The sequence below is a fragment of the Festucalex cinctus genome, chromosome 5, assembly GCF_051991245.1.
Source record: "Festucalex cinctus isolate MCC-2025b chromosome 5, RoL_Fcin_1.0, whole genome shotgun sequence".
In the NCBI taxonomy this organism is placed as follows: Eukaryota; Metazoa; Chordata; class Actinopteri; order Syngnathiformes; family Syngnathidae; genus Festucalex; species Festucalex cinctus.
Window position 1 is genome coordinate 30865989 of NC_135415.1, and position 124614 is coordinate 30990602.

Sequence of the window (124614 nt, forward strand, 5' to 3'; positions counted from 1 at the left end):
GCTGCTGTTTTAACACACTTGATGAGATTGATTGCGCGCATTATGCTTATTACGCATGATCGATGCTCCGAATCATATAAAACAGTACTGACTTCTTAATCATTTCTGTCATAGTTTGCAGTGCTATAGAACTCATCGTACAGTCAACTGTTATAGGCCTACTATCTGTAAACAAATACAATATTAGAAAAACACATCGTTATTAGGCTACAGTGTGAATTCAATTTTAGCATCAACTTAATAAGAATTGGCTCTAATGCTGTGGGCATTGAATGCAAATGCTTATAAAGAAAAATGTATGATTTTTGTCTTCACCTGGACACTGATAATTGCAATGGCGAAATGTCATAGATAATAATAATTAAAAAAAAACAAAAATAATGCCATTGCATTTAAATGGGTTCATATCATGCAAAACTTGTTTGTATTTCGCTTGAGAATTTTCCAAGTAAAGCTTCAACAGTTAATACAGATGTTTTTTTTTTCCTCCTGAGATATCAACTTCCTGCAAACATAATCACCTGATATGATTTTACAATGTAGAAGAAGCAAATATCGATCACGTTTTGTGGAATAGCTACACAAAAACAAGCACATTCATTTTGCTTTTGCTTATATGCAATATAAAATAGTCTGTTGGCTATGAAAAAAAAGAACAATTTTTTTTTTTTAATTTGTAAAAATGTACACAAATAAATTTCATTAAAGACGATATCTATAAACTGTAGTTGTGTTTAAGACTGCCCATGCATTCTTTTAGAAATTCCACCTTCATAAAGTTCCTGCATGCATTTGTCAATTAAGTAAGTAATACAACAATAGGCTTACATATAGAATATTTTTTTAATTGTCATTTCAGTACACAACATTGTTTCCACTGCAGAAATCAGACAACTGAAAATCATCAGTAAAGAAATTGATGCAAATATAACTGTTGGTCTGCTATTGATGTTTGGGAGTGTTAAATATTCACAACATGACCATCCTAAATATATGCGCCACTTCAAAATCTCCCCATGAGTCCTCCTTCATTATAATAATTTCACTCCAAAGAATACTTAACATAATGCCAAACACGGATTTAAATGTACCATTGGAACATTTCAATTTAGTTGTATGATTTAGAATTTATCGTTCCAATATTCTTTTTTAAATGTCTTTGGAATTCTCACTTCAATATTCAACTCTAAAGAACACGTTGTTGCTGACTCAGGCTTCCTTGTTAAAAAAAAAAAAAAAAAAACCCGAACAAAATATTGTGACAAAAACAGACTCTGGCTAATCGTGACAATGCGTTTGCATGCATGCAAATTAGAATGACATTGACACACAGTACCAGACCAACTAACACTCTACCCTCACACGTGCCACAATGCGCATGCGCAAATTACGTCAGCTTGAGCAAGGACATTATTCAAATGCATGCAAATTATTTAGTGATTAAGGCATTTAAATAATAAAGATAAACATATGTCTCTTAAAGACTCGACGTTTTGTGGCCTTTTCTACAGGATTCGTCATTTCGGGGTCATCTGTGCTTCATAACACGCCATTGGAGAATTTCCCAGCATGCTTCGTTGCAGCTCCAATTAACACTCGCCGCCATTTTCACATTTCACAATCCCGTTGGCCCACAGAATATTGTGTTCTATGGCTATAAAAGCATGGAACCTATCAAAAGAAAGATGAAAGTCTCTTCTTTCATCAGGGAAAAAAAAGTATGTTTCTATCTGTTTCCGTTTTGCAGCAATTAGCATGAGAAGAGAGCAAAGTTTCATCAGTTTTCACAAATCTATTTAAAATTGTAAGTAATTGAGCGGGTTTTTTTTTTCAACATGGCCCTGGTTGATCTCCTCTGCTCTGCTGCCACCTGCTGGCCGTTTGTGTAATAACTACCATTTCTGCAACCGTTTTTTGCAGCTGAGAGGCTGCATCAAAGCCTTCTGTATGCTCTAGCATAAAAAAAAAAACAACAAAAAACATATAAATACGTCTTTGGGACACTTAGAACATTAAAAAAAACGTATTTATACGTTATTGGGAGCAAATGAGTTCACATTTGTGACTTTGTTATCATGCCCAAGTAAGATGCTTGCAGTGGTGTTGTTTCTTGTTGTGCATTCAATTATTTCTACTCTTGAAATGAAATTATTGCTTCTTTGGTGACACGCATTGTAACAAAAAGTTAGTGAAGTCAGTGTTACACTGCATATAATATAATTGACAACTATTTACAAATAATGTATCAGTGTAGTTGTAACAAGAAGATGTTCTGATCATTGGGTACGTGCATCTACTTTGCAGATTTCGAGATGGTGCTGCAGACCGGTGGAAATTTCTGTCCTGGTCTTCTAGATTTGCCAGTTGCAGGCCAGGTGTAACTTTGATTGCCGTGTTGCAAACAAAACGCTCTAACGATTGAAAATAGTTCTTTTGTTAGCACACGTTGGACTCTGCAAGTGCACCAAATCAATGTGGTGACTTGTTTCAAATGGTCACATCATGACAAATTTTACATCTGCACAGAACTATGAAAGGAAGAAATATGCAGATCAAGTGGATTAATATATAAATTTTTCTATTCTTGGTTGCTGTTCTGGTCTCGACTATTTAGGTTAGTTGAGCCCAGTTTGTGTCCTGCAATGGATCAGTGCACAGCTCCAGCCCCCCCCGCCCCCCAAATTTGACAATAAAATGAATAAGTTGACTTTTACTGCCCTGTTAAAACAAAAATCCTGTTGGGGGTGCACCTCCCTAAGAACAGATGTCAAATAAATGGTACATATCATCACTTTTTTTTTATGTCAGACTGCTTGTGCAGATCCTCCAGACCGGACTCACGTTACCCCGTAAAACGTTTTCAACCTTCGAGATTTCGCCATGCTATTCACTGGCTATGAAATACTGATCACGTGTAGCAGCGAAGCTTTAAGTGCATTTTCACGAGGCTTCGGGAGGCCTTTTCGGCAAGATGAGAAACCAGGCAACCGGTGTGCCGAAATGGTTTCAGCGCAACGTATCTTACTGGTGCCGTTTCAGCTGTTCAGGCTCACCGCGTGGACCAGCAACATATACGGGGTGCGAATACACGCGTGAAAACAATCCAGGCTCCCACTAGCACACGTGTTGCACAGATTACGCTCACCCAGTTGTTGGTGTTAAAAAGTGAATCGGATGTTCATCAGAAAAATGCACTCGGGCGACTCAGCTATGCATTTACAATCTAATTCGAACATGTACTGTAGAAATATCCATCCAACCATTTTCTTAACTGCTTGCTCCTCACAAGGGTCGCAGGGGTGCTGGAGCCTATCCCAGCTGGCTTCAGGTAGTAGGCGGACCGGTTGCCAGCCAATCGAAGCTTGTAGAAATAATGCTTGGTTATTTTTGGCACTGTCAATGTTTCTCATCTATCATATCTGCTTTTGCTATATTAGGGGGACCAAAACTGTATTACCAACACTACCACTTGAACATACAGATTAAAATATTTATTAGAATTTTTTTTAATCACATGAATTCAATAGTTAACTCATGATTAATCACAAATTTCATATCTGTTAAATATTTTTTTCCCTAAATTTCAACACTCTTGCAGAAAAAACACGTTAAAGTACCGTATTTTCCGCACTATAAGGCGCACCTTCAACGAATGACATATTTTCAAACTTTTTCCATATATCAGGCGTTAAAAGTAGAGGCTGGGGTTACGTTATGCATCCATTAGATGGTGCTGCGCTAAAGGGGATGTCAACGAAACAGTCAGATAGGTCAGTCCAACTTTATTAATAGATTACAAAGCAGCTTTCTGACAACTCCAAAATGAATAAACAGCTGTTTTATTATTTTCTCTGAGCTAAAGTATTAGTATTAGCTAGCGATCCAAGATGGCGGGATCTTCTGCGCATGCGCGTCACAGATCGTGCCGATATAGCATCTTGACAGCAAGACCTGTTGCGGCTCAATATTGATCCATATATAAGGCGCACTGGATTATAAGGTGCATGGTCAGCTTTTCAAAAAAATTTAAGGCTTTTTAGGTGCGTCTTATAGTGCGGAAAATACGGTAATAGAAATAAGAGTGCATCTTTTAGTCTCTGATCCAGTAATTTATTAATAAGTCATAAAATTGAGTGTGATCTTGATTTATGTTATGTTACATTTTTCTGCCACTAGATGGCATAATTGAATTTGTAAGACATTGCTGACAGCTCAGTGCGTTTTTCTTTTTCATATTAAGAGCGATCTCAACTTTCACATGAAGTAACTTCTGCACAAGGACATTCAGAACATTTATTTTTTTAAATTGTAAAATACAACTTTGACTCCAGTCTCCACAAATATATGCATTATTATTACTGCTAAATTTTGATGCGGACGTGTCTGTTGCATTGTGTGGCTTTCCAAATAAGGGCTGGTCATTAATCGTGCATTTAAAAGAAAAAAAGAAAAAGAGTGGCATTAAATACATTTGAAATTAACTCGAAATCAAGACACTAATGTTGACACCACTAATTAGAATTAATTTTCAATCTCGTGTCACATATAAAACGTTTAGAATGAAGTTCGTTTTGGTCCTATTCTCAAGAAACAAAAGTTGGGTCGTCTGTGACCTCTCACAAAGGAGCAACAGCTGACATGCCTACTTTTGTCCCGGCTCCATTCGAGAGCTTTCACATATGGTCGATGTTTACAAGTCGAACAAAAGCAGTTTCATGTTTAAAACAAGAGGTAATAAAATGTGCTCCTGGGGCGAGGGAAGTTCTTTTTTTTTTTTACTCATCGTTTGCCTTTCTGGCAAGCGGACATGACATATTGTCAAAGAAATCTATCCATCCGTTTCTCTTTACTACCGGTGCTTTGCTAAGATGAAACTGGCAGGAGAACATTTTCAAACAGACGTTTGTTACAATGAATCATCGATTGCAGTTTTTTTTTTTTCCTCCATTCCCGTCTCTCTCTTGTATGAGCTGCTGGTCATGCCGACGACGATGGCTTTGAAATAGAGACGGAAACAGCATGAGCTCAAGGCAGAGAGCACGTTGCGCTCGGTGTAAGAAAAACGGCCACATCGAAATGTTTGCGCCGAGGCAAGTCCAGTCTGTCTCGTTTGGGACCTTGTTGCGGTTTTCTGGGCGTTCCGCCGGACACGGCTGCCACTAGTTGGCCTGAAAACGGGCACGTCTTGATTTTCGGGCAAGTCTGGTTGAGTGTGTTTGTAAATTTGGTAGACGCGCTACGCCTCGCTGGGAATTTGGCAATTTGCTAACAGAAAGTAGTCTCCATTTTAGACTCGGTAAAAGCAGGTCTAAATGGTAACGCAGGTGGTGATGATGTTTTTGTGGATTTCCATCCCATAACGATGCACAATGGTGCAAACGCCCTCTTATGCCCAATTCTACATGTGCAAAGTCTGGAAAAATACCAAAAGAAAACAGGGCCCCATGAATGAAGGCTTCCTGTTCAGACTTTTCGCATATGTTGCTTCGGTAGCTACAGCTGCCAACTTTCACCAATTTTATTGTTTTGTCTCGAACCTGATTTCATATACAATCCCGTCTTGTCGGATATTTGTCGTATATATGACACAAAAACAAACTTGGTAACGCTGGTTGAGTGTGTTTGTAAATTTGGTAGACGCGCTACGCCTTGCTGGGAATTTGGCAATTTGCTAACAGAAAGTAGACTCCATTTTAGACTCGGTAAAAGCAGGTCTAAATGGTAACGCAGGTGGTGATGATGTTTTTGTGGATTTCCATCCCATAATGATGCACAATGGTGTAAATGCCCAATTCTACATGTGCAAAGTCTGGAAAAATACCAAAAGAAAACAGGGCCCCATGAATGAAGGCTTCCTGTTCAGACTTTCGCATATGTTGCTTCGGTAGCTACAGCTGCCAACTTTCACCAATTTTATTGTTTTGTCTCGAACCTGATTTCATATACAATACAATATTTGTCGTATATATGACACAAACACCCGCTACACACGTTTGCGCACACATCAGAAACTATTTCATCTGTGCAACCACAACATTGAGAGAAGGGGGGGAAAAAGCAGCCCAGCTCCATCTCTAAGAAATCAGCAACTGTGAGATAATTCTGTAACTAATAAAGTGAAAGGGGGCGGGCTTTGATGGGAGAAGCTGAAAAGATATTTTATTTTTGTGTGTGTGTGTGGGATTTGCGATCTGTGATTCTATGGAGCTCGTTTTTTGCTCCCCTGCTGCTCGGCTCCGGCTGGGAGCCGGCCCCCCTCCGGCTAATGTTATGGAGAATCGGAGGAATTTTATGGCTGTCTTTTCCCTCAGACCCTTTTTTTTTTTTCTTTTGTTCCCCTTTGAAGAATGACTTTAGACGTTTTATTTACATATTTAACCGCGGATGAAAGAAGTGAAGGACGAGCGAGCAAAGCTCCTCAGGTTTTTTTTTTTTTTTAAGGGAATTTGATGAATACTGTAAAGCGGAGCTGGAGATGACGCGTTTTGTTCAAGATTTGGTATTCGACTGATATCAGAGTCCGCCGCCATGGTGACAATTTGAAAAGTGACCCATCGTGCTTTTTGAAGATAACAAATCTGTTTTTATGTACGTGATAATCGTGATCATCTTGCGGCCATTATTGGATGACTCGTTCCAGCATGTGAGGTTTGCGCAACATTTTTGGACATGTTTGCTTATTGTTGTTGGCATTGAAAAGGCCGTGTTGATGAAACGTGCGGGCGGGGTCGGCCTCTAATCTTCTCAACCAAGGCCCTCCTCTTCTCATTCAGAGTGCACAATGAGAAGAAACAACACACTCAGCTGGAGGTGCGACTGTTTGTTCGCATTGTCCAAAGATCCTGTTCTGCCTCCCGATCGCACACATTCAGCATTTAGCTCGGGATGATCCCACTTTTATCGACATCATCTGGTCTTTTCTCCCCTATTGCCACTCAACTATTTGAGGCTCAGATTGCAAAAGTGTTTGTTTGATCTCATCCCATATTTTTGGACTAGATTTTAAATGGATTTTGCGTCATACAATAAATGTATCTTGTGTGTCTGAAGTGTCGGCTTTAACTCATTTGCTCCCAATAGGTCGCTTGCACATCGTAATGCATCATGGGAGTTTTTCCTTCGGGCGCCATATTGGGTGTCCGCCGGTTCACAAGGTACACTCGCGAGTTACACGGTAGAGCTTATCAACCTGATGTAATTTTCGCAGTATTTTCACGATTTACCGGAAGATCAAAAACAACGATACAGGCAGAAGGTGTCTCTGTGTGGCGGGATTGATCCTAATTACGTCCTGACCAAGGGTGATTTTTTTTTTGACGGAGAAAGCTTGCTGGCCAAATGTGACGTCTCTGGACATCTTTCCCTACCTCGTGTTGACAACATGCTCCATAACACGCCAACAAATCCCTGGAGGCTTACAATTATTTTGTAAGCGGGTGGATACAGAGTGTAAACTTTAACATCGCATCAGAAGAAACGGTTGCTGTTGCACGTAAGTAAACCACATGGTGTTGGTAATTCTGCACACAAAAATGTTGATTTGTTCTCAGGCTTCCTGTTATCATTGTGTTTACATGCACAGCTCGGTTTACCTGATGTGGTTTTTCTAACAATTTTATAACAGGCAAATATGGCAGAGCGTATAAGAATAAAAAGTAACTATGCACAGCCTCCCCGTGGCTTAATTAAATTTAATGCTACCCTTTCACTAGTTACATGTTACTTAATCAACTTATTCTAAATGGTTAAGGTTAACCACTCTCAGAGGACGTATTTTTAGTTTCAGTTTCCAGTACAATAAAACGTGTTCATGTTAACTACTGAGCATACTGACAGCTTTTCTTATGATCTCACGGTTAAGGAGGCTGTCACAACACCCAATTTCTGTCTGGTGCCGGATGGCAACAATTCCCATCACTTGTCACGACAACACCAATAGTATTACCAGGTATGTATGGCTTTACTTTTTGTAGTTTCTTATTTAATTCTATGTTTCATATTTTCATTACAATGTTTGTAATATTTTCAGATTCAGGCACAGATGAGTTTAACTGGACGGACTTCTGCGACTTTGTGGTGTGGACAAAGTGTGATTGAGCGAGTCCACCCAGATCGCTCGTTTTGGCCAGCTGGAAAAGCCAGAGTTTTTTTTCCCCCAAAGTCCCCTCCTTACCTGAACTGCTCGGGAGAGCATTTACTAGATCAGCAGTGGACTTCCAGTGTTCCTGCTCAGCCGCTGTCACCTACCACTTGCTCATGTACTTCAAAGATGCGGAATAAAGTAGTTTTTTGTGCTGCAGCAGATTGTAAAATCAAATGATATCACTTGAAGTGTGCCAATCTAGACTGCCAAAAGGACAGTGGTTTTGTGACAAGTGTGAAACAAGGATTATTGGGAAAACTGTAACACAGTACTGGTACTTGTCTTACATTAAACAAATTTAAAAGAGAGCAACTTTTTCCTCTGTACATAGCATAATGAAAGTCATTGCGTACCCCATCAACATTACATCATACCGTCATCTCAGGATGGTAGGCACCTGTGCTAAAATAAACTACATTAATTAACAGTTCAATTTTTAACCCTGAAATAATAGAGATTTATGCCATTACTTTAAGAGGGACCATATTGCACATTGAGTCAAATCCTGTCATTTGTATTATGTATAGCTTTGTAAACAAACCCAACAATAGAATTTGTATAAACGCTGCCTTTATTAGCGCCAAACAAACAGTCGCATGTTGTCCTCCTCCAATGCTTTGATGCTCGCCTTCGTTTCCATCATGTCATTGGCAATCAAGTCGGTGTGGCATGAGATCCCTAAAGAAAAAAATAAAGAAAAAATCACAAAAAAAACACGGTACCAGTAATAGGTTTAATATAGTAAAGTAGTATAGTTTTTTTGTCAGTGTAAAAGAAATGTACACATTTGGTTGCATTTTTTAATGTATGAACATTGCTACAGGCAAATACTTATTTCTATAAACACTTCCAAATGTCTCTAAAATATAAGGTGCGTGTACACACACAAACAAACACATACATTCACTCATGCATACAATATATCATGTAATGAATTCTGAGTGGCATACCAGAGTCAATGATGTCAGCAGTACTTGAGGGTACAGGTTACTGGAGCCATCTGGCTGCATAACTGCAACAATCTCTCTGCCACTTCGAGTCGTCTTTTCTTTGCTTGTCTCTCCTGTGCACGTTCATATCTTGGCACCGACTGGGCTGAGACATAGATGTTGTAACTTGGGACCCAACTTTAATGTTGGAGCCCAGTCGGGATGATTGGACAGAAAAACGGGCGCAGGGCGACCTGTTAAAATAAACAAATATATAAACAAATAAAATATGGAAAGACTGGTTATTTTACCGCAGTAGGGTGGCCGTGAATAAGTTCTTTAGCATGATGTGTAGGCTACCGGGGGTCTGTTTTCTTGCATCACCCCCGGGGGTCTGTTTTCTTGCATCAGCCCCTTCTGTCTCTTTTTTTTCCAAGTTTACATTTTGCCACCAAAAAACATGTTATCGGCATTAAAAACCCAAGACTAATCAATCCAATTTCAGCAGTAAACACTTTGCACTGGCACTACTTGGGTGAAAATGTTCGATGTTAGCTTTCGGCTAACGTCCGCTAGCCAGCTTGTACTACCGAACTTGCTTGCTCATGAATCCAAAACATAAGCAACTTGCCCATATATGGGCGGTCGAAACGTTATTAATCCTCATGCATTAAATAAAGGTAAACACGCTTACCGCTCACAAAGTGATCGCTGCACACACGAGCCCAAAGTAACGACTTCCCTCCGGAGTCCGCACTCCTCTGTCTCCAGGCCCTGGTTCCTAATTATTTTCGGAATTCGGAAAAAAGACCGACCATTTTCCCCCTTGGCTTTGTTCGAACAGCCAACGATGCAGCAACAATGTACCATTTTAAACGCAGAAAACAAACGTGATAGATACGTGTTAGATCGAATCGCTACGTAAATGGAGGCCACCCAGCATGGCGACTACGAGAAATTCGAGGCGGAAGTGACGACATGTGCAAGCGACCTATAACGTGTAAATACGTTTTTTTTCATGTTGTAAGTGTCCGTAAGACGTATGTATACGTTTTCCTGTTTTTTTTTTTAATGCTAGAGCATACAGAAGGCTTTGATGCAGCCTCTCAATTGCAAAGAACGGTTGCAGAAATGGTAGTTATTACACAAACGGCCAGCAGGTGGCAGCAGAGCAAAGGAGATCAACCAGGGCCATCTTGAAAAAAAGCTCAATTACTTACAATTTGAAATAGATTTGTGAAAACTGATGAAACTTAGCTCTCTTCTAATGCTAATTGCTGCAAAACGGAAACAGATATAAACATACTTTTTTTTTTCCTGATGAAAGAAGAGACTTTAATGTTTCATGTTTTTATTTCAATGGAACACAATATTCTGTTGGCCTTGCAAAATCAGTCCAAATCCAGTAAAACAGCCGGGAGCAAACGGGATTGCAAAATGTGAAAATGGCGGCGAGCGAATGAGTTAATAGGAGCTCCAGATTTAGTAAAGGGTCAAATGTGTTGAGGAAATGCATGAGTCAAATGATGAAATATTAAAGGGAGGCGTGTCTACATCAAAGCTTGCCGTATTCACCCTCATGTGTTTTTAAATAGTTCAATAAACTCACTTATTAATGAGGGCTAATTTGTCCCACTCCCTTTTTGGCCAGTCTGCTTTGTTTCTCAAAGTTACATCACTCGCCTTCAATGGAAGGTTCAACCTTTGACCTCGGTCTTTGTGCCTTGCGCTTAATAAGAGGAAGTGACAGAGTTATTGTAACCTTGTAAGTGTTTATAGATTAGTGTAATTATGGTGACGGTGGGCCATGATAGGCTTGCCAAGAAAGCTCGTTTCAATGGCTCTCGTTTGTTACGAAGCCCAATTTGGTCGAAAACACTCTTTCATGGGGATAAAGAATGAAGAGAGGAGAGGAGGATATTAGGGTTGGAACGATAATCCAAACATCACGATACGATAATTATCACGATATCGCGGGGGCGTTGCCGATATTTAAAAAAGATCACAATTTTGTAAAAAAAAAAAGAGCTCATAATAAAAAACAAACAAACACAATATTCTGCTTTTGTACATAACAGCAATGCATATAAACCACCTACAATCTCTAATAGCAATATTGAGGCACTTAATTGGTAATGCAAGCACACATTGATCGCTAAACGTAGAAGGCCAAAACATCACTAATGAAGATTAAATTCCACTAATAAACTAGCCACTAGAGGGTGCTAGAACTGCACAAATGGAAAAACAACCTGACTTTTTTTTGAACAAATGTGTTCCTTTTAAATATTGTGAACATGACGACGACGATATTGCAGCAGTTTTAATATCGCGATATCACGATATTGCCCTTATCGTGACATCCCTAGAGGATATTCAAGGAATTTTGTCAATTTATGATTAAAAAAATAACTGAAGATGTTTGCAAGTGATGTGTGACTTTCCCCCCCCAAAGTCGCACAACGTAAGCGTGATTAACGGCCTTCACACGTGAACGAGGAGGAAAAAGTTATTTTTCGCGGCGACTACTTCGGTTGAAGGACACTGACGGCAATATTATTACCCAAGATCCTTGTGGGGGTACTTGAGTGTGAATTGTTAATCAGGAAGGTCTAATCCCTCTTTGAGTGGCCGTCCGGAATCAGCGCGTCAGGGGGAGACTCCCCACTGCTTCTGGCTCTGGAGGCGCCATTCAATAGCGCCGTCCTCCCGTCCCATTCCCACAGTCCGCTCACACTGTGCGGCCGAGCCACGCATGTCTGCGCGCACGCACACACATGTTCGCGCAACACATATCCTGCTCCATCCAAATTAGATTAGAGCCTTCCCTCTCTCCCCAGCGAGGCGCTGGTCTTTTCTCTGCCCTGGTCATTTATCCTTCCCTTTTGTCTCCGCTTGTGTAAAAGAGAAACAAATTCCCAAACACGTCTTCTTTTAAGAATTTGCCGGTTTGGAAAAGGATGATGAAGCAAGGGCGTCTTTAGTGGGCCTTAGGTGATGCGATAATATCATCATCCCTTTGGAGTGTCACTTCTCATGATGTGCGGCTGAGAGAAGGTCGGGTGGGAAGGAGGACGACGCCCGCATTGAGAACAAGAGCCGGCTGTGCTTAGCTGTGCGTCGTGTCAACCTGTTGGCGCGCGTCAGCGTCGAGCTGCTTCAGACGGAAGGAAGCGTTAAGGATCTCTTCATTATTTACTAGTGTTGTTCCGATACTGTTTTTTGGCTCCCGATACCGATACCCAGCTTTGCAGTATCGGCCGATACCGATACCGGACCGATACTTACGTGTTTTTTTTTCCCTCAACATGAAAAAGCTGTCCTGCCATTGGTTCAGAGCATTCAAGGGCCAATAGGATAAGGTTTTTTCGGGCCCGATACCGATACGAATTATTAGTAGTGAAGGATGCCGATAACCGATATTTGGAGCCGATATTCAATTTCACTAAAAAGGGACATCAAAATTTGGAAAAAATACAAACTCCAGCTCTTATCTTTTTATTTATTTATTTATTTATTTATTTATTTATTTATTTATGTATTTATTTATTTATTTTAAAGCATACGTTTATTGAGCAACTTTTAGGGTTAGTAAAATATTCTTAAGTTTTTTTTTTTAAATTCAAAATCTTAGTCAATAGACAAGTTCTGGGATCTCCCAGGTGCAGTAGCATGCTTTCAAAAGTTAAATAAAAACAAAGAATTATTTTCTACACAAAATCAAAGTCTATCAAAATATCCAAAGTATTAAATTTTTACTTATCTTAGTTTTCATTTCAATCAAAAACAGAAGGTGCAGAGTTCCCAGGGTCGACAAAAATGAAAATAAAAACGTTTTTTTTTTCAATTTACATTTAAATTAGTTCCCTGAAGTTAACACTTAAAAAAAATTGATCTATTATCGGCCATATGATTCTTAAAAATGGCCGATGCCGATATTTCTCAAAATGCTGAATATCGGCGCCGATAATCGGTCTATCCCTACCATGCAGTGAACATGTCACATATCAGTGAATTTTGTGCACGAGCAAGACACAAGATGCTGCATCCAAAATTCTATATTAGCGTTGGAATTAATAGTATCGGCATGTTACTTGTGAGTAGTCACCGATACCACTGTTTTTATGCAGTATCGGCACCTCTGCCGATATCAGTATCGGAACAACACTATTATTTACGCTGTCCAACGTACCTGTAATGGACGCTGACACATATAGACAAAATCAAGGTTTCAACTGAAGAGGTCTTTTGTAAAAAAAAAAAAAAAAAAGCCCTGGTGGAAGACCCCCGCCGCCCCCTCCCCAATGCTTCTATGTGCAGCCAAAGCTATCCCAAAAAAAGCAGCAAATTGAGATCAAAGTGAAATTAAAGCTGACTCGTTCAAAGCAAGATAAAAATGTGTGAGCCTGCAGCAATATTTTCTCTATTGATTTCCTCCCATGCTTGCGCTCGGTGGGACTGTGCCGTGCTGAGCGTCGGCGCGGAGACTCCGAGGCTGCTGCGGGGAAACCGGAAATGGCTATCAATACGGACAGAAAAAAAAACTGACAGCTGATCCGGTGCAGCGGCTGAGATCGAAGCGATTTGGTCGTTTTTCGTCGATATCAAGTGATGGACTTTCAATCATGGGAACGATATTCTTGCGTGGGTTTGTCATTGTGTTCACAGGTGAATGGAAGTCATTTTGAAGGACAGTACATGTAACGAACCGACTACCGTCGGTGAAAAAGTGGATCCCAGAAAATGTAGGCCCAGACAGGAAAATACAATTGAGATGAGGTTTATTCACAAAGCCACCAAACGCAAAACGCTGGCCCAGATGCCAGGAGAAAAAAACAACATAAAGCGCGAGTACAATACTCGGAAAAGTTAATAACAAAAAACACTTGCAAAAGGCAAGGAGAAACAGGGGTTAACAAAAAATACTTACAACGCAAGCTAGTTCTATCGAATCACAATAACACACACTACGATCTAACTATATACAAAACAGAAAGCGCCGTGGCAGATACACGTGGAAAAATACTAACTTATCAAATCAAAACAAGACTAGAAAGATTCAGGAAAAAGGTCTAGAAAACGTCTTGAGCAAGGACTGCGTGCAAAAAATAATCCGACAATGTCGAGCCGGGAGTCCTTTTAAAGACCTCTTGATTGCGGTAACGCGCCTCAGGTGTGGCGCAGGTGGACACGCCCCCTTCACTCGCCCACTGAAAAAAAACACACATACTGAGAGCAGGATCATGACAATACACCTCTCTGAAGTTTATTTACATTTTTCCACAGGTATGCTTTCATGCTGCACAAAGACGCAGGCGCGTTTCACGATTCTCAGCCTAACCAGCAGATAATACGCACATTGGATAGTTGACAGCCTTTCATTAGAGAAGAAAGCTTCCTCAAATGACCAGTGACAAAACACAATAGCAAATTTTGACCGCATGCACAGTGGAACTTCGGAGTTCGAACGTCGCGGCACTCGTACAAATCGCACTTCGACCAAAAAAACTCCGAAAAAAAAAATCCCTCGGATTTTGACCTCATTTTCGGAATCTGAACACCCAACCAAAGTCGAGTTTACCTTGAAAGAGTAGCCGAACGAAGCCGAGCGATGGCGAACGCGCACATCGCAGTTGTCGAGACGATCGGTGCTGCTGATTTTGAGTCCGAGCGTGAACACTCCAGGGGGCGCTCCGTACATTCGCGACGCCGTCAATTTTCTTCGCCATGGGCCCAAAAAAAAAAAGACAAAAGTGCCAGTGGCGGCAAAGAAAAACAGAAAGTGCTACGCAGCGCAGTGGATTTAAGGAAGGAGATAACTACCGGGACTACTTCAGGAAATACTAGCGCGAAGACCCCAATTAGCTGTTCAACAATATGCCTGACGTTAACCAGCAAAGAAACAGTTGAACAGTATGCGGAATGTAAAATACATGAAATCAGCACATTAATATAGCAATGAGGCTCCGTACATTTGCGAGTGCGATTTTTCATCCACTGATGCCGTCACACCACAACAAAAAAGTTTAAATACTGTATAGGGTGTACATTTTATTTTTTTTTAAATAAAGGGAAATTAAATTAAATTAGAAATAAATTAAAATAGAAATGTTCTGTTCTGGAAGCTTGGGAACGGATTAATTGTATTTACATTATTTCCTATGGGGGAAAATGTTTCGGGGAGTGAACAAATCGGACTTTAAAGACTTCACAGGACCGAATTATGTTCAAACTGCGAGGTAGCACTTGTAAACGTAGTCAGTAAAACCTGAACATGACGAGAACCCGATTGTTTGTCATCCTGATGTCATTTTCCTTCGGGATCTTTGCACATTCTTGCACATCAATCTTCATCCGCAGAAGAACAATGAAACAGAAATCTGGAATGTCTGTCTGCCGACACTGGGGGCTACAACCAATGACAAAAAAGGAACTTTCTTTTGTTTTGCGCATCCAGAACGCATTCCGGGTTGCAATTGCATCTCCGTCCTGCTCTCCTCAGCTTGCTGTTGTGAGCTTTGTAACACCCGGCTGAGCTGAAAGGAACCCGAGGAATTCCTTGGGCTCAAATATCAAAACAGCACTAAATAACTTGTCATTCTCATCCCTCACAACGCAGTTCGTTAGTGACGTTCGTGCATGCGGGTCAAATGTTGTGACTTGCTTAACTTGAAAAGATATCAAAAGTAATGTGGGGGAAAATATCAAGTCAAATAAGAGTCGTCATTTATAAGTGTAAAAAAAATAACGCTGGAAAAAAGTACAATGCTCGCCACATAATTTCCGGGAGGAAAAACATTTTTCTTTCACAAATGAAAGTTCTTGTCAAAGCAAAGCGACAGCTGCTGGTAACCCAGTTGGAGAATGTGCTGGTGGTGTTTTCTTCCCGATCACGCTTTCATTGCAAGTGCAACGGCGCTTTGACTTCTTTGTATGTGGTGATCAAGACGCGTCCCAGACACAGATACCCAACTTAATACTAGCAAGTGATTCCACATCGCGTCTCTGTGCTTCCTGAGTGATCAAATGAGGAACGTTTGACATGCTGAAGAAAGGGAAGCCACTTAGACAGAACTAAACTTGTCCCAAACTGAGCCGCTTGGCGTGCAACTTCATTACATCCTGATTTTGATACACTTGAATCAAACGGGACGAAATCATTGGGGAATGAGACGTTTCCCGTTTTACCAAATAACTCGTGAAAGTAATAACACTTTGTCTCTATCGCGTTGTATTGCGCGTGTTAACTTTGTGTGTGGGTGAGGCCTACAGGTGGTATCAGTGTTGGGAAAGTTCATTTTCCACGCAAAACTAATTCAAGGTTTAGTTATCTAGTTCAGTTCATAGTTCATAATTGACATTTTTTGTAACTAAGTTCATTGGTCCAAAAATGAACAAGTTCATTTTTGTTTACTTCACTTAAAAGAACAATGAGCAATAAGCTCTTTCACAGAAACAATCACGAAGCAAAAAAATTGCATTATGTTCAATTCACGTTTGCCCAAAATATGAACAAGTTTGTGAGCTCTCGTTCAGATACAACACTGGGTGATATGATGCCATATAGTCTTTTGGTTTTAACTCATTTACTCCTAATAACGTATAAATACGTTTTTTAAATGTTGTAAGCGTCCCAAAGACGTATTTATACGTTGTTGTTTTTTTGTTTTGTTTTTATGCTAGAGCATACAGAAGGCTTTGATGCAGCCTCTCAACTGCAAAGAACGGTTGCAGAAATGGTAGTTATTACACAAACGGCCAGCAGGTGGCAGCAGAGCAAAGGAGATCAACCAGGGCCATGTAGAGAAAAAAAGCTCAATTACTTACAATTTTAAATAGATTTGTGAAAACTGATGAAACTTAGCTCTCTTCTAATGCTAATTGCTGCAAAACAGAAATAAATAGAAAAATACATTTTTTTCCTGATGAAAGAAGAGACTTTAATCTTTCTTTTGATAGGTTCCATGATTTTATAGCAATTGAACACAATATTCTGTGGGCCTTGCAAAATCAGTCAAAATCCAGTAAAACAGCCGGGAGCGAACGGGATTGCGAAATGTGAAAATGGCGGCCAGTGAATGAGTTGATTAAAAAAAAAAACCACACACACACACACACAAAACAAAACAAAAAACACGCTGTCTACGCCCAGGAACACCAGCTGATAAGAGGGCACGTCACAACTGTCAGTTTGACAGCTTCTCAGGAAGCCGTCGACGCCGAAACTAGTCAAGGTAAAACATAGATGGATCTGAGATTACCCTTCCAACCTTATGGTGGAGAGAATGAAAATGAAACACGCTCGCTGGTGACGATGTGCTTCATGTTGCCGGGCTCACCCGCACGTCCATGTTCATATCAGAAGGATTGCAGCAGCAACATGAAAGGGATTCACCAAAAGCTGTGAATGGAAGTGTCCTGAACCTGAAATATCATCTTATATATGTCAAAACCAAAGAGGGAGAAGTGGTGAAAGCAAACAACTCAAATTGCTCTGGTTGACTGAAGAATCGTGCACGGTCGTGACAGCACTTCCTATTTCTAATTGTAGTATTGGCTCAGTTCCAGAGGAGATCTGGGGCCAGCGGAATTGGTGTTGACTTCCACTCCTGCGACCCCGCTTGAACCACTGAGAGCTGTCAGTTCTCGCCCTGTTTCGACAACACCACGCGGACATCAACAGCTTGTGACGCCCAAAACAGCCCTGACGACATCATCATCATCCCTTTGGTCTTCCTCTGCGGGCAAACGGGAACGGCGTCACATCATCCTGACGTCTCGGCGGCAGCTGTCAGAGATGAAACAAACGCCGGCTGCCATTTCCGAACTGAACTTGTCCCACCTCCTACGCCTTCATTACTGCATTGTGACCACAACGCCTTCTTAAACTTTGTGCAACAGTGACAACGCAGTCATAAAATTGAGTTTCACCTGAAAGTTACCATGTTACGACCACTTGGAGGGTGGAAAGTTACAACGGAATCTGATTGCACTAGTGAACAAACCCTTCTATGTCATTTGACCAAAGCAGAATGATTGAATGAAGAATGAAGGATTTTAGTCTTCTTCTCACTGCCCCCATTAGGCAATACGGCCTTAAAGGCAAATTCTAATGCTGCGTTCTCACCAAAAGCGAGAGACGGCGATTCGGCGGCGGGCGCGTTTGCATTGCAGTCAACGGAGTTCGCGTGCAACGGAACGAAAGTGCGTTTCGCGCGTTGGGACGCGATGCGCGGCAGCGAAAATCCGCACATTCGCGACGAAAATCCGCACATTCGCATGTTCGTCGACGTTTTTCACGTGTCGCCTGGCGGTAGCCAATCGGCTTCGAGTACGGGCCACGTCACGCACAGCGTCCTCGCAATTGTCACCCCGAGCGCAACAACGCGGCCAGCCGTGACTGAATGATGATCAAGAAAGTGCTGGTAAGTTTGTTTACTTGCTTTTGAACTGTACCGAGTTAGCAGCAGTGCTTATTATTAACGCCAAAGCTATTTTTAGCACAAATGGCGGCCGCCCGATTGCCACTAAAAAAGCGAAAGTGCCATCACGTACCTCGAAAAAGGAGAAAATAGTGCCACGGCTGTTTAGTCCCAGGAAAGAAGTGAAAGTAGTTGGCGGTGCTCACTTTTTGTTGACTCGCTAAAAGTGCTCCACTTCCTTGTTCACCAAAGGACACGCCTCCTCCACTCCGGTGAGCACGAAAGCGCGAATGAGCGGCAACCGTTCCAAAAACACTCGACGTGGTGAAACGCTCGCGAATGAAGCGTTCCAGTTTGCCTTTTCGGATTTGGTGAGAACGTAGCATGAAGCCCAATTCACACTGGCTGCGGAACGGACGCAGTGCGGTTTCTGTATGAACGTAATCAATTCACAGCAGCTGCGGTGCGGAACGACTGCGGCGACGCGGAAGGTTTCCGCAAACGTTCTATTTCTTCTTGCGGAATTTCATAAAGCTGAAGAAATGATTACACGAGCCGGACAGGAAGTCGAGCATCTCGCATCAAGGTAAATCCGGTATATTTCAAAATAAAACCGTTTGCCAACTCTTTTTTTTTGTTTTTTTTTGTTTTGTTTGGAAGCTAGCTACATAGCATGACATGAGTCGGACATTTAAGACAAAACGATGAGCTCAGAATAAATTAAACTTGACCAAATGACACTATTTAAACACAAAACGTACTTACCCGTGGTAGAAGTCCCACAAATAATGTTGAAAAAGCATATTGATGTAACAACAGGCAAGCGTGGCTGTTGTTTACAAATAGGACACGGTTGTTATTGGGTGAACTCAACTCTCCAGCGTGAACCCAACGTGATCTTGTGGCCTGTCTGGAGCAGATTTCCGGAAACGCAACGCACGCGGTGTGAATTGCAGTCCTTACGGAAGCCGTACGGAAAACGGAACGCGTCCTTTCCGCATACAGTATGAATTGTAGCATTTAGCGTACAATGGTATTAAAACTAATTTTTTCATAATATCATGCGACTCTTAAAATGGAAAGACTAAAATAGATTCAAATTATGCACAATCTGTGTTACTACAAATGAATTGATACGTATTGGGTGGCATGTTATCTTCATGTTAAATGAAAGGCAATAGTAGTGTAAAACCAATGCAATTGATTTCATTTGTTGCAGATGGAGGGAGGCCATGTCAAATGTCATCTGGGTGCCACATTGGGCAGGAACGTCTCCTCTAACACGATAGTTTGTCAGTTGTTAAGACGTCACTGTACATAAGATTGCTTTGAAGTGGTGGCAGTCATTTACATTTCAACAGGTAAGTTGATTCAAAAAAATAGACAAAGTCAGGCATCACTGAGGGGATTGCCGATTAATTGGCTTTTCTGTTGCGGACTAATGGCACACAGATGTGCTGCTTTGACGGTAAAATGGTTTCCCAAAATGGTCTCCGTCACTGGCTGGTGAGCTTGCTTGGTTTTTAGATCTCATTACAAGTTGGAGTTGGAGACCACAAAGAATCCACTTACTTGTGAGCCGCGCTGAGCAAGGGTGGGGGGGGTTGGTTTGGGGGGGCGGTTTGGGGGGCTGTGGGCCACCACTTGCACAAATCATTTTCATCTGAACATCATTCCTGAGGGCAGCACAGACATTCATGCGTTGACACACATCACAAGTCTTAAGATTTTGGGTTTGTTCGTTTGATGCCTTCTTTGTTCTCTCTCTCTTTTTTTTTTTTTTGTGACATTTGCCGGGAACATATTTGGAGCCCATGGGAGGTTTGGGGGACTGCAACAAAATGAAATTCATTTGGATAATTAGCACAAAAACAACTCCATGAATCATTTCAGGTTGTCACAGCAGGACATCGTAACATCTGCTTGACAAATCTCATTAAGATTGTTTGCTCACTGGCCTCATTTTTTTTTTTTTTTTGGTGTGAGAATTAACACAATTTCATTATATTGTGGGCGGCGACCTTTCCACTAACTTTTCCCGACATAGAGCCATCAGTATGCCATCTTCATTTTATTAGGCAAACATCCACAATCATTTATAAACAATCATTATAAGCATAAAAAAAACCGAGCACTGTTAGTATTGATGACTGTTGTTGTGTAAAAGTTAAACAAGAATGCATGATGTTGATTCAACAAGTGTCAATTAAAAGTGAGCATGTTAAAAGCAACAGAGAACCATCAAAGGTTACTTCCACACAAATATATATATATATTTTTTTTTTACAGAACATATCCAGATAACAATGACTATTTAATGCATTCTATGCAAACACTGCAATTGTGCATCTGGTGTGCCTGCCCATCAATTATGCGGGAAATTAAACAATTGAGTAAATCTTTTATCGGTATTTTTCCTATGATTGGTTGTTACCTGAGACCTGAGCAACTGTGATGTCATTTTTTACTCGACAGCAAGTGACAAAAAAAAAATGCTGGATTTTGCTACTTAATTTAACTCATATTCCACTAACACAACCGTATTTAGACATGTGGGGCCGCATAGTCAAGTTGATTTATATAGCCCTTAAGAACATATTATTGCAAAGAATTGTTGGGGGGTTGACTTCCCCTTTCATTTCAAATTTAAAAAGGAATACCTTTTAAATAGTATTTTCTAGGGGAGTTAAAAAAAAAACGATTCGGCAATATATTGCGATACTACATCGCGCAATTCTCGAATCGATTCAATAGGCGGCTGAATTTTCGATTTTTAAACTTCCATTCTTAATGGAAAAATATTCAACAAAACGTCTTACTTAAGCATGGAAGAATGTTATATGAACGGAACATTAGGCCTTAATATTTTATTTTAATGCTGTTCAAACATGAAACCGATTACAACCTGTATAAGTTTCAGATAAATAAAGAATACATTTTCATACAAATCCTACACTCTACAAGTTACTGATTCGTATATTCTAAATTTGAATGAAAAAAAAATCACAACAATCGACTTGTAAATTCGTATCGGGATGAATCGGTTTCGAATCGAATCGTGATACGAATCGAATCGTCAGGTACTAGGCAATTCACACCCTGGTATTTTCCATTCCGCCGAAGTTGAAGGTGTAGGTTTTGCTTCCATTTAAAATAATCTTTATTCCCAGAGACATCCTGATGCTTTGCAAATATTCGCATGCGGTTGCGATGGAGCTGCGGGATAAACAGAGCCTCTATAGTGAAACGTGCACAATGTATGATTTGTGTGGTGCCAATCATTTCATGTCTCCCTCCTGGCATGTAATAAGTCAAAAGCATTCAACTGATGAATCAAGATCTCATTTACTATCAAGGGACACACTTGAATCGGCGGGGCAAACAATAAATGGCATCCTGTTTCTTTGAAGCGATTATACTGGGTTTGTTCCCATCTGCCTGGTGGGAGGAAGCGGCGTCCCTGCTACAGACGCCGTTTGTCGCAAAGGCAGAACGCTGCGGCAGCAGCCAGCCAACACGACACCGGCGGTGATTCAGGCAAACTGAAATAGAACAATGCATCCGCCAAGCCTGGATCCCATTTAGATCGTTTTGTTTGTCATAGGCATGAAAGACAAGTCGTTCTTCTAATCTATAGCATAAAGCACTGCGCATATTTCTGATATTTTACTTATAGTCTCTTTGAAGTCTGTTAGACAATAAAGATGCTTCTGCATAGCCTCAAACGATTTGTTCCGTCTGAAGGATTTATGATGCTGATAAAAATCCTTTTAATAGCGGACTGAATTTTAATGTGTTACATGTACAGTACATTTATGTTCCCACTCTGGGATTTAAATCTATCCTGTGGGTCGACTGTAATATCCTGTTTTGAACATAAAGCTTTTTTTTTTCTGCTTTTATTATGAGACATGATTGAATTCAAGCCACGTTGCAAATGCCATAAAATGGAACAGATAAATTGTGCAATGGCGGTACTGTCATTGTTTTTTTTTTTTTTTGTCACTTTGATAGTTCAGTTTATGATCGCAGATGTTGGCAGTAGGGCGCAATCCTCCACAAAAGCACAGAAGCAGCTGCGACTGCTGTCGTCCGCGTTCTGCTGCTGAAATGAGTTGGCAAGATGAAGAATTACACAAACGGTTCCACATCAGCTTGTGGCGACCTTTTCTGTTTTTTTTTTTGGATTATGATGGTCTCAACTGTGAGCGGAAGCGGCATTTACGTGACTGTAAAAAGTCATGTAAATGTGTTAGGTAAAGTTGCGTTATGTTCCAACCTTGGTAAGCAAAAGACAGTTTGAAAAAAGAGCTAATTGTTCCAGAAGCTTTTTTATTGATAATTTTCAACATCAGACCGCTTCACAACAACCAATTCCGCTGAACACAACTGATTTGTCACGTATTGTGTCAGGTTTTGGTAGACCTCCATTTTATGATTGGCCCGACCGTGGGCCATTAGTTGCTGTGATCAACAAGAAAGAGTGTTGCAAAATCACAGCTCTATATGCAAATGAGATATATGGCTATACATATGTAGACTGATGGAAGTCAATTACTTTATTTCTCATCTGCTCTCTCTCTTTCTGTCTTCATTTTGTCAGATAGTTTCTACTTATGGAGGTAATGAAATAAGCTTTCCAAAAAATGTGGCAAGCCACAGTTAAAAGTACCCTAACACAGTGCCAGGTAGCTTTATATATATATATATTTATTTATTTATTTATTTATTGACAAATACAATTACCCTTTAAAAACTGCATTTTTGTGTGTTTCCTTGGGTTATTTGTGTCTGTTATTTACATTTCTTTGCTTATCTTAATTGCAAACAAATAAATAAATTCAGTACATTCTACTATTTACTTATTTTTCCTCTAATGCTAAACAACATGCTTATCAAGGTCATCAGCAATGTTTTGTTGTTTACTTTTGAATGGAATTCTTTGACGTCGAACCTCGGAAGTTCCAAGTGGGTTTATTTCCTACATATCCTGCAGTCTGGAATGCAGCATAAGAAATGGGAGGATTGAAATGTGAAATAAATCAGACGTTGTGTTAACCAAGCACCAAATAAGTTTTTTTTTTTTTTCCATGTTTTATAACTCCACATTCAAAAGGGTACAGAACTAACTGTTACGAAGGGGTTTCAATAGGAAAAATATGACGGATAATGATACAGCGAGGTGGTTTACATCATGTTGCGCCGGTATGATGTAATTATATTTTCATACTGCAGCTGATGCCGCTATCTGTAATGTGCCAAAACAACCCGCAGTGTCAACACAATTAAGTCAGATAAGGGTTTAGCATTTCAAACTTTGGAAAGGATTGTTCCATTTATTTGGTTATATAGACTAGTGTTGTTCCGATACCGTTTTTTGGCCCCCGATACCGATACTAATACCCAGCTTTGCTGTATCGGCCGATACCGATACCATACCGATACTTCAGGGTTTTTTTTCCTCAACATGAAAAAGCTGTCCTGCCATTGGTTCAGAGCATTCAAGAGCCAATAGGATCTCTTAGTGAATGTCGTGTACCAGCAAGACACAAGATGCTGCATCCAAAATCCGATATTAGCGTTGGAATTAATGGTATCGGCATGTTACTTGTGAGTAGTCACCGATACCGATACCACTGTTTTAATGCAGTATCGGTATCGGAACAACACTAATATAGACCCATCTTGCCCACCACATTCCGACCCGGCATCCGCTTGTGAACTCTGCACCCATTTATGGCTCCAATGTCTTCTGGGTCCTTTTTTATGTAAGTTATACGACATGTGTGAATGCATCCGTTCGATGCGTCCCTCAGGAGGAAGCGTTCTAACGGCCTGTTGTGGCGGACGAGAGACGGCCCCGGCAGCTTCTTACCAGTTACCGGATCAGCAGTGAAAGAGTAGCGGCAGTGGGAGTAGAGCTTCTCTGTAATTACAACATGGTCCTAAAAAGCAAATACCGAACCCTAGCAACCTCAACTGGGAGACAGAGAGAAAAGGGGGTATAGTGCAGAGGAGGGGGTTGGAAAAAAAAACAAAAAAAAATAGGCAAGGAGAGTTAAGAAGCGCCACAGAGAGCGACCCCGCGATGACCCCGGCTCTCCAACAATCGTCCCCTGCCAGCTGGAGCCAGGGTTAGGGGCGAGAGCGAGGGGCCGGGCGGGCGGGCGGGCGGGATCCCCTCCGATTTATGACTGACTATAAGGCCCCTGAAAGAAACCCAATCACCCGGGATTCCTGCGCAGCATGACTCTGGCTGGAGAGAATAGATAGCCCGGGAGAAGTGTGGGACTGGGGGGGGGGGGGAGCCAATGCTTCGTATACAGCCACTGACACAGAAGGGGGAGACTGCTGAGGGGAGGGCCGCTGGGCATTGGCTCCGTTACGAGCGCGATATCATGACACTGCGCCGACATCAGACGACTGCCCAAAATCGTCGTCTGAACTCCCTTTGTCGAACATATTTCACAACCCGGAATGACATGCACCCGGCTAATTGCTCTATCTGTCTAATTAGTCGAAATGTAACGGTTATTACATTTCAACCCGCTATCAGTGTCGAGTGGGGAAAAGAAAAAAAAAAGAAAAAGAGAGAGGCAGGCTGAGAGTAGGGCATGAAAAGAAAGGGAGAAGGCAGCTGTCTTTTAAAGCGGGGTAAGCCGCGCTCCGAGCTACCCCGCTGATCCATTAGCATATCTGAATGATCCTGTTCCTGCGCAGCCACCGCCACGCTGCAAGGTGGCACATCTGAAGACGGCGCCCTTTGAATGCGCTTTGCAAGCTGGGGAAACTCTTATTTTTCCACCCGTTTGAAAATCCAGAGACAACTTGATATTTGAGAAGCCAACAAAAATAAAAGTGGCAGGGAAAAAAAAAGGGAAAGAAAGTTTCATATTTTTGAGGAGGACAGACTTTTTTTTTTTTTTTTTACAAGTCATTTGAAGCCGGATACTTAATAATTCACTTGATGCTACAAGCAGCAGTATGGAAAAATACTCGTGCACAACAACGGTGTTCGTCACCTGTGCGTTGTCAAAGGAAAAAAAAAAAGTGTATGACAACCTCCGGATCAGGAAGCGGAATTCAGCTTTTATTAAAAGGCGCATTTCAAGGCAAAGTTTCGTCAAATAAGATAGGATAAAATCATTATTTAATGATCTTTCCGCATTACAGCAGCACACAGATCATTGTTTGATAAATAAAAATAACAACAGATAAACGTGCCATATACATACAGCATCTTTTTGAACAATGAAGTTGTAGCTTACGCTGCTGTCTGATGGAGGGCGGCACAAAATGTCTCCTGAAGCACTAAAACAGGAAGTCAAGTCAAAAATGTTCTTTATAATAAAATGTTCAATTCGGCCCTACTAGTCTAAACACAGTATTCTGATGAATATAGCATTTGTGGAATATGAATAAAGCAATACAATCCACCAGTTTTTATCCATCTCAGGGGGCGGCCATTTTGCCACTTGTCGACTGAAAATGACGTCACAGTTTCTCAGGTTACGACCAATCACGGCTCAGCTTGTGAACGTCACATGACCAAACTCAGAGAACATCAGGTAAGCCGTGATTGGTCGTCATCTGAGCCCTGAGCAACAGTGATGTCATTTTCACTCGACGGCAAATGGCAAACCATCGACTTCCTGTTATGGATCCAATTATTTGCTGTAAAATTCATATTATATAAAGACAATATTCATCAGGATACCGTGCGGGGACCACATAAACGTATTATTGTAAAGAAAATGCGTAGGTTGACTTCCAATTTATTCATCACAGGGGGCGGCCATTTTGTCATAGCTGTTGACCGGCAGTGTCATTTTCAGTTGACGAAAAGCATCAAAGGATGGATTTTACTGCTTAGTTCATATGAATCTGAATGCTGTGTACAGATAGTGTGCGTTTGTTGCGCGTGTGGGCGCTGGACCATTTTTGACTTCCTTTTTAATTAGAGTTTTCTTAAAGAACAATCGGTAGAGAAAATGAATGGCTGGAATAATAAACCATTTCAAAGTCTCTATATGCTGTGCTGACTCTACAAAGAAAGTCGTGCAACTCGCAAACCATGATGAGCATATTGTTTTCAAACTGGTTTGGTGGGATCCCTTCATTTTTGTGTGGCGCTCCCATTTCATACGCATCATCGTATTTGCAAGAAACGGCGAACTAACGCCTTTGCATTTTGATCCTCGTTCTAGTTGGTAAATGTGTCGGAGCTCGTGTGTCTTAACCCCCCCTTTTTTTGGGGGGGGATCAGCCTTGAAGTTGGTCTCCCTTCAGCCACAAAGCGGCCTTCTATTGACTGCTTCCAGGCAGCGTATTGATGGTTCCATAATTTGGGCACAGGAACACAAAAAGGCAAACCCCCGCTGGGCTCAGCACGACAGCCGCAGTCAGCAGGGAGGCTTGCATTTATTAGCCTGGGAGAGGAGCTCCTGCAGAATTAAAGCATATTCACCCGCCCATTGATCTCTGTCATGAAAACAATACTCGCCTCCATCTTTGGCAGCGTGCGAGGCACTGCGCGCTCAGGGGTAATTTGGGGGCCGCGGACAAACACAAACTCCAAGTTTACTATTTGAAATGGAGAGTAACGGGATCATCATTTTAAAAAAGAAAAACATACACAAAGCCATATTAGATGATAAACGCCACTGCCTGTGAATTATGCGATGGATTGGGACGACCACAACGTGGATATGATGGCTCGTGTTTTTGTATGCTTTTGGGTTATTGAATGTTAATTGTGGTATCCCATCAATTTACTGGTTCGTTCATTGCCGCCTAATGGGTCAAGACGAGTGTTGTTCCGATACCGATACTGCTATCTGCCGATACTGCATTAAAACAGTGGTATCGGTATCGGTGACTACTCACAAGTAACATGCCGATACCATTAATTCCAACTCTAATATAGGATTTTGGATGCAGCATCTTGTGTCTTGCTTGTGCACGACATTCACTGGTATGTGACATGCTCACTGCATGCCGATCTAAGATATCCTATTGGCCCTTGAATGCTCTGAACCAATGGCAGGACAGCTTTTTCATGTTGCGGAAAAAAAACACACGTAAGTATCGGTATGGTATGGTATCGTATCGGCCGATACTGCAGAGCTGGGCATTGGTATCGTTATCAGGGGCCAAAAAACGGTATCGGAACAACACTGAACTTCCTTTTGCTTTGCTTTGTTTTATCGTCATATGGAAGAAGCATTGCACGGTTTTGTATGGCTTCTGGTTGTAAAAGGGATCTCGGTCAGGGGTAATACGTCAGATACAGACAAGCAGGAAGTCGAGCGGTATGTTCAGCCATCTTAGTCTTTGCTAATCCACTGATAATAGTCAGTTCATCACCTCCCAAAAAGATGTGGTGAGGCTTCTGCATGATCTCCTGCATGATTTGCGGTATCTGGCATATGGAGACGACTCAAGATCTGTAATTATGGCTTCCTTTAGATGCTCCGTGATCTGAAGTCCACGTTTGTCTTTAAACCGTTTCAACTCAAGATCTCTTTGGCTTCTTAAGTATGACTTTATAGGCTTATGTTCACTGTTTACTCGAGTCTGTCAATAAACGTCATAATTCGCCAAACCGGAACAGGGGTCGAATGTATCATCCAAAAACAGATAGGATGTCATGGAATTATGTGCAAAGAGCCAATTGTTGTGTATTGAATGTTACATTAATGGTGGAAAAGGTTAAATGATTTCTCTTGGCCTTGTTTTTTATATAAAAGAAAAGACATTTGGACAGGGACTTTTTATATAATCACTGTTTATTTTCCACAATTTCAGCATGTGGCAACCTGTCGCTCACCTGAAGCCACCAGAAGCGTCATGCAACAACACATGCAAGGACGCCTAGTCTGGACATGTTGGACACTCAATGTTATTGTTCTTCCCACTAGTTCATAATGCAACACTATAGAAATCAGTGGCGGGAAATAGCACAGTACAAATAGCTTATTTTGTTACTTGACTTAAGTAGGTTTTTTTCAAGTATTTATTTTCTAAAATTTTGAATCTACTTGTATTATTATTATAAAAATAAACCAAAATGAAATAAAACGATTCATGAATCAGTGAAAGTTACAGGAATGCAGTCTTGCGTGGCATAATTGCATTTGTAAGACGTTGGTGACAGCTCAGTGCATTTTTCTTTTCATATAAAAACTATATAATCTTTAACATGAAGCAACTTGTGAAATTCTGCACATTTTTCAAATTGTAAAATACAACTTGAGCCCAACATCTACAAATATATGTATTATTATTACATTAATTACTGCTCAATTTTGCCGTGGAAGATGCTGCATTGCGACTGGAATTCCTCCAGTACAGGTTTTCCAAGAAAGGGGCAGGCATTAATCGCACATTAAGAAAAATTTGTGGCGTTAAAGGAACTTGAAACTAACTCAAATTTAACGCATTAAATATATATATATATATATATATATATATATATATATATATATATATATATATATATATATATATATATATATATATATATATATATATATATAGATTGATAAAAGAATCAGAATTTTCTCTCATATATTTCATGGTTCAGGCTTCATAGGGTTACGTTTTAAGAATATACTTGAGGAACAACAACAACATGCAGGCTCGACTGTTGACCTAAGGAGCCGGCCGCGTTTGACGGTGCCCTCGGCGGCTCAGATCCAAGAAAAAGGCAGACTGCCTGGACCGTCTGGTCAGCTCCTAACACGCAGGCCGCAAAGTCAACACAAGGCACAAGAAGACAGTGAATGTCACACTTCACACATAGTTGAAAGGAGCCACAGGTCTCATTATGCCACCTAGAGCTTCTTTTGTCAACTTGGGTTTGATGTGCGGAGGGGAATCGTTGACGAAGACTCCGTGGCCGCCGCCGCCGCCGCCGCCACCTTTTGAAGTCACTGTCGGGACGAGGTCTTTCATATTTACAGAAAAGAGAGGGAAAACTCAAGGGGATCGCCCGTGATTGGCACGCTGTTGTTGGAGCAATAAATGGCTGCGGCTAATCACCGCTTGCACCCGGCCCGTTCATCGACCCGTACGCAGCCCCAGGAGTTTTGGAAAGACTGCTTCGCACGCACATTTTCCGGCTCCTCTAACATGAAACTTCCTTTCATCTATTCTTACCAAAAAAAGCCATTCAAACATCTTCCATAAATTATGCTCTTAGCATTAGAATCAAAGGCATATGCCATCCATCCTGGCGCTCTCAGTGAACTTCTTGATCGACAAGTTATCACCGCTCGCATTATGTGTCTTGTAATTCCAAAGGCGACTTTGAAACTTGACTGCATCATTCCTGACTCAGACAACAAAGTCCCAAGCCATCACATCAGTTTTTGTTTTTTTAATGGAAGAAAATATTGTTGGGGGGAAAATAAACTGATGCTACAAAAAAGACAAAATCTCAGCTCAGCTGAGTAGGCTGTTTTTCTGTGAACGAAATACAGCATCTATCTATATCGCTAGCTAGCTAGCTTGCTATCTATCAGATAGACAACGATCTCAAGACTTGTTGCCACATTTCTATTGTCAAACCAAATATAAGCCACCAAACAACTTAAGGATTATCGTGTGTACATTACAAGCTGGCATTATTATCCAGAATTTGTTTGAAAAGTGAAGTCTGATTTATATGTTTGCAATGCTGGGGCGTGCACAGCTGTGTGTACCTTCAGCTACGTCGAAAGGCTGCTTCGACAAGCTGTTGGTTCAAACAGAAAAGAAATGTAAACACTCATAGTTGCGTTAAATATAATAGCGTCCATTATCTGTACAGCTTGTCCTCATGACTGTGATCTGGAGATCATTGCGTCTGTCATTGGGTGAAAGAAAGGGCACACTGTGGACTGGTCAGCAGCCAATCATTACGTTGTTTCATGTTGGGAAGGGTACAGTAAAGGCAATTTTTTTTTTTTTTTACTCATGCTGACCACAATGGTACGGTCGGTACCTAATAGCCTGGCAAGCCACACCCACTTTCTTGAGAGAAAGTGAGTCTGGACAGGCTGCCGACCACTATGTATATGTGTATATATATATATATATATATATATATATATATATATATATATATATATATATATATATATATATATAAGTATTCTTATGGTTACAAAATTGAACACAATACTCAAGTTGAATATTTAAAAACAACTTGAACTAATTCTCATTTTGTCAGATCAGATTTTTTTTTTTCCACTTGCAGTGTAGCTGCTGTAGGTCTTTTATTAATATCCTTTACTTGTTTTATTTATAATATTAATCAGTTTTTTTTTATAAATTTTATTCTGATTTTAATGAGTTTCAATCTTGCTTTAGGCTACTGCCTTTTGATTTCTGTAAGACACTTTGTATTGCCTGTGTGTATAAAAGGTGCTATAGAAATAAAGCTGCCTTGCGTTGCCTCTTTGCTTCTGAATTGGAAACATTTACATGAACAAGTTCTGTGTACTACTTCCTATCTTTATTTATAGAATATTATATGGTAGTAATTGTTTGAACATGCTTTGCTTTTGCGATAAAACGCTCCAAATCAGTATGTCAACTGTTTAAACTTGTACCTATGGAAGGTCGTGGCTCTGTAAAACACGACGATTGGTTGGGAAACAAAGAAGTGGGAGCGTGAGAGTGTGCATGTGTCTGACAGAGGCTGTGCAAACAAGTCTCTGCCCTTATCTTTGTTCAAATAGTGTGGAAAAGGAAAGTCGGGGCGGACACAAAAGGGAGACGGGCTGGGTAAAAACAAAGTCTGGTACATGATGATGATCAACAAGGTCAAGTGTGGCACTGAATGGCTCAGTTCAGTCAGAGAGAGATAAGGCCCAACCTGCTGACAAGGTGTGTGCAGCTAAGGGGGGCGGGAAGTCGGCGAAAAAGATGTTCACTGGCTTGAGTTGATGGTGTCGCTAACCTGCAGCACCACCTGCTGGAGATGATAAACCACAGCAAGTACCACGAAAACATGTTGTAAGTTGTCGCCAGTCCAGGGTTTGGTCTTCACTCTCCTCCACAGCTGGAATAGGTCGCTTGCACATCGTAATGCATCATGGGAGTTTTTCCTTCGGGCGCCATATTGGGTGTCCGCCGGTTCACAAGGTACACTCGCGAGTTACACGGTAGAGCTTATCAACCTGATGTAATTTTCGCAGTATTTTCACGATTTACCGGAAGATCAAAAACAACGATACAGGCAGAAGGTGTCTCTGTGTGGCGGGATTGATCCTAATTACGTCCTGACCAAGGGTGATTTTTTTTTTGACGGAGAAAGCTTGCTGGCCAAATGTGACATCTCTGGACATCTTTCCCTACCTCGTGTTGACAACATGCTCCATAACACGCCAACAAATCCCTGGAGGCTTACAATTATTTTGTAAGCGGGTGGATACAGAGTGTAAACTTTAACATCGCATCAGAAGAAACGGTTGCTGTTGCACGTAAGTAAACCACATGGTGTTGGTAATTCTGCACACAAAAATGTTGATTTGTTCTCAGGCTTCCTGTTATCATTGTGTTTACATGCACAGCTGGCTTTACCTGATGTGGTTTTTCTAATAATTTTATAACAGGCAAATATGGCAGAGCGTATAAGAATAAAAAGTAACTGCACAGCCTCCCCGTGGCTTAATTAAATTTAATGCTACCCTTTCACTAGTTACATGTTACTTAATCAACTTATTCTAAATGGTTAAGGTTAACCACTCTCAGAGGGCGTATTTTTAGTTTCAGTTTCCAGTACAATAAAACGTGTTCATGGTAACTACTGAGCATACTGACAGCTTTTCTTATGATCTCACGGTTAAGGAGGCTGTCACAACACCCAATTTCTGTCTGGTGCCAGATGGCAACAATTCCCATCACTTGTCACGACAACACCAATAGTATTACCAGGTATGTATGGCTTTACTTTTTGTAGTTTCTTATTTAATTCTATGTTTCATATTTTCATTACAATGTTTGTAATATTTTCAGATTCAGGCACAGATGAGTTTAACTGGACGGGACTTCTGCGACTTTGTGGTGTGGACAAAGTGTGATTGAGCGAGTCCACCCAGATCGCTCATTTTGGCCAGTTGGAAAAGCCAGAGGTTTTTTTTCCCCAAATCCCCTCCTTACCTGAACTGCTCGGGAGAGCATTTACTAGATCAGCAGTGGACTTCCAGTGTTCCTGCTCAGCCGCTGTCACCTACCACTTGCTCATGTACTTCAAAGATGCGGAATAAAGTAGTTTTTTGTGCTGCAGCAGATTGTAAAATCAAATGATATCACTTGAAGTGTGCCAATCTAGACTGCCAAAAGGACAGTGGTTTTGTGACAAGTGTGAAACAAGGATTATTGGGAAAACTGTAACACAGTACTGGTACTTGTCTTACATTAAACAAATTTAAAAGAGAGCAACTTTTTCCTCTGTACATAGCATAATGAAAGTCATTGCGTACCCCATCAACATTACATCATACCGTCATCTCAGGATGGTAGGCAGTGGCACCTGTGCTAAAATAAACTACATTAATTAACAGTTCAATTTTTAACCCTGAAATTACTACATCTAATCATTATTCACTTCATTTTTTGTGCTTTTAGAAATAATAAAGATTTATGCCATTACTTTAAGAGGGACCATATTGCACATTGAGTCAAATCCTGTCATTTGTATTATGTATAGCTTTGTAAACAAACCCAACAATAGAATTTGTATAAACGCTGCCTTTATTAGCGCCAAACAAACAGTCGCATGTTGTCCTCCTCCAATGCTTTGATGCTCGCCTTCGTTTCCATCATGTCATTGGCAATCAAGTCGGTGTGGCATGAGATCCCTAAAGAAAAAAAAAAAGAAAAGAATCACAAAAAAATACGGTACCAGTAATAGGTTTAATATAGTAAAGTAGTATAGTTTTTTTGTCAGTGTAAAAGAAATGTACACATTTTGTTGCATTTTTTAATGTATGAACATTGCTACAGGCAAATACTTATTTCTATAAACACTTCCAAATGTCTCTAAAATATAAGGTGCGTGTACACACACAAACAAACACATACATTCACTCATGCATACAATATATCATGTAATGAATTCTGAGTGGCATACCAGAGTCAATGATGTCAGCAGTACTTGAGGGTACAGGTTACTGGAGCCATCTGGCTGCATAACTGCAACAATCTCTGCCACTTCGAGTCGTCTTTTCTTTGCTTGTCTCTCCTGTGCACGTTCATATCTTGGCACCGACTGGGCTGAGACATAGATGTTGTAACTTGGGACCCAACTTTAATGTTGGAGCCCAGTCGGGATGATTGGACAGAAAAACGGGCGCAGGGCGACCTGTTAAAATAAACAAATATATAAACAAATAAAATATGGAAAGACTGGCTATTTTACCGCAGTAGGGTGGCCGTGAATAAGTTCTTTAGCATGATGTGTAGGCTACCGGGTGTCTGTTTTCTTGCATCACCCCCGGGGGTCTGTTTTCTTGCATCAGCCCCTTCTGTCTCTTTTTTTTCCCAAGTTTACATTTTGCCACCCAAAAACATGTTATCGGCATTAAAAGCCCAAGACTAATCAATCCAATTTCAGCAGTAAACACTTTGCACTGGCACTACTTGGGTGAAAATGTTCGATGTTAGCTTTCGGCTAACGTCCGCTAGCCAGCTTGTACTACCGAACTTGCTTGCTCATGAATCCAAAACATAAGCAACTTGCCCATATATGGGCGGTCGAAACGTTATTAATCCTCATGCATTAAATAAAAGTAAACAAGCTTACCGCTCACAAAGTGATCGCTGCACACACGAGCCCAAAGTAACGACTTCCCTCCGGAGTCCGCACTCCTCTGTCTCCAGGCCCTGGTTCCTAATTATTTTCGGAATTCGGAAAAAAGACCGACCATTTTCCCCCTTGGCTTTGTTCGAACAGCCAACGATGCAGCAACAATGTACCATTTTAAACGCAGAAAACAAACGTGATAGATACGTGTTAGACCGAATCGCTACGTAAATGGAGGCCACCCAGCATGGCGACTACGAGAAATCCGAGGCGGAAGTGACGACATGTGCAAGCGACCTATAGACCCAAACTTCCCCGGACCCTGATCAGGAAACGCTGTAAGGAAAATGGATGGAACAAGATCACTTCTACACAAAGCTGATCTAATCGACACCGTCAAGAAGTGATCGATTTTCTGCTCAGTGGACATATGAATATGAAAGTTATAAAATATGATAGATAAATAAATAAATAAATAAATAAATAAATAAATAAATAAATAAATAAATAAATAAATAAATAAAAAATATAAAAAGTTAAAAATATGAAATATTAAAGTAAATACGTTAGTTGTTTATCTCTGTGAGCAAAGTGAGTGGGGCAATAATAGACCAATATATTTGCTGACTTTTGTGTGTACAGTAGTTTGTAACAATCGGCAGCGTAGCACCGCACCACAAGGTGGCGCTTTCTTTTCTTTGTGTGTTAGTAGTTTTTCTTTGTTGTTGTTGTTGTTGTTTTTGCCCGGATTTTCCCCTCAACGGTCTTTTTGTAATGCGCGGTGGCGTCGAGCCCGCTCCTTTTTGTTGTTGTTGTTAGCTTAAAAATAAATGTTGCGAACGTAAGTTGCTCTCCGTTTTTTTGTGTTTCTGTCCCGCTTCGCCGTCCATGGCAAAATCAGCCTCCACGCATTACAAGTTGCATACCTAACTAGCTGGCCTGTGGCATCATTAAAAGACTGTTTTTTTGTTTTGTTTTTTTAAATGAATGATAATAATGCTTGAATATTCAAACATTTTCTTGCTTGAAAGACTTGCAGCCCAGTAAATGAATCAAGGTTTTTCCTGGAGACACTCCAACAATGAAACTCCAAGTATCTCTTTTGCTCGCTTTGATATCTTCTGTTTCTTGTGTTTTCTGGAAAAGTGAACTTTAAAAAGGCCCCGAGCTCCTCATCTGACGCCGAGCATGACATTTCATATGATTTCAAACGGCAGCAAATAAAGTGTGAAAGGGCGACAGGCTCACAGCTTACTCTCACAGAGCATAAAGGATAGGATTAGTTGAAGGCTATCTCTGATGTGTCACTCATCTTCTTGGAGAGAGGAGGAGAAGACAAGATAAAACGTCTTTTTGGTGGACCGCAAAGCCATCAAGGAGGAAGCCAGCTATGCTTCAGTAGATATCTGATACAAGGGATCCAAATACTCACCTCAATCTTGGGCTGTGATCTCATGCTTGAGAGAAAGGGATTAAAAAAAAAAGAAGGAATAAATAAAAACCCTTTGAGGAGTTTCTAGGCCTCAAGTTGGTATACGCTGAGGTGGGAATTGTCTGCAGGACATTCGTCTACACGTTGACCAACGTGAGCCTTGACGACGTGATGGCCCGTTACGTTTCACCGAATACAGTTGGGCTCTGGTGAGCACGGAGAAAATTCCAGAAGAAAGAGGAATGAAGTCATGCAAGCTGAAGCCATTCGCTGGTCAGCTGAAGTCCAGGAATGATCACTACACTGCACATGGAGACTGAAAGACAGACATAAAATAATTGGTGGTCATTTAAATTAATAGGAAACGGGACAATAGAATAAACAGCACAAAATCTTGCCGCAATAATAATTTAAAAAAAAAAGCATTACTTTCTTTCACCATTAATAATATACGCAAAATTGAATACATCAGAATCTGACAAATTTATCTGATCATTTGACAAAAACATTACAAATTTAAACAAAACACAAAATGCTCACCAGGGATACCGATTATTAAATGCATTAATGTGTGCAGATGTAAAGTTTCAGTCTAACAAATTTTGCTCTGAAGAACATATCAGAGGACGGTAAAATTTTGACATCATCGAGCGCCAGCTTGCAGGCCTGAACTAGCGCTGTGAAGATGCTAATAATTCAAATTTTATCGACGACAACTAATAATTCGAAAGGTCAATGTTGATGTTGATGTTGTTGTTGTTGTTGTTGTTTTTATGCTCTGAAAAAAAAAAAAAAAAACTTAAATTGGGTCGAAAAGGTTTTGGGTTATTTAAAAAGTTAAGTGAAATGAATAACACACAAAACATCCCAAAAATTGGGTTGTAATTTTTTTTCTTCATTTTTTTTTGTTGTCAAAATGAATTTGCCACAAAACAACAAGAATATTTTGACCCAGCTTTTTGGTTTACACGCATAACCCACAGAGCTGAAAATTGAGTTGTTTTGTGGGTTATCCATTTGACCCAACTTTTTGTTTTTAAGCAGGTTATATTATATTATATTATACAGTATTATATTATATTATATTAAATTATATTATATTATTTACAAAATATTTGGCGGTGCCCTTTCAGAAGCCTGGCAAATTGCAAAGCTGCTATTATTGAGCTTCATGGGATTTTTTTTTCTTTTTTTAAAAAAAACAACATAATTTTGACAATTGACTTTCTGATTCAACCATCTTGTCTGTAATAACTTGACTCAACCAAATCAAATGTAGCATCTCAAATATAATCAGAATTGAGTTTTTTAATCCTGGCAAATAAATCGACTGCAAACATGATGAAGAGGAAAAATAAATAAAGCAATCTTCTTGGATCTGGTGTTGCCATCTAGTGGTGGCATACATCGCATCCTCGTTTTCCACAGGTCGAGGACACAGACATGCACAGCATGTAACGACATGAGCATTTTCTTGGATTTAATCCTTCAGTAATATTCAAAAACGTTTAGTCTAACAAGATGTGCGCATGCCAAAGCCAAACAGATGGAAGCTGGCACTGCAGGTCAGAGATGGAACATGAACTCTTTGCCAGTTCCGTTGCTCGAGTAGGATTAATCGGCTGGAGCAGGGGCCCTGATGGGGGGAAAGTTGTGGGGGAGGGGAATAAAGTGAAAAGAAAAAACCCCCAGAAAGGAACATGGATAACTCTTCTTTATCAATCAGATGCTGCGGCCTATCTCTCCCTCTCGCTGCTTAAAACAGATAATGGGTGTGATCCAGACTATATCCGGGTTCTCAAGTCAACTGTTCCTTTAGAGGTGTGACATCCATGTGTCCATTTCCTAGTTCAGTTGTCCTCATTTGGGTCGTGCTGGAGAAACGACAACCGTGATTTACAGGCGATTCCTTCCTTGCTCGTCAGTCAAGGTGCATCTTTGAATGGTTACGTTCCCTTCACAGTTGACAGACTCTGACTCTGAGGAGATGTCAGATTGTCACGTGAAGATTTTTGGCCGTAAATAATGAACACGTTTAAGATTGTTGGCCCTGACCGTGTTGGATCCTCTATCATTGGGACCAAACTCTGAATTGACCTCAGGCCAAAAGGTCTTATGACATCAAACTGTCGCGCTTTTGACGTCCTTGGTTGGGAAGGGGCAAAAATCCGTTTTAAAAACAGCTCGAAATGGATGAAACATCAAAAGGTGGTCATGGACATTAACATTTACGGTTGTTGCTGCCATTAGAGGCAACGCGCATTTATTTAATTGATTAATTTCATAGTTTTGAGTTGGTAGTAAAAGAAAAATAAACAGGTCATTATTTTTATTTAAAAATGTTAAATAAGTCATAGTATTCAGATAATTTCATTTGGATGAAAAACTTTATTGAAAAGCGGAACAGACTTTTTGTTCCATCATCCGTTGCTAAGGGACACTGTTAATTGACGCACAGGTGGACGACAGGAAGGAGCTTGTCAAGAAGACGTGCTTTTTCTTATTATTCCTTTTTAGTGAACGTGGCCAATGAGGTAAATACTTGTCATTTCATTTCTTAATTGTTTATTGTGAAGCCTCTTTATTTTGTGTGCTAATTGAGCTTATTTTCGCTCTTTTCTTAGTTCTCACGACATTGTTGGTGTGTTGTTTAACATGTACAAGACATGTAGACGACATTAAATATCTGTTGAAACCCAAGAACGAATTTGAGCCTTGATTGAACTCAAAGGGAGTAACAACGGTGATGATGATGATGATGATGATGATGATCACAGTATCACAGGTGAGTCCTTGCAATGGCAAAACAGGCATAGTCTGTTTTACAAGTTTTATTTTTTCATTTCAATTCACATAGCATAAGTAAAGCCCCAGCAGTGGTCCATCATGGGTCTATTTTTCGAGATGTAATCCTGCCTGGTCTAAAGATGCTGTTGTCAAAAATATCTGCGTTGCTTGGATTTTAATATCTATAACAATAACGTATATACACTCTCTTTTCAAATCCAATGATGCTCTAATATGGCTGCTGACTGAGAATTGTGTTTATTCTTAAGTTGATTCCCTCTACCGTCTCATACAGCTGGTTTGCTAGCTTGATCAAACGTAGCAGTAGCAAGCTTAACATGTAAAAATATTGGAGCATCCTGACAAAAGCACTGAGAAAAGATTTCTATCAAGAAGGCATATTTGGAAACCATCCATGCATTCATTTTCTGCACTGCTTGTCCTCGTTAAGGTCGTAAAACTGTTGGCGCGTATGTATCCCGGCTGACTTGACCCGAGAGGCGGGATGCACCCTGGGATGGTCGCTAAACAGTTGTGGGAGGGCACATATAGACAAACAACCATTCAGACAAATGGTTCAACCTGACCTTGACCTTGTCATGTTTGTGTGTGTTCCCTGCTCCTCCTCACTGTCTTGTGCTCACGAGTGTCTCCGCTAAACTGTAGCCTACCTCGTTTTCCCCGAGAAGAGCATTTAACTGTCAGGCTTTGGCTAATCGTATCAATGATGCGATCAAAAAAACAGCATCTCCTCATTCGCATGACCACATTTCTGATGTGGAATCATAAATTCAATCACAGTACAACGTTGCCCTTTGTAATTGACTGTTGACCAGTCAAGTGTGTAGTCTGCTTTCTGGCAAAAGTCAACTGGGAGTAGGACAGAGATCCTTGCCGTCCAACCCTTCCAGATGCTTCCACAAACTGAATGAAAATCAATAGAATTGTTGTGCAAATGTGCTTTGCCACCATCTTGTGGTGTATATAGGCAATTGTAACCCTCATCGTCATTATTACGTTTCTGAAAGTAGGTCCTTTCTGTCGAGGTACATAGGCAGCTTTATTTGTCTGTCTGTGTATTTGTCTTTACTGGAGGGGGAAAAACGTCTAAAAAGATGGTCCTTGAGTCATCCTGGTTGTGTACAGTATTCGAAAGCTCCTATATGTCTGTTTATGTGTGCAGGGCCGCTCACGTCACCCTTAAATAAAATTCAAATATGTCGTCACTCATCACATAGTCCACAGTTCATATTTCAGTGAGTTTGATTGAAGTCCCAAGCGTTGGATTTTAGTGATCCGCACGAGTACCCGGATGTGTGACGTGCAGCGTCATTTTGTCACTGGAATTTCAACACGGTTGTGAAGTTTTCTGTTTCACAGTCGAGAGCTTCTGGCTTTGAATCTCGGCTCAGCCCTTTTCATAACGTACACAACATACACTAACACAAGATGAGCATGGAAAGACGTCTCACTTGATTTCCCAATGCAGGTTGAACAACTCAACCACAAGATGGCAGAATTGCAGCACCGACTGCAGCTCGTTCCATCCTATTTAGACATCCCTCACCTTTCCGCCGATTATTTGTATGACATAACATGATGATTACACACTTCGCGTCGTATCTGTCCAGTCACCTGCACTGTTAGATTGCCAAGGTGGCTGCCCTAAAAACTCCCTCATGTGTTCACTGTCATCCTGGTAAGAAGAAAAATCTAATAACACGGCTGACTAACTGCTCAGCCTGCTTGTTATGCTGTTGTGAGCTTGGTTGAAAGAAATATGCATAAATTAAATTCTGGTTGCGGGTCGTCAACTAAACCAGCTTCTGGAGATGAAAGAAGTTGAACTTTTGCAACAAGAATGTTTGTGGTAATCCCCTGGACCTGATTGCCGTTTGCCAGGTAATTCCTACAATTTGGCCCGATCAGCAAAGAGGAATTTCGGTGGAAGATGTGAGGCCCCTCTGGTCTTGCACACTATTTTAAAAAAAAAAATACAAATAAATACTCCAGGGGAAGAGCAAGGTGTTTACAGTCTATCCATCACAGAGTAGCAGACATTCAATGGTGAGCAGAAGTCCAGTATCCAAAAAGAGACCGAGTGTTGTCTATATCAGAGCACATCGTGTTGTGTAGAAGCATCAGGATTCGTTCCATCCGCTTCCATGTGCTTCCCGGAGAATGAGCGAGAAGCTTATCATCTGTCTCCTCATTTCATGCCCCGTGGAAGTAAATCTGGATGGAACTGTCATTGACGCACCTCCATTACTACACAGCACACTTACAGCAGAGTAGGGAGAAGCAAAAAAAAAAAAAAAAAAAAAAAAAGTCACCTTTTTCCATTGCAGAAGAAGGTGAGTCGGCTGCCTCCAACCTGAAAATGTCTTCTAAACTGAGATAACTGGTCCAATATCGGCAGCTAATGAGGCAGAAAGAGAAGCTGTAGCAGACAGACACTATCATCTCTGACTCGTACGTTTTTTTTGTTTTTTTTGTGCAAGATAAGCTTTGTCAGAGGTCACAAAAACTGATAGTTTGACCCATTTCCAGTGCTATTTTTGGCGCCGGTCGTAAATCTGATGGCAACCCGTGGTGAATGAGCACTAATGTTTTTTTTTCTTTCTTTTGGCTCACAGGGGAAATCTGTTTGTGCTGCTTAGTAGTTGAACCGCAAAACACTTTTACTCGTGGTGAGAAGATTATGTTCATGTTTTATTGAACATTGCCCTCAGCACCTCTCATCCTTGACAGTCTGATTCCAGGATGACCTTAATGTTTAACCAATGGAGTGTTGCAATTCACTTCCAGTGACCCCTCCGTCAACCTCATCAGCCTCAGAGGTCCTTTGGGTGGCCTTTATAGGCCACTCTGGCAGTGGATTAATATCTTTGCCGCCCATCTTAACTGTCCTTGCACTTGTTATCTTTGCCCTTTACTTCACTTGTACAGACGCGGCTGACTTTGCTGTGCACTGACAACACTTGATTACCTCCAGTTTATGTGTCCTTTTATTTACAATTTTGGTTTCACTTTTTTTTTCTTTTTTTTCTCCCCTCTATGCCTTTCAGCTTGCCGCTACTGAAATATGTTTTGTCCCCAAATCTGGCATCCAAACTGTTTTATATTCGATTGCTAAATGAAGTTATCACAATAACAATCCCATTAAAAAAAAAAAAAAAAAAGACTTACCTCTTGGGAACAGATGCAAGATGGATGTTATCCTTGAGAAAATTGGCACTCTTATTTTGGAAAATTGCTGTGCATTAATATAGAAATAAATGATGCATGATTGAGATTAATGGAAGAAGTAACAATTATAATCTGTAGGGCTGCAATATTTAATTCATATCTACTGCATCATTGATTTTTTTTTCCCCCCTCCAGACAATTAAACTGGAAATTAAAGAGATGATCATGAATAAAATGTGATCATTGTGAAGAAACGAAATGTACTTTTGAAATAATTGCCTGAAACACATTAATTTCTCCTTTTTTGCGCAAAGGATGTTTCCAGAACTTGTTCTTGTCACTGTTTGTTTTGAATGCATCCTTCATTTTTTTTTATTTTTTTTTTAACAGAAAATGTCAAACGGTCCTCATCAGACTCTGGGTTGAAAATGTTTTCACATTCTAGTTAGGATCTGTTTGAACTTTTTAACAATCTTCAAGTGTCTTTTTCGACAGCACCAACAAGACACACAGAAGGTGACATCAGATTTTTCCTGTTTTGCCTCCCTTCTGTGAGGTGAAACGCATTGAGAAATTTCCTTTGAATAGTTCAACGTTTTGATGTTTTCTTCTGAAAAATACCTTTTCTCCTGCAGAGAAGCTTTGAACACGTTTCATCTTAACAGGCATATGACAAAAATCAAACACGTTAGGTGACTCAATTCCCTTCTCAATTCAAACAATCTGAGTTGATTTATGCATTTTTTTTTTGTTTTTTTGTTGCCCATTTGTCAAGACATGTAAACATCAATTGAAGCCCCAGTCGAGCGTGAGCAGCAATTTTCACGAGAAGTGGCTGCTGTCGCCCCCGTTAAGAGCGAAGATGCTCTCGCGTGTGTCATGCGCAGTCCCGTCCCGTCCCGCCTCGGTGAATCTGATGTCTCCGTTGTAGTGGTGGGATTACTCCGGGGATTATCAGGGCACTGGCAGCCCACATTGATGGGACACAGATGACAGTTGCCATCATGTTGTCTCCCGCTTCAACCCTTGGAAAGCGCCACAAACAGCAGATTTATATGCGTACTATAGCAGGCCAAGAAGTTACACATCAACCCGGCGGAGATTAGGCTAACTCTTCTTCACCCCTCCGAAGGGGGGTTCACAAGTGTCTCTCGTGACCCAGTTTGGGCTGGATTAGCAAAGGCACCGCCGGAGAATCGGGCCCCCGGAAAGTAAATTCACTTTAGGCAGCAACTTAATTTTTTTCCCCACCAGATGGCACTGTTTTTTCTTTGATTTTTAATATATTTTTACATTGAATACTATCATAGTTCAATTGCAAAATCAATGCATATAAATAGTGTTAAGGCTGAAACTGTATAATTGTAATTTAAAAGTTTGTTATTAACTTTTTTTAAAAATTAATTCTAAATTATTATTTTATTAAGTAATTTAAAAATTTTAATTGAAAACTGCAACACAAAGCAAAACGATTCTAATGGGAACTTCTAGCACAAGCTACATTACAGCCTTCTGTTAAACTAAACATTGAAAGAAATGTGCTTATATTGAGAGAGTGCGAATAATTAGCTTTTCATTGCAGCACATCTGCCATATTTTGTGGAAAGGGAGAGCAAGACATGCGCCCGATTTAGATTCTATTCCTTTTTGACAAAACTTGCGGTCAGGACGCACTCAAGATGGTCAGGAAACCAAGTCCTAATTTTAGAACCATCGTTTGCGACTGCTGGGGGATCTCCCGCGATGCACGTGTCTATCTCTTCACATCATTCTGTACTGAAGAAGGTTCTTCTTTCTCTCGAGTTAATGCTGACAAAACTATTACATACGTGAATGGCGGATTAGTGTTTCGCCAGCGCATCTATTTCATAATCAAGAAGTCCTTCGTTTTGACTTGGCACACTTTGTGAAGAGTTTGCATCTTCTGTTAGTTCAATTGGAGACTGTAAATTGTCCATCGGTGTGAACGTGAGTTGAAGTTATTATTATTATTTGTTTATATGAGCGGTGTGCAACCTGCGGCTCGAGAGCCACATGTGGCTCTTTCATCCATCTGCTGTGACTCTCTGTGACTTTGGAAAATAAAAAATGAGTATTTCATCAACAACTTCCTGTTTTTTGTTTTGTTTTGTTTTTAAACTCATTCACTGCCAATGACAACTATAGACGTCAAAAATTCAAGCAAACAACCAGTGTTAATATTGAAAAAATAAATAAATGCAATTTTAATAATAATAATAATAAAAGAAAATTTAATGAATGAATGAATGAATGAATTTATTTATTTATTCTTATTTTTTTGCCACAGTTTGAATGGAGATGCTAAATGAGGAAAAGTGTTTGGCTGCTCAACCAATTAAGCTTTAATTGGTACATCTAAATGCACCCTAGAGGCTCGCATAGCTTACTGCCAAAATTTGTAACTGAGCAAAGCCTTACCATTTAGTGGTCCTTTTTTGTCGACTGAAGCTGTTTGACTTGCAATCTGTTAGGCAATAATGGATGGTCCGTTTCCCTCTTATCTAACTAAGACGGCGATGATCGCTTGAGCTTGACTTTTTTTTTTGTTACTTGGATTTATGGCACCGATGTGCTCTCTTGACATTGAAACGAATAGCGTGCTGTCACTTTACTCAGCTCGACATTCACTCAAGCTAAACTGGCGATGATGATGATGATGATCAAACAGGTACGTCTGGCTGGCGGCACAACCCCAAACACAACAAGCATTTGTCATCGTTTCAGATCGCAAACAAGGTTTTGGATGATTCACAGCAGTCAATGAATCTTTTCATTAGATAATCTATTATTATGACATGGTAAAATATTTAGCATGCTTTACATTTGAATGGAATATTATACTTGTGCATGTAGTGAAGCTCGTATAAAAGAGTCCAGTAAAATAATATAGTGCGTAACATTTTATAAGATTTCCAATTAAAACCTGATGAGAAACACAGTGTAATTGATACATGAATTGTCGAATCGACCTGTTCCCTCGTGGAACCATGACCTCCAGGTTTTTTCAAAACAGCTACGTATGTTTGCTCGGTCTTCCGCTTTGCACCCTTAAACCTTTCCAGACTTGCCATTAATGTTCGGGAGAGCTGCCGGCAGCGGCTGCTATAATAGAAAAACCTCCAGTTTGCCTCCCGCCTGTGAAGGACGCAGAAGCCATTTTCTCCGTGGAGATAATAGGTCGAATGCTTCCCGCATATCAAATGTGTCTATCATTGTTGTATCCACGGAAGAACATAGACTACCAAGAAAAGAGAGGGAACAAAAAAAAAAGAAAAAGAGCCTTAGCGACACAAGCAGAGAGCTCATTATTCATTGTAGTCTGAGGAAGATCAACTTTTTTTGAAGGTTTAGTGGGTGAAAAAGAACAAATAAATGCTTGTGCATGGAGAAGTATATCTAATTGCAGAGCACAAATACAGTTTTGTGCAGTCTGGTTGATATGCTGATTTAACGGGTGTCGTTTGATTTGGTGAATGCTGTTCTTCTTCTTCTTATTATTATTATATTCATAATCAACACTCTGCTGTAGTATGCATCTTTCTTTTCTTGCCAATAGCCACCACCCACTGACCTTACATCTATCTATATAGAACTTTATTACCAAGTTGTTGTCACAGTGCAATTCATGCAGTTTAATTTGCAACTGAAGGCACAATTGCCATCTGAGTCGATTAAACAACACCAATAGATTTACCTCAGAGGCAATCCAGTCACAGAAAAGGAAAAAATAATCAGAACCATTTTCCAAACTCTCTGAAATATCTTTGTTGAGGCCCAAATATTTCATCATTTAAATTATACAACCAGACCAAAAGCAGACATGACAAAATGCCATAAAAATGCTGATTTCGGTCCCTCTCTGCCTTTTTTGTTTTTAACTCATTCACTCCCAGACATTTTGACAAAAGCAATCCCGTTCGCTCCCGGCCGTTTTGCTGGATTTTGACTGGTTTTGCAAGGCCCACAGAATATTGCTATAAACAACATGGAACCTATCAAAAGAAAGAATAAAGTCTCTTCTTTCATCAGGAAGAAAACAAATATATTTCTATCTTTTCCGTTTTGCAGCAATTAGCATTAGAAGAGAGCTAAGTTTCATCAGTTTTCACAAATCTATTCAAAATTGAAAGTAATTGAGCTTTTTTTCAACATGGCCCTGGTTGATCTCCTTTGCTCTGCTGCCACCTGCTGGCTGTTTGTGTAAAAACTACCATTTCTGCAAACATTCTTTGCAGTTGAGAGGCTGCATCAAATCCTTCTGTATGCTTTAGCATTAAACAACAACAGCAACAACAACAAAAAAACGTATAAATACGTCTTTGGGACACTTAAAACATTTCAAAAAAACGTATTTATACGTTTTTGGGAGCAAATGAGTTAACTTTCTCTTCCAAACCAGACTGTGTGAGAGACTCACATGAACAAAATAATTTGTGCCTTCATTACTCTCTATTCCTTCAAAAACATTTTCATTTACTTTCAATTTAAAAATGTGTTTTAAAGCCTGGGTTATGATGTCACAATGATTTATGTGTCAGTGTTGTTCGTACAAATTCTGTTCATCTCTGAACCGCTTTGATAGAGCCAAGAGTTTTCTGCTCCTTCCTCTCTTGCAGTAATCGCCAAGCAACTTTGCCTTTAAGTTGCTGAAGTTACCTCAGCAGGTTTAAGACTTTTTTTCTTTTTTTTTCTTTCCAGATGTTGCAAGTCTATTGAAATTCTGGGTTTCCCAACCAGATGAGGATGACAGATAACGTCATCCTGCTATCCTAGGATGATAGAAACTCTACAAATTATTTACTATAAATACTGTACTTATTGATCAGATTACACCTGCAGATAACTAGAATTTCTAAAAAATTAAATTGTGCAGAAGCGCATTTTTGCCACAACAGAAAAAAAAATAAAATAAAAAGTTCAACTTTTGGTTTAGGTCACTGGAAGAGTCTGTTTTGTGTCTTATAAATGGAAGTTGTATGTAACTATGCTGCTCTTCTATGATATGAATATACCAAATTATATATAATAAAAGATTTCAGACTTAAAAAGAAGACACTCATACTGGTGTGTAAACACAGTGACCGGAACTGAAAAGAATTGCTTCATTCTGTTCTGCTGAATGTGGAAACCAAACTTAAGACATTTTCATGGGACACTTGACCACATTTTAATTCAATGGGATATTTTTCATGTCAAAACGTGAAACTTTATTAACGTTATCCAGTGATATTGAACTTTGTATTAACTGTTGTGGCAGCAATACACTTCTGCACTTTTGCCACTAGATGTGAAGACAATAACATTGTCAAGAAAAAGGCGAGAATGATGATGTCATCCCACTCAATGACCAATTCAGTCAACAGCAGTTGATTTTTTTACTCAAACTCAGCTCGGTTCGGGTTCAGCCTTGCTCAAGACCAACCATAACAGGCGCTATCGAAAGTGGATGGATGAGAAAGAAGGGACAATTGTATAAATGAAGAAGTTCATATTGTCTGAAACTGACTTTGAGTTTTCTTTCCGGAGAACGGCAACGAGGACATTAGCGAGCCGAATGCGCCGACGCAGATGCTCCGTCCTCGTATCAAGCAGAGGAATGTTGCACGTTGGAAAAACACATTGCCTTCCTCGTGGCACTCGCATCTATCAGCAGTTTATGGCTGCTCTTCCTCCACTTACGCGACTCCCCTGCGACATCCATCTGTGTCAACTTGCAGCAACTTGCAGATTTCCTCGGGCTTTATTTAGTTGTCTTGTGGTGATAACACTGTCTTCTTTTACCATGTGTTTTCTCTGCAAGTCAATGTGGATGTTTTTTTTGTTTTTTTTACAAGAAGGAAGGTCACAAAATAATTCCCCCCCCCCCTCCTCCACAGTGTTATATAATGAAAAATGATGTAGGAATGCGTGACACTCCTGGTAAGTGATTCGCCGCATGTGCGACATCAGGTGACACAAACAGCTTAAGCTTCACCACTTTAATAAAGGATTCACGTGACCGATTATTCCGTCACTACAACCTTTTTTTACTTACATACAAAAGCAAGACAAAAATGTGACTGTGTGTTTTTAGTTAAGGTTTTGAGAGTGTCATGTGAAATATGCAATTTGGCAAAGTTATCGAGACGCTGACACTGAGCAGTGTAGCCCACAACATTTGGGCATGCACAGTGCAAAATAAGCCATTTTCCAGCCTGATTTGGCAGCTGACTCACTTTTTTTTTTTTTTTTTTTTTTTTTTTTTTAATTTGGGACGATTTCAAGGCATCGATTGCAACAAACAGAAGGAAATGAGATGATGATTTCCTGCTACTTTGATGTCAAACATGAAACAAGAATGACAACCGGATTTCCCATTTGGAGTCCATCACTGCAAATTGTGTTGTTTTTTTTCCGTGTGCGTTGTCAACAAAATTAAGACATACACAATTTAGCACCTTTTTGGAAGCATTGTTACTTTGAGTGTAAAGATAACTGAAAAGTCTTATATTTGAAACACCTTCAGGACTGGAATGAAGTCATGACCTTCAGGATGATCTGGAGATGTTATTGCAAATGACTTTTCTTTCATTTTTACATTATTCCATAGAGTTTGATGGGGTTGAAGTCAATGACTGCGATTGGTGTACCCCGCCTACTGCCCAGAGCCAGCTGAGATGGGCTCCAGCACCCCCCACGACCCTTATGAGGAATAAGTGGTCAAGAAAATGGATGGATGGAGAAGTGGATGAGTGGGTTGAGGTCTTCTACAACTCGCTCATCTAAGTATGCCTTCATGCACATCGAAAGATCGCAGTAGTACAAAAGAGCTGGAAAAAAAAGGAATTAACATTTGGGAAACTATGATCTATTCCAGAGGTGTCAAACTTAAGGTCTGGGGACCAAATCGGCCCAACACATTATTTTATGTGGCCTGCAATAGCAAATCATGTGTCATCTTCCATGATCCTTACTAAAATCTGTTTCAAAATCCTAACCTTATAATGCCAAATGTATCATATTAAATATAAGACATTTTGAGCCCTCTATTTCATTCGTGTAATATTTTCCCCCCAATAAAACCCTGACGTATATGATCTGACACATGCATTGCACCGATAATCCATTAGAGGGCAGTATCACCCAGATGATGGCTTTTCCAGCCACCCTGCAAGATGGCCCCAAATGAGAAAGGAGAGACACCTGTACTCATTAATAGTGGGAAATATTCTTTCTGATTTTGGGAAATACTAATATGTTCGACATGTCAGTTTATTATTAGATTTTTGACAGTTATAAATAAATGTACGAATTTAAAGCATTGTGACCGGATGTATCAAATATGACACAAATCAAAAGTCGTGTGTGGAAGTTGATTTTCAAAAAAATAATAATAAAATATAAATGAATGAATAAATAAATAAAAATCAAAACTATTTTCTTTCATATATATATATAAATGGTTAGCATTGTGGTTAGCGGAGGTTGGCGCGTAATCCCAGTGAATTCCTCTCACACTCATAAACATGCACTCGAGTTCACATGACAACTTCAAATTTCCCATACGTTTGTGAATACTTTTTGTCCGCATGTGTCCTGCGATTGGCTTCCATCCAGTTGAAGGTGTACCCCTCCTTTGACCCAAAGTCAACTCGGCTGGCCTCCAGCTCACCCCCACCGAGGCGAAGCGCGATGGGAAATGGATTGATGGATGCGCATGTGCCACCATCACCCGAAGGTGAGCGGTAAATAGAAACGGGAGTGGATGTAAAGTGGCACACGGCAGTTCGACGGCGCGCTGAGCAACCTGAGCACACAAAAAGCTGCTGCTGCTTATCAAAGTGCTGCAGTGGGAGGGAGGAGCTCAAATCGGCACAACAGCAATCGCTTGTGGCTCTTGTTGTTGTGACTCTCATTATTGTCCGTTCATCTGTTTTTTTTTCTGTGCCACTTAGCCTGATTGGGGACCGGCGCGAGCTGGCTTTGCGGCGGGGCGCACCCTGGATTGGTCGCCAGTCACACTCGCATTCACATCTTCAATTAACCTATCATGCGTGTTTTTACAATGTGGGAGGAAGCCACATAAGCCAGCAAACCACATAAATGTGAGGCGGACGTTACAATGACTTCACGCCATGTTCAAAAGTGTCCATGCGCAACGAAAGGATAAACTAGCAAAACATTTTGCAAGTCTTTTCTTAAAAATAAAAAAAATGTAATTATAAAATAATAATAATAAAAAAAGGTAAAGTACGACTGTACTTCAATCCGATGGGTGGGAAGGTTTGATCCTATGACAGCGACATGCTGTGCATACACTATTTTGTCTGAATTAACAAATCAATTAACTTATTTGCTTTCAAAAACATATAAATATGCTTTTTTTTTTGTCCCAAAGACGTATTTATACGTTTTTTGTTTTGTTTTTTTTATGCTAGAGCATACAGAAGGCTTTGATTCAACTGCAAAGAACTGTTGCAGAAATGGTAGTTATTACACATACGACCAGCAGGTGGCAGCAAAGCAAAGGAGATCAACCAAGGCCATGTTGAAAAAAAAAAAGCTCAATTACTTTACAATTCTAAATCCATCTATCCATCCTTTTTCTGAACCGCTTGCTCCTCACAAGGGTCGCGGGGTGCTGGAGCCTATCCCAGTCGGCGGGCTGGCTGCCAGCCAATCGCAGCAATTCTAAATAGATTTGTGAAAATTTATCCAAGTATATTCTAATGCTAATTGCTGCAAAATGGAAACATAGAAATATTTTTTTTTTCCTGACGAAATAAGAGACTTTAATCTTTCTTTTGATAGGTTCCATGTTTTTATAGCAATAGAAGACAATATTCTGTGGGCCTTGCAAAATCAGTCAAAATCCAACCTGAAAATGCAACTGCAAATGAAATAATATTATTGATTTGCTTCTTATTATTGTTTTAATAACAGCAGATATTCTACTCACACAAGCGTGGGAGGACTCCACTCATAAGGGCATACATGAGTCAAACCCGGAACCCCAGAACTGCAAGGCAGATGTTCTAACCAGGGAAGTAGCTATTCTGATATCTCGTGGTCTTAGTCCGGAGGCTCCTGTAACGCCTTCCAGAGGGCATGAGGGTAAAGTGTCCATGTGCTGGATGACTGGAGTCTTTCGTGATTTTCTTGGCCCTCTTCAGGCACCGCCTCATATAGATGTCCTCAATAGAGGTGAGTGGTGCACCGGCGATGCGCTGGGCGGCTTTCACCACCCCCCGCAAAGCCTTCCGGTCCATAGCTGACCAGTTTCCATACCAAACTGTGATGCAATTGGTCAAAATAGTCTCAATAGTGCAGCGGTAGAAGTTCACCAGAATATGTGAGGACAGATGGTTCTTTCTCAGAGCCCTGAGGAAGAAGAGCCGATGGTGAGCCTTTTTAACCAGCTTGGAGCAGCCAGTTGTCCATGTGAGATCCTCAGAGATGTGGACTCGCAGGAACGTGAAGTTGTTCACACGCTCCACCGCCATCCCTTTAATGTGGATGGGTGGATGTGGGGCTGCATTCCTCCTGAAGTCCACAATTAGCTCCCTGGTCTTCTCAGTGTTGAGCAGCAAGTCGTTGGAGTCGCACCACTCAGCCAGATGATCCACCTCCTCCCTGTAGGCTGCCTCATCGTTGTCTTTGATGAGGCCAATCACCGTGGTGTCATCTGCAAACTTAATAATGGTATTGGAAGCACTGAAAGGTCTGCAGTCATGGGTGTAAAGAGAGTAAAGGAAGGGACTCAACACACAGCCTTGTGGCACGCCGGTATTTATAGTGATGGTAGATGAACAATAATTATCTAGTCGGACATGTTGAGGCCGGCTAGTCAGGAAATCCAGTAACCAGTTGCACAAGAGGGGACTGATGCCATGTTTGATGTACAAAGGATCAATATTGAGCCGCAACAGGTCTCGCTGTCAAGACGCTATCGGTGATCGGTGACGCGCATGCGCAGATGATCCCGCCATCTTGGATCGCTAGCTAATACTAATACTTTCCCTCAGAGAAAATAATAAAACAGCTGTTTCTTCATTTTGGGAGTTGTCAGAAAGCTGGTTTGTAATCTATTCATAACGTTTGACTGACCTATCTGACTGTTTTGTTGACGTCCCCTTTAGCGCAGCACCATCTAATGGATGCATAACGTAACCCCAGCCTCTACTGTAGCGCCTTATATATGGAAAAAGTTTGAAAATATGTCATTCATTGAAGGTGCGCCTTATAGTGCGGAAAACACGGTACGTGGAAAAATAATGAAATTATCACATGAATTAATCTTCTTACTGTTGAAAATGGTTGTCAAGTATCCCTTTAAACAAATGAGTTTTAACCTATTTCATTTGAGTGGTACTCTGCAGCAGTAGTTTTGCATCTGACTATTTCCTGGATGAGCACATTTCTCGATATATAATTGATATATTCTAATCCTCGTATTTGATTAAAGGGCGACACGCTTGTTTTAATAACACAATGCACTCACATTCAAGACCTGCTATTGACCATTATTAACTTCTAGAATTATTTCCAAACATGCTTCTCGAAGTGCATGGCTTCATCATAAAACGATAGAAGAAACACGAACGTGGAATTAGGGCTTACTATATAATCAATCAAAAAGAATTGTCTCTGCAACAAATACAGTACAGATAATGGCTGGATTGTCTGTCTTGTATTGGAGCCAGCGGGGAAGCCTCATTAACGTGTGATCTCCCACCAGAAGACAAGAAGCACGTCACGTCACGTCACGTCACGTCACGATTGGCTCTCCAGTCAAGCCGCGCGGGGTTAATCCTACCAGCTGCGCAGTGGCCGCGCTTTCCCGGGCGGATGAACAGTGACAGATGATCATGACATGAGTGCCCTGCAGGGCTTTCAGCTCAAGACGCTCGCTGATCCGCCGCCAGCTCCGCCACGTCGGCGCACCGGAACAATCGATCCGGAGCACCTGAGGAGAACGACATTTCCCTTGGAAAGTTTCACGTCCATTTGGTGATTTATTTTGAAATCCGACGATTTAGTCGCTCTTGATCCGACACCTCCAAGGAGCGCCATTTCCGTGCGCTCGTTTTTCGTGCAACTTTACGCACGGCGGCGGCGGCGGCGGCGGGAGCAACACGGATGAGCGGATCCCGACGTGCCTTCTTCCCTTTCCTCGTCACCTGCGCGACGCAGGAGCACAACAGGTGCGATGGCACGCGGATGAACACGCAAGATCCGCGATTTACTGAAGCTAAGGAGCGAACTCGCGAGGCTCGAAAGTTCTCTCCGAGGAAAGAGTCGCGCCAGGTGCCAAAATGAGCGGGAACTGCCTCGGCTGGAGGAGCTTACACCTGATATTTGCCACCTTAACAACTGTCGTCTCCCAAGGTAAGACAGCTTTGTGGGACTGGGACAGTTACGCTTAAGTCTGGGTTTTTTCGAAAATGGACCCAAAAAAAAAGACAAATAACAGCAACGAATGAAGTGTTTGTGAATGAGATTGTGATGTCATGCGAGCCGAAAATCAGCTTTTCCCTCACAAGTCTAAATAACAGATAAATGTCCTCATTTGTGACACAAACTTACATCTCGCGCTGCAGTGAAACGGCAGTTGAGCGACCCTTACACTGTGTCAAAATTGCACATCCAATATTGAACATGCAGGAAGAAAAAAAAAAGTAAAGAGCACAAGAATGAATGTATTGCAACTTAAACCATGCCCAGTGTATGATTCAGTTTCACTATGGGTAGTAATACTTTCCCCTGAATATTATGGCTTAACATGTAACACACGTTTCGTGAGGGGGGGGGGAGGTAGTTGGGTCAAATCACAACAAAAGTCAAACCTAATACAAAAAAAATCTAATTTTCCAGTGCAATCTGGCTTAATTTATATGAATATGATGCCAGACAATAATGCCATGCAAAATGCTACATTCTCCTCTAAATCAGCTTGAACAATCAATCTTATTGGGCAAAGGCAATCTGGACCAATCACTCTGCAAGCTTAAGCCCCACTAACACCGCTTCCTCCTCCTCCTTGCTGCTTCTCTTGCCCAGCTTCTCACTTTGCAGCCTCCGAGGGCGCGTGCTGGTTTGAGCACCATATACATCATCTTGGGATTTTTATAAAGCACCTGCTAAAGCGCGTAAAAAGAAGTGGATGAAGGCTGCCAAATGAACGTTTGATGATTCAAGAGGATTTGACTTAAGGACTGCAGTCATTTGCTCAACTGCAAAGTCTTTCTGTTATGTTGTTGTTGTTGTTTTTCTTTTTGAAAGCATCAAGACTGTCGGTGCGTGATTTATAATTTATGGGCAACAACAAATCAGATATAGTATCTTCAAGTCAAGCCAAGATTTTTTTTTTAATACTTATTTCAACAGCTCATATAAAAGATCATAAACAGCCAACTGTCACATTACATAAACAACCCAATAAGATTCAGTCAACAAGAGATTTTACAATCATTATGCTCACTTTTGATGCACATTTTCCGACAAAAAGAAAATATAAATATAACATTTTATGATATTTTATTCATTGTTGTGATCTAGTTTGCAGTTTTATAGAACTGCACTCCATCATACTGCGAGCTGTTTCTAATATTTTCCACCAATAATGTGTAGAATGAAAAGAAACAACACTCAGTATAAAAAGTGACCATACTGACTGACGTCTTTGCAAAGCAGTCATCACTTACTGCATTTATACTGCATGAAGATTGCACACTATTATGTGCTTTTGGAAGTAATGTGCACTCAGGCAATCCCCCAAATTGGAATAGCTTGATAGTTGACAGTAAATTTAAACCAGAGCGAAACTACTGTTTTGTTACGATTTTATTCAGTTTGCAACTAGCTTAGTATTATTAATATTTCTGAACTGGTTGATCTGGAACTGGAAAATAGAAGAATAGAAAACTGCCATTAGCTCATTTGTTCCCAATAACGTGTAAATACGTTTTTTGTTTTGTTTTAAGTGTCACTGCAAAGAACGGTTGGAGAAATGGTAGTTATTACACAAACGGCCAGCAGGTGGCAGCAGAGCAAAGGAGATCAACCAGGGCCATCTAGAAAAAAAGCTCAATTACTTACAATTTTAAATAGATTTGTGAAAACTGATGAAACTTAGCTCTCTTCTAATGCTAATTGCTGCAAAACGGAAACAGATAGAAACATACTTTTTTTTTTTTTTCCCAGTAAAACAGTCGGGAGCGAACGGGATTGCGAAATGTGAAAATGGCGGCGAGTGAATGAGTTAATATAGGTATACAGTAGAAAGGTCTTTCTTTAAAATGATTGCTCGTTGTTTCTTGGGAAAATTTTAAGAGTTGAGTACATACTGACGTCGGTCTGAAAAAAAAAAAAGTCTGAACATCCCAAAACATAATTGTTCTGTTTTATGGAAACTTTATTTGGAGCAAAGTAGCATCCTTGCTTGTCCTCAAAATGACAGAGTGACAACATGAAAGACACATTTGTAGTCATCGTATGCGTATTAGCTTTGAAAGCAGACATTTGTTTTTGTCTGCAATGATGCTATTGGGAGTCAATTGGTGTTTGCCAGCTGTTTGCTACATATGCTAAAAGCCATTAAGGCTCATTAGAATTCCCGATGCTGATTCAAGGTTGTTGATTCAAACAGGCTAACAGAATTATTGCAATGGGAACGTTGCTTCATGAAAAGATAAGAAAATCAAACTTTAAAGAAGGAAACTGAAATTATTTGTTTTTGTTTTTTCCCCCCTCCAGGGCAAAACTGGTTGTTAATGTAGAACGTTATTTATAAATGCACCTGTGAGAATACATTGTTGAATAAACTTTCAACCTTTTCCCAAGCTGCATGATTACTTCTCATTTCCATTTTAATTGAAGAGATTTAAACTCCTATAGGAGTGAAGTTGTTAACTCATTCATTGCCAATGACAACTATAGACGTCAAAAATCCAAGCAAACAGCCAGTGTTAATTTTGAAAAAAAAAGAAAAAGAAAATTTAAAATTAAAATTTTAATTAAAAAGATAATAATTTAGTTTTAGTTATAGTCTTCTGACTAAATTTAATTAATAAAGCCTTAGTCATAACTCAAGTCACCTGATTGTATTTTAGTTTGAATCCAATTTTAGTCAACAAAAATAAAGAGCAATTTTAGTCGACTAAAATGGACTTTTGGAGGCCAAGACCCAGTATGTGGTCTCAGGAAGACCAAGACCGATCGCAAGAACGTCAACGCCCGTCTTGTAGGGTAACAGGAATCCGTTGTACGCACGATGGGAGCACTTAGCAATGAAATTGTTGTCATCGTTGTTATTCATAACAACAATGACTAATAACTATGAGTGAAAACAATGAATAACTAAAACTAAATTCAAATTTCTTGTCAAAATTTGCACTGGCTGTTTGCTTGGATTTTTGACGTCTATAGTCGTCATTGGCAGTGAATGAGTTAAATGAAAACACGATGCCGATACAGTACCCACCTGAATCTCAGTTTCTGGACTGCCTGCTCCAATTCAAACGCACATGATTCTGCGTTTGATTTTTATCCATGTAACGTTTTCATTTGGGCTCAGTAAACAAGTTGAGCGCAGGTTGAAGTATCAGCTTGTATTCTTAAACCCCCCGTGGGAGTTTGTTCTGTTGTGCAAAAACGGGAGAGGTGGCTTTCAGTTGCCGTTGTAACTTGTGCACGGCAACGCTGATGCTTTCTGACTGGGCCGAGGAGAAGAGGAAGCTTTTTGGTCTTTCGGAAGATGACAGCTATGAGAGATTGGAGCAGCTGGGGCAACAAATTTGCTCTCAGGTTTGTCAGCTGAAAGCAGCACTTACATTGGTGATAAGTGCTCACACTCCAAATTTTCAAATGAGGAGTAGTGCTTTTTAATCGGACACAGGATGTGATAAATACATCTTTTTTTTGGGGGGGGGGGGGATTTCGAAAACGGTGCAAAGATTAATATGGGGATTTTTTTGTGCATTTGAAAATAGGCAAAGTCCTGAGAAGGGCAGGTACATGCTGTAAAGGGAAGCGGTTGCATGTTAAGTACCTTGTTGCTCTGCGTTCTCCCGTTTATTTTCCTCTGCTGCCAGCTCTGGTATTAAACTGCACATCTGTCACTGTGGGGCCCGTCGGGCTACGTCGGGACAACCTTGTTCCCAAGCTTCCTTCTCGGTCTGCTCGCACTTTGTCGACCACACACAGCAAGGTGAAAAGGCGATTGGAAGAAGCCATTGTGCTCTTCTAAAGGCTTGTGGGCTGTCACGGGGGTGACGCATACAGTACTGGCGCGTCCCGTGAACTGTCAGACGCCATCGCGGGCCTTTTGGGTGAGTCGAGATGGCAACGGCAGACCAACTACTTAAATGTCAACTTCCTCGGAGGGGCATGATGACTGAGTTTGACACGGAAAAAAAAGCTCTGAGCTTTCATTCACGCTTTTTGCTCAGAGGTCGACATCCTGCTAATGCGCAACATTCGGAGTTGTTGATGCATTGAAATGCAGCCCGGTTAACAATTTGTTTGGGTGTGAGTTGCCTCTAATACGGCGTTTCAAATGCAATGGCGTGCTTAAGTGCGGCTTGATCCATTTTGTGTTAATCTGCAGAGTAAACACCAGTGACTGTTTTTGCCCTTAATTCACTCAGTAAGGAAATGATCCCAAATGATAGACCGAGCACACGCCGGTTCGATCAAAACAGACGTAAAACGAGGCTGTGTGATGCAGGATACATTTAAGCAATAATAGCAGATTACATATCAAATCATATATTTACATGATTGGTTTGTTTTTACTCAAAAGCCTGTTTACTTAAAAAAAATTTTTTTTTGTTCATTTAATACAATTATTGTTTTTAATAATATATATAATGGTATTTATATTTTTAACAAATAAATCAAATAAGTTACATGTCAATAGTTCGTGAATAATAAAAGTTAATGACAATGACAGGGTTGACAGCAATTTCAATGGCACATGCAAAATGTTCAATATGGTGATGAAATTTAGGCTTTACAAATTCTGAACTTCGATCAACGAGTTTGGGGGAAAAAAAAAAAAAGATTACTGATTTGATCAGAAGATGGAACAATACATATTTTTAAAAAAGTGACAAATTGCGAAAACCCGTGTTTAATTGATGCCAATTGAAATACATCGGGTGGGAGAGGAACTCATGAAAAAAAGGCAAATATGTAATATGTCTTATTTCGCAGAGCCGATAATGGCATCATTGACGATTGCGTAAATTAAGACATTAAGGCCGATCACCGATTTTGCATAAAAACACAAAATATTGTCCGAAGTAAATCGTCAAGCCGATCAGATCAGTGTAAAGTCTTATGAAAATACAATATATATTACCAAAATAAGTCATTTTATTAAAATGGATTATTTTTCTACTTCGTATACACACTGTAGTTAGCAGAGCAGTGTGTGCGGAACATGCTAAAATCATATATAGCCCCCCCCCCCCCCCCCCCCCCAAAAAAAAAAAAAAAAAAAAAAAGAACTTGTGGTAAATGAAACCATGGGGAAAAATAATTTTGTGTTATTTTTCTACTTCGTATACACACTGTAGTTAGCAGAGCAGTGTGTGCGGGACATGCTAAAATCATATATAGCCCCCCCCCAAAAAAAAAAAGAAGAAAAAAAAAGTATAAAATAGGGATGGGAGAAATGTACCGTCGCCAGGTATCGGTATCGACCTTCACACGATCTTGCTTGTTTTTTGACCTGCTGGCTATTCACAGCCCACCAACTGAATCTGAAAAGCTGTTTTAATCCCGCTTTAGGATGGTTAACTTCATCTTTGAGCCAGATGTATCAGATCCCACCTTCAACCAACCCCCTACTCCACTGGCCCCTCCCACTCTGTGATTGCACGCACACACACACACGCAGACACAAAGAGCAAGCAGATCATATGTGTGTGCGTGAGTGTGAGGAAACTAGGGCAGCAGAAAAGAAAGAGCAACTGTGGAAAATGACAAGCAAACAAGCTCACTTGATGAATACAATTAATTTAGACATGAAGTAAACATGTTTACTTGAAAATGTACATTCGACCAGAATTATTTGAGTATGCATTGTTGTCTGTTGGATATAATCAATTCACTGGGTAGTATTTTGCAGAATCCTGTAAAATGCTGGTCCATGAATCCAAATTAAATTTCTTGTTGTTGTACATTTTGTTATTTGCTTAACATTAACTTGGAAATATTTTAAGGCATTTTTGGCAATACATTTCTTAATCCATTTGCAATCATTAACTCTTTTACTGCCACACTTTATTAAAAAACAACCCCCAATGCCAGCGGATTTTAACTCATTTTTCGAAGCAAACAGAATATTGTGTTCTTTTTGCTACATAAACAACATTTTGTCCACAACAGTGACTTTGATACTAATATTTTTTGTTGAGTGACGATCCGTCAAATTAGGTTTAATGTTACAAAGGCTTTGATCATTCACGTCAGCCTTGAAATCGTTCTATTTCATCAGATTGTGTCATGTTTCATTGTAATTCGCAGCTCTAGTTAGGGCCCGAGCAGCTATCGCTGCCATCTGCTGGCCACAGTTAGTGGGTGTTTTTGATTTCACAACTCATTGACCCGGCTGCGCTGCACTTGGACGATGCACTGACCACTGATATATTCACAAAAAAAATCAAATAAAATAGTTGACGTCACTTAACGTTTATGGCAGCATACATTGTGATTTTACTCAACGTTATTAAACGTTTTTGGCAGTCAAAGAGTTAACTACTGACTAGGGCTGGGTATCAATTAGAATTTCCTCAATGGATTCAGTTTCGATTCACAAGAGTTATGTTTGATTCGAATTTGAGGTTTTGTTTTTGTTTTTTTTTTAGATTCGATTCACTTCACTTTAATCCAATATTAAATATGGAATATTGTCCACAAGCATTAAATTCCATTCCTCAAATTCATTCCTCAAATTTTGAGTCACTTTTATTTATTTTTCAATTAATTCTTTTTCAAGTGTAAATATGACTCTAAAACTGAGTCTATTTGGTCCCACTCTAAATAGAGTCAAATTTACTCAACAGAATTTACTGCGTATCATTCGTGAACTAAATTAGACCGATTTTTTTCCCACATGACGTGCTGTGAAAATTACTGATAGGTCATTCTTTCTCTTTACCTTCTAGAATTCAGCACGAAGGAGCTGAGTGACACAAAGAGCCCAGTGCCTTTGCCCGTCTTCTTGCCGGTCAACTACGAGGTCCGGGATGCCGACTACCTCTTCCTCAAAGAAGCAGGGCAGGACTTCATGAGGAACTTCAGCATGCAGAGTCACACGCAGCCCTTCGTCATCTTGAGAGCGAGCCGCCAGCCGGCCGTCAACGCCAGCTACGGCCGCATGTCCACGGAGCGGCTCGTGCCTCAGGATCTGGTCCAGGCTGTGCGGCTCTTCAACGCCCCGGACGCCTTCACCTTCAACTGGAAGATTCGGGCCTTCGTGCTAACGCCTCGCGTGTTTTCCAGCAAGCCCAAAGTGCGGCTGCTCTTCTACGTGGCGGGAAGGGACTGGAACAGGCAGGGAGGAGCTGAGGACGAGCTACCGTGCGTGACGGTCTACGCCTTCTGGCAAACCCAGGAGGTGAGATGTTCCTGTGCCATGGGAGGTGAGAGGGGAACCTGCTTGGCCGAGCTGCTGCCTTTGCCTGGCTGGTTCGGCCAGGGTTCCGAAAGCACCGGCAGGGAGAAACAGGACCCGCCGGCTGGGAACCTCGTGGAGCTCTACTACCAGGCGCGGCCCAAAGTCGGCGGCGAGTGTGGCGCCCCGGAAGGGAGCCGCTGGGGAAGCTCGCAACAGCAGCGGGCGGAGTACGTCGCCGTCACCCCCATGCAGAGGATTGGCAGCGTGCGACTCCTGCAGGTGCCCAAAGGAATGGCAACGCTCTCTCGACTCAAACTGGGCAATTCCATCGTCATACGGACGTCGTCCAAACCGCTGAAGAAGACCGACATCGCCGCCTTCTACGTCCTCATGGCCGGCTCGGCTCAGCTGACCAACTTCACTCTTAGGTAAGATTTTTCAGCTTTTCTGTTGCCTTTCCATTTCTCCTGCTTATCCGGATGATGTCATTCAGCGCTCAGTTGAGTTTTACAATCTTCAGAAGCTCATCGGGTATTCCGAAAAGCGAGCCAGTCATTATGAGCACTATAAGCCTCATAGAGCGCTTTGAAAACAATGGAACATTACAGGAAATCCAATGAGCCATTTCTCGGAAACTAAGCTTGAGATTCTTTTTTTTTTCCCGGAAACGTGGTCGCTAATTACATGCTAAACATTTCATGAATTCATTTTTGGAGTTTGCACAGCCTGATGATATTAAGGCCTTAAACGTCATCGTCCTGAAGATTGACACGGATCGAATGAAATCCCGTCGAGACGCTTGCTTGAAACGCTTTGCTGGACTCTGGGAAATCGTTTCATGTTGTTGACCTTCTACTTGGATATGGAGATTACCTGCCGCACTGCGCCGGAAGGCTCATTTCTCATTTGGAAATGCATCCCTGATTGCCGAATTGTGAAACCGTGTGGCACCACACCATGATCGCCATGACAAATTTTGTGTGGTGGAGATTTGTGAATGTGTTTTCTGTCGAGATTTTCAAAGAAATGTGGCCTTCACGTTTGCTAAAACTTAAAGGCCCGGTCTGCCTTTTTCACTCAGGAAAATGCACTTTTTAAATACAGGATGTAAACACTTGAACTATTTCTCAGTCTACACATCCGGGCTTATGTTAATGTTTGGTGGTGATTTTGTCCTAAACTTAAGTGAAAATGGTTGGGAGTGAATGAGTTAATATGACGTGACTTGAGATCGACATTCAAAGTCCTCTCTGTACTTTTGGTCATTCTTTGATGAAGATGATTTGTCACGGCCGTACGGCTTGTACTTAAAAATAAGGCCTCATTTCCGTACGTTCCGTACTTTGTGCGAGTGATCTGTTCCAACAGGAAGAAGCCTAATCGTTTATCTATGTGACAAATGTGGCTTTTACGAGCATTTTTAGAGCCGTGCGCGCCGCTTGCCATCTGGCAGCGATGTTGGCATAAACTGGTCCTCAACCCCCCGTAAACCGCTCCATAAATACGATAAACACGGTGCTGATAGTTGGCTATCAGACTGGCTAAACGCTGGACATTTGCCTGCATCTGTTCTTGAGTGTCGACTTGACTGATGCATTCACAAAAAAACAGAGATGGGGAGCACAAATAATTGATGTCGACGTGAGAATAATTACAAAGCCACTGTAGCATCTTGAAATTAGCCTCAGTGAAGAAATGCTTTTCGAGCATCTGTGCTATGATCGAGATCCATCTTGTTTTCAGGTTGTATTCCATTTTTGTAATTGATTTTTTGGCTGGCCAAACTGTGGTTGCTGTTTGTTTACCTGAGATTTTCCATACCAACAATTTATTGTTAGCGTTACAATACTGTTTATCTAAAAATAACACAACACCGAAAATGTATACTAAGGAAAAATAGATTTTCAAGAACAACTGTGTAAAACATGTAAAACATTTCGTGCATTGTATGTTCGCGTGCACAGGCAGTGGACTGTTTCAAAATGCTGTATTTGAGAAGACAGAAGGTGAAACAAGGTGCCACTCATGCCTTACCTGGTCAGAAGTGAGATGGATGGCAGGTGCAGCACCTGAGAGCTGTTTTTCCTCACACACTGTCAGCTTCAGTCTCCATGGCCATCCATCTTGCCTGCCCCGGTGCCTCCCTCCTGCCTGCCGCCTCCTCCAGGCCCACGAACCAACGACATGGACACTGCTTCCTATTCCCCACCGCTCATAAAAAAAAAAAACCCTCCTCAAATCACAAGGGATTTTATTCATCCCAGGGAGAGAGAAAAGGGGAGAAAGGGCGGAGAAGTCTTCTTGTTGCTGTCACTTTTTATTAGTTAGATTCGCCTCCTTTCGGCTTAATACACCACAATGCCACCTTGGTTTTCTTCTTTTTACATTAAGTCCTATGAAAATGGCATGAAAGCTTTTCTTTAAAAAAAAAAAAAGAGACTAGATGAGAAAAAAGTAAATAGTTTCACAGGAAGCTCCACTTACAGTACATTGCCTAAATAAATACTTACGTAGGGGTGTCACGATTCGCCAACTCCACGATTCGATTTAAATTTCGATTTTGGGGCCACGATTCGATTTTTTTTTCGATTTTTTTTTTCGCTCCCCCACTTTATAACACAGAGGCATATGCTTCTGTAGGCTAAGGCTAGTCTATGATCATTGGTTCTATTCATTGTACAGTAAATCTTATTTCAAAAGATCGGCTACATATAGGTGATGCAATTTCCATATTATTTTTGTGTAAATTTATGTAATATATGATAATTGACATTAGGCAGGAATGATCAAATTCAAAGAATTTATTTACAATATAAAGTTAACCGTCTTGTTCTTACTGAAGTGTAAAATAAAAAATAAAAAAACAAAAACAAAAAGTCACAGTGGGTGCCTGCCATCTATTGACTGTTTTTGGTTATCGAATCGTGTGTCCTCTCTTCTATTTCGATGCTCGAAATCGTGACGTAATTTCGATCGATTTCGATAAAAAATCGAAATCGTGACACCCTTAGTTATTATTATTGTCAAGTAGGCTATAAAGAAAATGTTCAAATTTCGATTCAAATAACTTAAATTATAGCTATTTAGTCCCACATTTCATACAATTTGGTCAATGTTTCGATCTCTTCAGATTACTCAGAATGCACGTCTGGCGGCCATATTTGAAGTCAAGCTCCACGAACAAAACGTCATTTGTAGGTCATGTCTTGTAGGCTACATGTGTCATTGTTGGCTGTAATAGTTGTTGTTTTTTTTTGTTTTTTTTTCAAGACATCAAAATCATGACTAACAAGGGATTTGATGCTCTGTTGCTAGTTTAGCAAGGCAGAAGCATCACCGTTGGTTAGCATTTTGGAGAGAAAGTCACATTTAAATGCAGATGCGCTGTTGTTTACCGTGTTTACTGTTCAAATTCAACACACTGGACAGCTCTCTGTTGGTTAAAGGTTTATCATTTACCATGAGGGTGCTAACTTTGATTAGAATGTCTGTCTTTTACTGTAAGATAGCATTTAGCTAGCTGGCGTTTGTTGTTTATTCAAATGTGACCTCACTAGTCTTAACATGACTTTAATATTACATTTGTGGAATATGAGTCATGCATGCAGCAAAATCCAGCCACTTTTATCCATCACAAGGGGGCGGCCATTTTGCCACTTGCTGTCGACTGAAGATGACATCACAGTTGCTCAGGACTCTGAAGTGGAGCTGTGATTGGTTGTTTACCTGAGACCTGAACAACTGTGATGTCATTTTCACTCGACAGCAAGTGACAAAATGGCTGCCTTCTGATACTGATAAAACTGCTGGATTTGGCTGCTTAATTCATATTCCACTAACGGAATAATAACTAGAATGCCATATTTAGACTAGCGGGGCTGCATAGAACATATTATTGTCAATAAATATACTCCTACACCACAGCAACACTGTAAAACTATTTAGCAGTGGCTCTCCTGAAGTGGAAGCATGCAGCGTCATTTCACAGCGTGACGATACAGCAGAAGCCTGCATGCCAAGATGACTTGTCACTTGAGACCTCCTTTTGAGTGCAGTACAGCAGAACATGCCGATGTTGTCACACACACACACAAACACGCATATGTGCATAGAAACTTAGCACAAAAACATCTTCAGGTTACGTTGAATATTTTAAATTGAGAGATAATGCGGTTGTCAAGGAGCGCAGTCTCCCTACTTGATGCCGGACTTGTTACAGCTACTTGAACCATAATTGCAGTTGCTTACACCCCCTGAGAGAGTCATAATGTGATCAGCACTTAAGTCAGCATGATTATCTGAAAGATTCGGGGATAAGCCGCACACTGTATATTGCTTTGCATGCAGATGAAAGCCATAGAAAAAAAAACAAAAAAACAACGTTGTTCTTTGGAGTGAGCCTTACTGTGTCTTTTGGGTACCATTGCGTTAAGATGTCACACAATATTCCATTTTGCGGATGGCATTGAGAAAAGTGTCATTTTTAATGGATAAACAAAGTCTAAATGGTCAGTTATTTTCTTCTATTTCATTGCCTCTCAACGGGGGACGTTTTTATTTAGTACATTCTTGACCTTTCCATTTTTGTTGTTGTTTTCTTTTACTTTTACAGAGCGACAGTAAAGAACGGCGTGACCTTTCGTACAGCAACGCCAAGTAACTCCTTACTGTGGGACATCACGCTGGATACGGGTGCAGATGGAACCATCTCCGTTATTTGCCAGAGGAAGTCTCCCATTTCTGGAAAAAGGCAAGTCTGACTAATTTTTCACATTGCACTTGAATATCTATGAGTTTGAAATTTCAGGAATCTGTGAGGAGCTGTGTCAGACGTTAAAAGCAGTTCTTGTAATGTAGCTCTTGCGGCGTATGTCACTGTTTGCTTGTTTGTTTGGCAGCTGTGGCGCAAAAGACAAACCACCTGTCCCACCTGACAAGAGCGAAACACAAAATGTTACGGCAGGGGTGTCCAAACGTTTTTCCTCTGAGGGCCACACACAGAAAAATGGAAAGCTGCAAGGGCCACTTTGATTTTTTATTTTTTTTTGAAAGTTATTTATTAACACATTCATTGCCAGACCAGCAAAAAATGCAAAAAAAAAGTTAAACATGGTAAAAATCAATGAAGCAATTATAAATGCTTGCTTGTTACTTATTGAAAACTGCTAACAGTCACAAGGCAAATCGTGACCCCTTGTGTGCCACTAAAATAGATCCGCCTCTCCACTGAGCAGCAGCTGAATCCCAACTTGACATTCTGAACCACAACAAGAACAATCGGTCATCAACTGACCACATTTAAGAACCATTAATCTAATGTAATGTTTTCACAAATTGGACCTTGACACTAAGCAACAAGTGGATGAAACTATTTTTATTCCTGAAACTGAATTATTAGCTGCAAATTTGTGTCTTTGCGTAGCTAGAAATGTTTAATCCACCCTCTTTTTTTTTTTTTTTATAAACAGCATTGAGAAATGATTTTTAGTATTTGCCGCGGGCCGCAAATGGTCCCCGGGCCGTAGTTTGGACACCACTGTCTTACGGTGTCCCAGGAGGCCATTTCTTATACTCTTGAAACACAACAGAACGGTTATAAGGGGCTGCAAAGTGTAAACAACTACTTCCGCAAGTTCCGCAAAAGAACGAAAAATAAATGTAAGGAATGGTTCAAGATAAAAAACAATTCACGTGAAATGCATTTGTACGCTTTGAGGCTATAATTCTACTTGGCAGGAATGTTGAAATGAGATGTTGGTGTTGTGTTGGAGAGCGCCTGGCTCACAATCCCCGTTCACTTCATCCCAAAGGTGTTTGATGAGCTTCTTCCAACAGCAGACTCATCCAAGCATGCCTCCTTGATGGAGCAAAGTCATGGCACGCTACAACAATAAATGGCCCTCGCTGAACTCTTCTCAGTTAGAAAAAAATACTAAATATCTGCTGTGCTATTTCGGGGGAAATTAAAGGGTCTTTTCTACTATGAATAGCAAAATATAATAATACACAAAAGGTTGCTTGAACAGTTTTCAGGTGCTACTTAACTTGCTTTTGAACCTCAATAAGGGGCATATTACAGCTCTTTTAAAAATATTTGAGTAGTCGTAAATAAAAACAGATTTTTCCCCCTTGGAAAAAAAATCTATTTTATTCATTTATTTATTCACTCATTTTCTGAAATGCTCTTTAAACAAAATAGAGACTATTTGGTGCAGAAAAAAAAAATGTATACCATGTTATGTTTCAATAAATAAATAAATAAATACAAATAAATAAATAAATAAACATTAACATTCTTCTTAGTCACAGTGTCGCATCACTGGTGAGCTCTTTTTAAAACAGACCCATGGGCTACTCATGTTGTCATTGGGGCTAACTAGCACCTGCCGGCAACATTTTGGATTTTAGGACAATGCACATGAAGAGGGAAAAAGGCATGTGTGTTTGCAGGGTCTCTTTCATCTTGCTAAATCAATCCGAAGAAAAAAAGCTCATTACGGGTGACAGCAAGAATTTAACCTTGACTTTTTGTGCCATATGTGCGGCTCATCGACATGGAACTTTGAAGGAGCATGTTGATTATTTTTTTTTCATAACATAACCATTTAATCAGAATACTGAGCACACGAGTGAACGCTTAATAAGAGACATTGCAAAGCAAGGATGAATTCACCAGGTTGCCAAGCAACATAATGCGCGTGCCACACACACACACACGGATGAATACAATAAATCTGCAACTGACGGCCCGTTATTCTGACGCCCCATATAAGCATGTGGAAATGTTGCTCACAGGTGAAGGAGAAAAAAAAAAAAAAAAAAAAAAAAAAAGAAGTAGTCAGTTCCCCAATCAATATGAAACGTCGACACCGTAATATAGTTCTGACCCACATACAGCCGACCAGCGCCTCACAGCGTCGCACGTTTTCTGATTTAAGCACACACGAGAATAAATCAGGGGGGGCCACATTTTTTCATTTGAGGGCCACATACAGAAAAAAGGGCCACATCATGTTATGAAGAGAAATTGTTTAGTCCTAATAATTGATTTGTGCTTTTGCATATTTAGGAAAATGCTACAGTATATAAACCAATTTATTTGTAATATGGCAGTCGGGTTATTAAAGTTTTGGAATTTTTCATTTTAGTTAGTTTTGATTCGTTTTCAGGGTGGTTCTGTTAGTTTTTTTTTATTAGTTTAGTTCTTTAAAAATGCTTAGTTTTAGTTTAGTTTGTTAGTTTCATTATTAGCATTAGTTTTTTTTTGTTGTGTTTTGTTTTTTTAAATGTGTATTACTTGTGCGCAATATTTAAAAATCACCATGGGAGCGACGTCATCTTTTGGTGCTTTTCTATTGGCTGCTGCGAGATGACGTCACTTCTGTGTGACATACTTTCAAAACGAAAGACATTTTTTGCTATAATTGTAGTTAATTTTAGTTAGTTCTGTAAACATAAAATGTAGTTCAAGTTAGTTTTCATTTTTTTTAAAGCAATTTCCTTTTTATTTTTATTTTTTTTATCTTATTCGAATTTTAGTTTGAGTTTTTTTTCACTAGTTTTAGTGAACTAAAATAACCTTTAATGGCCGCTGTTTTTCGATACTCTCCCTTCTTAATTTGACCATCTCCAAACATTTTTGTTTTGTTTATTTGATTTGAACTGAGTCAAATGTCATTTTTTGCATATGTCGCGGGCCGCTGAAAAATGGATGGCGGGCCGCAATTGGCCCCCTGGCCGTAGTTTGGAGAGCAATGCTCTAAATGGTTCTGCAACCCCTCACAAGTACCTCGAGCAGATTCAGTTGAGTGCAGCTCTACCTACCTGAACAAAAAGTTCACCCATGTGTCTGCATATTGTATTCAAATGTATTATCCGGAATGTACATCACCATACCCAAATAAACTCAAATAAATGTAACCTCACTTTGTGGCAATAAGGAACAAGATGAGCTCAATTGTTGCCCCTTAAATATGACTCATGTTGAGCAAATTGTAGTCCCCCTGTATGTACAGTATTCACATTTTTTATTCATTCATGCTTAGCAGTTTTCCCACAAACGAGCTCTGCTGGGGTTCAACGGAAACTGCCAGATGAAATTCTGCCTCTGAGAAATACTTGCAAAAAGTGAAAGTTTCATCTGTGCATGAAGGTTGGCACTCGGGGAAAAGATAACGTTGTGCAGAAAGCCGAAAGAAAAAGAATTGGGAATACTTTACACCTTGAAAGGAATATGAAAAGGCACAAATATAGCAGTAAATCTTTTTCATGCATGTTTTTTCAGGTCATACTACAAAAGGACACGACTGTCTCCGAAAATGAGAATATTGTGATAAAGTCCATTATTTTCTGTAATGCAATTAAATAAGCAAAAATGCCACACGTTCTGGATTCATTACAAATCAACTGAAATATTGCAATATTGCTCATTATGGCTTATAGCTTAAGAAAACGCAAATATCCTATCACAAAATATTAGAACATTTCCTCAGACCAAGTAAAATAAAATGACTTAATCAGCAATATTCAAACAATAAAAGGCTTGCAATATTTCAGTTGATTTTTCATGAATCCAGAATGTATGGCGATTTTTGCATATTTAATTGCATTACACAAAATAATGGACTTTATCACAATCTGCCCTGTCGATATTATCTGCTCATTTGACCTCATTGCGTTGTTTTCCTCCCCATTCAAAATGGCTGAAAACATTGTTTACCGCAACTTCTCTCACGTCCATTTCATGGCGACTAATCCCGTCATGAAAGCGAGCCTGCAGAGTCGCTCACACCGCAGATGGAATTCCGTCCACTTTGTGTCTCCAAACGCATTTGCAGCGGATTTATCAACGCGTCTCAGTCGTTTGAGCTTATTGTTAAGGACAGCTACTCACGGACCATAAACATGCGTCATGCGGCCGCTTTTGCGCTACATTGGAAGAATGCGAATAGAGCGGCCGCATCCCATTTTAGACACATCTGTGTTAATGCATACTTAAGGGGATAGATGCATGCTTATGTCGAGTCAATATAGCTTTTCTTGTTGTGATACTTCATTCGAACGACATTATCTTTTAATACCAGGTCTTGGTGCAATATGTTGAGATTATTCAATTATAATAAGACCCTGTTTTTTGCTTTAGCAGACACGATGCATCACAAAGTGAGAAGAAAAGGGGATCAAAAGCTTTGCGGTTGTTTGCTGAGTTTGGAACTAATGGAAGATTAACAAATGATGTTTTGCGTTATTGTTCCTCTAAAGTAGGCCGGTGGCCAGCACATCAAGAGTTCATTTGATGAAGTAAACAGTCGTGAGGGGTCTCGTTTTTATTATGCGATTGAGTAAATGTGGATTCATAAAAAAAATATTTTCAGGGGTCCTCTTCCCTTATCATAACACTGCAATACTAATTGCAGCCATCATTTTTTTCCGACCACATTACGCGCTTGCTCGTGTTTTCATCAAACAATTCTAAGTACATTTTTCTTGCGCATTGTTTGTCCACAAATGAAGCGCACAATAGGAACTTTGCCACATGAGAAAATTGAATCTATAGCCAAGTCACCGTTCAGGCTGACATCCTTGAGAAGCCATTATACAAAAGGTCACAAAGGCATAATACTTTGCTGCTGCACTCCAACCAGTTATTATTCCATATTTACTTCAAGCTCACCGCATTTTATGCAGGTGGTAGCTTATATATTTTTCAAAGTGGATCCAATGTGAGCACTTTTCCTGTTACGACACAGTAGCAGCCAAAGAAACAAAAGGAATCTGGAAAACAAATTGCTGCAGTCTGATTTAAATCACTTCAATTATTTCACATGTAATTAGTAAAACAATAAAAGGTAGGAAAGACACATTCCATTTTGGATCGAGGAAATTTTGTTGTCCCCTTTTCGCATCACTTTGGCATCAACGGAACTCCCCACCGAAATCATAATGAAACCTTACGTCAGTTTGTCTTCCTCCATTAACCACAAACAGCCTGCTAAGTAACGAGCAGATGGGCAAACACAAACAGGATTTTTTTTTTATTTATTTATTTTTTTTTGCGGCGTCGGCGGCCTGCGCTCCGCTGAGTTCCATTCAAAGTATGCGCCAGCCTAACAAGATCTGTGCTTTCCCCTCTCAAGACTTGAAGGCAGTCTGCTGGAGGTGCTTCAGATGGACTTTGAAGTGGACGATCTGAACAGCCCCGTCAACAGTCAAGCCATCATATGGAAGTTGGAGCTGCCCTCCAAAAATACAGCCAAGACCGAAGGAGCAATGACCATCTACACCACCCAGAGAGACTTTGTTGGCCTGGCCCCTCTCGTGACGGTGAGTCGGCATCGGCTCGCACGACGCATGGCGGACAAGCGCCGTTGATATTACTTGCCGATTACGTTTCCAATCGTTCCAAAGCTCGGATTGCATCCTTTGAGCGTCAGCGCGTGAAAATATAAAAATGCACTTTGCTCTGATCCATTCCTGTCTGGCTGACTACGCTTTGGACTGTTCGGCGAACGGGTTCTATTTTAAGCAAAGAATGACCTCGTGTTGTTGACTGACAGATTGCTGATGTCTTTCTTCTCAATTCGGAGACGCAGTCATGTGGTCATCCGCTTCTTGCTTCCGTGTTTCATTTGCGTCTATTTTAGTGCTCAGCCTCGATCATGTTTCACCTTTACAACGAGTGTATAAAATCACAACTTTTCAAGAAATGACGTGGCTTTTTCACAACTTTGAGTGACAATGCCCGATTTGTCATTGGAGCCAGTGACCAAATTGGGTCATATTCACATTGTCATAATGCTGAAGAGCCGCAAGTTATGAGGGTATGTTATAGGGGTGTGAATTGCCTAGTACCTGACGATTCGATTCGTATCACGATTCACAGGTCACGATTCGATTCGATACCGATTAATCCCGATACGAATTTATAAGTCGATTGTTGCGATTTTTTTCATTCAAATTTAGAAAATACTAATCAGTAAGCTTGTAGAGTGTAAGATTTATATGAAAATGTATTATTTATTTATCTGAAATTTCAGTCTTATAGAGGTTGTCATCTGTTTCATGTTTGAACAGCATTAAAATAAAATATTAAGGCTTAATGTTCCGTTCATATAACATTCTTCCATGCTCAAGGTGTGAATCCTTAAAAAAATAAAATAAAAAATAAAAAATACAATAAAAATCGATTCTGCCGATTATTGAATTGATTCGAGAATCGCGCGATGTAGTATCGCGATATATCGCCGAATCGATTTTTTTTAACACCCCTAGTATGTTATCCCTATTCGTGAATTTGACAGACCGTATTTTCCGCACTATAAGGCGCACCTCCAAAGAATGACATATTTTCAAACATTTTCCATATATAAGGCGCTACAGTAGAGGCTGGGGTTACGTTATGCATCCATTAGATGGTGCTGCGCTGAAGGGAATGTCAACAAAACAGTCAGCTAGGTCAGTCAAACTTTATGAATAGATTACAAAGCAGCTTTCTGACAACTCCAAAATGAATAAACAGCTGTTTTATTATTTTCTCTGAGGATAAGTATGAGTGTTAGCTAGCGATCCAAGATGGCGGGATCGTCTGCGCATGCGCGTCACCGATCGTCACTGATAGCGTCTTGACAGCGAGACCTGCAAATTTTTTAGGTGCGCCTTATAGTCGGGAAAATACGGTAGTCCATATCCATTAAGGATTACAAGTTGACCTCAGGCGGTGGCCCAAACACGTGTTTTGCAGTACTATAGCACAGTGCCAAATACCAGGCAGTTACGGGCTGTACAAATGCTTTTGAACTATATTGTAAAGCCGGTCACAGAAAAAAAAATAAAAAAATAAAGTCACGTTACTTCTGCCTCATTTCGACCAGTTTTACAGTTCAGAGACAAGCATCCATCTGCTTTATTCTGTCCTCTGGGTGAATTTCACTGATCATTCATAGAAGCCGACCCAGCTAACGCTCCACTACTCTCAAACTGTCATGCACATGTGCGCACTTGCGCACACCCACGCCACAATTATTTCAACTTCATTTGGACAACGTGATTTTGCACAGGGAAGACAGACACACATCCATCTGCTTTCAATTTCATTATTCATGAATGCACACATGCTTGCCATCATGCATATATTCAGTCAGATATTAACAACTATTACCTCCCAAAAGTTGCTCTGATTGAATGTGCTGAAGAATACCTTCGCCAAGTTTCAGTCAACAAATGAAACAATAAAACGGGATGTTTGTTGAGCCAATAACATTGCATTGTCAAAACTCAAGATTGGTCAATAATTTGGAAGAAAAAACAAAAATAAAAAAAACAACAACAGACCCATGTAGGAACTGACCAATTATATCAATTTGTGAAAAACTATGAAATTCACCAAAATCGGAGGTTTCTGTTTGACCATAATGGTACGTTCCCTTGTTGCTGTGAGCGGTATAGGGAAAACGCCAAAGCAATTGGATTTAGTTTATAGACCAATCACAGAGCGACATTGTGTTTGGGGGCGGGATATGCAACTGTGACGAAACCAGGAAGCCGGCGCCGATGCCGGAGCTAACAAACAAACCTAACATGGACGAATGGACGCTGCAATTAATTCTGTTCTCGCAGAATTACTCACCGTTTCCTTGGTGAACAGCGAGAGGCGCTTTGTGAATTTCTAGCTGGTAAGATGTTTACCCTTAGGCAAGAACAAACACAACATTTTCACCCGTGGACGGGATTGGTCATAACAAACGTGTGGAATGTCGCATCGTCCAATCAGCTCAAATTATTGTACAGAATGTCCCGCCTTTTCCCGATGAAATTACTGTGGAGAGGTACCAGATGGATACGTAATATCGCCAGGTTATGAATCTTCGAAAAAACATGGAATGAGCATGCCTCTAAAATGCCCCATAACTATTAAATTCACAACAAAACAATTGACAACTTATCTTTTTCATCTGCACTAGTTACCAAGAGTTTTTAGAGCAAGTGTTAGCATTTGAAACATGACGCTAACTTTAACCAGTTGATGTATCGGAATTTTGGCCTGCCTGAAAAATTGGTGGATATTTTTTTTAAATTAAATGAAACTTGTTAGCCAATCAGAGAAGATGCAATGGAAGAATTAATGGATATTAGTCATATCATAATGAGGTTACATTACTCACATTTGACTCTAATTTGAAGGTCACAGGTAATATCAGACAAAAACATTGTTTTTTTTTTTTCACCACACAAAAAGTTCAATTTCTCCCTGAACACTTCATCCAATTTTCAACATTATTGCTGCTTTGCACTCAGGTTGAAGTGGTCTTTCCAACCAGATTGTGACACAATTTATTTATTTATTTTTTATAGTAATAGTAAAATTAAAATACTGTATGTCAAAACAGTAACCCGAAAATAGAGTAAAAATACTGTCGAGTCTTACTGCACTGAGGAAAGTGAGTTTGCTTAAATTTTGTCCTTTTCGAGTCGCGGCTCACAAAAAAAATAATCCACAAAAGTAAAAACAAATCTCATGTTAATCCTTTGATGTTGTCTTGAACGGTTTCTTATTGGAATACATCCAGTATTGCAATAAAACCATGAAAAGCCCAAGAAAAAGCAAAACACAAGCATGAGGCGATATTACACATTGCGGTGCCTCGCCCCTTTTTATGCAAAATAAATGCTCAACATAAATGATCCTCTGCTTCATTTGTATCCAGACAGGTTCCAAAAGACTGATTGTTGTGACGTCGTTTCAATTGCAGGACACTGAAGTGCTGAATACTGCAATCCTGACCGGAAAAAAGGTGGCGGTGCCTGTGAGAACTGTCGCTGTGGAAGAAGACGGCCTGCTCACTGATGTTACGGGATATACAGAATGCACTTCTACTGATGAAGATGCTCTCAAGGTATGCTTCAATCGCACATATACATTCAGTGCACTACTTCAAATGATCAAATAAAACAAAAAATCATTTACTTTTGTCCCTGATTCAAAACATGATGTGACAAAAGAAAAAAATATTCTTCACGGGAATGGTTGGCCCACGTGTGTGATGACAGCAATGACGACAGTAGACAAATATGATCGACCAAAGTCACCTCTTTTCTCTTCCATCTCTTTTCCACTCAGTAAAGCAAAGTGTTAGTCGGGCTTCAACGGCATCGCCCATCAATCTGGTCCTCAATGAACAGCCGCTGAGCTAAATCGCTCAGCGCAAATTACCTTGCAGGCTGCCACACTGCTCTCATCCTGCGACTTTTTCTTTTTATCCCGTCAACCTGGGCATGGCGGACTGCCAAAAGTCGGATTTTGTTTTTTGACTGATGGAATTGAAAGTTGGGGTCTACGACTTTGGGGTTACAGAATGTCAAAATTGACATTAAAGCAGGACAATGGACCCCAGCCTCAAGCAAACATATTGTACATTTTTTTTATGATTAAAACATGTTAAAGAGCTTCGGCAAATGTTTCTTTCTTAATTTTGTTTCATGGGCTGAACTCAAAGATCGTCTTTTTTCTATGTACACAAGAGGTTTATTTCTCTCAAATGTTCACAAATAAATCCTTCCAACATAGAGCCATGATGTTGTTGATGAATGAAAGACTTCACAGTAACTCTGTGCATTTAAACTCATTCACTCGCCGCCATTTTCACATTTCGCAATCCCGTTCGTTCCCGGCTGTTTTCCTGGATTTTGACTGATTTTGCAAGGCTCACAGAATATTGTGTTCAATTGCTATAAAAGCATGGAACCTACCAAAAGAAAGATTGAAGTCTCTTCTTTCATCAGGAAAAAAAAGTATGTTTCTATCTGTTTCCGTTTTGCAGCAATTAGCATTAGAAGAGAGCTAAGTTTCATCACTTTTCACAAATCTATTTAAAATTGTAAGTAATTGAGCTTTTTTTTTTCGACATGGCCCTGGTTGATCTCCTTTGCTCTGCTGCCACCTGCTGGCCGTTTGTGTAATAACTACCATTTCTGCAACCGTTCTTTGCAGTTGAGAGGCTGCATCAAAGCCTTCTGTATGCTCTAGCATAAAAACAAAACAAAAAAACGTATAAATACGTCTTTGGGACTCTTAAAACATAAAAAAAACAAAAACGTATTTACACGTTATTGGGAGCAAATGAGTTAAAATGCCATCATTAAAATACACCTGTGTTTTGGTCCATAACATATGGCTGGCCTTAGCCGTACTTGACAGGAAGCACATCTGCCTAACATCTTTTTTCATCCACAGTGACTGAAGAGTATCAAACCTGTTGGTGCTCGATGGGAAGGTTTCAGTTATGGCGTTAGCATTAGCATTATAGACAGGATATCAGCAGTTGATCTCGCGAGTTGCAATACGTTCGGAGTGCGTATGTGGAGTGTTTTATGGATTTGTCAGGTCGCAAATGAACAACCGATCCTTCAGTAAAAGCTTCTTGACTCGTATGACTCGTCACGATCTTTATGGTGTGACTCATCAATTTATCAGGTTTGAACTGAATTTGCCCAACTGCTTAATTTTGCTTGCAAATGGAATAACAGAACATTCTTTCAATCTTTCAAATATATTTTCAGTATAAACTACATTGTAATTATTATCATTGAGCGCACGCCTTTCAGCCTGTCTGTACTGCCTCATGAAAATAAGATACGATTTCAAAGCAAATATCAATTGATGACACAAAAACCCATTGGGCGCCATAATTGTTGACAGAATGAGATTGTGACTCAGAAGAGTGGGCGGCGGCCACGTTAAAATATCTTCCATTTTAAACGATGTTTTTGAAGTGTTATTTGAACAAGGCTCCAAGTTCAGTTTCAGCGTGAAGCTCTCGGATGATGTTCTCGTTAAAGAGGAGAAATGAACAAAGTGTCTCCGAATATGGATGAACGGATGACTGCATTCACAATCAATTAAAAATATGAGGACTCCATACAGCTTGAAACACTTAAAAAAAAACAACTCTATTCGTGTCTATTGATCCGTGCGTGCATTAGGAATTCTCCATCGCTGCCGCGCTGTAAATGCACCGTTTGGATGGAATTCATGCATGAGATTATTTGTCAGGAAGTTAGGCCATAGCAGGATGACACATCGTGACGTGGTCATTTAAAAGCTTTAGTCGCGGACACGGTTGCGGGATGATTCGGAAATGCACCGATGATCCTCTCGAAAACAGCACGCGCACGTGGCAGCACAAGCGCCGGATTCGTGCAAATAGGAGCGAGATTTGCTATTTGTATTCCTCCTTAGGCTATCAGTCAAAGTCACATTATTTTTTTTTTTTTTCCACTCCTGTGTGCATTTCCAGAGGCTGGTGACTGAATTTAAATGCGGCGTTATAATTATCCCGTTTGTTGTGAGCGGCGGCTGTTGAGAGGACCGACGAAAAGCTCCCGATTCACGTCTCCGATTGTCCACGTGATCTTTTTCAGTCGTAACTTTAAAACTCTCCAAGGTCACTTTTGAAACGATCGCGTTATGAACGCACTCGGCTGCGAAGGACTGATGCCGCGCGCTATTTTGATGAACATAAAATCGCAATGCCGCGTCTTCCCAATGCTTCGGAGCCGTGATCATCAGAGTCGTTTATTGCAGCTAAACTGACATCGCGACGATATCACATGCAGTGCAAAAAGTACCACGAGGACATTTATGGTGTGGTGAGAATCAACCATTTGTTAAAATATTGACATTTATGAGATTGTTGATTGTGCATAACGCTCATTTGTTCAGAAAAAAAAATATCAGGATAAACTGGCTGGTATGATCAAGACATTACAATGATAAAGCATCTCCATTTCTCTTCCTGTGCAGGTGTCGGACAGGTGTGACTATGTTTTTGTAAATGGCCAAGAAACAAAAGGCAAAGTCAAGATGATGGTAAACTTTACCTACAGCTACCTCAGTGCTCAACTGGAGCTGAACGTGTGGATGCCCCGACTCCCCCTGCAGATCGAAGTGTCAGACACAGAGCTGAGCCAAATCAAAAGCTGGAGGGTCCCTATCGTGACTTCCAAGAGGTGCGTTACACACGTTTGGTTTGCGTCCATACAAGACAAGCCTGTTTGCCCTCGACACGTTATGATATGACGTCGCTTGCATTGCCGAACGCTCAAACAGATCAAATTCTACGAGCCACTTATCGAATAAATGACGTTTTGTATGTCTCAGATCTGTCTGGAACAGTCAAGTGGATGAGAAGAAGGGAAAGGGCTGCACGTTGCAGTTTCAGCACGCCCTGGTGCGCGTGCTAACCCACTTTGTGGCCGAGAAGGCGGACCCCCGGGACTCGAAGGCCTATTTCCTGGGCTCTGACTGGCAGGTGGATGTCACGAGACTTGTTAGATACTTCATGAAGGTGGAAGATCCTCGTGTGGCACGGCTGCAGGCGGGGAGGGTGCTGTCAGGTCAAGACGTTGGGACCACGGCCATTCAGGTGACTCAGCATGAGCATCAAACCTGTACTAGGGGAAGCCACGAGGAGCCAAAATAGTGTTTATGTATCTGTCTATCGAGGCCAGTAAACTGCATTTCAATATTGTTATAGGCCGGTTCTTCTTCGTTCTTAACCTCGGAGGTGCTGAACCCCACCGGTTTCCGAGTCGATATTCACCCAACACTTCTTCATTGAAAAATACAATCTGATAGCTAGGTTGTGCTGGACTAGATTTACACTTGGAACTGCAAATCAGGAAGTTAGGATGCTGACTTCATCACTCAACTCAACAACTGCTGTTTTTTGTTTCATGGAATCCAGGGGCAGCAGATAGCATGAAAACAGCAGAGGCCCCAAAATAAAACCCTGCGGAACGCCATACGTTCCATTCTACATGTGAATTCATATTGCACATATTCGGCCGACCATTTTCTTTTTTACCATTGACATAGTTAATATTTTTCATTTTATTATTATTATTATTATTATTATTATTATCAATTCAATCTCTGGTGTAATAACCTTATTTATTGATTGATTGAATTCTTTTTTGATTTTATTATCTGTTCTCATTGCTGCTGGACATGCCAATTTCCCAGAGGGATCAATAAAGTCAAGTCTAAATCTAAGTCCAAGTCTAATAATAAAGAAATCACACGATGTGCCATCACAACAGACAGAAGTCGACTACTGAGTGCACCAAATTCCCCGAGGCACAGATAGGCAAACAACGTAGAATGATCACCTGCAGCAAATCAACCGTGACGTTATCATCGCAAATCATTCGAGTCGGTTGCATGTCTTGACCTCGCTTGAGACTGACTCACCGTGTTAATGTGTGAAACGCTACAATGCATCATCTTAAAATGTCAGTGGTGCTCCTGTGACTGATGTCAGATGGTCCAATGAATCCCTGAGCAGCACTTGACATGCTGGCTAATTAAAGTAACATCAAGCAGCAAGGTAGAACTTAACTTTGTTAAATCACGCTTGGCACAAAGTTTGGACATTTGCTAGTTTTAGGTTAAAGAAAGTGGATGTTTTTTTTTTTTTCTTGGGATTCTTCATACTGGCTCACGCATCTGAATCTGATAAGACATTTTAGCAAAGCGCGAGAATGGCCAAGCATCTGCCCCGAGCCGCTACCGTCCCATCCTGACTGACCAAATGACTTCCACGTTATTCTCAACTGCAGTCTGCTGTTGCTGATTCGATTCATTACAAGTTAGATGTGATTCACGTAATCGTATTCACCGAGCTTGTGGGCAGGACTATGTAAGGGTCGGGCCCTAGATACTGAGGTGTGGGTGACCTTCATTTTGAAACAGAAGGCGCTTATGATCTCTAGATGGCGTTTTCCAGGTGACAATGACAAAGTTAAAACATGTCATTGAGGGGCATATTCAGCAAAGTTTTTCAGACAGACTAATTCTGACGTGTTTTTATTCAGAGATTGCGTCAAGAAAATGTTCAATTAGGGCATAAAAATCTGTTTTTTGCTATTCCATGCAATTTTGACATAATGGTGAAAAGCAAACGTAAGCTCAGTCAGTCGAGCGGCATTTCCGGCCGGGCCTGAAACAGCTGTCAAAGTGGCTTATGCAAATGGAATTAAAAGGGGACGCTGAGAGCAGACGAGACCATGTAAAGTCAATTACAAAGTTGGGATTATGGATGCCAAATAGTTGTTTATTCCTAGAAGACTCGCTGGCGGTGCAGTCCTGGATTCACAATTGAGGATGTCGCTCGTTTCAAGGGCATCTCACAGATTACGTTTACGTCCCATCAATATTTGGGTTAAGGTCAAAATTCGGGTAAGGTTGGTAATAACCTGTTTACACGTGTGAGTACGCGCACTAACTCCCTACATGGTAATGTCATGAATCACCGTCTAAACCGCGACACACTTAACAACACCATCATGACTCAAATAGACGCAATCTCCACTTCGTATTTTCTATCATATCACCACACTAATAAGTCGATTTCTTCCTCGCTCCAAAAGTGGACCTATTACGGATGTATCAAACGTTAGCCATTTTTGTTTATCTTCCGATTCACGTGCACGAGACGGTTGGACTTTCTGTACTAAAAAGACCAAAATTGGTTGCGAATAGAGCACGCGCAGAACACAAATCAATGCCTCGTTGAATCGAGGTATTTCAGTCACGTTTACATGAACAAATATTCGGGGTAACTCAAGAGTTCTTACTCGGGTTTTTTAGCATATTTGGGGTTTTGTGTGTGTTTACATTGCCTTTCAAAACCCAAATGTTGCCAATATTCAGGATTTTGGAAGTGACTGACCAAATATATTGTCCAAAATGGATGTAACCTTCATTCTGTATTTTTGAAGTGGACAACCTTGGCCATACAACAAACTTTGAAACTACTAAGATGAATCATATGTAAGGATTCATCTTTGTACGCAGAAATATAGACAAATATATCTGTATTTGATCATATTTGTTGTTATATTGATATTTCACAAGACATGTGAATTACTGGGCTAATCTGGGACCTTGGGTATTAAATTTCATGCCTTATCGTGCAAATGTGGTATATCGGTATAACAAAATTAAATTCCTTGAATATGACATATTGGCAAATACATAAAATGACCCCCACGCCACATTTAGAACCTGATGAAACAACCTGGTCAATGCACTTACGGTATGTGACATTGTTCTGCGACAGGTGTTTTCTCCACTCTCTGACACAATCTTGGCAAAAACAACAGTGAAAGTCACGGATGAAAAAGTGAGCATTACCGAACTGGGGGTCCAGATGGTTGCAGGTCTCTCGATGAGCCTACAACTCAGCCCAGGGAGCAACAGGGCCCTTTTGGCAACCACGGCTACACAGGAAGTTCTGAGGTTGCCCAAACAGGTTCCATTCTCAATCAACTTAACTCCAGCATGATTGAATGATTGTTCCAAAACACAATGACAATTTCTTTTCTTTTCTTTTCTTTTCTCTTGCCATTAGGAAGCCATGGTCAGCGCATGGGTCCAGTTCAGCGATGGCAGCCAGACACCTCTCGACATCTATGATGCTGCCTCTTACCGCGTGACGGTGTCATCCTTGGATCAGGCCGTGGTGTCAGTTCGCGGAACCCCACCAGCTGCGGTGGCAGAGGGAGAGGGCGAAGGGGTTCTGGTCCGAGTGGAAATGTCTATCTGCGAGGCTTGCCAGAAGTCTAAACGTAAAAGCACTGTAGCTGTGGGCAATGGCAGCCTCAAGGTGAAGTTTCAGATGAAAAGTCGACGGCCGGACAACAGCAACAGCCGAAATTCTGACAGCAAAAGCACAGAAAAAAAGAACAACGCCGGGGACTTCAGAAGTGACGGGGAGGAGATGGAGAGTGACGGGGAGAAAAGGAGACCGTCGCAGGTTCCTTCATTGCGCCTCACAACGTCGGCGAGGGACGAGAGCCCCTTGGCCAAGACCACAATCAAATCAACGGAGAGGACGTTCATGACCAGCGGCAGCCTTGGAGGTGTGGGGAAACCAGGCACTTCGGGGAGCAGTCCCACCAGCACGGTCAACATCAGTTTGGTGAGCAGCAAAGCATACGGCTCCGACAATATGATAGTGGACAGCGTTCGTTTCACAAGTACCGTGAAGGCTCCCGGTAACCTGGTCAACTCCAATAATATTCCCACTAAAATTGTTGTTCCTGGACAAGAGTCAGTGGAGGTCGAGATCAGTGGCGAGGAAGATATGTTGACAAACAGACCCCTCACAGACTTAGAGATTGGTATGTATGCTCTCTTGGGAGTCTTTTGCTTGGCCATCATGGTCTTTCTTGTAAATTGTATATCATATGTCGTGAAGTTCAGACATAAGAAGTCTCCGTCACATGGCCAGGAGCCGACAGGTCACAGGCATGACTGGGTGTGGCTCGGTACAGATGCCGAACTGGTGATGAGCGTCCCGGGAAGTCCCGTTCAACAAGACTCGCAGACGATGACCACCGTGATAGACATTGGGCCCGATAAAAGCGCTTCGCTGTCCAGAAGGCCCAGTTGCCTGGCACCAGTCACAGACTCTCCTATTGGCTGCGCGGGCGCCTTCAGGAGCAAACCGTTGCCGGCGGAGTCGCTCCACTCGCCAACCAGCAAGAGGAAGCGAGTCCACTTCACCACCTTTTCCTCAATGGAGCACCAGCATTCGCCGTATCTCTCGCAAAGGGAGAACGGACGTGGCATCCACTGGGTTGGGAAGGAAGACGGTTGCGAGGAGGGACCCCAAGCGCCCGTTGCGGAGACCCGGGACGGCGTATAATAGTGAGTCTGATCAGATCTCACATTGCGGAAAATGTGGCTTTGATCACCTCAATGCCTTTTTTGACAAACATGAGACGGACGAAAAAAACAACAAAAAACCCCCACAATCCTTTTCAGTACCTGCCAAGGCCTTTTAGCTGTACTGTACACATGCTGTATAATACTGTTAATACTGAAGAAATGAGCCCATATCCTACTTTACACAATGAAAAAGCCACCAAATGCGATGCTGCATGTGGATATCCATTTCTTTAAATGTTTGCACTTCCTAATGACCGACATACCTTGCAGGCATTGCAGAGCTTATAAAATGAAATAATACAGAACCCACATGGGTTTGAAATCCATATGATAGGCACATGCAGAGCTAGAAGCCATTATTTTTCTTTTTCTCTAGAAAATGTGTATTTTGTTAACCCACTATAAATTTGAAATGCATTTGGACTGTTTTCCTCCCCTATTTATTTATGTATGTATTTATTTATTTATTTTTGATCTGAGAGTAATTTTAATACACAGCATTTTACAGTACAAAACTGTGTTCATAATGTCAGTCAAATTAAGCGGTATGAAATGCATTATGTTAAAATGTGTTCCCATGTATTTTAATCCAGGATGCTACTAGATGAGAAAAAAACACAATTCAGGTCATTAACGCTGTAAACTTTAATGTCAAAGTAAAAATGTAGATTCATTAAAAAAAAAGAAAACATATAAATAAAAAATTTTACCTTTTTTTTCTTTTTCTTTTTTTACCATTGTGAATAAATAATTGTGGCCGAGAGTGTTAACACTTATTGAGAAATTTATCCTAAACTATGTTTTATGATTGGATTGTAAATATTTTTTTTACAGCTGCAACAAAAAAAAACATATAGTGTATGTCAAAGCAATGTTGCCCCTGTGCTTTTGGAAAATCGTTGTAACCCTTCAAACAGGCACGTTCTGACTTCATCAAAAAAAAAAAAAAAAAGTGGTTGTGCACAGTGGAAACAATATACAAATCAGAATAAGAATTGCAATTAGAAGTCAAATAAAGAGACAGAATGGAGTGCACCAACATTTATGTATTAAATTTGAATAAATAGTACAATATCAAATGTATAAAGTACGTGACTTGAGCAAACATTTTGCTGTTGTATTGATTCACAGTTATCCCTTTGGATCCAAGTACCAATAAAAAAAATATTTTGCTACATGTTTACAGCAGGTTGTATATTATTATGAATGAAATATGTCCCTAAAATCCCCAAATCCAGATACATCAACCGTGTTTACGAACCTTAGCACAATGTGATGTCGTGCAAATGAGACGAAAGAAAAATCCAGCGAAAGACCAAATCCCCTACAAAAATATTCACGTTTGTGTAGACATGCAAAGTAAACAGAGGAATTGAGAGATGGGATCTTAGTGCAGCGTGTCCACCAACCTCTGGTAGGTTTCTCTCTCCCGTTTCAGGCTGTGATGCTTCACCACGTAGACTTTCCCGTTCCTTATCACTCTTTCTCTCAGCTCGTGATCTGACAACAGCCTCTGAGACTGATGCACAAATTCCTGGCAGGGATAAAGGCAAAATTCATCTCATTTACTGCCAATGGCCACTTGAGAGCTGCCATTGAAGTTGCCTGAAGAGGTTTTTAAGCACAAAAGCCATATTACAAGACATGAGACTAAAAGTATTTGCATTGATAAGTAAATACTTCAAAAAGACGGAGCTATTTGGAGCTCCAGGCCCAAATCAAGTGCAAGAGACTTTTTTTCGGCTTATCCTATAATGGCTGTCACTTGCAATTTTCTTATGAGGATTAGAAAAAAACAAAAACAAACTAGCAACTTTGAAGACCATTACCCACCATCTGTCACAGAGACCTGCTGGGTGGGAGGGTTTGGAAAAAAATGAGACCAATTAAAACGTGATCAATGTTTAGTGAAGCCACCGCTACTTGACATATGGTGCATTCCATGGACCTAATGACGCAGCAGACTGAGAAACGCTTCGGTTCAAGCCCATCTCCGCTCACATGAGGTCGCCACCCGCGGAGAGGGTTTATCTCCTACTGTTTGCATAGAGTATCTCTCGCCATGCCGTATTCCAATTTCAAAGCCCTTTGACTACGAGTGACTACTTTTCAATCCCAGTTTAGCTCCACTGGTGAATTGCACAAATTACAATTGAAGTACAAACTGGGTTAAAAAAGGCTGAAACTAAGAGACTGTCAGACTGAAATGATAATGTTTGAAAAGAAAGAGGCGGCGGGCTCATTGCCAGTTGTTGCTTCAATGCTGCCTGCTTGTGCAGTATACCTGAGGCGACGAATATAGCAGACCGGTGACCTCATGTTGGACGACAGCTTTATTTCCTGGAATGTCCCTGGCCACCACAGGTAGCCCCAGATCCATTGCCTGTCGGAGGACAAAGCAATTAGATTCTCTGGCCGTTGTGGGCGCAGCGCAGGTCATTGCTAGCTTCCTCCACAAGTGCAATATAGTACTGTATGTTGTAACTGCTGGCTACAATGGATTGTCTTAAGTGTGTTGAGAAAAGATCAAGTGGATTTACCAGTTGTGCTCCATCATCACAGTGTTATAGTTTTGGATTGTGAAATGCTTGATGATATTTTCATATGATCATGTGATTTGCGGCCCCAATTACCCTCGAGGCCCCATAAGTTGTTTACCTCCAAGATGGCTGCCGACATGCCCTCTGAGATGGAACTGTTGACCACAGCAAAGCACCTTTTCATGGCAGCGTGGAGCTCCGGCTGGCTCCTCTCCCGGGCCAAGAAGACCCCTGCTGTTCTGCAGAAGCGGTGACAAAGCTCAGTCGTGGCGTGACTCAGGGCTCACAAAAGCGTGAATGACGGTGAGCAGTGGCGACAAGCTTAGGGCAAGAAACGCGGCTGCACTACTTGTGAGACCAACACTGACTTCAGGTGAAATCCTAACCAAAGGTTTGTGGTGAAATTTGATGGCCTAAAACCGAAAGATCAGATCATGAAAGTGGGCGGATGTGACAAACGGACTCCTCAGATTTGCACTCACTTCGGCTTCCTTTGAGATAATGTAGCCGGATCTGCTGTTTTTCTGCATATGCGGTCAAACATTTCAGGAGAAACAAAGCCGCTTCTTGAGCAGTTTCCCAAATCCCTTTTATATAGTGTGCAACTGGCTATGAAAATTAAATGGGCACTTACCTCTTCACAACAGCTTCCACTTCATCAGTCAGCACGGGATCGATCTGGGAGAGAGAGACAAAAGCGTCGTAATCATTAAGAATGCGCCGAGGACAAAATAAACAATGACACGATGACTTCTACAGAAGAGCAAATCATTTTCTGAAAATCCCGTCTTTTTCGGAGATTGGGGTCAGGGTAGGGTGGATGGCCAATCTGATTAATTGCAACGTGCACTGGATTTGTGTGCATTAGCTTAACCTCAGGAAAAGTCGCATATCAATTTAGGTCAAAGATGTTGCCAAGCAAGCTTTTTCATTATAGCGTATGCCATGTTTAATTAAATCGAACGAGAAGTGAGTTCACATTTAAGAGTATAAACAACATTTTAACATCCTACCACAAGCGAGGATTTAGCATTTATAAGTTGTGCCAGCAGTTGAGAGTTGCATCATAGTGCATAATAATCAAAGAAGAATCAACTGTAACAAACAAAGGATCCTGATTAAAAACATTTATTTATATATATATATATATATATATATATATATATATATATAGTATCTTTGCAAGAGCATGTAGTTTGCATTGCAGTGACGGAGTAGTGAGATGCATCATCAGTCACAAACTGACCTGAATTTTGCATCCTGTGAATTTATGGTGCGTCTAGGGACAGTCACTATAGTCTTTTTTTTTTTTCCCCCCCAGATTTCACGCTTATCTCATTTGACTACGTAACCCCTAAAGTGACATAAGAGGAAAAAAATAAAAGTGTCATCCTAACGAGAATTTTCTTTCATTCTAACAAGAAATGTCTTTACATGCAAGCGGTAACTTGTTTAGCAGACTGCAAGACTTGAGACGTCTGACACAACATAATGGAGACGACTTGCAAGTAAAGCAACAATGTCCTCATAATAATGTCCCAGGTGAAAATATAACCAAACTAGGTCCTGCACTGTGATCCTCACTCAGAAATGCAAGTGTAGTTTCCCATTCGAGTATGCAACCGACTACTTTCTCGTCCTAATGAGAAAGTTCCTCGTTAGAGCTAGAAGGTTTTGTCATCCCAATGAAAAACATACTTCATTTTCCTCCAATGTCACTTTAGGGGCGGCGTATTATACAGGTTGATGACTTATCTTGATTTAATTGTGAGAGCACAAAACAATTGTAGCCAGACAATCATACAAATTTTCACTTTAATAAAATAGAAACCTTTTCATTTCTCAATGAAATGAAACCTTTCACTGTGATTCAGGCGTGCTAAGATGAATCATACATCTCTGTTTCAACAGAATCATTTTATCACAGGGGATTTTTTGTTGTTGTTGTTGTTCTGTGGCAGGAGTCAGTGGATAAGCCCTTGGTCATGTCTAATGGTGTTGTTTTCAAGAAGCAAAAAATAACTTTTACTTAACACTATGATTTCAAATGGAAGACTAATGTCATATCAAGCAGTTAGGGAGGAGATGAAGACACAGCGATTCCAAGGATGCATGACTTTGTGACTTCACAATTCAGGACACTTAACGTTACCACGCTATTCATTTTGGAAAACGGCATAAACATTGAATTCTCTATTTATTGATATTTTTTTTTACATGAAGTAATAATGCAATATAAAGGACAGAAATGATTTGTGAGACAGACCAACTGATGATTTATGTCATTGTCATATCGCATGTCAGATTCAGGTGCATCCATCCGTGGTTAAAAAAAAAAAAAAAAAAAAAGAAGAGCCCTACTATATACATGGCTAGTTAGGTAAGTGCTCATCTGAAATATTCAATAAGCAGATGGCAGTTTGCACAAAAGGGAATTGAACAGGCACTGTGCCTGATGATTTTCAGCCTGTTTGAAGAAGCGAAGAGTTATGCTCAGTGCGGAATACAATTGCAGTTAAATACTTAAAGCTGTATCTCAACTACAGTATGTCCAATTAGCAGCTGCCTGAGGGCCACTGGCTACGTCTCCGAGTGATAGCAGCAATATGTAAAGTCGCGACACAAAGAAAAAGATACACTTGACAAATGTTGGAGGAAAAACACGCAACTAGACATTTGAGACCGTGTACTTACCCTTGGACCAATTATAACAAGCACATTCTGGGGATTCTCACGATGCCATTCTGTAAGAAAAACAAAAGTCAATTTTCATCTTCATCTTTCTGTTGTGTCACATTTGAAAAAATGCGAGAAAACTGAAATAAAATGCGGCACCTCGAAACATTTTTGTACCATAAATTTAGTGCGTCAATAATGCTGAGTCAAATAAAATAGTGTCTGATTTTGAAAAAATGATAGTGATGTACACATGTTTTTAATTTTGAAGATTTGGTCACCCTAAATGATGTGATCCTGAAAACAGGATTTCAAACAACAACAACAACAGCACTGAGACTCATTCACTTGAGTTCAAAGATTGCGGTGCCAGAAGTTTTAAAGAATGGTGAGCAAGTTTAAGCGTCTGATGTACCTGAAAAACTCTTGACCAAATAGAGAGGGTCCTTGACTCTTCTGAGGCCACAGATCAGCAGGAAGACGTGGAGCCGTTCCACATGCCCGCCACTTATACCTGGAAAGAAGCCAGGCGCAGAACGACAGTGCTAAAATAACAAAACACTGCATAATGAACATCCCAAGTACTGGCAGGTAATGAAAGTGATACATCACCCAAGGTCACGAAGAAAATAAGACAGCGGTGACTAATGTGTTTGCGCAATTCCCTGATCTGAGTCGCAATGCTCAGCGGGGAAATTGGGAGACATGGAAAGGCTGTGGCCTAATCAATGTAAGTCATAACTACACAGCCGCGGCGTGACAAGTGTCAACAGCAGCCTTGAATTGCGGGAAAAGAAGTGACGATGTCAAAATGTTGGAGGAAACTGCCGAGTCAGCTCTTTGGCCAACGCGTCCCATGTTGGATGCAATCCAGAGATTAGAGCCCAGCTGGAGAACAATGTCAATGGCGACTGTTCAGCAGCTGACCTTCAAAAGGCGTAAATCCTTAGACCCCTACCGCACAGTATGGTTGACGCGCATGTACGTGTACGCACACATTAACACATTAACACACCTGAATCACGCGACATTGCATGCGTTATTAGAAACAGTTGGTTTCACAGTCGTGTGTTCAAGCTGTCATGCGATAACAGTGCACAAATTCTGCACACAATAGAAACCCCTTGACAAGTTTTTTTTTTTTTTTTTTTTTTTGACTGCCACACGTTATAAAAACAAAACAAAAAAATCCGCCGCTTTTGAGCATTTTAACTCATTTTTCAAGGCAAAAAGAATATTGTTTGCGTTTACTACATATACAATGTGGCTACTAAATGAATTCATCGTAATTTCACTAATCATTATTCAACGTCTTTGGCAGTCAAAGAGTTAATGTTTGAGTTAGATTACTATTCAACTTTGTCAGAAATAAATACAAGATGGATAGCTGGCACATGGACTTTCTTGTGTTTTGGTTCATTGCAACAATAATTTACAAACACAAGCTCATTGTGTGTCAGAGATGCAATAAATGTCTGCCTATTATTATTTGAAAGTGATAAATATTTCCTTTGATTATGGCAAGAGTGCCTTAATTGTAAATAGCCCACACGATTATGATAGCACAAACTCACACATGCGCATGTTAAAAGTACCATGACAGTCAGGAGAAATCCCCAGCTGCCAGTTAAGTCCAGATCAGGAGGATGAGGCAATACTTTAAAGCCATTAAAGAGGATCTAAACGTGACAGCGTGGAGTCTGGGCGTTGACCCTGATCCTTGGAGCCTATTGTCAGTGGAGCCCCTCATTCTCTTAGGGAAGTCCTTCCATTGGCATGTGTGATGGGAAAGCACGTCAACTGACACCCAAAAACACCCAAATTCTACTACCAGAAAAAGTCAAGTCATCTTTATTTATATAACGCTTTCAAACAGCCTTATCTGTCACAAAGCGCTTTACAGAAACACACACACACAAAAAAATAAAAATAAAAAAAATAAACAAAAAAATAAACAACAACCTAAAACTAATACTGAAACGAACTAAACTAAAACTAAGCATTTATTAAAGGACTAAAACTAATAAAAACTAACAGAACCACCCTGAAAACTAATTAAAACTAACTGAATTTAAAAAACAAAACTCAAAACGAAATAAAAACTAAAATACAAAATTCCAAAACTATAATAAGCCTACTGCCATATCACAAATAAATTAGTTTATGTACTGTAGCATTTTTCTAAATATGCAAAAGCACAAATAAATTATTTGTGCAATTTTTTTTAGGACTAAACACAATTTCTCTTCATAACATTACGTGGCCCTTCCATCATTCTGATTTTCTGTATGTGGCACTCAAATGAAAAAGTTTGGACATCCCTGGACTAGACTAAACTAAGAGAGACTCGACATCAGCATCATCATAAGTGACACAGCATCTGCATAGCACAAGCAAAAATCATCACAAAGATGTAATTGACAACATCAACGTCATCACACTGAGCCTCTAGCCTGGTTTACACGGAGCCATGAATTCCGATCAGACTGAATCCGAACGGCCAAACGGAATCACATGCTCCATATAAACACCTCAATCGGAATGAAAAAGGCTGAACCCGAATGGAATTTCATTCGGAATCACAGGAATTGGTTTTAAGCACTTCAAAACTTGTTTTTATCAAGATGTTGCTTCAATAAAAGTGGCAACACGATCACAACTACTGTGCTAAACGACCGATGAACTTCATCTTTAAAAATCACGCGATCAATGTCCGTGTGTCCCGCGACCTGCCGCGGGGTTGATCCGATTAAACGGGGGAGCGTATAAACGGAAGATCGGAATGGATCACGTCACATGTAAACAGGTGAGCGGAGATCTTCATTCAATTATTTCAATCAGAGTGACTAAAACGTCTCCATGTAAAACTGGCTTACGACTCAACCCCCCCAAAAGTCACTTATGACCCAAACCAAAACAAAGTCACAACACTTTTGGAACAAAAGGGTTAATACAATTTGCTGGAATGAAAAGTGTGGGTGATGGTATTCACAGTGAGTAGAGAGTAAAGATAAGGTCGGATCTTGCCAGTGAGTGTTTTTATAGGTAAACATGGGCCAGTGAATTTGTCTGCGTGAGTGAAGAGAGGGCCAATTAACCAAGAAGTACAATTCATAGAGGTGAGTGTTAAGGGAGCACCGGTGACAAAACTATTTGCTGGGGCAGAGTTTTTGAAGCTATTCTACGGTATAAACTTGTAGCTGTAGTATATCTCCAAAATCTACAACTGGGAGTAGGTAAGAGTTGGAAATATAACGGAGACCTGTCAGAACGAGTAAAAACGTTGCCACAATTAATTATCTCAAGGAAAAATTGTAAACATAATCTAATATGCCAGTCGCAACACCCCCCGGCCCCAACACACACACACACACTTTTGTGCAGTTCACTGAGCTCTGTTTTTTGTTTGCTTGCCTTTGACTTCAGAGGAGCTTTTTGAACAATCCCCTGATGCGCTGAACAGAAGATTAGATTGGGTATGTGTGCGCATGAAAGTGGTCCTTATTTGAACTGCTAAAATTAATCTCTCCCTCGCTCCCCAATCATGCAATATGGTTTGCAAGGACTTTTAAAAAAAAAAAAACGACACCTTACGTCACTTTAAGAGACATTTTGGCACTGCGACAAATATGAAATGCTGTAATCAGGTAAAACACCGTGTAGACAAGTTCAAGTGTTTGTCTTGGTTGTTAACATGAACATTTCAGCCCCCATGGGAGATTTGTTTGCATGTTTTGACATACTAAACAAAATCCGAAACAACTTATTAAAAGGACAGACTGATTCACAAATGAGAAACCAGACCATATAGATTTACAATGTGTCAGTGCCTGACTTATTTCTATTGTTCTAAATAGTGCCATACACACGGTCAAAATAGTTTAAATAACTGACATTGTAGTTCCATTTATATGAATCACTAACTACATCAACACGGTAACATAAAGTGCATAATTATGTCCCCATGCGTTAAACTGGACCTGAACGGCAAACGTACTGTATGTCCAAACTCCTAATAAATGTGCGCCTTTGGGAAATTATGACCCACACCGTTTCATATACAATAATATCATTCAGGCAAGACTGCTGTCAGAGGAGAAGGCTGAAGTAAAATGTCCTCCTTCGTCCAGTCAGTTGAACAATGATTCATTGATGTCACTCGCAACGGATGAATGACCAGCGAAACCAATCCAAAAACGCACGGTGGAGTGAGCCCTGCTGCAACGGATTTTATTTATTGATTTTTTATTTTTTTATCAGGCTGCCTTTCAACATTTGCGGTAAACAAAAAGACCAGATGTTTAAGAGTATATATACCGTTCACGTTTAGCACTCTGGTCAAAGTTTAATAGAGGATGTCATGAACACTTCAACTGGTCAAAATCAATCATTCACCCAATGACAAATAAATATTGACAGTGACGATCATCATGAACACAATACTATAACAGTACAAACATACTGGTAGATTTTAGATGATAACAAGAAAAATATAACAAGTCATAATATGCTTCCTTTCCTTACAACTAGCGGTTAGTACTTGTGAGTCAGATGCCAAGATGGGGAAGAGACTATAAGAGCAATTAGTATGACTTGCACCAGTGGTGAAGTGTGGTGACAAATGGCCCGAGGCTGGAGAGCTATTAATCAAGTGTACAAAACACTATATACACTGAATAATAACCTGGTAGCCTCAATTCCGAAATCATGAATTTTTCTGCAAACAGTACCTTTAGATCATGACAACTTCTCTTCTGCCCTCTGGAGGTTGTTGTTGATTTCGATAACAGTTGATTTAGGGTCTTTTTTTTTGTTTTTGTTTTTACAGCTTTCAAAATGTTGCCGTCATCAACTGTGGTTTGCTTTCCTTGGTCTGTAGGCCTATATTATTTTCCACATCTGTTATTATAGTACACCAGTATTTTTTTCTTCTTCACAGTCTCATTATATACATTCACCAATTTTACCGGAGTAGGGCTATTCTGTGAAGTTTTATTTCGTATTTTACAGCCCACATTAGGGCTGAATGATTCTAGGAAGAAAGACAAACTTCATATTTTTCTGGCTGATATTGCAATTTCGATTCAATTTGCAATTTCCTCCAAGTCAAGCCTACAGTTTACAAAAATATATTTTAAACAAAGACTGAACAGAAAGTGAGAGTGGTACCTGATCTCCGTAAGAATTCAGACCAGCTGAAATCCTCTGTTGCTTGTGTCTCAATACCTTTAACAATAATGTAGATAAGGAAAAATGTAAAATTTTATGAAGCAGTAAAAGTTTAGTCAGGCATATCATAAAGTACATCTAATCAAAAATGCATTAACGAGTTGTGTATTACAGTACAAATTTCCCGTACAAAGCATTTGCAGTTATACTTACATCATCATACAAACAATCATTATTTGATCATTATGCGACTTTTATGTTGAAATATACTTAGACAGGAAGTTGCACAATTTTGCTCAGGACTCATTTAAGCAACAAGCTCTCACTAATATGGGGTAGGGTGCTTGGGGCAACATTTATCACTCGTACGTTGTTGCCACATTTGAATGTCAGGCAGTATGACCTAAAACATTTTTTTTGTTTTTGTTAAGATAATTTCACTGAACTTGAAAACATCAGGTGGTGCAACACACCAAAGTTTTCAATCACAGTTAAATGTGCATGAATAGTGTTAAGTTTTTGTGCCTTCTTTATTAAATTGATCATTGATCCATCTAAAAGACTTACTTTTGGTACTGTATTTTTGGGTCATTTTAGTCATTTTGCTAATGTTTCAGTAACAACAGATAGACAACATGACATTCAGTGTGCTAGGAAAAAAGGAATCTGTCCTTTGCAGCTCAATAATGATTATGTTTCAGGGGAAAAAAAAAAATGTTTGAGTTACCAAACACTGCTTCCTTCAATTTGGTACGATACCCAGAATTGCTACTTCAAAAACAACACCATGCCAAAATTCAGTTTCAAATTAATTGCAATTTTAACAGACGAAAAAGGCCAATTTATTAACAATGTGATCGATAACGATGGTAGAAGAGTCGCTGGACACCGGACCTCCACGCCAAAGTGTTCTCACGCATCATACAGAAATATCCTTCATGAAAGCAAATGATTGTTTCACATCATCTTCCACAAATTTTGTATTCAAGGTGGTCTTTAGAGCCACGAGTGATGCTCAAGCTAAACCTAACCCTGTAACTGGAGCCTTGAGCGGCTGAAGTCCCCCTGACTCAACAAAAGAGCAATCTCTTTCAAGACCCGAGTAGCAAGCTTCTGTGACCCTTGACCCTTGATGGACTGCCATCAGTGGGCCAGGTCCCTCAAGTGGCTAAATTAGAGAGGAAGTTAAGGTAAGCTCCATGTGAATTTGATTAAAAAACATTTTTTATTTGTTATTGCAGGAGTTGAGCCAGCAATCTGATGTTGGTTGAAGAACCCGGATTAGGTTCTGTTCGGAGAAAAAAAAAAAAAAAAAAAACTATCCTGGGGTCAAACAAATCTCTTTAGGAACCTATTCAGTAAACACTTAGGAATTGTTAATAAAATGTGTTTTTAATATATAACTTTTGGTAGAATTTTGAACATTTTGAACAAGATCTCAAAAACAATTGAGACGAATGACCAAGCATATTTCATGTTGTAAATGATTACTGTCAGATGGTACAACCAATAACAATATCCATCTGGTGGTGCAAACAATTGAAACAATAAATGAAAGGTTAAATTGACCAAGTGGCAATAACAAAACTGTGAACAGGTGTTTAATGTGCCCAGTGCACAACTGCCAAATGTTATTTATGGAAATCACTGATTGCCAACTCGTTACCATACTATTAATTGTTCCGTATATATAAACAGTGGTTGCTGCTACCGGAGGCTTTTGCATTTTCCCTCTGCTTCCTAAAATGCTTTAATTAAGCACTGAGTGGGGAACTCGGGAGGCGGAGAGCACAGCAGGACCTCCATAACCCTCTCCGTCGATCGCGTATGTGTGATTACATGAAAAAGCAAACCGACTGATCCATTAGTGAAGTGAAGTGAAATGTATTAAGTAAAAACATAGATTATCCAAATACACAATGATTCAACAGAATTTTCAATCGGATACTCAAACAGTGATATACTCAACGGTTGCAGCCCAACATTACTTTTACTATTTAGTTTGCAGTACCATGTTTTTAAACCACTAAGCAGTGACATGCTTCTGTAATAGTCCAAGGTGCCACAAATCAGAACTTATTTTGAAAAGTAAATAAGGAAAAAATGTCTCCAATAATGACGCACTTGCCGCTCGCTCTTGCTTTTGTGCTTTTGCGTCCCCGCGTGACGTTCTATGGCTGCTTTGCCCGGACTGCGGGTCGCAGGACACTTCACTGAAAATTAGGACTATCCTGCCTAAATTAGGACGTCTGGCCACGCCATGGCATGCTATCCAAACGTAAGTCTGCAACTTAACATCGGTAAAAGAATGATGAGAGGAAAAATGTGAATATGAGATGATTAATGCAGGACCTGAGTGAGTCAGAGATGCAGATGTCTGACATGAATGTTCTAACTTACCTTGCGGCTGAACAGAGATTTTGCTGCTCTGGGAGTGCTTCGGGGTGGGGTGAGGGTCACAAGGGGAAGGAAAAAAAAATAAGTTAAAATAGCACTCGGCAGAAAATAAGACTACTTTGCATTATTTCTGCATTTGCGTTTAGATCGCTTTAACATTAAGTACAGTAACTGCGTCATACTATGTGTGAATGAAACGACAGGCAGGGCAATTATCTTGTACTGTCAAGATTTTCAGGCTAAATTTGTCTTTTAAAAAAGATAAACCTTGGTAGCATAATTGGAATTTCTACAGAATAAATCAAGAGTAGATGGAAAATAAAACGGCCAACTTATCACACCGGATCCATTATTTTTTTATTTTTTTTCCCCCCGTCTAGGAAAACGGGTGAATGTGTGTCCAGTCAAGCGACTGCTAGCACTAAATGACAGATAAAACATGCCGCAAGCCTCAATTTGCAATTTATTGCTCGAATGTAATCGGAAAATAAAATGTAATATTGCTTTAATGCCAGATTGGCATGGGGTATGCAGCCCATTGTCTGTGCAATAAAAGAACCTTCTGTTATTTTTATTGAAGTTGTCAGGCTCCTGCTGTTTGTTGACGCGCCATAAATACAAATAAATAAATAAACAGCATTTTTCTTTCACTATATAGTGCCTTGTAATGTGCTATGAGTAGTCTAAAGTTCTACATTTTATCCAAATTAAAATACCATCTTTGGCATTCATATTAGTTACATATTTATGTTAGTTGTGACTTTGTGGGAGCATGAAAGATAATGTATACAGACAGACAGTAAACCGTGTTGTGAATAATTTAGCACATGAATAGATCGTCTTTTTAAGAGTGAAATAATTGTAACTGGTTGGGCAAACAAAAGACCCATCGGCCAAAGAATAGCACTGAAGCAATTACTGCACTTTAAACATTGCAGACAGTCCAATGGGATTCAAAAAATAAAACCCTACCAAATATAGCTGCGCATCCTTTTTCAGTTTGTCTGTAAATGCAACTGCAAACCTGTTCAAAGAACACATTTTATTATTTGTTATTTCTGTACATTACTTGGTCATAAATTAGCAATGAAAATAAAAAAAATAAAAAAGTAGCAATTCCAACAGGAGATGAAATGGAAGTAAACACCAATGGTAAAATTCTTGGGTGGAATTTGTTTGAGTTTCGAAACACAAATTCAGTCGATAGAAGGAAACAAAAAAATAATATTAATGGGGAATTCCATAAAGAGGCCAATAGGCTAATAGAGAAGAGAGCATTTCATAACCAAGGTTTGCATGTCAGAGTACTAGAAGGAAGTTTTCTTCCTTCCTGTCCAAACTTTACACGGACCACTTAGAATTTGCACGACATATCATCTGTCTGTTTTTGTCTGAACACAATAAAAGATGATTAAATACCAAAGAAAATAATACTGACTTTAAATGAAATCGATGAAGAAAAATGAACTCTAGCTCTCATGCTTTTCTGACCCATTACTTAGACAAGGCAATGTATTGCAGCTCCAGGAACAAGATTTGCGAGGCGCATCACCTATTTTTCCACTTACTCTTTGCCAACTGAGAACATTTTGTGTGATGTATCAAACCAAAGATGAGAATCATAGATTCACATGAAAATGGGCCAATATCACCGTGCTTTATGTAGAACTTTTTCCATAACCGCGCGTCTCGTCTCAACTTTCACATCTTCATTGATGTCTGTTCCACCAAAGATAATGCCAAAGGGTACGTGGATGTCTGTTTTGAAGGTTACACAAAAATAGATTTGTTCAGGCGGATATGGGAAAGGAAACGTGTTTCCTGATCTTTTTGATGGTTATACTGGATGACACAATAGAGTGAAAGGGAAACGTGCATTTTACCTAGCAGAAGTCGGCCTGCTTTGAATAGATGAATGGCCAGCGCACCCTCGAATTGAGGATTTCGTGATAACAGGTTTGCCACGTCAGAAGACGATTCAAATTCCTCTGCATGCTTGAGCTCACATGTGTGTCCTGCTGATTCAATGTAGGACCTAAAAATACGGGGAATTAAATATGTACAGCTCCATAGAAAAGAATTATACATTTTCTTCAAATATTGATCACATTTAAATGTTTTGGGTCATCAAGGCAATCTTAACGTTGCACAAAGACAACTAATTTATAAAAATGCAGCATATAAATGACGATTTTTGGTTAGAAACAAAAGTCCAAACCTATGTGGCACCTATGTGATAAAATAATCTCCCTCCTTGTTAAATCATGAGTTAACTGCGGCCAACCAAAATTACTGTCGAGTGAAATGACGACTAACCAAGGAAGTCACAAAAGATCCCAGTACAACATTCAAAGAAATACTGGCCTTACTGGACTCCATTAAAGGTCAGTGTTCAGGCTCAACCAGAAGAAATGCACTGGGCAAAATAATAACAAAGGTTTCAAGCTTCTCATGCAGGACCTGCATTACTTGCTGAGATTACGGTAATACATAAATGAATTCTGCTGTCTACCAGAAAATCCTAAAAGTGGATGTTCTGCAATCAGTTTGTGCCCTGAAGTTCAAGTGCTCTTAGATTATACAAGGGACAATAACCCAAAAAATTACCAGAAAGTCCACCTTCAGCATTTAAAAAAATAAATAAAAGAAAAAAAAGCTTAAATCCACTTCTGATGCTGTTGTGTTACTTTAAATTAGCGAAACAATTCTGCAAAAAACAACATTCATCCTCAATGATGCAAAAGACTCAGCTGGCAAAAATTGTGCAGATGCGTTAATGCTAGTTAAAAATGTTGGTCTGTCAACATGAAGTCACACTACAGTACTAACTATATTTACGTTAGTGGTTAGGTTCAAGCGGTTATGAATTAATTTGCCAGCCGGAGGTTATTCTTATTAGAGTGCCTGTTGGGTAGATTACGATAATAAAAGTTCCCCTGATTTTTGAAGCACTTCCGTACACTCTTTGTCTTAGCTGAAACAGTGACAATCTGAAGCACAAGAAGCAGTAGCAGAGTAGAAAAACCAACTTAACATGCATGGTGCTGCCTGAGTTAACTCGTGAGCTCTGCTCCATTGCTTAATTAATCCGGGTTCACCTGAATTATCAAAGTATCACCTGAAAAATGTAACTACTGTAAAAGGGGTCAATTACCTGATTCGCTCAGCTGTGGTATGGTTCCCTGATTTGGGCTCGAGACAAGCGAGAAAAAGTAATTTCATTTTTCTCCCCCCCAATAATAGTAGCCTAGTATACACGCATACGCGTCAGTAAACATGAAGGAGGGAGATAACCTGTGTGTGCTAATACAGTACTGCAGACAAACCAGCCTGATTGAACACGTTTCCTGGTGGCTGCTCATTACTTGGGAATTTACTTGAACTGTTTGTGTCCGTCTCGGTTATGGTTCCCTAGAAACAGTGAGTGAGGGCGAATAATGTCACGTTTTGGTTTTCCCCCTTCAAAACTGCACACTAATCAGTCGGCGAACAAACATTTGAACGCTCGGCGTTTCTTGCGAGTTTATCGCGGCAGCAAAAGTGGCGACGTTAAAAAACGTGTATGCGTGTAAACTTGGAAGTTCCACTTCCTCATTTCGATTCTGTGGCGTCAGAGGCGTCTTAGCAGATACACATACGACATGGATGTACGACCCAGCAGGAAGCACAGCGCAGCGCTTGTATTATACATCGCTTCTCGAACCACGCGCAAATCCAACAGCTTGTTGACTGCTCGTGTGTCACGGGGTAGTGCTGTGACACTTTTGGTCGACTTCCAGTTCTCCATTGACAAGTAAACATTTGAAGGATAAACACCGTAAAGGTTCATGGAGATAACAGACCCCTTGGGCGCGTGTCAGTAATATTGAAGGTAATGTACACCTGAACTCGTATTGAACTGTCAGTATGCTAAAGTTAGCTTACGGTTTATAACAAGTTGACGACTGTTATGTGCCAACATGAACTTGAGATGATGATGTATCGTGTTTCATTCAACTAGGCTACTTAGATTGTTTCATGACGCTGTTTAACAGTTCGAGTTGACTTGATCATCATTATTATAAATAAATAATGCATATACTCTTCGTTGCAGGACTGAACTCTGTATAAGGAAGGAGGAAGCTATCAGTTCAGTAGACGATGGCTCTCAACAAGTCTACCAACGAGAGCACCCCTCTCTTGGACTCGGAAAATGGGACAAATGTGAGACCGTCACCCCCATCAATTTTCCAGGGAAGAAGACTAGCATGTGCTGCTATCTTGCTGGCCGAATCATTGGAAAGGATTGCATTCTATGGCATCACATCCAACCTTGTCCTCTTTTTAAATAGTAGTCCTTTCTATTGGGAGGGCACACAAGCCAGCCAGGCTCCTCTGATGTTCATGGGGGTAACTTACCTGATATCCCCATTTGGAGGCTGGCTGGCTGATGCATACTTTGGAAAGTTTTGGACTATTGCCTCAAGTTTGATTTTATACTTCATAGGTATTCTATTTTTCCCTTTCATTTCAAATGAAGACACGAGAGTAAATGTATGTGGAGAAGAGGCAGCATTTCCAGTGCAACCTGCCGAGTGTCTCAGCACAAACAGTACCCCTCCCAGCAATGTGACCTGCCCCATCCGTGCACCCTATTGTGGCCCTGTAGTTTACAGTGGACTTTTTTTAATCGCATTGGGTGTCGGGTCGGTCAAGTCAAACATCACTCCGTTTGGGGCAGATCAGGTATAGTATGAAGAATTTGTGATTTTACACTAAATATTTGTTGTATTGTCTCTAAATGGGATCAGTCTTTTGCTGTGGGCCTGCATAATTGGGAATGCAGTCAGACGTAATGTAGCCAGACATGTGATTTATTTTATCTTTGCCATGAGGGTTCACTTAGACAAGCACATCCTTCATCACCACAGCCAGTTAATTGTATTTTACACACACACACACACACAAACACATTCACAAGCACACCCATAGCGTACATGGGAAAAGAGCATGTAAAAAACATGGCCATTATGATGGCGGGAAAAACTTTGCTGCAAAAATGCGTACAAAATGTTAAAGAAAACAGTAATTGTCTTTCTAAACAAAATCATCACACCAGCCATGAGAACATTTCCACAGGAGGGCTCAGCATTAACTCAGATCGGCTGCTCCAATGCTTATTACATGTTTCTGACTTGGTGTTTGTTGATGCTTTTGATCATGAACCAACACACTGCTTCAAATAGGATCCTTATACTGCACGGAAACAAAAGAGAAACAATTGGATCTTGGGTATCACAACATTCAAAACATAACCATAGACAGAGATCAGTCCGATATTTGTGTTTAACTGATTAAAATTGGTTTATGAACTTTGTTTTTTCTCTAAAATATTATCTGACTTGTTTTCTGTTTAACCTGAAGCCTAGTGAAAATAACATCTGGTTGAATTGGAATCCCTTCTGTCTAGTCAGTCTAACTGTCATATAATTATTCATTTTTCCATCTTTAATTGATGGCAACAACAGAATACATAACATGTACATTTGTATTTATATTTACATATATTGTGTTAAGTAACACCACTGGAAAATAACAAACTCCGTGAAGAGATAACGAACTTCGCACCACCTACAAATTAGAAGTTGTGCCAGTAGTTAGTATGACTGATTATTTTGTGGTCAGAGTAAATTTATGAAGTCCACATGAAAGCAATAATGTAACTCTGAACCACTGCCTCTTGTTGTTCCTCCACTTCATCACATATAGATAATAATCGAATTGTTTTCTCCAAAGGAGTAGCTCCACGTGGGTCACTGCTGTCACAAGAATATTATCATTAGCTTGCACAGTTAACCGAATGTACAGTTTTCCGTTTTTGTTACTGATTATGCTATCATTGTCTTTTTGAGTACAGTAAGACCCCAGAAGCTTTATTTGATTTACAATAAACTGAAGATGTTTGTTGTTCTTGTTTGCCCAATGCAACAACTACTATTTGACTTGCTTGCAACTTGGGCAGTTAATGTTTTAGAGGAGATGGGTTGCTTTTATGATTTATTAGTCCCAGTGTGCCGTATGTGTAACAGTGACACTTTGTTTTTCGAATAGGTCAAAGACAGGGGACCGGAGGCCACCCGCCGATTCTTCAATTGGTTCTACTGGTGCATTAACCTAGGTGCCATCCTGTCACTGGGAGGTGTGGCCTACATCCAGCAAAATTTCAGCTTTGAGCTTGGCTACATCATTCCTACTGTGTGCCTTGGGATTTCCTTCCTTGTTTTTCTCCTGGGCCGCACAGTTTTTATCACCAAGCCTGCTGATGGCAGTGCTTTCACCGATATGTTCAAGATACTGAGCTTCGCTTTTTGCTCCTCGAAACCCAAGGAGCCTGATTTATTGCGGTAATGCGTCACTCTTGTCTGTTTGCAAAGATTAGCATGATACATCTTAATCGAATAACGAAATGAAAGTTCTAATCAATTGACTGCATTAATGTAACAAAGCTAACATGTCTCTACAACAGTATGCAAATTCACTCTTGATGTCTGCAACACATTCTAAAATAGCTGCAACAGGGTCATGTTTACCACTGTGGTATATCACCTTTCCTTTTAACAATACTTAAGTGTTTGGGAACTGAGAACAATAATTGCTGAACCTTTATTCACTGGCATTCTTGACCACTCTTACTTGTTGTACACCTTGGGTATCCCAACAGTCTACTTCCCAGTCCTTGTCCTTGAGGGCCGGAGTCCTACGGGCTTTAGATGTTTCTGCCCTCCAACACACCTGATTCATCGGCTTATCAACAAGCTCTACAGAAGCCTGATGAACGATCCTGATCTTTAGAATCAGGTGTGTTGGAGGACGGAAACATCTAAAACCTGCAGGATTCCACCCCACGAGGACTAGAATAGGGGAAGCCTGGTTTATAGTCCCAGTTGTCATATTTTGCCCTTCATAATGAGTCAGACATTTTCAGTGGGGAGACAGGTCTGGACAGCTGGCATGTTACTCTTTTTCTCTTTGGCCCGTGGGACACAATGCACATGATTTCCAACAATTTCAGATGTGGACTCATCAGACCACAGGACACTTTTCCACTTTGCATTGGTCCACCTCAGATGAGCTCTGGCCTAGAGAGGCGAGCTTGTTTCTTGGTGGTGTTGACATATGGCTTTTCGCTTTGAACGGTAGCATTTTAACTTGTAGATGTAGCGATGAACTGTGTTAACTGTCAGTGGTCACACTGGACCCACGCAGCAGTATCTTTTACACAATGATGCCAGCCTGATGGATCGAAGGTCACAAGCATTCAGCGTTGGTTTGCGGCTTACTTGCAGAGATTCCTCCAGATTCTATGGACCAGAGATGATGAATTATTTGCAGTTTTACGGTGAGAGACGTTATTATTGAGCCTGACCCAGATGACTTGGAAAGTGTTGCAGGCATTAAATTCAAAATGAGATTATTTGAGAAAAAAAAAAAAAAAGATTACTGGTTTGAAAATTAAATATCTTTGTAATTTGTTGGCTTTAATATAGATTGAAAGAGATTTGCAAAATGTTTGGTTCCGTTTTTATTTACCTTTTTTACAACATCCCAACTTTTACTGGAATTGGGGTATGCGCATTGGTCCTTCTTATACTGTTTGGCACTGGCAATTGATATCGTTTTTGTTTTACAGAAACAATAAACCAAATCTATTGGATGTTGCCAAAGTGACCTATGGAGGAAAATTCCCAGAAGAGAAGGTGGAGGAAGTGAAATCTTTGGTGAAAATCCTCCCAGTTTTCTTCGCCCTTATTCCATACTGGATGGTGTATTTCCAGGTAAATTAGGTTTGGAAGTAAGGAGATGTATTTTAGCAATTGCAAAAGTGAGTCTATGCAAAATATAAAGAAAGCACTGCCATGGGTAAACACACGATTGGGTGAATGGGAAGTGATTTCTTTGATGCTAATCTCCTCATCATATTGCAGATGCAGACAACGTACATTCTGCAGGGCCTCCACCTCAAGATTCCAGTTGCTGCCTCGAATAGCACTACTGACTCCCACATGGTAACTAAACAGTAATTAGTACAACTAATATACAAGATTTGGCAAAGATTGGATATTTACATGAACACAAAGTATTGCGTGTGGGAAAAAAAATAGGTAGTCTGGTCGCGTTTCCTGCAAAGCGTAGTCCTAAACTTGATTGTTCACATTGGAAACTGTAGGTCAGTGACACGGTGACAGTGGTAGGTAACAGCTGGAGGCTGGCAAAGGTTGTGGTAATGCCTTGGGGATTAAGTCAGAACTTTACTGAACACACTAATACCTTGCAGATTAGCAACCTGTCTGCAGTTGGAGCACTCCACAACAGCGCCTCCATCTGATGGCTCTCCATTAATAAGTCTGACATGGGCTACCTATGTTTCTTTCCATTTTCACATATCGTATTGGATGTTGGAAAGATATGATGATGATGAGGCATGTCACTCCAGATACATCCGCAGTCTTGCTTTCTCATATATAAAGTAGAGTTAAAGCATACAGAGAGATTGTATTTTATAGTGCACCTATTGTTTTAGATACCTTTCAAGTAATTGGGTGATTTGAACAAGTAGAATGGAATTTGTGAATCAGTTTGCCTTTATATTTCATCAAAACAAGGTCTCAAAAGTTCATGTTGACAACTGGTAATTGTATAAATACCAACGAGGGAGATTGTTTTCCGTTTCCACATTATACTGTACACGCTACCAAAAATGAAACCCAGACTTTGTTTGGTACAAGTCTTGACACTTCTCAAAATCAAAAGGGAAATGAGATTTGATGCTGCAGTGTTTTTACTTCCTCACCTGACACAGTTCAATGGCACAACTGAACAAATGAGATCTATTCAAGGAGACAGAACACACTGAAAGTGGAGCTGCTAGCGAATGCATGCATTGTAATTATTTATGGTGCGTTACATTCAAAGCTAAATTCAATTGTTTCATCTCTTCAGCTACTGTGTGTGTATCTATCTTGTTCTATCATGTTCTGTCTTATCAATCTGCGATCTAAGTGTTATTAAACATACATTAGAATCTAATGTATCCATCCATCCATCCATCTAATGATTAGATGGATATTATATACAGGCAGGCTGAAGAATATAGAATGCGTATGCAGTCTTTGTGCTGTCAATATGTTTACTAAATATATTGCTGAGTGCACATATTGAGCATGCCACTGCCATCTAACTACAATTTGTGTTGCTCCTAAGTGAGCAAATCAATTCAAGCACTCGCAACACTAACTAACAATGTGATCTAAAAATAGACATACATTCCCGTGCTGTTTTCATAGATATAATCGAATATAAATCAGATTCTCTTTATGCATCCTCATCCTCTTTGCACGAAACCCACGCTTTTCTTTTGGGCCCTCTTGTGAATACATATGCATGAGTAGGAACGAAGCAATTTGTCATGTGCTTTTGCAGCAGAATCAGCCACGTACAGTCTGTTGGAATGCGCTTTGCGATGTTAAGTACATTGCTACAAATGAAATGGAAGCATTGACAACTTGAAGACAAAATACTGCAAATATTTCTGATTTTTCCTAATCCCTCAATGCATGATTTGCAGCAGTCACCTTTTCTTTATTAGTTAACGTTTTATTATGTGTCCAATCAAATGTATACATGTTATAGTGTCTTATGCATCCAGTAGGCTTTTACCCCAAATTGCTGATATAACATAATGGATAAGTGACAGGGAACTCCAGAACTTATTACTCATACAGGGTTTTATTTAGAAAAGAAAATGGATCAATTTGAAAATTATAATATGCTAACAAAAGCCAAATTGAACAAAAATGAGCTTGACTTAGAGATACATAATTATGAACCAGAGGCGCACCAAACCTCAGATGACACTGACGTTTGAATTTCAATGTTTGCAGGTTCTTTGCTCATGATTCAAACTTCTAGATGTGCTTCATACGCTCCATTTGCATTTGTGTCTCCCTGGTTAGAATAGTATTTCACACAAGTATTCTTTTGATAAATAGAATGTTATGGAACTGCATCCAGATGTGTTGACATAGTGCAGTTTTCAGTCACATTTAACTGTGACCACTTGGGGGTGCCAAAGTAATATCCAGCCAAAAGTGCAAGCACAAACTTAATCAGCTGTGTTAGACTGTGGCAAAATTCTCCACAGCTTTCACACTTGATTGAATTTTGTACAGTTTTATCTCATCTATTTCCTCTGAATCCCCCAGATGACATTTCGCTTCCCGGCAGCCTGGCTCACCATGTTTGATGCTGTGCTCATCCTCATGCTGATTCCTCTTAAAGACAAAGTGGTGGACCCTATTCTGAAACGACGTGGTCTGCTGCCCTCCTCTCTGAAGAGGATTGCAGTGGGGATGTTCTTTGTCATGTGGTCGGCTGTGGCAGCGGGTGAGTTCACAAAAAGATGTCCTCTGTGCATTCCTACTTATTCCTGATAAATTGATCTGGGGACAAAAGTTTCAAAGCACACATGGTGGAAATACCTCCAAATTCAAGACTAGAAAAAAATGATCCTAACCGCAAAAATTAGGAATACGGCACCGACATTTTTAACACGTGCTATACAATAAATGATTTTGTATATGTCATGTTCGGTCACAGATGGATAAATAATCCCTAAATATGAACATCAATTTACCACTGGCAGCCTATATATGTTTCCTTACTTGGAGCAGTTGAGGCATTGCACTGTTTTGACCTGAATGATTGCATCCTTGCCACGGAGTCATTTTCCGTTCTAGCCGGTGGATTATTTGAAAGTGCAAGTCCAGCATGTCTGGGGAGAAAGCGACTGCATTGATACAGCCAAGCAAACGTTTTTGAGAGAGACGAGCCGCAAGACACATTTCTGAATAAACAAAACACATACAAGATGTTAAATCAATGTACAATTGTGGCATATTTTATTAATGGCTACATCTGACTATCCGGGTTACCTTCATAGGATGACAATCTGAATAAAAATGGATGACATGCGACTATTGTTGTTGCTAGAGAGAGATGTTTGTGGTATGTATGAGGATAAGAAGTGGCCCTTTAGCTTTGTTCTATGTTTGGATGAAATTGAGAAGTGCAGAATAAGACACATTGCTGAGGGAGAATATTGTAGTCTATTTTCCATCAGTGATGGAATGGAATGAAAGGTGTGTGAAGAATATGTATCTCATGTTAAGGTATTTTCAGATGTCAGTGGCTTTTCTAGATGTAAAGATGTTCAAACGTATTCAGTTATGAAGTTGAAAGCCAATTCCGCTATCTGCTTTTATCACCCCACTTCTTGGGGGAAAGTAAAGCCCTTTCACAGTAAAATAAATTCTGAATATTGCAGCGAGCAATTCCTGTGAGTGGAGAGAAAGGGTTTACGATGGAGCGGAGGTGTGGGCATTGGTCACAGAACGGTGAGTTCACACACGAGCAGTGTGGCTGGATTCAGTCACTGGTCAAAGTGATGACATGTTGACAATAATGAACTTTACATTTTCCATCCATCCATTTTCATTCTATTCCTCACTAGGGGTAACTCATTAAATCTTCAGCCTGCAAGTCTCTCATCATGAAATTGGTGCAGTGCGATTTCATGGGGTTTGCTGTTAGCCATGGTGAACAAAGTGGGGCCTCCTATGCAGTACAAGAGGCCGCCAAAAAATATGCTGGCCTGCAGAGAACCATTGATTTGTTATTTGATTTTTGTTTGTGTATAAACTGAGGGAGGCTGAAGGAAAAACAAGGCTCACACTGCTTGTGAAGATTTTTTTTTTTGTACAATATCTTGCACTATACCGTATGCTTTTAAAGTGCGACTTCTCATATGCTTCTTATGGAGCTCAATTGCCTTTAGATGTCCACTACTAGGGATCATGTTGGGCTGTGTGATGTTTCGTAAGGAGGGGGGTAAGCACGGGCTGTGTGTTTGTAGTGAAGGACTTAGTCTCTGCAGCCCAGCCGCCGCATGGACTGAGATGGACAGCTAGTATTATTGCACGGGCGGATTACAAGAAGGCAAGTTCTCTCCAAGTGCAGCATTAAGTGTAGTTATGATATGAGGCAGTCTTTAGGCGTTATCTACAAGTACCACAGCTGCTGGTTGCACGATAATGGCCATCAATTCAAGTTAGGAATGCAGTAGTGGTTGATGATCTACTTACAGTAACTGTTTTCATAAAGGAGTTCTAATAGGGCTTTACAATACAGAAGGATGTGGATGTGATCTTAATGAAATGGATGGAAATAATCCAAAATCGCTGAGTCACTACATTGGCAGTGAGGCCACAATCTAGTACTGTGTGTGTGTATGTGTTGTTGTTTTTTTTGCTTTCTACTTGTGCTCACATTTGCTCACGTTTTTGTCTTCCCATCAGGTATTCTGGAGACAAAACGCCTGGAGATCATCAAAGCAAATGGCCCCATTGACCAAGTGCTTGGCAACGTCGTCTACTATGCAGCAGATTTACCCATTTGGTGGCAAGTGCCTCAATACGTGCTGATAGGCATCAGTGAAATATTTGCCAGCATTGCAGGTACTCAGTTACGTGCTACTGCGTAAGCTTTCATTTCAGACAGACATCATGAAGTGGTAATTTCATTGCTTGTCAGCTAAAAGTGACCAATATCGTTACGTCCTAACATAATCGTGTTATCCCATCTCTTACAGACACATTGACTCCTATTAAGAACATCATGTGCTTTGTAAGGGAGAGAGGGAGCTTTTATGATTACCAGATGTTAAATGCTACTCTTTCACTGCAGCCGACTAGGACTCTCCTAACATTCTCATGGGCACCCACAGCAATCACAGCTTGTGACATATGCCCATCCTGTAACCCCACATATATGCATATACATACACATTTCTGTAGTATACGTTTAATGCATCGCTTTGTCTCACAATCATCCAGTTTTGTCCAGAGTTACCAGTACCTGAAATGGGGCTGCAATGGCCTTCAAGAACATGTAAACTAGTCTTAGAACAGAACTTCCTATTTTTAGGTAAGCAAAAGGATCAAATCCGTTGCCACAAAAACTGCATCAAACTTATGTACCATGCTCAGGCTGAGCTATTGAATCGTGAACATTTTTGACAATATAAAATTAATATTATTCTTATTGTAAAATTTGTACGCAGCTGGTATCGGTCCCTAGTAATCTCCCTCGTTCACTATCACCAGGAAACGCTTGTAGGAGAGATTGTGAATGATTTTTTATTCCCGTGGCTAAATAAAGGTTGAACTAAAAATAAGTGTCTGCATTTTACTTCAAAGCAACGTTTCAGCTTTAGCCCACTGTGATCTAACCGAACCCTGAAATCGACATCATGATGTCACTGGGTTTTAACAGGATTTAATATTAAAATCTGTAATTATAGATGAAACCACTAGAATATGAAAAGTGCGTCATGGGACTGTTAGACGGGGGATGGATCTCCAATCCAAGAGCAGACAAAGCTGTAGTTCCCTAAAATCATTTAAAAAATATCCCTATCTCACTCTCTCTTCCATTCTTTAGCGCTTACTTCAAGGAGAATAGTCTGACAGAATTGTGACATTAAGTATCTTGAATGAAAGGAAATGTTTTCCCTTTAGTCCTCTTTTATTTGAATAAACCTGTCAGAAGCCACTGCCATCAAAAATATTTATTCCCTGACTTAAAAGACAACAAGGAGCATTTATTTGCGTGTCATGCAGGTTTGTTTTTATTTGTTGTCTTGGAATGATCCCTGACATTTTGTTTGCAATAAAATCATGTTTACTTGCTCCTTTGGAAGAAAACACGTACAGTGCATTTGAAATCCGATGAATGTTCAGCTTTTATTATTTGGCTCATGGTGGACATCAGATATGATCTGGCAATTTTCTTGCAAAATCTTAACTAATACTCTTTTAAATGTGTGTTTTTTTGTTGTTGTTTTTGCTGTCTTCTCCAAAACACATTGAGTTGTAATCCAAAGGTTATCCGACGATACAAATGTACCGTTGAAAACACCTACAAAGGTTAGAGTTTACAATGCTCTAATCCCGACATTTTTGTCGGCCCTTTTGCATAGGTATCTGTGAGGAAGCTGTCCTTAAAGTCTTAAAAAGCAAACATATTCAACCGCCGTTCTGTAATCTCCCCAGACAGATGTTGCTATCGGGCCTTATTTGAAAAATCACACGAGGTGCCATGAAATTATCAATGTCAGCTTGCAGGCAGACAGGTCTGGTGGTGGAAAATAAGACTTCCCACCACCCCTCATGCTTTCCATCTGTCTCTGCAAACACTATGATTTATCTTCCAGAAATGTGGTTGTCTTGCAGACTAAAGCATAGCAGATAGCCAACAAAATAGAAATTGAATGAAATATACAATGACTATTCCAAAGCTGTTGTGCATTCTATTTGGCCTCAAATGCTTCAAGACACATTTTATTCTGAAATTTCCCCCAAACAATTACTACCAATTCATCGATTAATCATTAATATCTCTACACCCCAGCCACATAGCTACCTACTCTTGCACTCATCCATACAGCCAATATTTTCATTCACACTAATGAAATAAATGTGTTCTCTTTCCTGCAGGACTGGAGTTTGCGTACTCTGCTGCACCCAAGTCTATGCAGAGTGCCATCATGGGGCTCTTCTTCTTTTTCTCTGGGATAGGCTCCTTTGTGGGCTCGGGCCTGTTGGCCATCGTGTCCCTCAAGGCGATTGGATGGATGTCATCTCACAAAGATTTTGGTAAGATCATATTACAATTTAGGGTGACACGTCACTGCATCTCACAAATGTTTTTAGAATTTGGTTATCTGATTTAAGGTACATGGGAAGGTCAAAATATTTGAAATGGTTCTGAGTATGATAAAGGGTGGTTCTAAACATTTTGTCAACTGAAACCACAATGATGAAAATCGATGGAAATGCACTAACCTCATAATTGCAGAACTCTCATACCGCATTTGGTAATCTGTGGTCATGTTTTTAGTTTAGGCCTATAGTAAATTAGTAATAATAGTAACAGGTAACTAGATAACAACAACAATAACAATAATAATAATAATAATAATACATTTTATTTGCCACGCCTTCCAGGACACCAAAGGTTTTACATACGTTTAAAAAATAAATAAATAAAAATAAAATAAAATAAACTATTGACTTTGCATGTCATGCGTATGAGTGTGGACTTTGAGGTATCGATTCAGATTGCTGAAGTTTATTTTGCCAGGATAGGACTTTGAATCTTCAAAGCTTGTGGTGATTTAAACTCCACTTAAGGAGGTTGTAAATTAGTTGTGGAAAGGGTAGCAAAACACTCCCGTGCAGTCCTGTTGTTTTAAGGGAATTTTCTCATAATAAATAGACTTGTCAGCCTAACGACGCAAAGGTTGTGTAAATCTGCCCAAGTGGCAGAATGAATAGGGAGGTTTTGGCACTATATTGATGGGTTCCTACAGTCAGAAGGTTTCCGACCTGGATCACATTTCTCTGAACATGTGGTAAAGATGTAAATAACATACCCGCAAAAGCCTAATAGCTCATTAATACAGTGTGCCTTCGGAATGAGTGTGATTTTGATGTTGTTAGCACTGGAAGGTAAATCCATCAGTTTCTCATCTTAGCTTCATTTAAGGGGCAGTTAAAGTTGAGCCAGATTGCCTGAAAGACGTCTTTTGTTTTTCAAGTCATTTGAATGGTGAGCTGAAGAAATGGAACAAAACATCCTCCTGGCCACAGATTAAAACCAAAACTAAACAAACAAACGAACCCAAATGACACAAAGCTTAGGTATTAATTAAGTACAGTCAGGAAATGTACAGTATGTTTTGTGGCAGAAGATGTTAGCGTCCTCTTAGCTCTCAAGATGCAACTCATTTCCATGGCTTCGGGCATAATGGTGTTCAGTAAACAGCTTCCTGGGTGAACTGTTCCGAGTTTTACTGAGCCGCACTGGCCTGAAGATAGATGAGGAACATTAATCACAGGCCGGGGGTCTGATTACACCTCCCTGCTCAACTTGAGTAAAGCTGTCCCTTGAGCATTAACATGGAGATGGAACTGCTAGTCCGGCATCACACGGCTTGATGCTGTCACTCAGTCTCCACTTGCTCATCCTGGAAAAGTCAGCATGTGTGGAGTGTTGCATTTCAAAGTTGCAATCTCAAAAGTGTCTTTCCATCATGTTGGAAAAAGCCGAAATTCCATGTTTGATGTTGTTGGCAGGTATGCTGACAGAGATGCAATCCGTCATTTTGCAGACAGTTTGGATGTGTGGATTCTGAGAACTTGGGTTTACATTCGTTATAGTACATTCTGCTAATACGCATGTTCACACATGATCAACTAAAATGTTTGGGTAGCAAGTTCACAGTAAATTCTGTAGTCAATTTTACTCTATTTAGATAAGGACCAAAATAGACTCAGTTTTAGAGTAATATTTACACTTAGTTTGAAGAGAGTAAAAGAAAGAATTGGAAAAAATAAAATATAATTGTAATGTAATGCTGCATTACATTGTAATCAAACATAATTCATACATGTCATGAATCCCTTTCTGACAGGAAGTCAAATCGGACCATCATTATTTCTGTAAAAGCAAAATATTTGGTTCATTATTAGGAAAGTGGTGAAAATATTATGGCTGTTCAATGTATTCTTGCTGTATATTGTCATCAGAATTTTTTTCCAGTCATTTCCACTTCTAAAACTTTAAATTTATGTTTCCCCATATGCTTTCTATACTATAACTCCCTCATGGCCTCCAGTGCAATTGTTTTTTACTTTCACCAGCAGTCTGTTCAGCTTCACCTTTTACTCTTCTCGCAAGCGTGTCCTTCACATACAAAGCTTTTGTTTCTTAAAATACCATTTTCTGCATTTAATTTGAAGCCCTTTTATGTTGCTGAATTTCTTTCCGAATGAGCTCTTTTCTGAGCTGTTTTAGTCCCATGACGGCAAATGATCTTTCGTTTGACCAGTGTTCAAGTTGTCAATCTAATATCAGATGTTGAGGACTTTTTTTTTTTTTTTTTTTGCAAGATGACATTCGCACATTCCTGCTGAAGCAGTTTTGGGGTCACATTGAGCAAAATGTCAGTGTTTTAATGGAGGCCTTTTATATCAAAAATTGGCTAACTTAACACAGGCTATATTATAAATGGAACATGCAGTACAAATAGAATACTTAGAAGATGGTTTGCAGCACAGGTTAGAGGGCCAAACTAGTTTTATGATCAATTGAAGGACTACCGAAAATGACTACATTTATAGCTGGAACAAACATCCATTGATTTCCCCTCAAATAGGATTCTGCGGCTCAAGGTGATATTGAATGTGTTAAAGCATTAAAATGTTGAGTCATGCCATTTCTGGGTTTGGATCAATTGATCTATCTTCAAATGTTAAATTGATATTGACCACTTTTCTTCTGGATTCCCGTGGTCAGGTGAATTATCACGCATTGAAGCTCACTGTGGAATCACCAGTACCAGTTGAAGACTTGTCAAATCTATAGTATGGCCGAGTCCTTGTGTAATGTTGGCTAAGCTTGTGAAATCACCTGGCTGGGGTCCCTTGTGGAGCGCAGTCTTTAACTCATTCACTCGCCGCCATTTTCACATTTCGCAATCCCGTTCGCTCCCGGCTGTTTTACTGGATTTTGACTGATTTTGAAAGGCCCACAGAATATTGTATTCAATTGCTATAAAAGCATGGAACCTATCAAAAGAAAGATTAAAGTCTCTTATTTCATCAGGAAAAAAAAAGTATGTTTCTATCTGTTTCCGTTTTGCAGCAATTAGCATTAGAAGAGAGCTAAGTTTCATCAGTTTTCTATTTAAAATTTGAAGTAATTGAGCTTTTTTTCTAGATGGCCCTGGTTGATCTCCTTTGCAGTGTTGCCACCTGCTGGCCGTTTGTGTAATAACTACCATTTCTGCAACCGTTCTTTGCAGTTGAGAGGCTCCATCAAATCCTTCTGTATGCTCTAGCATAAAAAAAAACAAAACAAAAAAACGTATAACTACGTCTTTGGGACACTTAAAACATAAAAAAAAACGTATTTACACGTTATTGGGAGCAAATGAGTTAAATGTAACTTCTAACGTACTGTACTTCTGACCAACTTCAGTACTCCAGTCTGTAAAACTGTAGAAGAATATATGAGTTTGTCAATAAAGACTGCAGCATGACGGTCTAAACTTTATAACCCGTTAAATGAGTTTATTGAATGCTAATCCAATAGTCATCGTTTCCCACCATCTCCCTTCTGTCACTCGCATCGTTTTACGTTTCGTAAATTATTTACAGTTCTTTGTCCACCTGTCACAATCTAAACATTTGACCAAATTAAGATGATGACAGCATAAATAACGGCCTGCGACAGATTTTTGTCTCCGCCTGTTGTCTTTTTCTGAATGTTGTGGCACAACATCACAGTCATTCAAAGATCAAATGGTTCGCGCGCTCTTCTGTTGAAGGCGCATCAACACAAGCGTCAGTTGCGTGCGCCGCGTCCTGTCATCCCAGTTTTTTTCTTTCTTCCATTGAATGTCTAATTATCAACAAGGGTGCGCTCACAACAGAGAGACTGGGAAAATAACCTTGTGCAAGCACGTTGCCATGTTGTGACGCCCAACTGAGATCAACTGATCATGCAAAGCTTGAAGATCTCGTTTCATACGACTTAATCCTGTACTTTGATCCGCAGGATAGAACAGGGCATTAAATCATGTACAAGAAGAACATGAAGGTTTTTTGTGTTAGCACTGAATCTCTGATGACACCGTGCCTCCGATGCGGGGAAGTGAATATTAGCACTTGTATGCCTTGCTGCAGAGAAAACATGTGATACAAATGGTGGTATTTAGTACTTGTTGGCAAATAGTCACATCGATTGGCTAATCCTTGCACAACACATTTCCATCATGCCTATGGCAGGAATACTGTGAATTAAAACTATTACCACAAATGTTAAGTTTTTGTTGAGGAATTTAAGTAAGTGTAGTTGTATTAAAAATGCTATTATGCAAGAGTAGCTTTTATTTTTTTGTGAAAATTTGCCGATAACTAATGATTTATATTTTAGTTAAGCTATTCTAGTGCTTCTACATTCTGGTATATAAACTTTTTTTCTTTTTTTTTTTTTTCTTTTTTTAATTTTTTTTTTTTGTGTAGCCCACACGCAAATGATCCACAGCCAACATTAAGGGCATCTCACATTAACCTGTCTGCATACGTATATATGGAAGTTGTTTGATGCACTTGATTAGCCAAAACAAGGCCGTCTATTACTGCACTAACGTCAGAAGCAGTAAGTAAAATCAAGTTATTAACTCCCGGAAGCACAATGAACAAAGCAAAGCACAACGAGGAACGCTATCCATTCAACTTCCTCGTAACAACGCTGTTCTAAAAAGTACGTTTTTTTTTTTTTTTTTTTGGTTTTTCCATTGATGACTATTTAGAAAAGGCAATTTAGAAAAACCTCAAGATGGCTTCTTGTGCTGTAGTTAAAATTTCTGTGTCATTTGATAAGGCAATGTATAGACTCAATTGTAAAGAGCTATAAAAGTGCAATTTCTGCTGAGTCTCGGGATTACACGACGACATTCAACAAGTCAGTAAACTTTACTGACTTTGTGTTGTTGCCTTTACTGAGTAAAGGCAACAACACAAATAGCCATTCATTAAATCGTCAAGAAGCTCAAAATAAGTTTTCTGTATCGGGATCCGAAGACTCGAGAACATTTGTTTCTGAGGCCTAATTTGCTAACCTCATTAGATATGTTTTATTGTTGAATATATTTAACATACATTGGACAAAATACATAATAGTCAATTAAGATTGTGCTCATAAGTTGACAGACCCTAATAACTGTACATGTCGCTTAATGACACAAAAATGCTATGAATCGCCGCTAAAATTAACATGCACATCTCTACTCATGTCCACTTTAACCTCTGAAAATATTGCCACAGTATATTAGATTTTATGGGTATTAGGCCTTTTGTAGTTTTTCACCATACAGTTGTGCTCATAAGTTTCTATAACCGTAGAGTATAAAATAGTCTCTCCGAGCTAAGAGTTTCATAGGCTTGCTTTGTGTTTTGGGAATCTGAAACCTTTTTTATTTTAATCATATAATAGTTCAAAGTCATTTTTAAATCCTCGTTCCATGTATTACCATCATGATGGTAAATAGGCACAAGTCGCCGGCATATTTATTAAGCACCATCAAACTTGAGTCGCTTCCTCCAACTTTATTTGCAGTGACGGCTCCACTAATAGGAGTTTTCTGAGCAAGACAGAACATCGCCTCGGGGGGTGGGGGGGCTTTACATTTACATTGACAATATTACAGGACCATATTTGTTTTTGCTTCACTGTTGCTTTGATGTAAGGTGGGCGGTTTGTTTTTCTTACTGCAGGTGAGTTTGTGAAATGGAATCAATGTATTTTGTCGTGTCCCGTTCCCAGGGGAAAACAAGTATTTCCTTTAATAGTATCAAAGACGCCCACCTTGACGTGTATGTTCTAATTCTTCAGTCGCGACTTTGTCGTAGCTGCAAAGTGGGAGATCAACCGTATTTGTTTTTGAAAAAGGAAGAAGGCGGCTTGCTGAACGGTACCACCTGACAAGTCTCGTCTTTGCCGAAGCTCTCGCTAACAAAAGTGAATGTTATCTGTCGAAAACATGAATGGTGTAGCCTAGCGAAGGAACGTGCCAAGACGACCTCTTTTGAGCGTCACAATTTACCCGTGTCTCTTTGTCACTCATCCACTCTGTTTAAAAAGTGTCACCTACCTGAACTTGTAGCAAATGTGAAAAATAAAAGACTGTCTTGTTTTCTCTCGCCGTCTTTCTAGGAAACATCAACGACTGCTCACTGCACTACTACTTCTTTCTCCTGGCCGGCATTCAGGGCGTAACTCTTCTCATCTTCCTCATCATCACTTTCAAATATGACAAGCAGAGGGGCCGAGCAGGAAGCCAACGACAAAGGCACATCTCGTCTTGACCGGGACGCTTACGGTCTCAGCAGCAGTCGGTTGAATATCAAATTCTTACGTTCTTCATTCACTGGAATCAAGAAGCGTTTTAGGGGTTCTGCTTTTATAAGACTGCAACGCTGGAAAAGCTCCGCTGCAAAATGTTGAGCCGAATGCAGGAGCTACGCCGTCTCTACTCTTATGTTTACCGCGTTGCCTTCATTTGCACTAGACCGGCAACGGTGCCAGAAGATTAGTTTGAAAAAGTCTACACACCCCAGTCAAATGCAGATTTTGTAATATTAAGAGTTCAATCATTTATCAACTTATCCTGCCATTAATGTGATCTATAATCTGTGAACAGAAATTAAAAAAAATAATCATCTTTGAGCGGTGAATTAAATATATTAATGTCTGTTTTGAACTGTGGGAAAATGTGTCTTGCTCCAACGAAACCAAGGTTGGAAATGTTTGGCCAGACTATGTTTTTGCACTTCTCATTATCAAAAGAAGATGTAAATATCAGTCTAGTGCAAGCACTATCTCAGATCATTTTTGCTTTCTCCCTTGAAAGGTTGTACACGTTGTGGGTCACATTAATGCTGGAAGAAGTGTAGAAATGTAGAAATCTTCACCAAATTTTTATAGAACAAAAAAAAAAAAACTTTTTTTATCATTTGTATACTATCAAAAAGTGTTTATTGTAGTTGAGCAGTTTTTATTATTCTGTCAGTAGTGCATTTTCTAACCACTTTTTCTCGTGAGCTTGAAGTGACGCATCAGTATTTCATCAGATCTTTTCAACATACTGTCAATTGTTTTGAATGTCATATGTCCTAAATATGCTTTCGAAGGGCTGTTGGAGAGGGTCAGATATCGACAATATGCACAAAGTGGAACTGATTAAAATGCAAATTCTGTTATGCAGTTTGTAATTAAGGATGAACTCATAAATGTTCACGTTAATATTCTTGTTTGGGAGACATTGACTGCGTAAGTTGTGTGTGTATATATATTTGAACTTTTCTTCATTTTTTATATGATTTTCAATCTACTAGCAATACTGAGAGCAAGATGTTAGAATGTCCATCTTCCATATGACTCCAATGAAGCCTTAATGATTATTTTTGTTTTGGGGGCATAGCTGAAATCGTCAAGGTCAGTTTGATCAAGAAAAAAGTTGGGAATAGATGTTGAAACTGGAACTGTATTATCAAAAAATATTGTATTGGACAGATGCATGGCAAATGTTGATACAAGAAATACATCCACAAGCGTAGACTTCTTTTTTTTTTTTTTTGCTGTGACACCCTCAATTTGTCTCTAAACTTACGAGTGTTTACTGTCTTCATTTAAAACTGCCTTTTGAGATCTCGTATCTGGATTTACATTTACAGTTAGATTTGTCAAACTATGTTGGCCTTTAACATCATTTTCGTTTGCGCTGGATCCATTAAATACAAATGTTCCTTGCTATATTGCTTTACGTTTTTTTGTTGTTGTTTCAATTCTTTTAGAATTGTCCATTCAAATATTTGAAATTGAACTAATTTACCATTTAGCATTTGATCGTTTCCAAATGTTGAGTGTCCATCGGTTAGACTGATGGAAGCATTTTACAAGGGCAAACATGTTAACTTATGGTCGGTGCATTATGAGGGATTGTTAGACATGGGACGAAGTCAAATAACATTTTGTATAACAAATACCCCATTTGGGGCACTTGGCTAAGGTTGCAACCACAGTTGCCAATTCAACCTATGACGCTTCTTGGTTTCATTCGATACAGATTGAAACAAATGACTCACCACAAATCGTTTTTCAACGCAAACATCCTGTTTAATATGGTCAATAAGTAAGTGAACAAATGTCTGAAAGTCACGTTAACTCATTCACTGCCAATGACGACTATTGACGTCAAAAATCCAAGCAAACAGCCAGTGCAAATTTTGACAAGAAATTTGAATTTAGTTTTAGGTTTTCATTGTTTCCGTTCATAGTTATTAATCATTGTTGTTATGAATAACAACGATGACAACAATTTCATTGCTTAGTGCTCCCATCGTGCGTAGAACGGATTTTTGTTACCCTACAAGACGGGCGTTGACGTTCTTGTGATCGGTCTCGGTCTTACTGAGACCACATACTGGGTCTCGGCCTCCAAAAGCCAATTTTAGTCGACTAAAATTGATCTTTATTTTTGTTGACTAAAATTGGATTCAAACTAAAATACAATCAGGTGACTTGAGTTATGACTAAGGCTTTAATTAAATTTAGTCAGAAGACTATAACTAAAACTAAATTCAAATGTCTTTTTTTTTAATATTATTCAATTTTAATTATTATTTTTTATTTATTTGTTTTTGTTTTTTTTCCAAAATTAACACTGGCCGTCTATAGTTGTCATTGGCAATGAATGAGTTAATGCCTCAGGCTCAGAACTTGAGTGTAGCAGATGAATATTGGACAAATTGATGTGGTCATCAAGGCAGAATTGCACGAAAATATCACTCCAGTTATTCTTCCAGGCTTTGTCTTTAACTCAACATTTGAACTCGAAATGACATTTCCGGGGCCACACTGACATCATGTATATGCTTTTAATTGTCTTAATGAGTGACAGCAGATACTGCTGCCAACATTTCTTCAGTAATTGGGGGGGATTAGTGGCTATCAGCAGCAGGATAATTAAGATAAACGACTGCAGATGCAAATGTTTAAGAATATAGCCGAGCAGACGTAACCATTATGTGTTCTAATCGCTTGCGTTTACGGAGGCCTAATTATCTTATCAGAGCTGTCTTTGTTCATCTGCACCCCGGCGGTTTTTTCTGTGACCGGTGAAGGAGGAGATCTCGCCGAGTTATCCAAAAGGTTCAAAGTCGTGTTCGTCGAGTCTCCTTCGTCGCAGAAAAGTGATACTTTTGTGATACGCTTCTTGATAGAAACCAATGATACATTTGAAGGGGAGAGATGGCAAAAAATGTCCTTGACAATATGTTCTGCGCGCAGCCGCTAGTCTAAACTCAACATTCTGCTTATGGAATTAGGGATATGAATAAAGTCATGGCAATCTCACTGAGCAGCCATTTTGCCACTTGCTATCGACTCACGGCCCAGGTAACGACCAATCATGGCTGAGTTTAGCCATATGACATTCATAAACTGATAAAATTCCATTGTTTGTTCGCTATTTTTCAGTTTTTTGTTTCTTATTCTTATTTTGCAGGTCTATTGCAAAATGTCAAAGTTGGCATACGCGTCTCAGGCTGTTTGAAAGCGCTATATGAAGAATTCAATAATAAACATGAAAGTTCTTCAGCAGCAGGATTTTCACGGTGTAGCTCGACTTCCGTAAGAAGGTACGAGCATCAAGATGAATATATCTTCACCCTCTTACCATATTCGTGCCAGGTGACTCGACTCTCGGTGGCCCTCTGACCTTCTGTTGTGTTCCAGCCTGATTTGTCTCGTTTGATATGTTGCTCACATGCGCGGGTCCCGCCGGTGCTGCAGGACTGATGGTGACATGCTCGATGGGGTTCTCGCCTCAGCTGCAAGACAGCAAATGCAATTGAGTGTTTCTACCTTTGGCTTTTCGAGTCAGGCCTGATCTATCTTTGTAGTGAGTTCAGTTGCATGTCTGCTCTCGAGCCGTCAGCAGGAAAAAAGTTTGCTGGTCGTTTCAAGTGTTTTCCATGTCTGATGATGCATCCGAATCTTTTTTTTTTTTTTTTGAGGCGGGGGATACGACTCTCTTTCCACTGTTCGGTTCAGTCTTGCTGAGCCGCACAATGAGGAGTAACAGCACCCCAGAATACACTTTTAAAATATCTTTGTTGAATATTATTTACCTTCAAACAGCTTTTAGGCGGATTCATCAATCTTTGAGAATATATTTTAAAGTAATTGTCAAGTCTATTAACTCTTTGACCGCCAAAAACGTTTCCTAATGAATGCCGCCGTAAACGTTAATTGACGTTTACTAAGGTTCTCTCTCTCGCTCAAGCACTGCCTGCTCAATGGGTTGTGGAATCAAAAACACCCACTAACTATTGCCAGCAGATGGCAGCATTGTATTTTCTTTTCAATGGGCTCACGGTATATGAAATTACAATGAAACATGACTGATATGATGAAATTATAAATTTCAAGGATGACATGAATGATCAAAACCTATTAAATATAACATTAAATCTAATTCACAGAGCGTCAAAAAAAAAATAAAAATCTAAGTCACTGTTGTGCAAAAAATGTATATTTTTAATGTCACTCCAATTACCTATTTTCAAATGGTGATTACTAAAAAACGGAATAAGGTAAAAACACTTTTTTAATGTTTATGTAGTCGTAGCGCACAATATTTTGTTTGCTTGAAAGATGAGTGAAAATGCTCGAAATCCGTTGGCACTGTTGGGGTTGTTTTTTTGGATAATGTTTGGCAGTCAAAGTGTTAAATTGGTTGTTTTTCCAAAAATAAATGAGCCTTTTGAAGAAGTATAGAAAATTCAGTCGATGCAATCGTGTCATTTCGGCTCAGCTTCCAGAAAATGCAAAACTTCAACGAAGAAAATGTGGTCTGAAGCTTTGTTTGATATAATTGCATTTTGTGATTGCCGGTGACTTTGCCATTCTTCTTTCTGCGGAATTTGTAGTTATACTAAAGCTGCGGTGCACTTATTTTAAAAATGGCTCTGGAGGGAAAAAAAAAACAAAAAAAAACAAATCAGGCAGTGAATCATTTGGAAATTGCAAAGGGAGAAGTGGCAAGCATTAGTGAGAGCTTGTTGTACTCACATCATTAATTTCATTAAAAGTCCATTTAAGATTGAGGCCTCGGGGGAAGATCCGGTTCAAGTCTCGAGGTAGCTGAGCAAAATGTTCGCTTTCCATCCTCCAAAAATGGAATCATTATTCTCCAGCACTATGTTTTAAAGCAGAACCTCAGGGGGGGGAAAAAAAAAAAAAAAAAAAAAAAAGACGTTGGGATGCTTTATTCTTACCTGAAGATGTTAAAGCCGCCGGTTCCGGTCACAGCAAGTCGCAGTGATTTAATTGCAGCGGGCCCCCCAATCCATCATGCCCCTCGCGGCCGACACTTAAATCCTCCCAGACCTCACAGCGGCGCTCCTCGCCCTTCACAGTCTGCTGGCTGAGGATAGCGGATGCTGTCCCGGCACTGCACATTCTCGTCATGGGTGCGACTTTTTTTTGCTTGGACGCGGGCTATTGGACAAAATCTCTTAAAAAAAACAAAAAAAAACAAACAAACCGTTGTTTTTTTTTGTTTTTTTTCACGAGTGTTCACCATAGGCTTAGACCTTCAAAAGCGGCATCATTTTTCTTTGGAGACAGTGCGTTGCCACGGCAACCGCATGCAACAACATAAAGAGCTTCTTTTTAATCTTAAAAGTTTTCGACCAAATTGTCCTCAAACTTGATCAGATATTTTCTCTAGGAGGTGACTGTTGAAATGTAAACTCTTTAGTTTTTTTTCCACATTTAGTTCCTCAAAAATGTGAATCTTTATGGATAATAATAATAATAATAATAATAATAATAATAATAGTAATAATAATAATACTTTAATATTCTGATGTTTTATATGGTGTTGGTTTCACACAAATATTCCTTTTAACATATAAACTGAAGTGCTTTTTTTTTTTTTTTCATTCTTAAAAAAATTAAATTATGATTATACTTGATCATTTTGTTAACATTTTTGGTTGATAATGTGCTTAATTGCAAGAACAGTGAAGGAGAAAAAAGCCAACAAGCTGCTTGAACTAATTAAACAAGTGCAAAAAGAGGCCACAAAACGTACTTTACAAGCGTGTTTGTGTAAGTGCGTACGCACGTGCGTGTGTTTATTCCCAATTATGCTCACTAATGCTAATGCCTGCTGAAGTATCTCAGGTCTCCCGTCATCCAAACTATAATATTGTGAGTGCTGCTGATTAACAATCTGAGCCACGCTGCAGCAACAGTTAACATAATGGGAACATTTCTCGGCTTGATGGAAAATAATAACACGCAGGCAGAAGAAAAAAGAAAGAAAGAAAAAAAAACAGTTGACGCCACTGTGATGGTAATAACGTTGACTGAGAAAATACAATTTTTCAGATGGCTGCGTTTGTTTGGGACATTTTGGAAGATGATTATTTGTGCAGTTATATATATTTAAAAAAAACGTGCTCGCCCTCTTTTCTTTTGATGTGAAAGCTTGCAAGCGCACGCCCAGTTTTTTTCCCATCAGTTTGCTCTCCTGGCAGCGACGGGCAGAGGTTAACAAGACCTTAATTGGTATTTTCTTCAAAGCTCACGAAACTCAGGGGCAGCATAAGAAATGTCACATTAGCATGTTGTCCAGCCATTAAAAAGCCCTTCAATGCTGTGGCTGTCCCGTGAGGACGGATTTTTAAGGACAGGGTTGCTTTCATGGCCACTGTTTTCCTTCATTGGTCAGCAATAAAAGGACTTAAAGCTCTTGCCGTGTAGCTAAATTGCATCACATAAAATACTCTTAACGCGAGCATTAATGTGTAATTTGGTCCCCATTTTCAAGCCCTTTGCTTACAAAACAGCAACAGTTTATCCAGACAAATAAGATGTTTGAAGAATAAACGCTAATAAACTCTCTTGACATTGTTGTATATTCCTCAGATGTTGTGAAAATACAATATACAGAGCAAGGACACAATGCATTGTAAAGATACACCGATCCGACGTCGGGAGTCGGACAGCGCCATGTTCCGTCTCAACAGCGTGTAAATTACTGTTGTAAAGTCGGATCGAGTTGGAATACGTTTTTTTGGGGGGGGCGTTTCCAGCAATTTCGACCGTGTTGAATCGGCGTCGGGCCACTGTGATTGGCTGTTAGCTCGAGAATCTGCGCACGGGGCAAGAACAGGAAGTGACAAATGTGAATAAACAGTACTGATGGAAATCCCAGACCTTTTTTTTTTTTTGCTCATTTTGCGCATCGTCACCCTGCTGGACCGCATTTGAACGTACAACGTCTGTCTGGACAGAAGATTGGGAAGATGACTACGTTTCTTTGGTTCAAGAGAAACCGGCATGGTATGATATCACCGTTAAAAGGTTTGCCAAACTATGACATGACATGGGGATGCGACTGGATATAGAGCAGGTAGGATTTACTTTTATATACGATACTGTGCAAAAAGCCGGAGGGTTTCATTCACGTGGGAGGACATCGTGAGAGAAAAAACAACCGGTATGCGTTGTTTACGGTTTTATATCCCGTCCCCGTAAAGCGGTTTCCGGTTGCCTTTAGGAATAATGACTACCGCCGTCGATGGTATGGACTGGAACTACTTCTCACACATGTGCTGAAGGTATGTAATAGTCGCTGTATATTTATGTCATTTTTCTACCTGATGTGCCGACATCACATTTGGGCTGGCAGCCTAGACAGTATAAGTGCAGGGACGATTTTGAGTAGATCAGTTCCTCGTCCGCATACTAATAGAAGAGGGCTCCGCAGCTGTGTACTCGATCTTTCTGGCATCCAGTAAATATTTCATCTGAGAAAATGCAGCCGTCTGGTTATTACTGTTCGTATAATATCGTGAGCATTAAGATACAAGAACCAGTGGAAGTTCCCACCCGGAACTTTACACTACACTCGGCCTTGTTTGCACAAAACATTGTGCCTATTTCTTTCCAACAAACATTTGGTTTGGCCTTCGGTTTTCCTTAAACAGTAACAATTTGGTGAAGGAAATCAAGAACCAAAATGTTACACAACGCTCCAAAACTGTTTAATGTGCATAAAGATTCTGAACATCTATGGTTTCTTTTAAATTCTACATGCCATCTGAATTTCACAGCTTTATCGGCAGCAGATCGTTAATGGGAAAGTTACTAATCCTGTAATCAGAAAACAAAAGCTAAGGAACAAAAGGAAAACAAATATACACCATCAATTCCTCATTCAATGATGTTTTTCATGTGTCACATGACATTTGTGGCAAAGTGACAACAAGCCTTTGGCAGGTTGGATATGATTCTCCATCAAATGTCTCGAGTTCACATGAAATCCAAACCCACTTTCCCCTGAAAGGCAAAAGGGTGAGTTGTTACGAGTGCATGGGTGTATTAGGCCACCTCTTTCAAAGCACCGTCATTTAACCTTTCCATGTAATTGCGTAACTCCTTGGACTCTGCGAGCGCCACGTCCTGACACACCCACTTAATGTCCTGGTTGTGGCATCGCGTCAGCGTGCTAACGGTCGGGTAGCCGCCGTCCGAGGGCGTGCCGGTGAACGTGGTGAACTGTACGCGCTTCCTCTTGGTTGTCGGCGATTCTCCCTTGCCTTCCTTGGCCAGGCAGCCCGAGTCGGCCGCCCGGTGCACTTGGCCCTGAACGTTCTTCTGGGCCGAGCCTCCGTTCAACAAGTGGCTGCCTTCCTCCAGCCCGCTGCTGGAGTCTATCATGGAGGTCTGCTCCTCCCGCTGGGGCGACAAGCTGATTTGGCTCTCCAGCAGCTCCGCCTCGTTTCCCAGCCACACCCAGTCGTGGGCGTGGTTCACGTTCTCTTGGCCCTCCACGGACAGCTCTTTGTGGCGGTATTTCAACGTGTAGGAGATGCAGTTGATAAGAAAGACCAGGATAGCGAGGCAGAAGACCCCCAGGAGGGCGTACATGCCAATCTCCAAGTCCGTGAGACCGCGAGCCGTCTGCAGGAGGTCGTCTTCCGCGTTGCGCCCGCGGGGCAGGTCCACTTGAGCGGGGAAGTCGGCAAAGTCTATCGGCATG

General features: G+C 40.1%; 4 protein-coding genes and 5 long non-coding RNA genes across 15 annotated transcripts in view; 5 read left to right on the forward strand and 4 right to left on the reverse strand.

Annotated features, from left to right (window-relative positions):
• The first annotated feature begins 7080 nt into the window (after positions 1-7080).
• Positions 7081-8464, forward strand: LOC144019587 (uncharacterized). The gene is made up of 3 exons (XR_013283717.1): positions 7081-7492; positions 7862-7948; positions 8030-8464. It is a non-coding gene; the product is annotated as an uncharacterized LOC144019587 (long non-coding RNA).
• Positions 8465-8656: 192 nt separating this feature from the next.
• On the reverse strand, positions 8657-10022 carry LOC144019671 (uncharacterized). Its single transcript, XR_013283741.1, has 3 exons — positions 9767-10022; positions 9094-9326; positions 8657-8821 (listed from the first exon to the last, which is right to left on the reverse strand). It is a non-coding gene; the product is annotated as an uncharacterized LOC144019671 (long non-coding RNA).
• Positions 10023-31551: 21529 nt separating this feature from the next.
• On the forward strand, positions 31552-32909 carry LOC144019511 (uncharacterized). The gene is made up of 3 exons (XR_013283692.1): positions 31552-31963; positions 32331-32417; positions 32499-32909. It is a non-coding gene; the product is annotated as an uncharacterized LOC144019511 (long non-coding RNA).
• A 198-nt stretch (positions 32910-33107) lies between these two features.
• On the reverse strand, positions 33108-34591 carry LOC144019607 (uncharacterized). The gene is made up of 3 exons (XR_013283721.1): positions 34288-34591; positions 33616-33846; positions 33108-33343 (listed from the first exon to the last, which is right to left on the reverse strand). It is a non-coding gene; the product is annotated as an uncharacterized LOC144019607 (long non-coding RNA).
• A 3562-nt stretch (positions 34592-38153) lies between these two features.
• Positions 38154-49455, forward strand: LOC144019724 (uncharacterized). The gene is made up of 3 exons (XR_013283749.1): positions 38154-38253; positions 38344-38504; positions 49313-49455. It is a non-coding gene; the product is annotated as an uncharacterized LOC144019724 (long non-coding RNA).
• Positions 49456-52815: 3360 nt separating this feature from the next.
• Positions 52816-83196, forward strand: LOC144018831 (transmembrane protein 132D). 2 transcript variants are annotated; one of them, XM_077521426.1, is made up of 9 exons: positions 52816-53083; positions 59869-60748; positions 64933-65070; positions 70457-70643; positions 74069-74212; positions 77119-77324; positions 77476-77740; positions 80438-80629; positions 80729-83196. In XM_077521426.1, exons 1-9 carry the CDS (start codon positions 53011-53013, stop codon positions 82025-82027), a joined length of 3384 nt encoding a protein of 1127 aa, XP_077377552.1. In that variant the 5' UTR covers positions 52816-53010; the 3' UTR covers positions 82028-83196. The 2 variants fall into 2 exon arrangements, with proteins under 2 accessions (XP_077377552.1, XP_077377553.1); XM_077521427.1 differs by lacking the exon at positions 52816-53083 and adding an exon at positions 56804-57024.
• glt1d1 (glycosyltransferase 1 domain containing 1) lies at positions 82678-98481 on the reverse strand. 2 transcript variants are annotated; one of them, XM_077521430.1, is made up of 12 exons: positions 97987-98478; positions 96716-96867; positions 96485-96590; positions 95805-95856; positions 94836-94872; positions 92436-92492; positions 87682-87780; positions 87285-87334; positions 85225-85268; positions 84709-84829; positions 84335-84433; positions 82678-83584 (listed from the first exon to the last, which is right to left on the reverse strand). In XM_077521430.1, exons 1-12 carry the CDS (start codon positions 98052-98054, stop codon positions 83438-83440), a joined length of 1032 nt encoding a protein of 343 aa, XP_077377556.1. In that variant the 5' UTR covers positions 98055-98478; the 3' UTR covers positions 82678-83437. The 2 variants fall into 2 exon arrangements, with proteins under 2 accessions (XP_077377556.1, XP_077377557.1); XM_077521431.1 differs by lacking the exon at positions 92436-92492 and having other exon boundaries at positions 97987-98481.
• Positions 93427-117308, forward strand: slc15a4 (solute carrier family 15 member 4). 2 transcript variants are annotated; one of them, XM_077521429.1, is made up of 9 exons: positions 93427-93625; positions 98926-99557; positions 100923-101215; positions 102502-102646; positions 102797-102877; positions 105074-105254; positions 107225-107383; positions 109424-109582; positions 115710-117308. In XM_077521429.1, exons 2-9 carry the CDS (start codon positions 98973-98975, stop codon positions 115859-115861), a joined length of 1755 nt encoding a protein of 584 aa, XP_077377555.1. In that variant the 5' UTR covers positions 93427-93625; positions 98926-98972; the 3' UTR covers positions 115862-117308. The 2 variants fall into 2 exon arrangements, with proteins under 2 accessions (XP_077377555.1, XP_077377554.1); XM_077521428.1 differs by lacking the exon at positions 93427-93625 and adding an exon at positions 98233-98703.
• Positions 117309-123594: 6286 nt separating this feature from the next.
• Positions 123595-124614, reverse strand: part of LOC144019361 (transmembrane protein 132C) — a 114589-nt gene continuing 113569 nt past the window's right edge. For all 4 annotated transcript variants that reach the window (XM_077522386.1, XM_077522387.1, XM_077522388.1 and 1 more), the window contains one exon: positions 123595-124614. This exon is cut by the window's right edge and continues 494 nt beyond it. In XM_077522386.1, the coding sequence (XP_077378512.1) occupies positions 123954-124614 (661 nt within the window). In that variant the 3' untranslated portion in view covers positions 123595-123953.

Bases quoted from the DNA above. Each gene is read 5' to 3' on its own strand.
- slc15a4 (XM_077521429.1), top strand. From the start codon at position 98,973: ATGGCTCTCAACAAGTCTACCAACGAGAGCACCCCTCTCTTGGACTCG. The intron at 101,216-102,501 runs GTAATGCGTCAC...TTTGTTTTACAG, and splicing joins AAGGAGCCTGATTTATTGCG to AAACAATAAACCAAATCTAT. The intron at 107,384-109,423 runs GTACTCAGTTAC...TCTTTCCTGCAG, and splicing joins AATATTTGCCAGCATTGCAG to GACTGGAGTTTGCGTACTCT.
- LOC144018831 (XM_077521426.1), top strand. From the start codon at position 53,011: ATGAGCGGGAACTGCCTCGGCTGGAGGAGCTTACACCTGATATTTGCC. The intron at 60,749-64,932 runs GTAAGATTTTTC...TTACTTTTACAG, and splicing joins CTGACCAACTTCACTCTTAG to AGCGACAGTAAAGAACGGCG. The intron at 65,071-70,456 runs GCAAGTCTGACT...TCCCCTCTCAAG, and splicing joins TCTCCCATTTCTGGAAAAAG to ACTTGAAGGCAGTCTGCTGG.
- glt1d1 (XM_077521430.1), bottom strand. From the start codon at position 98,054: ATGAAATTACTTTTTCTCGCTTGTCTCGAGCCCAAATCAGGGAACCAT. The intron at 87,781-92,435 runs GTACCACTCTCA...GCTTCTTTCCAG, and splicing joins TGAATTCTTACGGAGATCAG to GTATAAGTGGCGGGCATGTG. The intron at 83,585-84,334 runs GTATACTGCACA...TATCCCTGCCAG, and splicing joins TGCTATATTCGTCGCCTCAG to GAATTTGTGCATCAGTCTCA.